General features: G+C 44.5%; 1 protein-coding gene across 2 annotated transcripts; it reads left to right on the plus strand.

The window, feature by feature from the left end:
- Window positions 1-22,464: 22,464 nt before the first annotated feature.
- MKNK1 (MAPK interacting serine/threonine kinase 1) lies at window positions 22,465-116,620 on the plus strand. 2 transcript variants are annotated; one of them, XM_033916701.1, is made up of 13 exons: window positions 22,465-22,613; window positions 31,912-32,000; window positions 33,555-33,653; window positions 35,852-35,949; window positions 46,555-46,634; window positions 56,256-56,329; window positions 63,022-63,126; window positions 75,751-75,806; window positions 79,224-79,319; window positions 88,095-88,289; window positions 102,717-102,881; window positions 111,485-111,528; window positions 115,045-116,620. In XM_033916701.1, the coding sequence occupies exons 2-13, from the start codon at window positions 31,985-31,987 to the stop codon at window positions 115,289-115,291; spliced, it is 1,275 nt and encodes a 424-aa protein (XP_033772592.1). In that variant the 5' UTR covers window positions 22,465-22,613; window positions 31,912-31,984; the 3' UTR covers window positions 115,292-116,620. The 2 variants fall into 2 exon arrangements, with proteins under 2 accessions (XP_033772592.1, XP_033772593.1); XM_033916702.1 differs by having other exon boundaries at window positions 22,542-22,613; window positions 33,523-33,653.
- The last annotated feature ends 27,559 nt before the right edge of the window (window positions 116,621-144,179 follow it).

Here is a 144,179-nt window from a genome sequence, read left to right on the forward strand (position 1 = left end):
CAATGTTCAAAGTTTAATTTGTCACCAAAACACAATGATTAGAAAACCAAAAATCATATAAGGAAGCACTAGCGTACACTCTTCCTTTGGTTCCAAAAAAGAAACACAAAAAAAAACAGATTTCTATCTTTCAAACAGTTCAATGGAAGAACAGCAGTTCTTAGGTTAGGTAAGTTCACAGTCCAGGTTCTAGGGGCTCCACCCCGCACTGAACCACGGTCTCAGCAAGAGAACACAAAATTAGTCCCAAAAAGTAAAAGTCCTTAAGAATACTCTTGAGTCCTGGACTTTTAATTATATAATCTGGTTTCTTCACCAGGCACTTAAATTTCACATTGTAAAACAAACTTCAATCATGAAAAGAAAAAATAAAACATTACTGCAGGCTCTAGTCATTCCTGCGACAATCCGTTTCCAGTCTTTCCCACTGTTTGGCAACAGAATTGCTGGTTCCCCTTTTTATTACATAGCTTTAACAAGCTCCCTCTGAATCCCATCCTTAGGTCTTCGGGGCTCCAACCCCAATTCTGTAAGTCCTTTGAACTTAAATAGGTAACTGGGAAACTGCTTCACAAGCCAGCAAACTTCCTTCAGTTGCTCTGGGCTTTTGGCACAGCTGGAGTGCAGCAACGTAATCAGTGCTGGTGCAGCACTGCTCTGAGCTTGGCTTTGCACACCAAACAAGAATAGTTTTTATCAATTTTCACAACTATATTCTTATACACCCCCGTACCTCTAGTACTTAGTGAGAGGCTGCCCAGCTTACATCCATGGCTTCCTCGTTGTCAGCTTCAGGCATGGACCATTCAGCCGTGTCCATGTTTTCTGGCATACCCAGCTGCTCTGCTGGCTCCTGAGGAATGGAATCCTCACACTCCATGGGTTCCTGAGCGAGGTCTGGCCTTTGCCTGGCCCGGAAAACCTTCTCTGCCAGGTCCTCGTGTGCAGCCTCTCTTACTGCCTTGGAGAGCTGCTTAAAAGTGTTTGTGCCACTCCCTGTTCTAGGTGTCTGCTTTCGGGCTCTTTGGCTCCCCCCCAGGTTACTGGGCAGAATACCACTGGGAGCCTGATTAGGGAGCTGGGGTTTTTACTGGACCGTGGAGCTAACTTGAATTCTGGCTCCTGATCAGGTTCAGATGGCTCAGGATAGGCAGCTCTGCTTTCAGTATCCCCTGCCTGATCATTCTCGGTCAGTCTCTGGTCTCGGGCACAGCATTTAGGCTGGGGTTTCACTCTGACATGACCGTCTCGGGGAGCGGAAATGTCACAGTGCTCATAGAATTCCTGTGAAAGTCGGAGCAGTGTCGGAGCATTTTGCGCTCAGGGCCTCAGTAGAAATCTCTACCATGGCTTAATAAGGGGGGGGGGGGGGGTAGTGTTGTAACAAGTAAGTAGAAATAAGTTGTTGGTAATAGTGTTTATCAAACTAACGTAATCCATCTGTGACCAGCTTTTCAGGGTGACCCGTCAAAAGCGCAAGGGACATTGCCGTGCCAACAATCCCGCTCCGACATTTGCGCAGACAAATGCGCGCCGTATTGCCTTCCAGTTTGAGGGGGGTTCCCGTCTCATTGAGGGGTGGGTGGGGGGGACACTCCCCACTACACTTAGAACGCGCGCTCTTCTCGTGCGAACTCCAAACTTTCTGTTTTCCGTTCTGAGGGGGGGGACCCCCCACTACAATCAGGGGGGTGCCGATGCGAAACATTGCCGCAAACCCCCCCACCATCCACTTACCATTTCTCCATGAACAGAAGGAAATAGGGCGGCGCACATTTGTCCTCCGTGCAGATGTCGGAGCGGGGTTGCCGGCGCGCCAGTGTCCCTCGTGCTTTTGACGGCGTACCCTTTTCAGAGTTAGCCTATTGTCAGCAGGGAGGTCACGGAAACATCCAGGATCTCCTTTCTGCATCCCAGAACAAATACAATGAAAGCTAAGCTGAGCCATCGTGCAATTTTGCTGTTGTTTTTTTTTTTATTGTCACTCTGTCTTTTGTGTATTTACGGTGAAAGATTTGTCTCGTTGCAGCTGCTTCTGCTTCCCTCAAGAGTCCATACCTTTGGCTTTCTCACATGTTCGCATTTTGTAGGAGAATTCCAACATTAAATCCTGTATCTGTGTTCACAATTACTTTATGTGAAGGTTTCTTTCTTAAAAGGCTGATTTGGTTACAAAGGTCCTGATTTTAGAAGCTCTGCTGGCATTTTTGGATGTTTGAAAATCAGCATATAGGATGGATGACCAAATGCTGATTTTATAGGGCCAGGATATGGATGACTAAAATTGTGGTATTATCTTTATTGCAAGGGGGGGATCTGGATGAGTTTTGGGCAGGACTACAGAAGAGTCAAAATGTGAATGTCCCACTCTGATTTCAGAAGAGGAAGGTAATATATAGAAATAAGACAAGCAACAAAGAAAATACCTTTTTATTGGACTAATTCACAGCTTTCAAAGATAACCTTCTTCTTCGAAGGTTCATCATAAAAAGAATTGAGTTAGTCCAATAAAAAAGGTACAGTGAAACCTTGGTTTGCGAGTGCACCGGTTTACGAGTGTTTTGCAAAGATGAGCAAAACATTCGCAAAATCGGTGCCTCGGAAACCGAGCTTGCCTCGATTTGCGAGCGGCGCCCCCCGCGATCCGGCATTCCCCCGCTTGCATCACACCCCCCCCCCCACCACCACGATCTGAAATCCCCCAGACCCACCCGAACACGCTGCTTACCCCATCTGGCCACTGGCACCAATGCACAGGACATGCTGGTGCCGGTGCCCGAAGATCTGTGTCCTCTTCTTTGCTGGGCCTTGAGCATCTGTGCATGCTCAAGGCCTTCTGGCTCCCGCTCTCTCCGAGATTCTAATGAGATTCTCGGGTTTCTCATTAGAATTTCAGAGATAGCGGGAGCCAGAAGGCCTTGCGCAGATGCTCAAGGCCCATCAGAGATCACCGGCAGGCATCTTTGGCACTGGCACGTCCTGTGGGTTGGTGCTGCATGCCAGTGCCCGATCGCGGTAAGGGTTCGGATGTGCGGGGGAGGGGGGGAGTGCGATGCTGGTTTTCGGGGGTGGGGACTTGCATATCGAGTCAACGCTCGGTTTGCGAGGCAAGATTATGACCTTAAAAAGTGGTTCCCACCACACCGTTTCACGCAAGAAGGAGAAGGGACAGCCATATCCAAAAAGATGGGCGTGGTTATTTGGTCCTGGCACTTTCAAATAACAGAATAGTGCTGTATAGTGGCGTAGGAAGGGGGACGCGGTCTGCCCCGGGCGCGGTCTTCCTAAGGATGTGGCACCCCCTCCTCCTCTCTGCTCCCCCCTCCCCGCCCCTCGCCTTCCCCTGCACCTTTTTTGCTTCCTCAGCACGAGGTTGTGGCCTGCATTGGCACTGGCGTTCTCTCTTGACGTTGTTTCCGGGACCCACGCCTAGGAAGTGAGTCAAATGGGTACGAGGAAAGGGAAGGGGCGGGGCACCATTCACCCTTACTATACCACTGAAAAGAAGTCAGCTCTTCCATTCCCCAATGATTGCTGTTCCCCTCCTCCCATAACTCTGAAACCAGCAAGGGATACGGGCTCCGTGACAGCTTTAGAAAATGTGAACATTCATGCCACTAAAACCTTTTTTAAAATTACAGTACTCCCCTGAAATTTGCGAGGGTTCCGTTCCAGGAACACCTGCAAATTTTAAAAAAACCGCCTGTCAAAAGGCAGGGGGAGGCAGGAGAGGACAGCATGGGAGGCCGGTGGGTGAAGAAAATCACTTGCGGTCTGCTCCAACCGCCTCTTCCTGTAGTAAAATCGGGCTACACCAATCAGGAGCTGCTTTGACAGTGCGCTGGAGCTAAAAAAAAAAAAAAAAAAAGTTTGTGACATTTCAGTTTGTATAAACAGATATTTTGCCGGGTAGCACCAGCACTTTGGACGGCAGTCCGCCCCAGTCGCCATCTTCCTTGGGGCGCCAGCAACCCTCCCCTCCCTCTCCCCCTCCCCCCCACACTTTCCACTCCTCCCCCCTGCCATGTGCACACCCCTTCCCTTTCCCCCTTACCCTTTTAACTTCGGTGCCGGTACCCGCACCTAGGAAGTGACGTCGGAGAGCACTGAAGCCGACGCGGGGAGTAAGTTGTTGGCTTCTGGCGCCAAAGTTATAAAGGGACGGGGAAGAGGGCAGGGGAGGGGAACCACCGCCCTGGGTGGACGTCCATTTTGTTTGTTTATTTTAGAACAGATGTAGATTGGCAGATCCATTTCAGAGGGAAATCCATATTCCGCGTTTTCATGCCCTTTTTAAAATGCTCTTCAAAGTGGAATAATGTTTCCTCTCCTGGGCATTTTTGACATTACTGAAATCAATAAAAAGATGTGTTGGGTTGGAAAAGTGACCTTCTGGTTTCCTTCATATGTACACAGTTGCTTTTGATTTTCTTGGATATTCAAGCTGTCTTTGATACAGGCGATCAGCAGATTGTGATTGGTCGATTAAAAGCAGCTGGTTCCATAAGAACATAAACATTGCCATTCTGGGTCAGACCGAAGGTCCCTCGAGCCCATTAGCTTGCTTCCAGCAGTGGCCAAGCCAAGATCTCAGAAAAGTAAAAATAGATTTTATGCTGCTTTTCCCAGGATCTTCCCAACTCCATTTTAATAGTGACTTTGAAGACTTTTCTTGTAGGAACTTCTCCATATCTTTTAAACCGTGCTAAGCTAACTGGCAATAAATTCCAGAGTTAAATTACATGTAGAGTGAAGAAATATATTCTCTAGTTTGTTTTAAATTTACTACTTAGTTGATTCACAGGCAATGGGGGCAAACCTCACAAAAGGCTTTAGCTGGTGGCATCCCACATCATTCTTTCATATCTTCAATTTTAGTATTTATCTATAGCCTTTGATAATGTCACTTTTAATTGGGATTTTTAAGAAACATGATGGCTTATTAAGGCCAAATGACTCATCGAGTCTGCCCCATCTACTATCTCCTCCTCTCCCTAAGAGATCCCACATGCCTGTCTCATGTTTTCTTGAATTCAGATGACACAGTTTTTGTCTCCACCACCTCTACCAGGATACTATTCCACGCATCTACCACCCTTTCTGTAAAAAGGTATTTTCTTAGATCATCCCATACCCTCTCATTTCAGAGCTTTCTTTCAAATGAAAGAGACTCGCCTCAAGCACATTTACGCCACATAGGTATTTAAACATCTCTATCACATCTCCCCTCTCCCGCCTTTCCTCCAAAGTATACAGATTGAGATCTTTAAGTCTGTCCCCATAAGCCTTATCACGAAGACCACACACCATTTTAGTAGCCTTCCTCTGGACCGACTCCATCCTTTTTATATCTTTTTGAAGGTGTGGCCTCCAGAATTGTACACAATATTCTAAATGAGGTCTCACCAGAGTCTTATACAGGGGCATCAACACCTCCTTTTTCCTACTGGCCATCAGGGCATGATTAATCAATAGATCAAGTAGGCACATGCCTAGGGTCCGAAATGGTCAGGGGGGCTCGATGAAGGAGGGCATCAACATTGTTTTTTCCAAACGGCAATGGGCCCCTCCAGCATCGAGCGGCAACGTGGCCCCCCCCCCATCGACGGAAATTAAAACAAGCAAGCAAAGTGGGTAAGAAAGGCAGCGTTTCTGCTTGCCTAAAGCTTCCCTCTGGCGCAGCTTACTGTTTCCGCCTGGGCGCTTGGTGGGGTGGGGCGGGGCAGGGGGCCCAGTGTACTTGTGTGCCTAGGGGCCCTCGACGAATTAATCCTGCCCTGCTGGCCATACCTCTCCATATGCAACCTAGCATCTTTCTAGCTTTCGCCATCGCCTTTTCAACCTGTTTGGCCACCTTATGATCGTCACATACAATCACACCCACGTCCCGCTCCTCTTTCATGCATAAAAGTTCTTCACCCCCTAAACTGTACCGTTTCGTCTGATTTTGCAGCCCAAATACACGACCTTGCATTTCTTAGCATTAAATCTTAGCCACCAAATTTCAGACCATTCTTCAAGCTTCTCTAGGTCCTTCCTCATGTTATTCACATCATCAGGGGTGTCTACTGTATTGCAGATTTTGGTATCATCCATAAAGAGGCAAAATTTACTTGATAGCCCTTCAGCAATATCACTTGCAAAATTTTAAACAGAACAGGCCCAAAATCTGAACCTTGAGGCACACCCACTGGTAACATCCCTTTCCTTAGAGAGATCTGTACTGCCCACTACCCTCTGTCGCCTTCCGCTCAACCAGTTCCTGACCCAGTCTATTACTTTGGGGACCATCCTGAGGGCACTCAGTTTATTTACTTACCACAGAAGTCAGACTTACCAACCTGTAGTTCCCTACTTCTTCCGCTTTTGTGGAGAGGGGCCACATCCGCCCTTCTCCAGTCCTCCGAAACCAGTCTTGACTCTAGAGAAGCATTGTAAAGGTCAGCCAGTGGAGCCACCAGAACTTCCCTAAGTTCCTTCAGGACCCTCAGATGTTCACTGTCCAGCCCCATTGCTTTGTCCACCTTTAGTTTAGCAAGCTCCTCACAAACACAATCCTCTGAAAATCGATCAGAGTATACCACACCTCCAGCCCTATTTGCGTTTGTCCTTTGTATAGCTCTCCAGTGAAGAAGAATGAATGCGAATGCATTCACTAATTTTAAACTGGGAATAACTGGAGATTAGATCACATTGAATTAATAAACAACCAGTTATTGTGTATTTAAAAACCTGCACCTCCTCTGTTTGCTCGCATGTCCTCGGAGGCTGGTACATCGGTGTTATTTCTTCTCATTGTTTGCAGCCTTGGTATTATGGTTTTAGCTCCTCAAACTTGGAACGCTCTGCCACTCTATATCAGAAAAGAAAAAGACCTTATCTCGTTCAAAAAACTTTTAAAAACATTTTTATTCAATGATGCTTTTATTAACTGATAATTAAAATTTTTTTTTTCCTCTTTTCTCTATCTTCTTCCTGTTCCATTCTCTTCTTCCGCCCCTCCCTTATGTGTTTTTACCCTTTTTTGTTTCTTTTTTCCTAGACCGAGATAATTGTAACTTTTCCCCCTTCTTCCTAGTGTATCCAGTTAGTCATTAATTTATATATATAGTGAAACCTTTAATGTCTCAATATTGTTTGTGATCTATATTATTGTTTTAAATTTGTTAAAATTTGTTTTAGGACTGTTTGTTCCCCCATAAGTTGTTTTAATCTGTACATCGCTTAGAATATTTTATATAGGCGATTTATCAAATAAAATTGAACTTGAACTATGTTGGATGAATATGTGTTTTTAAAGGAGACGACTAAAATGGTATAAAGTTCACTTATTGCGAAGATTACATTTTGTTTTATGTCAAAATGATTTTCAGATGGTTCTTCAGACATCGATTATGGCGGTTCACTGAGTTTTAACCACAAACAATTCTGCTCAGAGTGCAACAGCTAGGCTACCGGCTGGGTGTAGTTTATGGGTCATATTACTCCCCCCCCCCCCCCAACCACCAAATTTTGGAATCTGTACAGGCATTGGCAGCAGAACTGTGAATTAACTTTAAAGTCTGCTGTTGATCTGTAGCCCTTTCAGGACCAAGGGACATATTTGTCCCATAACTTTAAAATCCTATAAATTTTGATTGAGATAGTCTACAGTTCTAAATTTGATATGTACAGATTCCATATGATACTGCCTTTATGTAAACAAACTGGTTCCGACATTCATTCATTAGCGTCGTTGCCAGATTGACGAGAAGATTCACTTGCCACACTGTCCATAAGCCAGAAGTGTGATTTTTTTAAAATAAAAATAATGATATTTCACAAAAAAAAATCAATTTTTTGGCATCTGCAAGCCCTTTTTACCATAAAAATGTCGTCAAAACCACAAAAATTGGCCTACAATCCTTATGGTCCTGAAAGGGTTAAGACACTGTGGTCCAAATGCGGCAGGCGGTGGAAAATACCTGGTTTTACAGCGATTATAAAGTACCGGGAGACGCTCAACCCCAACAGCAAGCAAATTCCATGCACGCTGTTAGTGTTGAGTATCGGTGGTAAAAGTGAGGGAGGAATGTACCTGGTGCCTGCGCACAAGAGCTGTGCAGTCCCTCTAGAGACTAGACTGTACGTCTGTGATCTCTGGAGGTCCAAACAAGGAAGAAACAGCAGAAATGGTACAACCCCCCCCCCAAAAAAAACAACAAAACAAAACAACCTGTTACAGAGTTGTAGCTGAAGCATCTTGTTATGGCACAAGTTGGAAGGGGCTGGGGGGAGGGGAGGTTCCCACAGAGACGTTGGATGCAACGGTTTACATTACATTACATTCTGACTTATATTCCGCACATACGAGTTCATGGTGGATATATAATATATTTCTATTACTGGGAACAAACCCATGTTATGCATGGAACTCGCATGCCTAGAAAACATGCACAGATTGCTCCATTGGCCTAGTGAGGGTAGGAGGCGTCTGGGCGGAGATGTCCCCCCTGCCCCACTCGTATCTTCCCTTCCCCCTGCACCTCTTTAAATCCTCGCCAGTGCGAGCAGCTTCTCCAGCTTGCTTCTCACACCAGTGTTGGCTTTCCTTCTGACCTCACTTCCTGGCCCCGCGACCAGGAAGCGATTTCAGAGGGGAGTCAGGCCGGCACGAGGGAGCAGGACGGAGAAGTTGCTCACGCTGGCAAAGATTTACGGAAGGGAGGGCACGAGTGTGGTGGGGGGTGTAGAGGCGCTGGCGCCCCCACCAAGACGGCACCCAGGGTGGTCCTCCCCCCCCTTACTAAGCCGCTGGACTGCTCTATCGAGAAGCCACCCTCATGCTCCAGACCTCCTGGAAAATTTTGCACGCTAAAAAGCAGACGTTCCTCTCTGTGCATTACATGAAGTGCTCATTTTAATACCAATGAGCTCATTGTAATGCATTTGCATAGGATGCTCAGTGGCAAGTACCGTGAACAGCAAAAGCTAGGCAGAAGTCTTTTGTGCATCAGAGGTTAAAATAACTTGCAGGCTAGACCGGCTACAACCTTACTGGCACGGTAAGCTTTGAGCATCGGGGTATCTGAAAAATGTGTTCCTTTGGTATTTTCTTGCATGCTAGGCTCACAGTTGAGGCGTTTCCGTTTTGGGGTTCGGTTAGTGGTAGCTCATCCCATGGATTTAGTCACGGGTGGGTCCGTGGCTATGGAACACCTCAACAGTGGAACTCAGGGGTGAATGGGACATTCGCTAGTTTTGAGCACGCTGAAAGCACTCCTATTTAAGGAAGCTGTTATGGCAGTGGTCTCAAACTCATGGCCCACCAGGTCCTATTTTGAGGCCCTCGGTATGTTTATCATAGCCACAAAAGTAAAATAAAACCGTTTCTTGATCATATGTCTCTTTAGCTATAAATGACAATATTATTAATAAGACTTAGCCAAAAGGAAAGATTTATAAACTAGAAAGAGTTTTACCTCAAGCAAAATTGTCATTTCTTTAATAAGACATTAACTATTTTTTCTGAGGCCCTCCAAGTACCTATAAATCCAAAATGTGGCCCTGCAAAGGGTTGGAGTTGGAGACCACTGCCTTAACTGTATCCATGACATCCTGTTTGTCTTTGGGAAGATGTCATAATGCCTCATTCCACCAATAAGAGCCAGCCTCATCGGTGATGTCACAATGGCTTGATTGTCCTGTTCTCCCCTCTCCAACCCAGCCAGCAGATTAACTGTTCCCCTTAACTCAGTGGTCTCAAACTCACGGCCTGCCAGGTCCTATTTTGAGGCCCTCAGTATGTTTATCATAATTACAAAAGTAAAATAAAAGAGTTTCTTGATCAAATGTGTCTTTAGCTATAAATGACAATATTATTATTAAGACTTAGCCAAAAGGAAAGATTTATAAATTATAAAAAGTTTTACCTCATGCAAAATTGTCATTTCTTTAATAAGACATTTACTATTTTTTTTCTGAGGCCCTCCAAGTACCTACAAATCCAAAAGGTGGCCCTGCAAAGGGTTTGACTTTGAGACCACTGTGTTATGTGATTATTTGATTAGTTTTTCATGAGGTTCATTACTGTCATGGTATGTGCAAAATTAATCCATTCGAAAACAATGCCCCCAAGATTAGAAAATCTTCTACACCCTTTCAGTCAGCGTTCACCTTTATAGACATGTAATCAAGCACTGAGTGCCCGTAATTATTTGGTTGCTCACCGTCATAGGTCAGGCAGAAGGGAAACTTGAAAAGGGCTTCATTCCATTATCCGAGGGAGAAGGGGGCTGGGAGAGCATCTTGTTGATTTGTACACATTGGCAAGGAAAGACTAGGGTGACACTGCAGATGAAGGCTGCCCTATCAGCTCCTCCACATGCCGACGCTAATCATTCTTCGGGCATGACCCTGAACTTCTGCTCTGACAGCAAGGAGAACACAGCCGAGTCCTGGAATTGCTCAAGCGTGCTAGAAACCTGTATGGAAGTGCCTGCCTTAATGAGTAGAGATCTATGTACTGCAGGCATCCTCGTGTCCTGACAAGACTTGTCTCCTCCGTTCCAGAGAAGAGCCTGCAAGGAGAGGAAGCAATGGCTGGGACGTGAAAAAAAAATAAAAGAGCTAAAGCAATGAAGATCTTAAAATAGTTTATGATATTTAACAAAAAAAAAATTTCTATACTGCTAATCTTGAACAATTCAAAGAAGTTTACAATAGTAAAATATAAAAAAGAACTTAAGAATAGCTTTATTGGGTCAGACGAATGGTCCATCAAGCCCAGTACCCTGTTCTCACAGTGGCCAATCCAAGTCCCTAGTACCTGGCCAAAACCCAAAGAGCACCAACATTCCATTAGAATCCTAAAGAGTAACAAAAGATTCCGGAACTCCAAAGAGTAGCAACATTCCATTCAGAATCCTAAAGAGTAACAAAAGATTCCAGAATCCCCAAAGAGTAGCAACATTCCATTCAGAATCCTAAAGAGTAACAAAAGATTCCGGAACCCCAAAGAGTAGCAACATTCCATTCAGAATCCTAAAGAGTAACAAAAGATTCCGGAACCCCAAAGAGTAGCAACATTCCATTCAGAATCTTAAAGAGTTACAAAAGATTCCGGAACCCCAAAGAGTAGCAACATTCCATTCAGAATTTTAAAGAGTTACAAAAGATTCCGGAACCCCAAAGAGTAGCAACATTCCATGCTACTGATCCAGGGCAAGCAGTGGCTTCCCCCATGTCTTTCTCAATAGCACACTATGGACTTTTCCTCCTGGAACTTTTCCAAACCTTTCTTAAAACCAGCTACGCTATTCGCTCTTACCACAACCTCTGGCAACGTGTTCCAGAGCTTAACTATTCTCTGAGTGAAAAAATATTTCCTCCTATTGGTTTTAAAAGTATTTCCCTGTAACTTCATCGAGTGTCCCCTAGTCTTTGTAATTTTTGACGAGGTGAAAAATCGATCCACTTGTACCCGTTCTATTCCACTCAGGATTTTGTAGACTTCAATCCTATCTCCCCTCAGTCGTCTCTTTTCCAAGCTGAAGAGCTCTAACCGTTTTGGTCTTTCCTCATACAAGAGGAGTTCCATCCCCTTAAATCAACTCCAATATTATGGAGGAAAGACACAAATGCTCCTTAATAATCTAAACATCAGTTTTCTAAGAGACAGAATCAGGAACACTGAAAAGCCTGAGGCTGAAGTGGGAAAAATGGGATGGCTTAAATAATGCATAGTTGTAAAACGCACTTAGGTATTTAAACTCCAGATTCCCAATTTTTGTAAAAGCTCCTCCTTCTAAGTGATAGCCGCCGGAATGTCCCATTCTCTTGCCTTCCTTTAAATGGGGGGGTTGTGGTGTCCAGGTCACATCCAAAGATACTCTCTCGAATTTTCATTTCATGTATCCTACCAAGGTCGTATCTCATTTTTGTCTGGTGTTTCTAGTATCTCAAGTCTAGTAGGTCTCAGTTCCAAAACTGAGTGATATTTTTGTGTTCTAATTTAGGGGGTCCTTTTAGTAAGGCACGCCGATTTAGCGCATGCTAAAAATTAACGTGTGCTAAATGCTAACGCGTGCGAACGCATCCGTAGGATACAATAGACGCATTAGCATTTAGCGTGCGCCTTCGTAAAAGGACCCCTTAAAATGCTTGAAGCAAGGTGATTTTATACGCGTAATAATATGCCGTGAAGCACTGTTAACAGATTAAGGGCTAGATTCGCTAAGCAAACCGATTGGTTTGCGAGCCGATTTTCCTCCGACCCGATTCACCTAGCCTCTGTGCCGATCTGATTCCGATCCGTGCATGCAAATGAGGGGAAACGGCATGCAAAGTAGACAGGCACCGATTCATGCAACAAATCTGGGACACCGACTGTGCTGGCCGATCAACAAACAAAGCGACTGCTCACGACTTTCCGACCGTCCTTGCCCTGAAATCCCAGCCCTGCAGCCCATCAAACCATGAAAAAAGCCCCCTGCTCTCTGCCCCGAATGATAGCGATCAGGGATACATCGCCGCACTTCTGGCCCTTCAAGAGCCCTGCTCTTGCCGCCCCGACTCTCCTGCTCTCTGCCGCCCTTCCCCGCAGTGCGAGCCCGTGGTTTTAACCACGGGTTTAAAGCGGGGCTGCATTGCGGGGAAGGGCGGCAGAGAGCAGGAGAGTCGGGGTGGCACGGACTTCCATTTTGGTTCCTTTGCCCGACGCGATTTGAGGAGGCTTTTCAGAACCCAGACATGTCCTCAAAAGGAGGACATGCCCGGGGAAATCCGGAGGACTGGTAACCCTGACTAGGTGTGGCCTAGTGGTTAGGGCTCCAGCCTCAGCACTCTGAAGTTGCAAGCTCAAGTCCAGCGCTGCTTCTTGTGACCTTGGGCAAGTCACTTAACAATCCGTTGTCTCAGGTATGTTAGGCAGGGCAGGATTAATTCGTTGAGGGCCCCTAGGCACACAAGTACACTGGGCCCCCCTGCCCCGCCCCACCCCACCATGCGCCCAGGCGGAAACAGGAAGCTGCGTCAGAAGGAAGCTTTGGGCAACAGCACCGCTTGCACAATTACAGTTCCCGTTGCCTTTCTTACCCGCGTTGCTTGCTCGTCTTACTTTCCGTCGATGGGGGAGGGCTGCGTTGCCGATGGGGGAGGGCTGCATTGCCGATTGGGGTGGGGCCCGCGTTGCCGATCAGGGGGGGCCCGCGTTGCCGATCGATGCTGGAGGGGCCCGTTGCCGTTTGGAAAAAACAATGTTGATGCCCTCCATTGGGCCCCCCTGACCATTTCGGGCCCTAGGCACGTGCCTACATGGCCTATTGGTTAATCCTGCCCTGATGTTAGGCAGATTGCGAGCCACCGGGACAGAAGGGGGGAAATACTTCAGTACCTGAATTATAAGCAGTGTATAAATAAATAAATAGTAAACATTTATCAGAAATATTTTAAAAGTCAACAGAGGATAGCATTTAGGCAATGAAGTTATAGGGCTCGTTATGCACCAGTTCAAGCAGAGATAATATACATAATATACCCGTGTGTTGTTAGATCTATAAAGAGACTGATTCACTGAGCGTTTTTTTTTTTTCTCTCCTAGAGGCTGGGTGAAAAGCTTTAGTGAGTCAAGTTGAAAGTACGCTGTAACAGACTAAGTCAGCACAGAGCAGTGAGGCATTGGGAAAGCAGCTCCCGCTCGCCTCTCCCCTTTCACAGCTGTCGAGCAAGCTTGCGATTGGAAATGTGTTGGCAATTTCTCTCCCAGCTGATTGCACACTATTTCCAAAGGTATTGTAGGTTTCAAAGACCCCCTGGTGCCTTTGTAACCTAGTAGATGACGGCAGATAAAGACCCGGATGGTCCAACCAGAATGCCCAACCTGATTCAATTGAATTTGTTTCCTTCTTAGCTATTTCTGGGCAAGAATCCAAAGCTCTACCCGGTCCTGTGCTGGGGTTCCAACTGCCGAAGTCTCCGTCAAAGCTCACTCCAGCCCATCTATTGCAAGTGGCCTGTAAGGTCCCCATTTCTTGCAAGCAATAAAATACTTCGTAAAGGAATAGATGAATCTAAATGGAATCAACTGATGATTTAGGACAGGGGTGTCCAATGTCGGTCCTCGAGGGCCGCAGTCCAGTCGGGTTTTCAGGATTTCCCCAATGAATATGCATTGAAAGCAGTGCATGCAAATAGATCTCATGCATATTCATTGGGGAAATCCTGAAAACCCGACTGGATTCTGGCCCTCGAGGACCGACTTTGACACCTGTGTCGTAAAGGAATAGATGAATCTAAATGGAATCAACGGATGATTTAGGATCAATATTCAGCCTGACATCCAGGTGGGAACGGCCCCCACCTAGATAAGTTCCGTTCACCTCATACCTGGTGAAAAAGCGTAGTCGTGGTTTTTCGATACTCGTGGGGATAATATCAAGGGAGTACTGTATTGTAATTTATAGCTAAAGAGACGTATGATCAAGAAACTCCTTTATTTTATTGTTGTGATTATGATAAACATAGCGAGGGCCTCAAAATAGTACCTGGCGGGCTGCATGTGACCCCCCCCCCCCCCCCGGGCCGTGAGTTTGAGACCACTGCTCTAATTTAAATCAAAGTTTATACATGGTGAAGCCTGTACTTTATTATCTTACTCTCTTTGTTCTACAATTAATTTTTGTGAACCGAGTCCTTTTCAAGAGGAAGGTCTTGTGAACTGAACAGTCTTTCTCAGCTATAACACGGCATCATGGACAACTACTGAACAAGGAAAACCCACAGTCTGCCAGCAGCATCTCTGACGAGCAGTTAAGGCAGCCCCTTTCCCCTAGCCCAGGGGTAGGCAATTCCGGTCCTCGAGAGCCGAGCCAGGTCAGGTTTTCAGGATCTCCACAATGAATATGTATGAGATAGAGATGCATGCACTGCCTCCTTGAGTTGCAAATCTATCTCATGCATATTTATTGTGGAGATCCTGAAAACCTGACCTGGCTCCGGCTCTCGAGGACCGGAATTGCCTACCCCTGCCCTAGCAGGATGCGATCAGCTGTTCAGCCCCTCCAGTTCCGGAAAAGGCTTCCCTTGAGCAATGGGGAAAAGCCACTTTTGCTGGGAATGTGGTTTCCCTTTACTGCAGTTAAAATTCTTTTCTGTCTGGTATGTAACTCGTGAAACAATGTGCCCTGAAAAGGGCACGAACTGAAAATCAAATTAGGTGAAATATATTGTAACGCTGTTATATAAGGCTTGTAGGTGGTGCTCAGTCATTTTGGGTGTTAGGGAGCAGTGAGTAATAGGAATTATTATATAATGTGTTTGTAAAGCCACTGAGGTTCCTAGCAATTGAATTATGAAGCGTTTCATGAAACCAAGTGGGTTTTAGGATAAGGGGGGGGGAAAAAATTGCCTGCTGTTCTGGTTTACGTAACCTGGAAAATCAATATCGAGATTGGTCTGAAGCATTTGGGGGGATTGATGCAACACCTTGTTTAGAAGATCCGATTTCTGTCTAACGAGATGATGAGAATCAAAGACATGAAATAAAGAATAGCTCAAAGAACCTCTGCATAAAGACTGAAGAGATTTCTTGCTGTAGGACTGTTCTGTTGTTTCTGCTGTTTATTTCATTTAATTTGGAGGCCATACCATTGTTTCTTTTCGTTGCTAGAGAATGTGGTGAAAGCAGTTAGCTTAGCAGAGTTAAAAAAAAAAGGTGTGGATAATTTCCTAAAACAAAAGTCCATAAGCCATAAGATGGACTTGGGGAAATCCAATGCTTATTCCTAGGCTAAGCAGTATAAAAATCTGTTTTATTCTTTGGGGGTCTTGCCAGGGACTTGTAACCTGGGTTGACCACTGTTGGAAACAGGATAATGGGCTTGATAGACCTTTGGTTACATTACATTACTGACTTCTATTCCGCCTGTACCTTGCAGTTCTAAGCGGATTACTTCAGAAGATAGCTGGACATTTCCAGGAACAAAAGTTACAATTAAGAGAACTGGACATTTCCAGGAAAAAGTTACAATTAAGGAGCTGGAGACATTGTACAATTAAGGAGCTGGTTCATAATAAAGTTTTGAGAAGAGGGTACCAGATAGATGGAGAGAACAGGAAAAGTGTTGGATGATGCTGGAAGAATAAAAGGAAGTTAAAGAGTAGAAACTGTTGCATTGTTGGGTCTTTGGAGGATAATACAAGTAGAGGGTGGGAGGGGGGAGATTGCAAGAGGGGAGGAGAAGGGGGTTAAGCTAGCTGGATAAATTTTTTGAATAGCAGGGTTTTGATTTCTTTACGGAACGTTTTGTAGTCAGTTGTTGGTCTGTCCTAGTAGGCAACTCTTTAAGTTCTTATGCACACTATTTTCAAAACAAGATGAATTTGGCGTCAGTTTCTTTTAAGCATATTCTGAAACAAAAGCATGCCTGTTTCATTCCATGTTGAAATTTTATTTCAGCCCCTATTTGGGAGCTAGACTGTTACTAGAGATCAGAGGCGCCATTTTGGAAACTCGATGCCTGCTCCAGGTTAGACCCCAGGAGGGGAGCTGTGATAATGTACAAGGGGGTGACAGGGGAAGCTGTGCTGGTGTTGGGTGGGCTGCAGTGATGTTGGGGAGAATGGGAGGGTTGGGAGGTTATGGTTAGTGTTGGGGGCTATGGGGTGGGGGTTGTGTGTATTGCATTCAGGAGGGACAGTGAGATTGGGGGGATGGAGTGATGCTGGGGTACTTGTGATGTGATTATAGGATTTCAGGAAGGATCTTGTGTTGCTGGAGAATAACTGGGTGGCTGATGGAGCAGGGGTGAAGGATTAAAATGTGTACTGGCTGTTCAGGGGTAGAGAGAGGGTGAAGGCGGTGGGGTGTGGTAACGTCAGGGAGTGGGAGGAGGGGTTCCATCAGTCAGTGCATCTGCCCCTTCATGCTGGAACTTGCGTGTGCCTTGGGGCAGGTGCACAAGCCGTTCTATACACACATAACATAGTAGATGACGGCAGATAAAGACCCGAATGGTCCATCCAATCTCCAATCTGCCCAACCTGATTCAATCTATAAATTTGTTGGGGTTTTTTTTTTTTTTTTCTTATACAACGGGGAACATACCTCTACATTTTGGGCTCCCTTGAAATCTCTGCATAGTGTGGCTCTGCACAAGTAGCAGCTTTCTACCCCCCCTCCCCCCACTTTTATAAAACCGCACAAGAGGTTTTTAGCGCCGGCCAGTGCGCTGAATGCTCTGCGCTGCTCCGACGCTCATAGGAACTCTGACTTTCAGAGCAGCGCAGAGAATTCAACGCGCCAGCAGGCACTAAAAACCTCTTGAGCAGTTTTGCAAAAGGGGGAGGGGTAAATCTGCTATTTGCATGCTTATCTGATCTACACATGTAAATGCTGCTGAGGATGTTTTCAATATAACCTCCTATGTGTTTTTATAAAATAGGCGTCTGACTTCCTTCAAACATACTCAGCCTGTTTATTTATGAGGATTTATTAACTGCCTTTTCTTGAAGTGTTAAAAATTACCCTCACGAACTCCCCATCCAGTAGTGATGAAGAGCATTTTAATTTAAATGCTGATTCCAGTGTTTAATACTTATTTTTGGTGCTCAATGTATTTATTTAGTTATTCAGTTTTCTATACTGTTCTCCCAGGGGAGCTCAGAATGGTTTACATGAATTTATTCAAATATCCATACGAATTTGGGCTGACTGCTGCCACTGCTCACCAGATTATCCAGGCAGAGGCGGAATATTATTGCAATCTGGATCATTTTGCCATTCTTGCCTTCACCTCCTCATTAGATGGATAGTGCTGAGCTAACTAGGTGGATTTTCAGCCCAACGTTATCTTGTAAATTCCAGGCCAGTTAAATAGTTTTGAGTATTAGCCAGTTGAAAACCACATCATGACACCTTTGTACAGACTGTAGGTACAAACAGCTGTATCCAGTGCCAAATTTTGACAGGTGCCAGAATGCTGTCATGCCGTGAATTGGACCTGATGTGGCTTCACCATAGATCCCCTGCAACTGCCTGCAATACTTCTTCCTTAAGTAAGACTCCAGCCAGAACAAGACCAGGCCCTCTAATACTCCCACACTTTACATATTTCTATTGTGACAGGCCAAAGGAGAAAATGGGACATTACAGGAACTGTCGATGAATGAGTAGCAAATCGCCTGCACCTGATGGTATACATCCCAGAGTATTGATAGAATTGAAAAAAAATGAACTCACAGAGCTATTGTTAGTAATTAGTAATTTAGCTTTAAATTCCAGCTTGGTACCAAAAAACTGGAGGGTGGCCAACGTGATGCCAATTTTTAAAAAGGGTTCCAGAGGTGATCTGGAAAATTATAGGCCGGTGAATCTGACGTTGGTGCAGGGCAAAATGGTAGAGACTATTATAAAGAACAAAATGAGAGAGCATATACAGTACATAAGCATGGATTAATGAACACAACCTATCACTATCTACTATCTGTTATCAATGTCTCCTGGAAAAGTCCAGAATAACAATTGTAACTTAACACATTCTTGATTACATGTACTGCAATGCTACTGGAAATGTCCAGTCTTCTAACTTGTAATCCGCTTAGAACCGCAAGGCACAAGCGGAATAGAAATCACTAATGTAATGTAATGTAATGAAAGCTGACTTGGAAGGGAAATCTTGCTTCACCAATCTACTGCATTTCTTTGAAGGGGTGAATGAACATGTGGATAAAGGTGAACCGGTTGATAGTGTGCATTTGGATTTTCAAAAGGCATTTGACAAAGTACATCATGAAAGACTTCTGAGCAAATAAAAGAGTCAAGCGGTAGAGGGGTAATACCCTACTTGAATTAAGAAGAACTGGTTGAAAGACAGAAAACAGAGAGTAGAGACATAAGCCATGATTAAGATGGGCTTGGAAAATCCACTGCTTATTCCTAGGAAAAGCTGCATAAAATCTGTTTTTTACTTTGGAATCTTGTCAGGTATTTGTGACCTGGGTTGGCCACTATTGGAAACAGGATGATAGGCTTGATGGACCTTCAGTCTATCCTAGTATGGCAACTCTAAAAAAAATTAGAGTGCTGGAAGGCCCTTTACAGGATAGAGTGTTATTTAAGGTAGAAAATTGTATTCCACTTGCCTTCTCAACTCCATCCTCAGGCCAGTTGTAGAGTCCTTTAAGGTTATGCTAGAGCAGGGGTGTCCAATACGTCGATCGTGATTGATCAGAAGATCGGGAAGGCAAAGCGAATCAATCGCCGAGCCCATCCCGGGCTCCGTGATAGACTCGCATTGCCTTCGAGATCTACTGGGCCGATCAGCCTTCCTCTCCCCGATGTCAATTCTGCCTTCAGAGAGGAAGTTCCGGGCCAGCCAATTGCTGCCTGCCTGGACCGGAACTTCCTCTCCGACGGTAGAATTGACATCATGGAGAGGAATGCTGGTTGGCCCGATGCTTCTAATCTGCAGGGAGAGCTTGGGGAAGAGGTGGCATGGGGGCCTGTTCCCCGATGGTGGTGGAAGTGGCTTGGTGAAGGGCAGGAAGAAAGAAAGGGGGCAGGCAGGGAGATAGAAAGAAGAGAAACAGAACGAAAGAAGGGGGGGGGGCAGGGAGACAGAAAGAAAGGGGACATGGAAAGAGAAAGAATGGGGAGGGGGCAGGGAGAGAGGAAGAAAAAGTTGGGAGAGGGAATGAGGTCTGAACGAGAGGAAGCATACAGGAGGCTGAAAGAAGGGATGCACAGTCAGAAGAAGAAAGTGCAACCAGCGACTCATGAAATCACCAGACAACAAAGGTAGGAAAAATGATTTTATTTTCAATTTAGTGATCACAATGTGTTTGTTTTGAGAATTTATATCTGCTGTCTATATTTTGCACTATGGCCCCCTTTTACTAAACCGCAATAGCGTTTTTTAGCGCAGGGAGCCTATGAGCGTCGAGAGCAGCGCAGGGCATTCAGCGGAGCTCCCTGCGCTAAAAACTGCTATCGCGGTTTAGTAAAAAGGGAGGGGGGTATTTGTCTATTTTTGTATGGTTGTTACTGAGGTGACAGTGCATAGAGTCATCTGCCTTGACCTTTTTAAAAAAAAACCCGGAATATAAATGATAATTAACATTTTCTCTGCGTACAGCGCGCTTTTTGTTTTTTAAAATTTTATTGCTGGTAGATCATTTTGACTTGGTCATTTTAAAAGTAGCTTGCAAGCCCAAAAAGTGTGGGCACCCCAGAGCTAGAGGGTCTTGCAGGGACCTCTAGTGGCTCTGCTAAAGTAATTGTGACTTGCGGAATCTCTGCAGCCTCCAGACAAAAGGGAGGGGTAATAGTGGGTGTAGGGTTACCAGATGTCGGAGAAAACCCAGACACATCCTCTTTTTAGAAGACTGTCTGGCTGCCCGGATGGATTCTCCAAAACCCAGCAGTTTGTTCAGGTTTTGGAAAGTTCCAAGCTCTGGCCGCGTCTGGAGGGCCTCCAAGTTTGTGCAGGTGACATCACACGCATCCGCGCATTCTTGGAGGCCCTCCAGGTGTGGCCCGGAGTTTGGGGAAGAAGAGACAAAGTTTTGTGGGGGCAGGGCTGAGGACTGAATGGGGCAGGGTTTTTAATTTGATAAATACGGTAACTAAGTGGGTGGAGACCCCTTTGCAGAGGGAAACTGGAATTGGTATAAACCCCCAGCCATGTTTGAATTCTCTGTCTTTGGCTTTCTTTTCCTGATGAGAGGTGACAGGGCTGCAGAGGCTTCTGCACTTGCTTGGAAGTGTGATCTGGAATAGGGAACCAACATACCACTGCTTCTGGGCAGTTGGAGAGCAACAGCGGACCTGAGAAGAAACAGGAGATGACTTTGACTACAGGATAAGAGCCATATAGTGAAGAGCATATAGTTTAAACCAGCTTTGAAGGTGAACAAAAGAGAAAGAGATTTCTATTAGGATGTGGAAAGTCCTGAAAGAAAAATAAGTGACTTTAAGGTAGGGCTTGACAAATCCCAGGTGCCAGGTCACCCTGGTGCCTAAAAATGATTCCTTTGCACCTAGAATTTGTACCCTCGTGCAGTTGGGTTCAACATCACCACCACCATAGAAACACAGATGTCTGCGCATATGCAGAAGCCCTCCCGATGTGGCCATGAGCTCAAAGCTTTTCAAAACTCGGACAAAGTTCTGGGTATTGAAAAGCCGTCCATACACTTGGACAGTCCTCTAAAAAAAGGACATGTCCGGGTACATCCGGACGTCTGGTAATCTTATGAGTAACCAGTGTTTGGTAAGTTACTTTTCAAAAGTAATATAAAACAGTCACTATTTTCATTAGTAAACAAGTTACAGCTACTAGTCTAGGTAGGTAGATTACTATGAAAAATAACGTATTACTTGTAAAATTAATATATTGAACCCAACTCTGCTTATAATTTTTTTTATATGTAATGACCTGTGAAGTCAAAATAATGAACTATTTTGACACCCATCAGACAGGAAGTAATAAAGACCTATTAGAGAATGACATGGGGACAAATTTTTTCCGTCCCTGCGGGAACTAATTTTCCCGTCCATTCCTGCAAGCTCCGTCCTCAGTCTAGAGCTCAGATTGTGATGTCATAAAGCCTCATTCCACCAATGCCTAAGCTCCGTCTTCATCTGCACAAGCCTCAAATGCTTTAAAATCATAAGTGTTTCAGGCTTGTGTAGTTAAGGTAGAGCTTACAGGAATGGGGCAAGGACAGCGACAAAACTTGCAGGGACGGGATGGGGAAATTGAGTTCCTGCGTGGACGGAGAAAAATTTGTCCCCATATCATTCTCTATTTCCTCCTATCACATAAAATACTGCTTTGTCATCGTCTTGATCACCCATCCTTCTCTCCCTGCCTTTCACCTTCCCTTCCCAAGCCCCTTCCTATTAGATTGTCACCAGAATGCTTTTATTTCACTTATATATTCTGATTTTTAAAAGAATGAAACACCTATGAAAAGTATCCATCTTTATCCCTGTGCAGCGCTGCGTGTGTCTGGTAGCGTCATAGAAATACTTAGGGCTCCTTTTACTAAGCTGTGTTAGGGCATTAACACGCGGAATAGCGCGCACTAAAATGCTGTGCACACTAGACGCTAACACAAGCATTGAGCTGGCGTTAGTTCTAGCCGCATAGCGTGGGTTTAGTGTGCACTAAAATGCTGCGTGCGTTAAAAATGCTATTGCAGCTTAGTAAAAGGAGCCCTTAATAATAATAATAATAATAATAGTAGTAGTAGTAGTAGTAGTAGTAAACCCTCCCTTCCTGTCACTCTGCTGCGTCCTATTCCAGCCATTCCGCCCCTGACGCCTTTCCATTGGTCGATTCTCGCACAGTCCGTCCCACCCCAGGACATTTTCCCGGCTGGGATTGGTCTGCAGAAACGAACCGTCATCAGGAAACCCAAAAGGACGGGGTGCTGCCGAGCCCATCAGTACCTCCTTCACTTTCCTCCCCCTTTTTTTCACCCTAACCAATCACATCTTCACGCTCAGATTAGCCAACCAATCAGCAGCGTCCCGGGCCCTAGAGCGAGGCTTGAAACGCAGGCGCGGCGGGCCTGGGGTGCTCGCTTGCGGGACTTTGACGACATGCCACCCGGTTGAAGCGGAGTAGAAGGTAAGTGCTGGGTCCTAGCGGGGAGGGATACGGGCTCGTTTGCCTGTCTGTCCGAACGAAGCGGTCATAGGCAGTCGTGGGAGGTTGAGCAGTTTCTCCGGAAGAGGTTTCCCGCCGAAAACGGGACCGAATTTCGGCCCCTCAGGAGAGTTTCTCGTCCCTCTCCTGCTTAAGGCGGGCTTTAGTGGAACCTTTACTGTATCTGAATTGTCACCTCATCTTTGGTTTGTGAGAATAGGGGCCCTGGCCTCTACCGAATTTTTGTCTTGCATGACGTCAGGAGCCGGGGGGGGGAGGGGCGGCATAGTTTGACCTTGCCTTCTTCCTTTCAACCCCCTCCCCCCCCCCGTGGGATTGCATTGTATCTACTGCCTTTCTGTGGCTACAATAAAGTGACTTGCCTATTATATGCAACCTTGTATGCCATGTTTGTTCAAATTAGATTGTAAGCTCTTCTGAGCAGGGACTCTGTTGCGTGTTAAATATACTGTGTCAGCTTTTCAGTGCTATACCTGAGGTAAGAGAGGGTTAGGTGACTAGCCCAGCATCACAGGAAGCTGCAGCGGGACTCGAACTCTGTTCTCCAAGTTTATTTAAAATTTTCTATCCCACCCTAGGGGTAATGTTATATTAGGAATCGTTTTAGACCAACATCTCGCGATGAAAAGTCAGATAGAAGCTGTTGTACGTAAAAGTTATTTTACTTTATGGAGATTGAGAACAATTAGACCTTACTTTGAATTTTCTGTTTTTAAGCTACTGGTTCAATCACTTTTAGTCTCCTTGACTACTTTAATATCGTTTACTTATCAGTCTCCAAGAAAGAGTTATCGAGACTATCATTAATTCAAAATACAGCAGTTAGACTGATTTACGGACTGAAAAAATATGATCATGTAACACCGTTTTATTATGAACTTCATTGGTTGCCTATGGAGGCTCAGATTTTGTTCAAGCTGGGCTGCTTTTGTTATAAGGTTCTTTATGGCTCAGCCCCAATTTATCTGATTGATAGCTTCATTATAGCTACACATAACAATAGTAGAAAAACACATACTTTGTTCAATTTCCTTCCCGTAAAAGGTTGTAAAAGTAAGGAATTCCTCAATCATGTCCTAGCATTCCAGGCAGCTTCTCATGAAAAGGAATTTCATTCATTGCTGCTTTCCGCTGATTCTTATAAACAATTTAGGAAGAAGTTGAAAACCTATTTTTTCCTTAAATATTTGACTAATTAATCCATTCTTTCTATGTAATATGTTATAATTAATAATTTTTTGTTAACTGCATAGAACTTTTGATAATGCGGTTAACAAGTACATTGTAATGTAACATTCAGGGTGGCTTATAATCTAAAACATATTAAAAATTCCCAGTATACAAAATAATTCATACATAATACAAAAGCACAAAAAACTAAAAAAAAAAACTAACCCAAAATAACATTAAGGATTTTCTTCTGTTTTCCATGATCCCACAGCACTACCCATGATGTGCATTCTCAGGTATAAAAGAAAAGATAGGTCTTTAAGTTCTCCTTGAACTTATCTACTGAAGTTGTTTTAAGTGCTAATGGTATTGAATTCCAATACTCTGGGCTGTTTACAGCAAAAATTGCATCTCTTACGTATTCATGTACAATACGATGGAATTATAAGTAACTGCTTATTTGAAGATCTCAAATTCCTACCTGCTACATAAGGATTTAACAGTTGTACTAGATATAATGGCTCGTCGGCTTTCAATACCTTAAATGTAATAAGTCATTTGTAAACAATTCAGTATTTTACAGGGCGCCAATGAGAATTTTTAATAAATGATATCAAATTTACAAAGATTGTCGATTACTCTAAAAGCTGTTTTGTATTATCTGCAATCTTTGAATATCCGGGCATAATCCTGCATACAGAGAATTGCAATACAGTGCTCCCCCACAAATTTGCGGTCTGCGATTCAAGGTCTCGGTCATTCGCCGCGTTTTCTGACCAAATGACCGGGCAGGAGATCTGACCAAATGACCGGGCAGGAGAGGTCAGCCAGAGAGCTTATGAGTGAAGGAAACCACTCATGGTATGCTCCGACCGCCTCTTCCTGTACTGAAGTCAAGCCTTACCAATTAGGAGCTGCGTGTCAAAGTAGCTTCTGATTGGTGAGGCCTGACTTTAGTACAGGAAGAGGTGGTCGGAGCATACCGCGAGTGATTTCCTTCCCTCTCCTGCCTCTCTGGCTGCCCTGCTAAAAACCGTATTTGTGGTTTTTCAACATTCACGGGGGTTCCTGGAACAGAACCCCCGCCAATATCGGGGGAGTACTGTAATCAATTTGTTGAATAACAAGTGAGTGTACTAAAATATTCAGAGCCTCTTAAAATAACAAGGAACAAATTGATCTGAACAAATATAATAATAATAAAAAAATGTTACTACCCTTGATTTGTAAGTGATATAAATTAGTATCTAAAATTACCCCAGTATTTTGGTACTAGTCACAGATGGAATCAAAGTACACCCTAATTTAATTTCTAACAGCAAAGTTATTGGGTCTTGGTGGCTAAATATTATAGATGCCAACTTTTCTGGTTCTCAAGCTGCTTGCTAACAATTAAGCTAATCATCCACTCAAGGAACATGACTGCAGATAAAGACCAAATGGTCCATCCAGGCTGCCCATCCACAGCATCCACTATCTTCCACTCTCCCCAAGAGATTCCACTTGCTTTTCTTGAATTCAGACGGTTTGTCTCCACCATATCTACCTGGAGCATATTCCACATATCTACCACCCTTTCTGTAAAGAAGTATAATAATAATAATAACAGTTTATATACCGCAGGACCGTGAAGTTCTATGCGGTTTACAATGGTTAAAAGATGTTACAAATTAATTAGATTTAACAAGGTTAGAAGCTAGTTAACAGCGCTAGATTACTCCTGAGCCTATCACTTCTTAACTTCATCCTATGCCTTCTCATTATGGAGCTTCCTTTCAAATGAAAGAGACTTGCTTCATGCACATTTATGCCATGGAGGTATTTAAATGTCTGTTATGCAGTCCCTTGTAAATGGCATTTTAATTAGCAAATTGCCTTACCTTTTTTGTTAAAATTGATATAGTGCTTTATTTTTATACAGCCCTATGTATGTTTGAAGTAGAAGTTATGCAGTTAAGTTGTGATGGTATGTTTTTGGGCATAAATGATCAAGTGGAGGAACTTGACATGCCGCGTTCAGTCCCACTGCTCTTTGTAACATTGGGCAGGCCACCTAATCTTCCATTCGCTCAGCTACAAAATGAGAGAGTCATCCAGGGATAGGAAAATACCTAATATAATTTGTGCGTCTACTGGAAAAGGTGTGAGCAAAATGCAAAGAAACTAAGGAAAACTGAAAAATTTTCATGCTAAATATATTAATGTGAGCTTTAACATTGGGCTACGTTGCATAGACTGCATGCTTAGTAATGCTTTCTAAGCGATGTTGGTAGATCTAGTCCCTTAGTTATTGCATGATGTGGGGTAAAAACCTTTGGCCTGAGTCATATTGAGTGCCATATTTTTTTTTGTGGGGGGAGGGGGAGGTCTGTCTTCTCAGCCGTGAGTGGATGAGAAGGTTCTATTCTGTTTTAGTTTTCAAGGACTAGGGGCTAAACATTTGGATGTGATGTTTAATGTGGGTGCTAAACGTTTTTTAGGTTAAATTAACACTGAGAAAACAAAAAAAACTCTGTGGAGTGACGATGTTCCTAAATGGACTTTATTTGAAAGAGTCAAAGTTCCAAAAGGTACACCAAATTCATCCACATAAAATAAATTCATCAAGTGAGACACTGCTTGCGTTTGCAAACCCACCAAACAAACTTGTAGGATTCCTGGAGTTTTACTAATTCACTTCATGCAAGTAGAATATTTGACTGTTGGTCAGAATTAAGGTCTAGAGGGAATGATATTCATGTTGCAGTGACCTTTTTCTCTCTAAAGATGACATACCATAATTTTCGCTCTATAAGACGCACCCTAGATTTAGAGGAGGAAAACAAGAAAAAACACATTCTGAACCAAATTCTCTCTGCCAGGCTCCTGTCTCCCCCTCCCTGCCAGGCTCTGTACAAGGCTGTTTCAAAAAAGTGGGCTAGTAGCAAGAGGTTTAAAATTTAGCACACAAGGTTTTACTAACCTTAACAGAGAAGAGCGACTAAAATGGTTAAGGGGCTGGAGGAATTGCCGTACAGTGAGATTAGAGAAACTGGGCCTCTTCTCCCTTGAAAAGAGTAGACAGAGAGGACTTGATCGAAACATTCAAGATAATGAAGGGAATAGACTTAGTAGATAGACACCCTCCAAGGTAGAGAGAACAAGAGCACACTCTCTAAAGTTAAAAGGGGATAGATTCCGTACAAACATAAGGAAGTTCTTCTTCACCCAGGGAGTGGTAGAAGTCTGGAACGCTCTTCCAGATGCTGTTATAGGGAAAATACCCTCCAGGGATTCAAGACAAAGTTAGACAAGTTCTGCTGAACCAGAACATGCGCAGGTAAGACTAAACTCAATTAGGGCACTCGTCTTTTACCTAAGGGCCGCCGCATGAGTGGACTGCTGGACATGAAGGACCACTGGTCTGACCCAGCAGCGGCAATTCTTATGTTCTTAAGTGTGGAAAGTATGCTGAGCTTGGGGAATAATTTTCTAACCCCTCTGTGCCTGTATTCTCTGCAAACATTGTTGGGGGGGTGAGTAGCACTAGTTATGCTATGGTAATGCAGTTATAACTGCCCTCGCTCCCAAAATAATACCTCCTACAAGTTGTACTTGACAGTGGTGGTCATTTGCATGGTGATGGAGCAGTTGTAGGGACTGACTTTAGGGGTAAGACATTTTTTGAAGGGGGGGGTTAGGAATAACTTTTGGGATGGCTGGAATAGTTTTCAGGATAGGAGGTAGTTTTCAATAGGGTAGTTTGGGGGGTAGTTGGGGGTGGAATTATTAGGGTTTCCAACCTTTTGGAATTGGGAAGTTGGCAGGGTGGGACAGTTGCAGGCGGTGGCTTCTGGGGATGAGACACAATTTTTATCCCATTTCACAACATTTTGAGTCTGGTCAGGAACTGATTGAGTGGACGGTGACAGGGTAGTGGTCAGTGGAGATCTCTGAGGAAAGGAATGTTACCAGTGGTGTGCCTCAAGGTTTGGTTCTTGGGCATGTTTTTAATATTTTTGTTTAGCGATATTGTTGAAGAGCTGTAAGGTAAGATTTGCCTCTTTACGAATGATTCTGAAGTCTGCAATAGAATAGACATACCTGATCGTGTGAATAACATGAAGGACTTGGAAGGATCTAGTAAATCTTGAAGAATGGTCTGAAATTTGGCAGCTAAGAAGTGTGAGGTCATGCATTTGGGCTGCAAATCCCTGAGGAAACGATAACAGTTTAGGAGATAAAAAAACTGTGCATGAAAGAGGAGCGGGACTTGGAGTGATAGCATGGTCTTAAGGTGAGTGATCTTAAGGTGGCCAAACCAGTTGAAAAGGTGATGGCAAAAGCTAGAAGGATGTTGTGGTGCATAGGGAGAGGCAAGACCAGTAGGGAAAATAATAATAACAACAGAAAATGAGGTATTGATGCCCTTGTATAAGACACTGGTGAGGCCACATTTAAAATATTGTGTACTATTCTGGAGACCGCACCTTGAAAAAGATATAAACGGGATGGAGTTGGTCCAGAGGAAGGCTACTAAAATGGTGCATGGTTTTCATCGTAAGGCGTATGGGGACAGATTTAAAGACACTTAAATACCTACATTGGAATAAAAGCACATGAGACGAGTTTTTCATTTGAAAGGAAGCTAGAGAATGAGGGCATAGGCTGAAGTTAAGAGGTGATAGGCTCAGGAGTAATCTATGGAAATACTTTTTTACAGAAAGGGTGGTAGATGTGTGGAACAGTCTCCTGGAAGAGGTGGTGGAGACAGGAACTGTGTCTGAATTCAAGAGGACCTGGGATGGGCATGTGGGATCTCTCGGAGAGAGAAAGAGATAATGGTTACTGTGGATGGGCAGATTGGATGGGCCATTTGTCCTTTATCTGCCATCATGTTTCTGTTTCTACCAATCCCTTCTCCATTAAAGATCCTATGTTGGTGGTATTCACTTATTTATTCAATTTTCTATACCGATTGAAACGTTTAAGTACATCACGGGCTGTATCGAGTCGGAAGAAGATATCTTCTACCTCACGGGACCCTCGACCACCAGGGGGCATCCACTGAAAATCAGGGGAGGGAAGTTCCATAGCGACTCCAGAAAATACTTCTTCACTGAAAGAGTGGTGGATCATTGGAACAAACTCCCACTGCAGGTGATTGAGGCCAAAAGCGTATCGGACTTTAAGAGAAGATGGGATATTCACATGGGATCCCTAGGGGAGTGAAACCAGAGGTCGGGTATTTGGAATGGGCAGACTTGGTGGGCTATAGCCCTTTTCTGCCGTCTTTTTCTATGTTTCTATGTTCTACCAGGGGAGCTTAGAACTTATTACATGAATTTATTCAGGTACTCAAGGCATTTTTCCCTGTTTGTCCCAGTGGGCTCACAATCTATCTAATGTGCCTATAGCAAAGGGAGGATTAAGTGACTTTCCCAGGGTCACAAGGAGCAGTGTGGGTTTGAACCCTCAACCTCGGGGTGCTGAGGCAATAGCTTTAACCACTGCGCCAAATGAGCTGAAGGAGAGCCACTGAATATCTTCCCATGCAGGGCTGAACCACTGCTAACCAGTGCATGACAATGACAGCCACCATCTTCAGCCTCAACTTCAAACTTTTTATTGGGTATATCCTTAAGTAGGTGGGTATATGTTCTCTTCATCTATTCAAGAATGTGGTTCTTCCATCTCGTCCCCCTTTCTGTTGTGGACTTGGTAGAGAGGCAGAAAAAAAAGATTGCATGCAATAAGAACCATCCCAGAGGATATGGGCTTTAACTTCCTACTTGGAACTGTATCCTTGTCAGTTTCCTTCTATACCACTTACAAAAAATCCTCTGGCAAATTGATTAGCCTCTTCTATACAAGCAGCTGTCCTCTGGGCTCCGGTTGAATCAGACTAGAGCTATTGATCATCAGTAGCTTTTTAAAAGTAGCAATACCAGATGCAAGGTGATTGGTCTTCTTAGTATTTCATTTCACTTTAAGTAGACTTCAACACAGGATGGTTGTGCTACTGGACAGTGTCCTTCTGATCTAGCAACTCTTAACCCTTTATTCTGTATCGCCTGGTAGATTGGTATACAGTGTTCCTCCGGTCATTCGCGATCGGCGGTTCGCGGTATTTTCCGACCACGAACCACCAACCAGGAGAGGCAGGAGAGAGCAGCCAGAATGCCGGCGAGTGAAGGAAATCATTCACTGTATGCTCTGACTGCCTCTTCCTGCATTAAAGTCAGGCCTTACCAATCAGGAGCTGCTTTGACACGCAGCTCCTGATTGGTAAGGCCCGATTTTAGTGCAGGAAGAGGCGGTTGGAGCATACAGCGAGTGATTTCCTTCACTCGCCAGCACTCCGGCTGTTCTCTCCAATCTCCCCCATGAAAAACCGTATTCGCGGTTTTTCAAGATTCACGGAGGTTCCTGGAACAGAACCCCCGCGAATTTTAGGAGAGTACTATAGCTCCTTATGGATGGGTTATACCTCACTGTGACCAGCAGATGGAGTCAGAGACCAAAAGCTTGTATATTAGGTGAGGCTCCCCCTTCCCCCTCCAGTCTGCCGAATAGCCTTCGGCAAGCAGGACCTAGGAAATACTAAACTGAGAGCAGTAACAGGAGTGTGAAACAACAAACACATGGTAACAACTGTTGGAACAGGTATAGAACTCAAAACTAGTATATAAAATGTCTCCACCGCTCACCAGCTGAGCCATAGCCGCTGTTCTTAGATCTCCCCGGCCCTAGAAAAATACTAGAACCTGCAGAAAAAGTAAAATCTGCCCGTGAACAAAAAACCCGCAATCACCACATAAAAACAGATGGGGTGTGGAATTATACCAGTCTACAGCCTAAGGGTGGGGAAATATACCGGTCTATAGGCTAACAGAAAGAAAATTAGCAGGTAAAAACCAACATGTGTCTTCTATGGCTCTTATGTAGATCTACTGGTGTTCAACCATTGGGTCTTCAGAATGCCAGCTGAGTCAACAGGCACAAACTGACTGGGCTCCTCATTAGTCCCATTGGTTTAATTGATATATTCTATAAATATTTGCAATTCATTTGATTAATTAATATATTAAATTATTTGTTCACTTCATATGTTCACTCTTCTTGTGCAAATTATGCTTATTCAATTCATCATTAATTCATCCAAATACACTACAAGTTAGCGATCGTGTATTTAGCTTACTCAACAGCACCACCTCTTTGGCGGAATATCCGTTTCATCCCTTTCTTCGGGGAGTAGGTGAGCTTTTTAGGGCAAAATGCGGGTGAACGCTGATGCACCTACTCCCCGAAGAAAGGGATGAAACGGATATTCCGTCGAAGAAGTGGTGCTGTTGAGCAAGCTAAATACAAGGTCGCTAACTTGTAGTGTATTTGGATGATTTAATGATGAATTGAATAAGCATAATTTGCACAAGAAGAGTGAACATATGAAGTGAACAAATAATTTAATATATTAATTAATCAAATGAATTGTATATATTTATAGAATATATCAATTAAACCAATGAGACTAATGAGGAGCCCATTCAATGTCTGACTCAACTGGCATTCTGAAGACCCAATGGTTGAACACCAGCATATCTGCACATTTTGTTTTGTAAAAGTTGAACTTTAATGCATAGTTTTGACTTCTTATGCAGATCTGCATCTCCAAATGTCTGTTGCTTGGCACCGTTGCTCTCATTCAACATCAAGTAACGTAAAGCAGCCGTTTTCACCATCTGTCAATTAAAGGGTTAAATCTGACTCTGTGGGTTGATCCAGAGGCTTACTCAGTTTTGGTGTTGAGTAGCCCCAAGCTTGGGAGTCGCCCATTTTTTTGCCTGACTCAATCTTGCTTGTCAATGGCGCTTTCCTGTTGACTGGTATCTGGTACTTTATCAATTAATTCTGTCTACCAAAGAATTCTGAGTTGTGGGAGAACAGATTGTCCTGGTGCTTCACCCACAGGTGCCTTATCAGTTATCTAAGAAAAAGCACATTCTAGAGGTGTTCAAAATTGCCCAGTGTATAGGGCACTCTCTCTAAAACAATTTTTTCAGATTCCCATTCTAGAAAACATTACTTTTTTTCTTTATTTTGCATACAGGGAGAATACATCCATTCCACAAGCCTTGTGATTAAGAGCTATCACCCTTTCCAGTGAAGTTTCTGAAAAATTAATGCAGCATAGACCAGGTACTTGTCCATGGGACCTGAAATTGAACATTTAATCACTGGTGACGTTTCTAACAATGCTAAAATCAATTGCAGCTTTTTTTCAGCTTCATGACATTTGAAATTGAAGTATACTGTTTAATCTGTGGTTCATGGGTACTGGTGTAGCTTCTCTGTTGGCAAAAGCATGTTATGCACAGTGGGGTCAGTGGTAGACAAACCTTGGATGATATTCTTATGAAGGCACCTGTTGCCATGAGTTAATTTCTATGGTTATAATGCCTTTGTATTGCTATAAGGAGCAATGGCACTTTGAATACTACATGTACAATTTTAGTTGCATGTCAGATACAGCGGAATTAGAAAAGATGCAGAGAAGGGTGACACAAATGCCAAAAGGGATGAGATGACTTCCTATGAGGGAAGGCTGAAGCAGCTAGTACGCTTCAGTCTGGAGAAGAGATGGCTCAGGGAGTTATAATAGAAGTCTATGAAGTACCGAGTGGCATGGAGCGGGTAGATGAGTCACTCGTTTGCTCTTTTCAAAATACTAGGACTAAGGGGTATGTAGTGAAACTTAAGTACAGGCAGTCCCTGTTTTACAAACATCCGACTTATGTCGGACTCACACTTATGAACGAAGCTCCTTGTTCTTCCAACACATTTCTCTTTCTCTCTCTTTTTTTCTCTCTCTCTCTCTTTTTTTTTTTTTTTCTCTCTCTCTCTCTCTCTCGACTTCGACCTATTTACAAAGTTCAAACACCTTATGTGTGGACATCATTTTGCATCTCTGGCAGAGCTTTTTTCCGCCGGTATCCGAGCCATTCGGCAACTGAACAAAAATGGTGTCTTGGATGGAATAATGAACCTTCCCGGACGTTGGGACTCGGTCTTTGCAAAGCAGGGAGACTGTATTGAAGGATTGTAAAGAAATACTTGGAAAAAAAACAACAACCCATGTAAATTAAAAAAGTGTGCATTATTTATGAAATGACCTTTGTAAATTCAAAATAAGGAAGGGAGATGGCACAGCTGATGACTTAACTGGCCGCCATCTTGGGGGGGGGGGAAAGCAGAAGAATTCTTTCAAAGGGGTTAGTCATTGCAGGAAAAGTGTATGGAACTATCAGAGGGTTATATTGAAAAATTTTTTGAAAACTTTTCTTTCTACTGAGGTAGATAAATCATTGAACGTCCTGGGTTGGCCACTGTTGACCAAGGTACTGGGCTTGATGGGCCTTTGATCTGTCCCAGTATGGCAGCTCTTATGTTCTTATGTACTGCCTTCCTCACACCCTTCAATTGATCTCGTCTGCCCTCCCCACCCCTATGGTGCCATCTAAGAGCCTTTTCTTCTTTTGGGTTGCCATATTTTGTTCCTTTATATGATTGGAGATTCACCTTCCAATTTGGGGCAATGGTGGTAATTTTAAGGTGTGCTTTAGTCTTAAAAAAACAAACCCCAAAACCTGTCACTTGATAAAATAAACTGTAATCACTCCATCTCTTTAATGTTTAATTCATTGCGATTTATTTCTTACAGGGATTTTCTTGTAATCTTTGTTTCTCTGACAGAGATGGTCATTACTCAGTCACTTGTGACCGAAGATAGTAACAAGAAGAAAAAAAAAAAACGGAAAACCAGAGCTACCGATAACTTTGGGAAATTTGAAGGTTGGTAGTTTCAGATTTAAAATTGGTGTTGCTCATGTTCTTGCATCTTGTTTGCTTCTGATTCTGAATGAACCAGCCTGCAGCTGTTTCCAGTGTGCTGTCGGTCTGAATTTTATTTATTTATTTTTTAAGACACTGAAACATTAGGTACAACTGGTAGTATGTAGGAACTAACAAAGCATTCCCCCTCTTTATGCTGTCATTCCAGCTTGCATTTAGTGATTTGTTAGTCCACATAGACTGAATATGGATGAACTGCCCTGATGGTGGGAGGCTATTTATGATCCTTCAAAACAGGTGGAGGGCAGACTACCAGAATGTCGATGTAGCACCAGTAAGACAGCAGCAAGGAAGCTCTTTAAAAGCTATGGACAATTTTAGGCCTTTCAGATATGGCACATATGCAGAGCCTGCTAGGTCCCACCCCTCTAATAGTATATAGGAGGGGTTGGTATATGGCAGGCTTTGAGTGTGCTGCAGTGCTGAAAGACTCGCTTCTCACAGCAGCTTTTAAAGCCGTAGTGCAGTGTATCGCAGACTGTGCCATGGCAAGATCCCAGGTGTGTGGTGAGAGGCACGTTTTGTAGGCGAGCCAGCCAGTGCCTCTCCGCACTTCCCCGCCGCTGTAATCATTTTAGGGTTAACAAGCTCAGGGCCCTGCGCAACCATGAATGTCAACGTGAAGATGTGTGTGATGTCAATGCACATGTGTGGAGACCCTCCAGTCTTGACCCCGAGTTTAGTGTGTTGCGACTTGGAAAAGTTTGTGAGAAACTGACATAGTGTAACCTCAGGAGTGGGGGACCAGGGTCTCCCGCACTTTGTACTCAGGGGGGCCTCCTCCAGAATTTCAGCATCTCTTTACCTTTGCTGGCAGGGGTTCTGAGACCCTGCCAGCCAAATACTGCCACCACTGTTACCCTCCTCACATTGTTTCCCTAAGGCAGAAATCTGCGTTAACTTCTGCTAAGGGAACAGCAGCGGCAGTGTATTTGGCTTGCAAGGCCTCATCATACCTGCCAGCAAAAGATCTGTTTGGTGTGGGAGGAGTAGGAGGGAGCAATGAGTCCTCCTCTCCCCTGTTCAATCCTAGGTGCTTCCAAAATTGGAGGGCTGGCTATGCCCCTGTTTAAAGGGCTTCCTTGCTGCTGTTTTTGGCTGTGCCAGCACTGTGCTGCTGTTCCCTTCCCTCACAAAACTTCTTTTTTTTGTGTGGGGGGGGGCTTCTGTGGTGGTAGTTCTTTGCAGGTGGTTGCAGAAGTGGGGAGGGTGGAGGGGGGCGAGCAGAGGGAAATGCTGGATGCTTTGAGGGGAGTGTGATGGTTTATGGTTTATTAACTTGATATAACTGTCTGAGGACAAAGAACGGTTGACAATAAGATAAGAAAATGCCATAAAAATTGGGAAACTTAACTTAATTCATTTTAACACAAGGGTTGGCATCTTGAGATTGGTGCCCCAAAGCTTCTGTCTTTTTGTGCTGCCATAGAAAATGTTTCCTATGTTTGAGCTGTGTGGCACAGGGAGTTCAAGTACTCTTGCAGATTTCAAAACTGCTAGATTAAACTTCTTGCAATAGCTGAATTGCTGTGAGCAAGTGGGAAATGTGCTGTTTCCTTTGCAACTAGCAAGGTGAAGGAAATTGGTGTCAGGATCTGAGTAGACAAGAGACATTGACTATATAGTGAGTAGCTGCATTAGCTTTTTACACTTAAATGTACCAGGAGTCCTATATTCCAGGAATGGCTTCCTGAAAGGGTTGTCGGGTGTTTTGTGGGCAGCTGGATAAGCAGATCACCCTTAGGAAAGGTTTGTCTAACCAATATTTAATCTTCAGCCTGAGCTGTTGCAGTGACGTATTGAAAAGGATACTTGCTCTGCGGCAGAAGAGATTGTAGTGGTCATGGGTAACGATCTTTCTGAAAAGAACTTGAAATCTGATCTAGGTCACACTTGTATTCACCCAATTGTATTAATGCTTAAATATGGAACATCTGTGTACAGGTACAGACTGACTCCACTTAGGATGAAACATTTGGATTAAGATAATGGACTTGTTTGTTAGTTCCTGGTCTGGGGAGAGTTCTTACTGTAGGCTTTGATAAGCCACTGACTTATAGAGGATCACAGAACAAGGCACTTTGGGGTTGTTGTTTTTTTCTTGTGTGTGTTTACTTTTTTCTGGGATTACTTGGCAGATCTGTACAAGCTGACCGATGAGCTGCTTGGAGAGGGGGCATATGCAAAGGTCCAAGGCTGTGTCAATCTACAGAGTGAGAAGGAGTATGCAGTGAAGGTAAGCACTGGGGGACAAATTTTTCCCATCCCCGCGGGACTTCTTTCCCTTCCCCGCAAGCTCTGTCCTCATCTGCGCAAGCCTTGGAACACTTTAAAATCATAAATGTTTGTGCTATTAAGGCAGAGCTTGCAGGAATGGGACAGGCAGAACTCATGGGGATAGTGAGATCCTGCATTAACAGGGACAAATTTGTCCTCATGTCATTCTCTAGCTTTCTGGACCAGATGCACCTGTAGTAAGTTACCAATTTTTTACATCTATTTTTTTTTTTTTTTTCCTTTCTCCTGTCATAGAACTTGGCCCAGTTGAGACAATCTAAACTGCTCTTGTATATTTACAAAACCATTTCATCTTTTCCAATATTTGGTCAATTTATTTATTTTATATTTTGTGATTAGAATATTTCATATTTTAAATATGTATCCTGCTAGAGCTGCTATTAGACATAACTGGGACCGCAAAGCCCAGGCAGTGCTTCTTTAGCTTCCAGCTGGCTTAGGGCTCTCTCTGACCAGGGGGTTGTTGCCCTAGTTGCTCTCCCCTAACATTATTCCCGCCATGTGTGACTGATTTTTCTATGTAGCATTCTGTAGTAATTTGGCTTGTTCAGTTTTCACAATAGTGGAGGGGATATTTGTGAAAGGGAGGGAAAACAGGGGTTTTGTTGATCCTTGCTCTGTATTATTTATGTTTATAAAATGACAATTATACAGAATATTGTCTCTTTATACTTTAATAAAATAAATTCAGTATAAAATCATAACTATTCGAGGCTTTTGCAGGTGGGATTTGACAGTTTGCAGGGACAGGGACTGAGCTTGCAGAGACAGGGGCGAGATCACGGGGACGGGGCGGGAATAGTGATAAAAAAAATTTTTCCCCCGTATCATTCTCTAGTACAGAACTCTTTGGGCAGTGCCTTCTCTTGCTTTTGTCAGCGATTAACTTACCAGGCCTTGATCTAGTCTCCTGTGGCCTAGCAGGATGAGTCAACCATATGTGACATCCAGTGCTGCCATCGGAGAGGGCTCCTCTTAAACACTTAGCCCTAGTCACATGACTCGCTTGCCTTAATCCTGCTCTGCTGAGGTGAGGAATTTAATCTGTCACTTTTGCCCAACTTATCCACACGAGTTCAAGGCAGGTTACAAGAGTAAGCATAAATATCCAGTGTTAAATTGCATCTCCATCCTCTCTTCCTATAGTTAGCAGTTCCCACACACACAGAATAACTTTAATTTTGATTATTGGTTCCCTTAATTGCTGTCAAATAACCAAGTCTTCACTGTGTCTACACCACTTATAATTATCCTCCTCCCTTTATAATGTTAATAGTACAATGAGTAGATATGAATGCAGTGAACTTAATTGTGAATCTGGCAGGGTAAGGATGGAGCAGATGAACATTAGGAAGGGAATAGGGTGCACCCGTGGGAAACGGGGGTGGGGTGAGGTGTAGATAGGGAGGGAAGCTGACACCATTGCCACCTTGTTAGCCTGCAGGATGGCAGAGCCCAAATGCAAACGAGGCTGTGGGCCTACAGTTCATTGAGGCAACTGCAGTATCAGTTTGTTTAAAAAAAAAAAAAAAAAGTTATACTCGGCCTAAACCTACTGTAGGTGGTTTCCAAATAAACCAGACAAAACACATCTTGGGTGTTAATTGCTTGCCATACACTTTATGCACATTTTAAATCTGGTTTAGAGAGAAACCTCCAGTATGCTATTCCGCACTTTGCTCCTACAATGGATACAAACCCTACTCACAGACAGTCATTTCCCACTAAACCTCAGCGAAATCATCATTAACTCCAATCCTAAAAGACCCCAAGGGAGCAACAGACCAACCATCTAACTATAGACCTATAGCCTCAATCCCACTATATGTCAAACTAATGGAAGGCCTAGTAGCTAAAGCCCTAAATATATACCTAGATCACCACAACTTATTTCACCCCATGCAATCCGGCTTCAGAACCAACTACAGCACAGAGACCCTACTAGGAACATTCATGGACATCGCGAGACAACACCTCTGCACTGGAAAAAATATGTTGATCATACGACTAGACCTCTCTGCAGCCTTTGATCTAGTAGACCACGGCATTCTCTTACAAACTCTAGATGCAATAGGAATTACAGGAAATGTTCTAACATGTTTTAAAGGATTCCTACAATCCAGAACTTATAGAGTACAAACAAAGAAAAATCAGATCCTTGGTCCAACCCATGTGGAGTGCCACAAGGATCTCCCCTATCTCCCACAATTTTCAACCTATACATTGCCTCCCTAAGTTCCTACCTAGATAAACTAGGCATTACCTCTTACAGCTATGCAGATGATATCACAATACTCCTCCTTCGACCAACTTGAACCATCCATGATAGGCACAATACACGGAACACTTGAAGCAGTAGCAACATGGATGAAAGAACACAAACTAAAACTTAACCCGGACATCTGAAAACTTGGCTATTCTCAAAAATGTAATACTTCCTCCTCTTTATTATACTAAGTCCCAATAAACTTTCTCTATACTGTCCTGTATCCCTCATTGGAGTTCCTTCTCTATACCTTTTCCTGTAAACCGTGCCGAGCTCTACAATTGTAGAGATGATGCGGTATACAAACTTAAGGTTTAGTTTAGGCAAAACAAACTTCATCCTCTTTTTTTTTTTTTTTTTTTTTTTTTTTTTTTTTTTTTTAATTCTTTATTTTCATTTTATAGTATTGACATAATATTAGTCAAAACAAGAAAATAATACAATTCAGTTCAAACATTAAAATGAGACAATAGGTAATAATGAAAATATACAGTTGAAATACAAGAGCAAAACAAAATTTTTTCTTTCTCATACGGCAAAAACATTAGACCCAAAGTGAATTTTTACTGGTTTCTATCATTAGACCTCAATCAAAGGGGGAGAAAGCTTTACAGTGGCTGAAATCTTTATCAAATAATACAAAGGAAATAAAAGATGGTAGCAGGAGAGAACTAAAACCAAAAACCTTATACTTGAGCAGGTTGAGACTGAAATTCTCTCAAGAATTTTAAATTTGCTCTTTAGCAGAAATAAATTTTATCAACTGCTGAGGTTCGAAGAAAATAAATCTATTCCCTTGATAGGTCATTACACATTTACAGGGGAATCTGAGTTCAAACGTCGCACCTAACTGCAGAACCCTTGGTCTCAAAATAAGAAATTGTTTTCTTCTCTTTTGGGTCATTCGTGACACGTCTGGATACATTCTCACTGTTTTAGTCATAAATGGAACATCTTTAAACTTGAAAAACAATTTAAGCATCCATTCCCTGTCAGCATCTATAGCAAATTGTACAAGTAGCGTAGCAGTTGCCGGTATCTCTTCACCTGACCTCTCCAGGAAATTTGTCAAATCCAAACTATCAGCAGACAGATTCTGCTGGTTTGGTTTTTGAACAGATGCTCTAATCTATATATATATAAAATCGGAGGTATGTGTGTATGTATGTGTGTGTGTGTATGTGCTGCGATCACGCAAAAACGGCTTGACCGATTTGAACAAAACTTGGTATGCACATCCCTCACTACCTGGGGTGATATGTTCTGGAGGTCTCGCGGCCCACCTGCACACGTGGGCGGAGCTACAAACAGAAATTCACATTTCACCCATTTGTGTCAATGGAAAAAATGTAAAAAGCTGCCATTCTCACAGTAATTCAAAAACGGCTTGACCGATTTGAACGAAACTTGGTATGCAGATCCCTCACTACCTGGGGTGATATGTTCTGGGGGTCTCGCGGCCCACCTGCACATATGGGCGGAGCTACAAACAGAAATTCACATTTCACCCATTCGTGTCAATGGAAAAAATGTAAAAAGCTGCCATTCTCACAGTAATTCAAAAACGGCTTGACCGATTTGAACGAAACTTGGTATGCAGATCCCTCACTACCTGGGGTGATATGTTCTGGGGGTCTCGCGGCCCACCTGCACACGTGGGCGGAGCTACAAACAGAAATTCACATTTCACCCATTTGTGTCAATGGAAAAAATGTAAAAAGCTGCCATTCTCACAGTAATTCAAAAACGGCTTGACCGATTTGAACGAAACTTGGTATGCAGATCCCTCACTACCTGGGGTGATATGTTCTGGGGGTCTCGCGGCCCACCTGCACATATGGGCGGAGCTACAAACAGAAATTCACATTTCACCCATTCGTGTCAATGGAAAAAATGTAAAAAGCTGCCATTCTCACAGTAATTCAAAAACGGCTTGACCGCTTTGAACGAAACATGGTATGCACATCCCTCGCTACCTGGGGTGATATGTTCTGGGGGTCTTGCGGCCCACCTGCACACGTGGGCGGAGCTACAAACAGAAAATCTTATTTCACCCATTCATGTCAATGGAAAAAATGTAAAAACCTGCCATTCTCACTGTAATTCAAAACCGGCTTGACCGATTTTAACAAAACTTGGTATGCAGATCCCTCACTACCTGGGGTGATATGTTCTGGGTGTCTCGCGGCCCACCTGCACACGTGGGCGGAGCTACAAACATAACATCGGATTTCACCCATTCATGTCAATGGAAAAAATGTAAAAAGCTGCCATTCTCACAGTAATTCAAAAACGACTTGACCGATTTGAACGTAACTTGGTATGCAGATCCCTCACTACCTGGGGTGATATGTTCTGGGGGTCTTGCGGCCCACCTGCACACGTGGGCGGAGCTACAAACAAAATCTTATTTCACCCATTCATGTCAATGTAAAAAATGTAAAAACCTGCCATTCTCACTGTAATTCAAAACCGGCTTGACCGATTTTAACAAAACTTGGTATGCAGATCCCTCACTACCTGGGGTGATATGTTCTGGGGGTCTCGCGGCCCACCTGCACACGTGGGCGGAGCTACAAACAGAAAATCAGATTTCACCCATTCAAGTCAATGGAAAAAATGTAAAAAGCTGTGGGACCGATTTGAACGAAACTTGGTATGCAGATCCCTCACTAAATGGGGTGATATGTTCTGGGTGTCTCGCGGCCCACCTGCACACGTGGGCGGAGCTACAAACAGAAAATCAGGTTTCACCCATTCAAGTCAATGGAAAAAATGTAAAAAGCTGTGGGATCTCCAGTTATTTTACTTAGCAACCTTGACCCACCAAAACTTTGCAATGGCACAAGGCTTTGTGTAAAGAGGTTACTGGCCAATGTAATTGAAGCGACTATTTTAACCGGAAAGGGACAAGGTGAAACCGTATTTATCCCGCGGATACCACTTATTCCAACAGATCTTCCTTTTCAGTTTAAGAGATTGCAAATTCCAGTGAGACTTGCATTCTCTATCACAATCAACAAATCACAAGGACAGACTATTACATACTGTGGAGTGGATTTAAGATCCCCCTGTTTTTCCCATGGACAACTCTGTTGCTTGCTCAAGGGTGGGTTCACCCAAGAATGTATATGTTCTTGCTCCTGGAGGTGAAACTAAAAATGTTGTTTATAATCAAGTTTTGTGTTAGTTGTATTGTATTCATTTTGTCAAATATTTCACATTATAATTTGAATATTGCACTTTTTATAAAGCTGTAAAAAAATAATTTCATTCACCACTATAAAGTATCTTTATTTGAATCCATTTACAGTGTTATTGCTATAATTAAATACCCGTGCAACGCCGGGGCATCAGCTAGTTGGTAAATAATATATTTTAGTGAGAGGCGGATAGGAGGTTTCGGGAACTTTCAAAACTTCTTTCAAATACTTTTTAAATGTATCCTGCGCTGAGATAAGTGGTAATTTTTGAAAGTTAATAATACGAAGATTACTTCTGGTCATATTTTCTAACATTTCCACCTTAAAATTAAGGTTTCCACTATCTCTTACCCAGACCAAAGCCTGGGACTCCACTGTTTTTATTCTAGTTTCATGTCCATCCACTTTATTTTCAACGCTGGATATCCTATTTTTCATTTCCAAATTTTCAGACACAACAGAGGTATAACATGTGGTAAGTTGCTGCATTTGAGTTCCCAAAGAGATTTGCAAATTAGATATTGCTTCCCAAATTGTCTCCATATTGAAAACCTTGGGCCTCTGCATTGGTATCAGTTCAGCACCCAGAACCTCTGATGTAAAAGTACCTGGAATTTCAGCAGGTGATGAAGTCAGTGTCAGGAAATCCTGAGGCAGTTTCTGTTCCAACTCCTCCGAATGCACAGATGGTTGATTTGGCTTCACCCCTCCTCCTGCTGGGCCGACTCCCGATCTCAGCAGGTCTGGAGAGCAAACACCCCGGGGCATTTCCTCCACCGTCGACTGGTCAAATGCCCCCGAACAACTCGGAGGACTTAGCTCTTCCATCGACTGGTCAAAACGCCCCCGGGCGACTCGGAGGACTCCGCTCTTCCGGGGTTAAAGATGTTGCCTCGAGGGAGAGCTGCAACGCCTCAGCCAGCGTGTCTCTCCCAGCCGAGAAAGCCTCCGGCTGTGTTGGCGTCCCTCGCTGAAGAAAGGTGTCCATCGGGCCCCTTGCTGCTGGCAAAGATTCGTCGGGAAAAACCCGAAGTTTGGACTTTCATTTCACCATTTCAAGGTAAGAGCAGTCCGGGAACATCCGTGGCGTCTAGCTCCAGCTCTAGCCTTAAGCCACTCCCCCGAACATAAGACAACAAACTTCATCCTCCTTGAAAACTGCAAAACCCCAACCTTGACAAACATAGAAATTAACTCAGTCTCATACCCAATTCAACCCATGGTAAAACTCCTCAGAGTGCTGATAGACAGGATGTACCATGCAACCACAAATCAACAAAATTATAAAAACATTCACCACTATGAGAAACCTTAGACAAGTTTGAAAATTCTTCGACAGAAAACAATTCAGACTAGTGGTTCAATCACTAATCCTAGGCCTAATAGACTACTGCAACATACTATATCTCCCCTGCCCAACAACAAAGATGAAACTACTCCAAACAATACAAAACACAGCCCTAAGACTTATCTACTCTTTGAAGAAATAAGACCACATCACGGAGGCTTACCACAACTCACACTGGCTCCCAATACAAGCCAGAATACACTTCAAATTCCTTTGCCTACTATTCAAAGCTATAAATGGAAACAGTCCTTCCTACTGGAACAATCGACTAACTCACTCCACCTCAAACAGACAAAAGAACCCACACAATATTCGCACACCCACCAACCAAAAATGTAAAACGAAGAAAAATGTATGACAACCTACTGGCCACCAGAGCAGCGAAACTGGACCAACAACTCACCAATCTACTGACATCAACCACAGACTACAGAACTTTCAAAAAAGAAACAAACCTTACTCTTCAAAAAATGCATAAAACCAATATAACTTTACCAATAAAGTTCCAAACTCCACCGGCATTACCAATTTACTCCTTAGCAAATTAGAAAATGTTCTCATGTAATCTTATGTATTAAGATCATCACAATTCTTATGTAATCCGCCTTGAACTGTAAGATAAAGGCGGAATAGAAGTCACTAATGTAATGTAACAAATGGCATCTAATTAGCAAATACAGATACAGGAAAACCTTGGATTGCAAGTAACTTGGTTTGCAAGTGTTTTGCAAGACAAGAAAACCATTTTATTAAATTTTAACTTGATATACAAGCAGTCTTGCAATACGAGTACATACAGTATACCATACACACATCACGTCATCACAACTGAGCCGACGGTTCTAAACGAGCGAGGTCTTGCAATACGAGTACATAACAGTATACACTTCTCCCTCCATATTCGCTATGATAGGGGATTAACAAACCCACGAATACAAAAAAACCATGAATAACTTTTTCCTATGTTCGCTATTTTCTATTAAAAACCATCGTGAATATGGTGAAGCCGCGAATAACATGGTGGGAGACCTGGCCTGTTCCTGAAGGAGATGCAAAACACAGTGAAGAAAGTGCTGGGAATCAGCAATTTTCTCTGTAAACGCTTGGAATCAGCGATTTCTCTATGGAAGCTGATGTAATTGGGGGGGGAGGAGCCAGCAAGTTAAAAACCATGAATAATCGAAACCACAAATACGGAGGAAGAAGTGTACACACATCACAACTGAGCAGATGGTTCTTCTCTCTCTCTGATACTGTGGGAGTGTAGTGACGGTTCTAAACGAGCGAGGTCTTGCAATACGAGTACATACAGTATACACGTGTCGCATCATCACAACTGAGCCGACGAGTCTTCTCTCTCTGACGCTGCAAGAGTGTCGTGACTGTTCTAAACGAGTAAAGTCTTGCAATACGAGTATGTATAGTATTTTGTATTAAAGTTTTTCGGTTGTGGCTGAGTTTCCATTATTTCCTATGGGGAAATTCGCTTTGATATGAGTGTTTTGGATTACAAGCATGCATCTGGAAAGAATTACATTACATTAGTGACTTCTATTCCGCCTGTATCTTGCAGTTCTAAGCGGATTACAGTGTAAGATAGCTGGACATTTCCAGGAAGTTACAATTTGGGGGACGCTTACACAGAAGATGCAGGGGAGTTACAATTTTATGGGATGTTTACACAGTTAAAATTTTAGGTGACGCTTACACAGTAGATGCAGAGGGATTACAATTTGGGGGACGTTAAATAGAGGAGGCAGAGGGAAGAAATTGAGGATGGTAGAAGAAATGAGGATTACTAGTGGGGAAGATAAAGATTAGGGTTGGTTACTTGTTCGGGTCGATGGGGAGGTCAGATGGTGGTTTGCATGGAGGGGGGAAGGTGCGGGTGGATAGTTGGTTTTTTTTTTTTTTTTTTTTAATAGAAGGGTTTTGATTTCTTTTCGGAATGATTTAAAGTCACTTGTAGTTGACAACAGGTTGGAGACACAGGGGTCCAGCTTTGCTGCCTGCGTCACTAGGAGGCCGTCGTACATCTTCTTTCGCTGAGTTCCCTTGAGTGGTGGGTAGGAGAATAGGATCTGGGTTCTTCTTAGTCTGGATGTGTGGTTACGATTTAGATAGTTGTTGAAGTAGGTGGATGCAGTTCCATTTATTGCGTTCTATAGTTGAAGGACATGGTCTAGGGGTGTTTAGAGGTGTATTTCTTCCTAGGAGTGGAGTGTTCTGTTTGGTACATGTTTCAAGTTTTATTTAAAATTTGATGAATTGCTTAATTTTAATACAAAGCGATGAACAACTTTAAAAAAAAAAAAAAAATCACCATATACAGGGGTCAGTACAAATCACATAACATAACAAACGGGTCCAAAAGGGAAGTGGGGCAAGAAATACAATTATGATAGTAAATGAGATGTGTTAGGGATATAACAATAGGGAGGGATTAAAAATAAAAGATCAAAGGCTGGATTTAAAGAGTGTGACCTAACTATAAAAAGGTAGCAGTCAAAAGCATCTTTAAAAAGAAAGCATTTTAACTTGCTTTTAAACCTATCGATGAGGTATTCTTCCATTGTGTATTGGGAGGGAATTTCACAATTGCAGAGCGACAACTGAAAAAATATATTGTCTCCGCATGTTACTGGATTTGAGAGAAGGAGTTTGGTTGACATGTAGCCTGGCGCCATGTTGTGCAGGGATTTGTACACTGGCATCAAGTCCTTAAAGATGCAGTGTTTGGTTATGGGTAGCCAGTGGGTTGATGAAATCCTGGTATACAGGGTCGTGGGCGCAGAGGTTCTAGCAGGAATCCTCAAGACCAGTCGGTCTTGTTGCTGGCAGTCACCGTGTGATTATGCTGTTGAGTGCTGCCCAGCAGTATGTTACAAATAATAGCTTACTAATACCTCTTTCTTGAGTGTCTGCTCAGACTTAAAGGTCTTTTGAGCCTTGCTGGGTGTCAGTAGCACCAGAGGGTAATGCCACTTAACTATTACCCATTGGCTGTGTTTCCTGACAATGCCAGTAACACCTAGTGTAATTCACTGAGGGGGTGAGGAGGCAAAGATGAGTTCAGTAACAGAACACCTGATACATGTGCCTTCCCCCACTTACTCCCATATGGGGGGGGGGGGAGAGAAAGAGTTGAGCAAGGGCTAAGATGTACAGTGACCAGGAAAGCAAGCTTTAATTGTCCAAGTGTAGGCACCTTATTTTTTATGAGAGTGAACTCTCCTTACTGGAATAGAGGAGGGACGTGTGCCCTATTCTCTTCATCTGACAGCAGAGAAACGATGGAGGGTGCTGACATTTTTCGTCTTGTTACCTCGGATGTGAGAGGAAGAGAGATCTGGACCAATTCAGCCACTATTGCTGAATCCTCTGGCTGCCTCCACCCATGGTCTGCCGTCTTCTGGCCTTTGTGGAATCCAGTCAACTCTATATTGATCTGTGTTTGGCTTAATAAGGCAAGAACTGACCCACAATTGCTTGGACACAGCACCATTCTGGCAGAAATTAAGGCCTGAATTTAGGTAGTTCTGGGTCTACACAAGTTTCTGTGCGGTCCCATAGTCAGATTCAGCTGAATATTAAGTTTGTGATGGCTTGACAGTTCAGTATTTCTTACATGATTTGACAGGCTTTTTTTTTCTCTAATGAAAACATCTCTTCCCTAATCATTTGATTTAATTTTTCTTTTTCATTTCCTGACTTTTTATTCAATAGATAATTGAGAAGAAAACCAGCTATAGCCGCTTTCGAGTGTTTCGGGAAGTAGAAACTTTGTACCAGTGCCAAGGCAACAAGTAAGTTGATGCCAGAATGACCAGCTTATGCTCACCTAGAGAAAGACACGGACAAATTTTTTCCCGTTCTCCCCCCCCCTCCACGAGTTCTTTTCCTGCCCCTGCTCTGTTCCTGCAAGCTCTGTCATCTGCACAAGCCTCAACTACTTTAAAATCATAAGTGTTCGAGGCTTGTGCAGTTAAGGCAGAGCTTACAGGAATCGGGCAGGGACAAAACTCATGGGGATGAGGAAATTGAATTCTGTGGGAATGACAAAAAAAGTTCTGTTGGGGGAAGCCACGTGCTTGATTACTAAAGAACAGGTCCTGTTGTAGGCTTGGATATGGAGAGGGAGGAACATCTCGGAATTTGGGACTGGAAAAGCCCAGGAAGCTGTAGTCAATTACCACACGTAACTGTACTTAATTCCTCAATGAGACAGACCACCCCAATGTACTCTGAACCAATAATTTAATATTGTTTAGGAATTGGATGGGACAGTAATTGCAGAGGAGTTGACTTGTTTTAAAAATCTGTCGTAATTTATTTGCTGCTTATATGCTCTTCTGCTGGTATCGGTGGTGTGGTAAGGGGGGGGAGGGCAGACCGCTCCAGATGCCATCTAGGTGGGGGAGCTGGCACATATTCCACCCCCCTCGTGCCACGTTTGCGCCTTCCCTTCCCCCTGTACCTCTTTTTAATTTTTCACCAGCACGAGCAACTTCTCCGGCCTGGCTCCCCTCTGAAATCATTTTCTGGTCACGGGGCCAGGAAGTGACATCATAAGGAAAGCCAATGCTGACAACGAGCAGCAGGCCAGAGAAACTGCTCGTGCTGGCAAAGATTTAGAAGTAAGGGGGGAAGGGAGGGCGCAAGTGTGGCTTGGGGGGAGGGGGGGTTACGCCACTGGCTGGTACTCTGCTTTGGGCCATGTTAGGAGTCAAGTCTCTAAATGATCTGAATATCTTGCAGCAGATATATCTTCCTTGGGGCCCACACCGTAACACTTCTGGGGCTGATTAGTGCAGTTCTGTGGAAGTTGTGCCTCTGGGCGTATGTAGAGATTGTATCACTTCCAAATTCTCTTGCACCCTTTGTAGATGGCAATTAATAGGACCACTTTTCTGCTGACTCAGTTGGCAAAATGTTAAGCTTATTTCCAGAAATTTAGAGCTAAAATCAAATTTTTTTCCCTCGGCTTTAAATGTCTCATCCTTATCTTGACATGGAGACTCATTTACACCAGTATCTCTTAAGCTTCTTTATTTGTGTTGGTCAGGGCTGGTACAAGGATATTAGGTGCCCTAGGAGAAAAATCAGGGTTGTGTACCCCTCTATTAACACAAAATCATTCCAACATCATAGCTCCCAGCGCAATTCTGTAAACATGAAAAATGGGCAACATATTCAGCACTCAAACTCCCCCCCTCATTTTCCAAAAGCTGCTTATCCAGGTGAATAGGCTATTTGCAATAGGGGTTGGCAGTTTTCAGAAGCAATCAAATGCTGGGCTTTTAGTGTCCACTTTGCTTTGATTTTAGTGGCACTTTGCTAAGCCTAGAAGCCAGTGCTCTGGGCAGCCAGTGAGTCTAAGCCATTTAGACCGTAACCATTTAGTTACGGAAGCAAAAACACTGCAAAAAAGCATATTGCACAGTTCATTAAGCTGCGATTTTTCCCCAAAGTTAGCCAAACATTAATTGCAAATTACAGCTTGATAACCGTATTTTTTGATCCATAAGACGCACCTGACCATAAGACGCACCCTAGATTAAGAGGAGGAAAACAAGAAAAAAAACATTCTGAACCAAATTCAGCGGAGGGGGAAGGCCAGCTTCGGTGAAAGCTCCTGCCATACAGCGATGGACGGCAGGATTTTAAAAAAAAGGGTATGGGGGATTCGCTCCATAAGACGCACCCTTATTTCTACCCACTTTTGGGTAGGAAAAAAGTGCATCTTATGGAGTGAAAAATATGGTACATGTCCTGTATCCTCACGTCTCATCCTTGATTAGGACTGGATTTTACATGGTCATCTGCAGAAGGCCCTGGCATCTCATTCTTGCACCATCAACTCCTTGGCCACCTCTTTCCAGATGCTCTATCTCCTTACCACCTGCCTAATAACTACTTTGGAGTTCTGGGGCTTTACTTTGTCGCCTGCTCCTGCTTTCTAGTTTGCATTTGGTAGAAACTATTAGCTAGCTGTCAAACACATGCAGGGCCAGTCACACAGCCACACTGGCAGCATTGGCATGTGAAAAATTTCAGGCCATGTGTCTGCACCCTCTGGGCAACATGCATATCGGGTGCCAGGCATCAGCATAGTCACAGTGGACATGGGGGAGAGGGCGCATAACTCATGCCCAACTGCCTTATTTACCTTGGTAACTGAGGTCTCAGCAGTTTGCCCTCTTGTGGTGGCAAGGCATGCTTTAGGTCAGTGTCCTGCAAACTTTCTCAAGCCGTGGCACACTAAAGGTAGTGGCCATGGCTCGAGGCACCTGGAAGTGCGTGGATATTGCCGTGATGACATGTCGATGTCCGCATGTATGTGAAGGCCCTCCAGGTGGGCCCTGAGACGCCAGTGGGAGGTGCCAGAAGGGAAGAAGGCCAGAGAAAAGGTTAGGTGCTGGTGCCCACTGATTGCCTACAGGATGTGCCTCTCGCCACGAAAGGCACGCCTGGGGGCAGTCAGCTAGCGCCAGTGCCTCTCCTCCTCCCCAGTGTAGCGCGGCACACTCTGAAATCTCAGTTTGAGATAACACTGTTTTAGGTGATTGCCTATGCACTTAATGGTTTGACTGGCCCTAGGACTGTCACTACTTTCTAAAGATCAAAGCCCAGTCTGCAAAGCGGTGGCTTCGTGATCAGCTGCTTATGCAGGGAATATTGTAAGATTCCTTAGTAATTACTACAACTGCTACTACTAATCATTTGTTTAGCGCTGCTAGATGTACACAGCGCTATATGTTAACATTCAGAACACGGTCCCTGCTCAGAATAGCTTTCAAACAGATAAACATGACAAGTAGGGAGTTGCATAGATTAGTTGAAATCTAGTCTTTTAGTTGCCCAACTCTTATGCAGTAACCTTTTTTTTTCCCCTCCAATTTCTCATATGCCACCTCAAGCTGTCAAAGCAGTGTACATTAAGTACAGAGGTATTTTCTGTCACTGGAGGGCTGAATTGCCAGGGGAGAGGTTAACTTAACGATATGTACCATCTAGTTATAACCTACTTGCCAATGCCATTTTCTCTAAATTAGTTCTCTTTTTTTTATTTATTATTTTATTTAATTACAATAGTATAATACATTTGATAGAAAGTAACAATATATTACAAAGAATACATTATCTCAAACAATAATATTACAGAATCGTAGCTATACCCAACCCCTTTACATCAATTATTAATATTGACAATATTAAACATTTTAAATATGAAGAACTAATATCCATATATATTTTTATCATTTCCCTACCCCCCCATCCCAACCAGATGTGTAATGAAAAAAACTCAGAAGGTATTACATAACCTTTTAATGTGAATCGGCAAATAAAGCCAATGGACTCCATATTTTGTTAAATAAAACACTAAACCCTAAACATTCTGCGTTCATTTTCTCATATCTATATGTTTGTCCACCAAAATGTATAATTTAACCTGTCATGATTTTTCCAGTTTGTTGTGATCATTTGAACCGCAATTGCAGTTAAAATCGAGAAAAGACGACTTAAATTTATCAAGGGGAGGTTTAATATGTAAAATAGTACCACAAATTAGTTCTGAATTGATTTAGCGCCATATTTATTACTGCTGCTGATAAAATGTCCATACTTATCAGTCTGAGTGGGGGAAACAGAACCTTCTATCTTAATGGCTGCCCCTATAAGGTTAGCTTGCAAAATGTGTGGTCTTTTGCTGTGGCCATAGCGATTAGCCCTCGGCGGTTTGAAAGCCTTTCTTTGTCAGATTATCAAATCCTAAAAGCACTAGAGCAAGTCTGAAACCCAGAAGGAAGCAGCAGGAGTTGATCTCTGGTTAAGGCCAGTGTCTTTGTGCTGCACCTCTTAAGCTAATGTAAGCTCGGTATTGCCTTGACTTGTCTCCAATCTGCTGGAGGTGCTGTAAATGAATTGATGCCTTTACTCTCATTAAAAGCTGACTTTCAGAAAGTATGGAAAAACCAGCCCAGCAACAATTGATTCTCCTGTCTGCCCTCTTGGTGTCACGGGCTGCTGCTGAAGAAACCAAGACAGTAGATGAAGTATCCTTTTAATAACATAGTAAATGACAGCAGATAAAGACCTGAACAATCCATCTAGACTGCCCACATTATACATTCATGGTTAAATTATCTTTTCCTTAATATTTCTGAGCAATAGACCATAGATGTCATCCAGGTACTCTCTTTAGGTTCCCAGTGCTGCTGGAGTTGCCATCGAAGCCCTTTGCAGCCCATCCTATCACCGGAGCTTCTATCGAAGCCTTCCCCAGCTCATCCTAAACCCAAATCACCATATATGGGACACAAACCGGGCAGGATTGCCCAATTCCGGCCTTTGTGTTATACCATTGGCTTTCAAATTAGTGACCCTGTGCTCATCCCTTTTGTACCTACTATTAGGATTTTAGGGTTAATTTTTAGATGTTGGTCTTGCCATACAGCCTCAAGTTGATGCAATAATGAAGGTTTTTTTTACAGTACGAAAGTTCAGTGATTTGAGGTTACTTTCCAGATCCTTATTTAAGACTGTTGGTTCAAGCGTTGCTGTTGACCACTTTAGATTATTGTAACTTGGGTCTATTTAGGCAGCTACCTGATTTATTCCCTGAAGAAAAATGATCATGCGACACCTTGTATTAAACAAGGTGACGACAACCCAGCAATAATTAGTATATAACTTTTTCTTTCTTTTTTTTTTTTTTGTAGATCCTCAGTTGGTGTGTTCTCTTTTATGCATTTCAAGTAGAGATCGCATAAGCCATTATTTAATCTATTTCTGTGCAATGCTTATTATAATTAATCCTTAAATCATTTAATTATCTTTTTAATTGGAAATAAGAACAAAAGCTGTGCCTCTGCTGGGTCAGACCAGAGGTCCATCATGCCCAGCAGTCCGCTCATGCGGTGGCCCATCAGGTCTAGGACCTGTATAGTAACCTATCTATCCCCTTCTATCCCCTTTTCCTTCAGAAAATTGTCCTATCACGCCCTCTGGAAGCGCATTCCAGGTGTCCACCACCCTTTGGGTGAAGAAGAACTTCCTAGCATTGATTCTGAATCTGTCCCCTTTTAATTTTTCCGAATGCTCTCTCGTTCTTGTAGTTGTCAAAAGTTTGAAGAATCTGTCCCTCTCCACTTTCTCTATGCCCTTCGTGATCTTGTAAGTCTGTATCATATCCCCTCTAAGTCTCTGCTTCTCCAGCGAAAATAGCCCGTCTCTCTAATCTTTCAGTGTATGAAAAGTTTTCCATACCTTTTATCAAATGTGTCGCTCTCTTCTGAACCCTCTCGAGTATCGCCATATCCTTCTTTAGGTATGGCGACCAATATTGGACGCAGTACTCCAGATGCGGGCGCACCATCGCCTGATACAACGGCAGGATAACTTTTTTCGTTCTGCTTGTAATACCCTTCTTGATTATTCCCAGCATTCTATTCGCTTTCTTAGCGGCCGCTGCGCATTGTGCCGACGGCTTCATTGTTATGTCCACTATTACCCCCAAGTCCCTTTCTTGGGTACTCTCACTCAATAACAGCCCTCCCATCGTGTAGCTGTACCTCGGGTTTCCGTTTCCTACGTGTATATTTCCTATGTGTATATTCAGGGAGTGCCTGCATTGGTTGCCTGTGCGAGCGAGGGTGGTGTTCAAGTTTGTATTATGTATAAATTAGGGCTGTACATTAGAGAATGACATGGAGACAAATTTTTCCCCATCCCTGCAGGAACTAATTTTCCTGTCCTTTCCCGGCGAGTTCATTTTCTGTCTCTGTCCATTCCTGCAAACTCAGTCCTCATCTGCACAAGCCTCAAACCCTTTAAAATCCTAAGTAGCAACATTCTAGAGCTCAGATTGTGATGTCATAATGCCTCATTTCACCAATGCCTAAGCTCTGTCCTCATCCGCATAAGCCTCAAACACTTTAAAGTCATAAGTAGCAACATTCTAGAGCTCAGCTTGTGATGTCATAATGCATCATTCCACCAATGGCTAAGCTCCGGCCTCGTCTGCACAAGCATCAAACGCTTTGAAATCCGAAGTGTCTGAGGCTTGTGCGGTTAAGGCAGAGCTTAGAGGAATGGGACAGGGACAAAACTCACGGGGACGGGGAAATTGCGTTCCTGCGAGGACGGGAACAAATTTGTCTCCATGTCATTCTCTACTGTACATCACAAATTAAAATTTTTAATTGCACGATTAAAAAGCACCCCTTATACAGTTCATTACAGTGAATACTACTATTTATCATTTCTAGACCTCTGAAAGATGTCCCGGCTCAGAAGAGCGTACAATCTAACTTGGACAGACAGGGAAATCTCAGGGTTGGGGAGTTTCTGGCAGAAGGAATAATACACTGGGTCTAGGTATCTGACAGTGATTGGGAGTTAAAAGTTGAAAGTAGCTTAAAGTGGGCTTTTAGCTTTGGTTTGAATACTGCTAGAGGTGGAGCATGACGTATTGACTCTGGCAGCCTGTTATGGACCCTGGAGTTGGCGGTGGAGCAGAAGGACATACTTAACCGATGAACAGAGTTTGCGGGATGGAGTATAGTGGGAGATAAGTGATGGGCTACAGAGTGAATGCACTTGTAAGTTAGTATGAGGAGTTTGAACTAAATTTGGAAACAGTTGGAGAGCCCAGTGAAACGAACTTGAGGAGAAGGGACTGCGAGTGTGGTGGTTCTCGCAGAATGAGTCTGCGCAACTCATATTTTGAACGGATTGAAGGCGCCAACAACCCATTTCTCTAAATGCATTCCCCCCCAAGATCTAGATTGGCCATTTGGCCTTTAACTGCCATCATGTTTCTAAGTGGTGTGGTCTCGAAGACCAAAAAAGGCAAAAGCGCTCTCGGTTTTGATTACTTTATTAAAATTCAAGAGAATAAAGACTTCAAAAAGCGAAAATGGGTTTGTATATGCCTCAAAGCTTATCTGGTGGGCAAGAAAATATCCTGGCGCTCAGAGTTGAACCCTGTGGGCCTAACTTGCCGATACCTGGACAGAAATTGTCTGCAGGATCTATTGGGAGCATTGTTCCCCTTGACTTTCCCCAACTTCAAGTTTTTCAGTTTTGATCCAGCAAACTAGCTCCAGATACTTTCTCCTGCACTGGAGCAAAATTCATTTGTACATATATCCTCCTATACCCTCATAGCAAAGACTATTCTGAAGCTGAAGAAAGATCATGATTGGTCAAGATAGCTATGGTTTCTACTTCCTGTTAGATCTTTCATCAGAAGTCCTATAAGAATGGACACACTGATCAGAGCGTAGCCCCTAGCTCTCGCAGCTTGAATGTTGAGAGGTTGATATTGTCTTCCCTGAAGTTGCCTGATAACCAGGAAAGATTCCACCAAGTGCATTTAGGTGAGACCATATGTTGTACGAGTGAGTCTATAGATCCCTTCACATGCTCTGTACAAACTACTTGAATACCTTTCTACATTTTTCAAAGGTAGGTCTCATGACAACTCAGTAAGGGTCACCTTAGTGCAGGGGTGTCAAAGTCCCTCCTCGAGGGCCACAATCCAGTCGGGTTTTCAGGATTCCCCCAATGAATATGCATGAGATCTATTTGCATGCACTGCTTTCATTGTATGCTAATAGATCTCATGCATATTCATTGGGGGAATCCTGAAAACCCGACTGGATTGCGGCCCTCGAGGAGGGACTTTGACACCTCTGCCCTAGTGTAACTGGAGCTTATGTAGAAGAAAACCACAACTTTGTACAGTCTTTAGTTCATAAATGCAGGACTTGCTACTTATGAAATCACCTATAATGTCGTGGGTCTTCCTTGTTCTTACCCAGCTGATAAAAGCTCATTTTCAGCCACTGGATACTTGGCTAAGTACCTAACCTGGAAGATTTTATGTCAGTGTGCAGGTTTAGTGAGCTGTAAGCACTAATAACTGATGTGCCTTATACTAAGTTTTTGCACACCTTAACCAGACAATAGTCTATTTTTTCCTGCAGTAAATCACATGTCCATAAAGATGATAGAGCACTGCTTGCTTAGTTAGTTAGACCAAGGCTCTTGCAGTCTAAGCTAGAGCAGACTAAAGCCCATAGTGTCTGCCCAGCTTTTTCTTTTTACCCAAACAAGATGCGGGCTGCCATAAGCAAACATTTTCCAGTTAGACTGCATTTCCTTCAGTTATGCCCAGATGGCACCTGCTTTAGAGGGTCATGTCAGAGCTACGACTGCATTGATAGCCTACTTGAAATAGCTTCCATAGAGGATGTTTGCAGAGCTGTGACATGGGACATCTGTCCATATTTTCACATCCCACTACTGTTCAGAGCAGGACTCCTGATGCAATAAAGAATGGCCAGACTGTATTTGAGAATCTATTTGGATCTGACCTCATTCTCCCTAGGCCCTTTTTTCATATTGATTAAAAGACAATTGTAAAATATTGGCATCTTCCTGTTGTAATGCCACTTCTGTTCTTTCCCTCAAGTTTCAAGTTTATTTAAAATATTTGATTTGATCGCAAAATCCAAATCCAATGTGATTTACATTTAGTTAAAAATTAGGTTAAAAAAACCCAAACAAGACAATTGGAACTATTTTAACAAAACAATACATGTGAAAAAGGAAGGGAAAAATACAATCCGTAAACAAATAAAAAGGGATAGGTAATAAAACAAGAGGATGGGGAAGGTGACCCACTTAATTTTTGCTTACCAGCACTACTAGTTGCCTAAAATATCCTACTATAATAGAATTCAAATGATTCAGTTAAAAGCGTCCTTAAAGCCAGCTTTTTAGAAGACTTTTAAACTTACTAAATAATTGTTCTCTTATATTGATCGGGAGCAAGTTCCAAATTTGAGGGGCTGTAACAGGCAGCCTTTAGCTAGGGAGTCCTTGAATGAGAATTTAGTCCTGCTTGTTCTTGGTTATCTGTAGCAGGTATTCTGAGGACCACAAGACTTTGAAACCTCACAAATCTTCCCCTAGCTCAGGGGTGGGCAACGTCAGTCTTTGGGGGCTATGGCCCTCTCAGGTTTTCAAGATTTTCCTAGTGAATATGCAAAGATATATATTTGTATGCAAGTTTCATACATATTCATTGGAGAACCTGACTGGGTTGTGGCCCTTGACCCAAGGTTGCCCAGTAATAGACTGAGGGTCCTGCGTCGCAGCAGCAGGAAGGATTGGGGGCTCCAAATGCTTCTAGAAGGGTTGCTGGGAGGCTGTCCTACTCTGGACTTGTTGCTGGAGCCACCTGCTGTTCTTAGAACATCTGCTACAGGTAAGTAACCATGTTTTCCATGTGTAAAATCTGCTTTACATGCAGAAAATATTCATAAAATTCTATTATATATACTTGTATGCATGTAGACCTTCAGTTTTTTGTTCCTCTTTTTTTAAAACATTTGCTTTCGTCTTTTTTTTCCAAGGAACATTTTGGAGTTAATAGAATTTTTTGAAGATGACAGAAGATTTTATCTTGTCTTTGAGAAACTACGAGGAGGTACAGTATAGCCAATGAGCCAATCTAATGGTGTATAAGACAATTGTATATCTGAAGACAAAAGAGCATGAACTGAAATGGGATGCTATTACTTTTGACTGAATTTTAAATACCATATATACTCAAATATAAACCAAGGTAACCTTCCCCCCCCCCCCAACCGAAAAAGGAGGGGAAAAGTTATTTTATATTAAAGTACCCTGCTCTGCACCCAGCCTCCCTCCGTCCCTGCCCTGCCAAGCTCTGCTCGCTGTCCCCCTTTCTGGATGCCTTGCAGGTCTCCCCCAGGCCTGCCATAAGCCCTGGTGGGCCAGAACAGGAGGGGATCCCTTCTGCCTCCTGTCCCAACTGACTAACAATTCTCACCTCCCTTCTGCCTCTTTAATTATTAAGAAGTGTGCCTTTAAAATCCCTAGCGGTCCAGCAGTGAACTGGGGAACTTGCGAGGTAGCCATGAGAACTTGCAGCAACCATTCAGACAGTGGCTTTGCATGGGGCAGGAGCATAGGAAGATCACTCATGCTCTGGTTCACCACTGGACCACCAGGGGCTTTATACTAATAAGAGAGGCAGGAGGGAGGTGAGAATTGTTAGTTGGACAGGAGGTGGGAGAGATCCCACCGCTGGCCCCCTAGGTCTTATGGCAGGCCCATTGGAGGCTTGTGATAGGTCCGGGAAGGGGATGGGTAGGCACTAAACCGAGACCCCCATTTTTGAGTCACTTTTATGGCCTGGAAAATCTTGGTTTATATTCAAGTGTGTACAGTAAGCATTGGTCTTAATCCTACAATTTAAATGGGCTTAGTTGTGCCACATTGCGTTAAATGTTTTTGTGAGTGGAGTTTCAGTAATAACTAAATGGGACATATGCGCTTAACTTGAAGAATTTGACTTAATAGCAAGGTTAATCTTCCCACATCGATTATTTGTATGGCACAGGGTAGGTTTTGCACTTATATTAAATTTGCTTTTAATGTGGCATTTGTCCGTTCTGCTGCCAAGTGGTTGCGAGTGCACTCGTGTGGGACGCTTGCCATCTTGCAAAGCAGTTGTTTTTGATAATAATAATAATAATAACTTTATTCTTGTATCCCGCAATACCATGGAAGTTCAATGCGGTTAACAATAGAAGAGACTGTACATTTACAGCGATGAGACATATTACAGTGTTATTACATTTACAAAGATGTTACATAAATAGCAGTAATAAAAAAAAAAAAAGGCATATACTAAAGAAGAGACTGTACGTATACAGCGATGTTCCATGTTAAAGCGGTGGTACATTTACAGTGATGTTAAATATGAGGCTATGAAAAGGCAGGGCAATTAGATAAAACAGAGCTTGAGAAAGAGAGGCCATAGTGGCTTGGGAGGGGGGCGTAGTCATAGGGAATGGAGGCATGTCGAGGTCAGGAGGGTGCAGGGAAGGGGGGAAGGCAGCGTTAGCGGAATTTGTCGAAGAGGTAGGTTTTTAGTGACTTCCTGAACAGGTGGTAGGGTGGAGAGTTGGAGATGAGGGCAGTAAGGCAATTGTTCCATTTGCCCGCTTGGAATGCTAGGGTTCTATCAGTGAATCTCTTGTAGAGGCAGCCTTTTAGGGAGGGAAAGGTGAATAGGTGGGCGTTTCGTGTGCGAGAGGGGCCTGCTATTTCAAGGTGCTCAGACAAGTAGATTGGGGAAGATCCTGTTAGAGTTTTGAAACAGAGGCAGGCGAACTTAAAGATGATCCTTGCCTCTACTGGGAGCCAATGGAGTTTGGTGTAGTAGGGGCTAACATGGTCGTATTTTTTGAGATCATAGATGAGGCGGACGGCCGCATTTTGGACTGTTCTAAGATGTTTGATGGTATTTTTATAGGATCCCAGGTAAATAATGTTGCAGTAGTCTAATATGCTTAATACCAGAGATTGGACGAGTAGACGGAAGGCTTGGTGGTCGAAGTAACGTTTGATGGTGCGCAGTTTCCAGAGGGTACAGAAACATTTTTTCACCTGGGCACTGGTATGGTCATCGAAGGTTAGGGTGCGGTCCAGGATGACTCCAAGGATTTTTATGGTGGGTAAGATAGGGTAATCTAGCCCATTCAATCTGAGGGAAGTGTTTGTTAATTTGTGGTTGGGACTAGCTAGGAAGATTTTGGTTTTTTCAGAGTTCAATTTTAATTTGAGTTTTGAGGTCCACAGTTCTAACTTGGTGAGGATAGATGCGATGAGTTTTTCCGTTTCTAGAGTGAGTGAGGTAATGGGAACAATGATGGTGATGTCATCTGCATATATGAACGATTTTAGGTTAGAGTTTGCTAGGCTTTGTGCCAGAGGGGTCAAGTAAATATAGTCGGATGCCATGCTTACCTAACACCCCAGAAGCGGGGAGCAAGTCTGCAGCACCTCTGAAATGTCCATCTAAAGGTAGGTGGACAGACAGACTAGGTCTCCTCTTAATCCAGTGGAGTATAGTTGGATGTCGGCAGTAATCTCCTGCTATTTCTCTTGTTCACTGACTTACTGGAGACATCAGTTGGGGAGGAGGGGTATAAAAAACATTGCAGATTTGATTCTACATTGTTGGTTTGTTTTTTTTAAATTTGTTTCCTTGATCTTCTCAGAACTGCTGAATTCCCCTAGCTCAGGGGTAGGGAACTCTGGTCCTCGAGAGCCATATTCCAGTTGGGTTTTCAAGATTTCCCCAATGAATATGCATGAGATCTATTTGCATGCACTGCTTTCAATGCATATTCATTGGGGAAATCCTGAAAACGCAACTGGAATACGCATATTCATTGGGGAAATCCTGAAAACCAACTGGAATACAGCTCTCAAGAACCGGAGTTCCCTACCCCTGCCCTAGCTTTTGCAATGGTGCAGGATTTCAGAAAGCCTAGACACTTGCAGTGCTACTGCTGCTATAGTGCTGAAAGGCATATGCAGATTTATCCATTTTAATATGCAATAGACGGTCACTGCTCAGAAGAGCTTACAGTCTAATTTGGACAGACAGGACAGCTTAGGGTTGGGGAGGCTCTGGTAGAAGGAATGATACAGTGGGTAAAGGTATCTGACAGTGGGAGCTAAGAGTTGAAAACAAAGTGGGCTTTTAGCTTGTATTGGACTACTGCTAGGGATGGTGCATGATATGTTGATTCAGGCAGCCTATTCCAGGCATAAGGTGTGGCAAGAAAGGAGGTACCGAGTCTGGAGTTGGCAGTGGAGGAGAAGGGTACAGATAAGAGGGGACTTGCCTTCTGAACGGAGCATAATGAGAGATAAGGGAGGAGAGCTATTGAGGAGTAAGTGGAGTTTGAACTGTATTCGGAAATGGATGGGGAGGCAATACGGTAAGAGTTCTCCACTGTGCTTAAGTTGATTTTCTGATAGTATTAGAACTTTGAAAAGCAGTTCCTGTTCAAAAGATCTATCATTTTACTGTTTGGGGGGGAAAATGGATCCGAGAACCTGAAGACCAGGAAAAGCAAAAGGAGCAAGTCATACCTGATGCCATGTTCACAATTTGATAGTGTGCAGGGCAGAGACTTTCATTTTTTCCCCCTTATGTCATGTTATCTTTTTCCTATTGGAGCACTGTCAGTAGTGCACACTTAATGACAAAACAGTTTGGACTGTTTCAGATTAAAAATGAAATGAAACATGGGAAAAGTCATTTCAAATGACTTGCCCATCTCTAATCTCTCTCATATTTTTGCTGCCTTTAATCAGCAGGGCATGGATGGTTTGAGACTACCATAAATGTGACTTTCAGTAGCAAGCTCCATGGATTTAGGTTGCAGCACTGATCCTGTTTGTCCCATGGTAACACTGGATCACAGGGAGCCACTGAGGGATTTGAACCTGGGACCTCTGGTTCCCAGCCCACTGCTCTCACAAACATGTCAAACACAAGGCCCGCCTGGCATTTTTATGTGACTTGCGACAATGCTCTCGATCTTCCCCTTCTGAACCCAGTGTGTCCTCCCCTTCGCGCCGGTCCAACACCGCCACGCCAAAAAGTCCACCGGCCTCGACAGTGCTGTTCGTGGCTCCCCCTCCTGCCCTCCGTCTGCCACGGTCCACAAGGTGGAAACAGGAAGTTGCGTGTCATTGGAGGCAGGCAAAAAAGCAGGAGGAGGAGCCACGCACCGCACTCCTGAATCGTCGAACTGGCAGATTCCTCAGCCCATCAACGATATCGGACCGGCGCCGGAGGGAAAGGCACAGCGGGCTGTGAAGAGTGAGATGAAGGGAGAGAGGTTGGACCTGGGGTAGTGTGGAAAGAGGGAAAAAGATACTTGAAGGGAGAACCGTTGGGAAGAGAAAGGAAGAAATGGTGGACCTGGGGGAAGGGAGGTAGGCAGACAGGGAGCGAGATGGGATGGGGGGCATTTGAGAAAAGAAAGGGAGATAAGTTGAATCTGTAGATGGAAGGGGATGGAGAAATGTTAGGCCTGGGGGTGGAAGGGAGAAAGAGATGCAGCATCTTTTTTTTTTTTTTTTTCTTCTCTCTCTTCCTTCCATCTCATTGTTCAGCATCAGGGGGGGAGGGAAGAACAGGAAAGAGACAGAACAAAATGTTGGACCAAGAGGAGAGAGGAGGAGAGATAGAAGGAAATAGGAGGCTGGGAAATGGGAGAGCTACAGAATAAGAGAAGATAGAAAATTGATAGGTAGCTGAAAATTTTAAAAAGGAGAAGGGTGAGACAAAGGCAGAAAAGTTGAAAGGGAAAAATCAATATGTTGGAGACGGGGACTGGAACAAGAGAGAAGAGGAGAAAAAAAAATGGACATCAGACACTGGAAAGAGAATTAGAAGATAAACAAAATCAGAAAGAGAAACTGGGACCAAAAGCAAAATGACCAGACAACAAAAGGTAGAAAAAATAATTTAATTTAATTTTTTATTTTGTGATTACAATATGTCAGATTTGAAATATGTATCTCGCCAGAGCTGGCATTAGACAGAAAGCATGAACTAGGACCTAAAAGAGAGGAAAAATCTTATTTATTTTGTAGCTGGCGTGGGGTTGGAAAGGTTGTATCCCTATATTTCTACTAAGACTAACCCCCTCCTTTGCTTGCGTGCAGCGTGGGTTTTGGCACCGGTGATTGATCCGACGCTCGCAGAAGTCCTATGAGTATCGGAGCTGCCACCGGTGCTGGGGCCCAAACTGCGTGTCAGCAAAGGAGGGGGCAAGTATTCTAATAAAAAAATCTGGCCCATGATTTAGCCTGTGTTTTTAGATTTCGGCCCCTTATGTGATTTTGAGTTTGACAATTGAAACTCCTGCTCTAACATTAGGCTACTCCTCTGACAGAGCTTTGTGAAGAAAATGAGTAGGCCTTTTCCTGGAGGAAAAGTCCATAGTGTGTTATTGAGAGAGACATGGGGGAAACCCCTGCTTGCCCTGGATCGGTAGCATGGAATGTTGCTACTCTTTGGGGTTCTGGAATCTTTTGTTCCTCTTTAGGATTCTGAATGGAATGTTGCTACTCTTTGGGTTTTGGCCAGGTACTAGTGACCTGGATTGGCCACCGTGAGAACAGGCTACAGGGCTTGATGGACCATTGGTTTGACCCAGTAAGGCTGTTCTTTTGTCCATTCTTTATATTTTACTATTGTAAACTTCTTTGAATTGTTCAAGATTAGCAGTATAGTTTATCTACTGAATTCCTTCTACAGGTAAGTTAACGTGGGTTTCTGTGAAAACATGGTGCTTCCCCTTGGCTTCCAAATTACTACTTAAAAGCTAATTTGTTATAGCAACTAGGTTTCTCATAAATGGCATGTCTTTTTCTCTGTGTCCTTAATTGGGCCTTTCAGTGTGTAGGAAGCCTATTTGGAGCTCTGTAAAATCAAGTTCCTGTTGTGGATTGGTTTCTTCTGGTAATATGGTCTTAAAAGCTCCTGGCAGCCTTATGCACTTTGCAGCACATCCTACACTTAGCTTGTGCATACATGTATCGGTGGGCTCACTCTAGTTTTTATACAACTTTGAGCTAGAGAAAATGCCAAGTCTTGCTAGTTACATATTCATTCTGTAGTTTTTCTATGACTAGGGTTAACCCTTTGGCTCCAGAAAGAGGGCAGATTGAGAGACCTGGGTTTTACTTCCGTTGAAAGCAATGAAAGTAAAACCCGGATGTCTTAATCCATCCTCGTTTTTCTGGAGCCATACAGTAAGCCTAGCTATGACCGTTAACACTTGCTTTTCTCATATTTGCTACTTTCCTGGTGGTTAGTAATGTTTGTGCCAGGCTGGGTTCTCGGGATTTCCCCATTGAATATGCATGAGATATAGTTGTATGCACTATGTTTATTGGGGAAACCCTGAAAACCTGACCTAGTGAGGGCCTGGAGGTTGGATGCTCCGAGCTACATACCCATTGTATATAAAATAAGTGTAGTGCATGTATAGTAAATATAATATGTAATAACATGATGCCCCAAATTGAAGCACAATGTTCAGATAACCACCACAGAAACCCTTTAGCTCATATTGTAAGCTCATGTAAACTGCTTTGAATTGACGTACCAGTATACAAGCTCTCGATAAACAATAAATCTTGGGGAAATCCTGAAGACTGGACTACAGCCCTTGGACTGAGGTTGGGCAGCCCTGATCCAGCTACTTGCACTCGCCAACGCTGAAAAGCTGCATGTTACTAGTTGCTAGCAAGAGCTCTCTTTCTCTGTTGCCGTAGGTTCCATCCTGGCCCATATCCAAAGGAGAAAGCACTTCAACGAAAGAGAGGCCAGCAAAGTGGTTAAAGACATAGCTTCTGCCTTGGATTTTCTTCATACAAAAGGTATTTTGTGCAGGGACTGCCATAATTGCTTAACTGTTCCAAACTACATTAAGGCTAGATGAAAGGGACATTCATTCTCTACTTCAGAGTGATGGCAATAGATGAGGTCATGGCAAATGAGGTCTCATCTAACACAATGTAAGATCTGACCCTGTTGATGGGAGTTCTTCTGCTCTGTCTGGTGTAATCACTGTGCTCATTTTCTGGGAGATTTGCCAAATGGTAAACATTTTGTTGGCCTTTAATTCATATCTGCTTTTCATGCTATCAGTCTTAGAATAACCGGTCCCACTCAGGGATGTTTAAGTCCATATAGTGTTAGAGCCGTTTTTTATTTTAAAAAATTTGATAAAACCTACGTGGTTTACATAAAAACATACATAAGACAATACATAAGAATGGATAGCTTGGCTGGTTTTAAGAGAGGTTTGGACAAGTTCCTGGAGGAAAAGTTCATATGGAAAGACATGGGGGAAGCCACTGGTTGCCCTGGATCGGTAGCATGGAATATTGCTACTCCTTGGGTTATGGCCAGGTGCTAGTGACCTGGATTGGCCACCGTGAGAACGGGCTACTGGGCTTGATAGACCATTAGTCTGACCCAAAAAGGCTATTCTTAGGTTCTTACATATTCATCAAAGAGCCTAACTATTTGTCATTACAAAGACATCAACAATCAAACACCTCCCTTGTTATCATCCAACACCTCTTAACTCTTCAAATGTATTGCATCATCATAAAGACATTCGGAAATGGTTGTATCTTCAACAATTTCTTAAAACCTAATCTAGCTGCACATAAGCGCAAAGATCCTGGCAGAGCATTCCAGAGTTTTATACCCCCTACAGACATGGTGTGGTCAATCCTAGAATGAGTGATTAGTTTCATACTCGTTTCTGACCTTAAACTCCTTGGATGATAAATTTCTAGCAAGCCTTGCAAAACAATAGGAGATAAAGATGTTTACAGAGAATAGGTCTCTTCTAGGATAATTGTATTAAGGATTGACCTTTTCCAAATTTAGGGGCAGTCTTATAATTGGCTTAATGGTTTTGCATATGTTAAATATGAAAATCCACATCTATCTTTTTGATCACATTTAAAAAACCAACTGCCCAACCCACCCAAAAAAAACCCCAAAACAAAAAGCCCAACATAAAACCAAAAACAAACCTAGGATGGGACAAAGGCAGACTTCAGCTGAATATAACATCTAGTGCTTTGCAAGTCTTCACATCCTTGTATGTTTTTCCTGTGGTGTAAAAAGAAATTACTGATTTACACAGTCTGCAATGTGAAAAAAAGAAGAAATATTCAAAAAGTAGGAATGAAACACAACCTCTCCCTCCCCTTTTACTGAGCTGTGGTAGGTTTCTACAGTGGCCTGGAGTGCCAGATGTTCCAAGGCTGCTCCGATACTCGCACAAATAGGAATTCTATGCACATCTGATCATTTAGTGTTTCAAGCCATGGTAGAAACGTCTACTGTGGCTTAGTAAAAGGGGGCTGGAAATGTTATGCATGTGGCTGGGCCATAGATAAGTCAGCGACTCAGATTTTTGGGTAGGCCGAAGTGAGATAGGGCTAGGAATGTTGTGGACCAATATAAAATCCTGTGGGGGCAATTAAACACAACTCTTATCCCACTAGTACTTCTGTTACGGATATTATACTACAACACACAGAATAGTATTTGCAGGTTTCTGGAAATATATGGGTACTTTGAACACTTAGCTGCCTCAGCCCTAACTCCCCAGGCCAGCATCTCCCATTAGTGCATCTTGGCAAAAGGAGTCCTAGAATGAAAAAATAATTCATAAAAATAAAACTAAATAGAAAATAAGTGATGCACTTTTTGACTAATCCAATAAAATATGTATTAATTTTGGGAGGCCAAAGCTCCCTTCCTTGAGCAGGATACTGTATTTTTCGCGCCATAAGATGCACCTGACCATAAGATGCACCCTAGATTTAGAGGAGGAAAACAAGAAAAAAAAAACATTCTGAACCAAATTCTCCCTGACAGGTTCTGCACCCTGTCCCCCCCCCTCTTGTGGTCTAGTGGCAGGCAGGGACAGGGCAGGCAGGCCTAGTGGCTGGCTGGCAGGCAGGTACGGACAGGACAGAGGGCAGGTAGGGAAGTCTTTCTGTTTCCTGCTCAGGTTTGGAAAATGCACATCTGATACCTTTTACATTTTTATGTTCCCCCCCTTTTTTTATTTAAAGCAATTCACATGTCCAAGGCCTCTTGTCTCAGCTCTACATTTGTTCTAAACTTAAACAAGTGATTAATTTACTGTAACTCTGGCAGGAGGGGCCCCTTCCCCGATACCTTTCTGCAGGACCCCCCTTCCCTCCCCCCTCTTTCTCTTTCTTTCCCTCATAGTATTTCCATCTCTCCCCACTCCTCCCCCTACTGGTCATTCAGTTCACTGGCTCCTCCCAGGCCATTGCCTTCTAGAGTCAGAGATTCCCTTCCCTTCACTCCCTGACTTTGCTGCTATTCCCACCCCCATCTGGAAACAAAATGAAATCAACAGGGCCATAGTTCTTGGCATGCTGCTGGCTGCCTCCCCATCCTTCCGATATAGAAAGTTATATCATTGGGGGGGGGGGATAGGGGTGTAGGAGAGACTATTGGAACATACTAACTGGGGAAGGAGCTTCAACAGCGCATGGAAACCAATGTCACCTATTGTCAAGTGAAACATTTTCTTGCCTCCTCCACAAGGAGCAATTACAAAAACATATAGGAACAAAAGTTAGGGAATTAACATTTCTGAACAGGAGATTACTGTATCTGGATTGTACAAGGCTTTAAATAAATTGGAATCCACTAAAGATGTAAAAAATGGACTGATGAATTAAATACAAACTTGGGGACATGGAGATATGTTAATAAATATCGGAAGTAGACCTGCTTTAACATATAGTGCCTAGTTGAAGGAGTGTTGGAGCATATTACGTACATATTAATGGGGAAATACAGATTCTGATTTGTTTTAAGTTTGAATAGGAGGATAATACATTCAGCCACACCTTTTGGAGCTGTCAGAAAATACAATAATTCTGAAGCAAAATAGTGACCTATATGGCCAGTATTTCAGGCACTAGGCTGATAGGTTCAGTGGAACAATTGTTATTGGATAAGCTTGGATCTCGTATGGGAATAGATAATGGAACCATATTTTTCAAAATGTGCCTAGGTGCATGAAAATACAAACTGCAGAGTTGGACCACCTGCATATTAGCATTGGCGAAATCAATTTCATCTATTGACTAGCTCGTAGGCAAGGGATACAAGAGAACTTCCCAAGAGGAAAATTCAATACATGAAGGTGTAGGATCCCGATCTGGAAAAGTTTCTACCCATGGGGCATTAGTCTTCCGTTAAATAACTTATACTGTGCTTTGGTACATTTTACATATTGATAATGAAGCAATAATACATATGTAGAGTATTCATACTTTTTTGTAATGATAGTCTAGGGGTGTCATAAGAACATAAGTCTTCGGATGCCAGGGTTGCTTCAGATGTTTAGTACAAAGGGAAGGGAGAGCGGGGGTGACATAATTGACAAATGTCAAGATTGTGCTACCTTTGGCTTTTTTTTTTTAATTGAAAAAGTCATAAAAAAATTGTTGAAACATAAGCCAGAGTAACATGATTTCTTTAGCACTCTCCAGACCAGTAGAGGTTAACTTTACGATTGGGTATATATCTAATCATGACCAGCAGGTGGAGACTGAAAACAAAACTTTGGGACAGTATATCCTAGCCCCTCCTCTCTATTTCCCTCAGTCTTCTTTCAGTCTCCAGCAGGTGTTGAGTGATCTGTACCCATCTCCCTTGGTAGGGCTGTTGGAATTTGTTTAGAGGTTTATTGTCCCTGTTTTTAGCCGGACGGAGCTTGGACGGACTCTGTTTGGGGGTTCGTCCGACCTCGGGGGTGTCAAACCCGGCGGGTCACGAGCGGGGTCCCTCCCCCCACTTCCTCCACCTCCCCATATTTTTTTAGAGGAGCCTCAGCAGTAAGCCTTGCCCCCTAAATCAAGCAAGGCATATTGCTTCGAGAGCCTGTGGAGTCTGTTCTGTAAAAAAAAAAAAAAAAAAAAAAATCCTGAGGTAGTGCTGGTCTGGAGGGTTGTATCCCTTTAAGAAAACTGTATTTTACTGTATTTTTTCAACTAACCGGCACTTTTTTACAGCTAGGTCGCGTATGGAGCAATGAGCACTTCTAAAGGGAAAAAGTGCTCATTGTGCTCCAGACGCGAGGCACTCGCGGCCGGCCTGTGCAAGCGGTGTTCAGGCCGGTGCGGTGGAGGAGCTCCGTCGGCAGCGGCTGCAGGCGCCCAGAGCTCCCCGCCGATGGTGCCTCGCGAGTCGGCAGGGAACGGTGGAGAAGCCCGGTCTTCTCCGTCCGCCCACGGAGGGATTCCCCGAGCCGCCGACGGTCGGGTTTTAGAGGATTCCCTCTCAGCTGATATTTTGACAGCTGATGCCGGCTTGCCTGTTTTAGCGGCTGAGACTATTCAGGTCTCTCAGCCGCTGCAGGCTATGGAGGGAGCAGTTTTGGCGGGAAAGACGCCATCTTCTCTGTCTGGCCCCTCCATTTTGTCTTCCACCTCAGGTGACCTTCCCCCTGTTTTGGCTAAGCAGGGGCAGGTTTCTGCTGGGTCCCCTGCTGTGGCAGGGAGTCCCTTGGGACCCTCGGGGGGTTTTTCCCCTGATTTTTTCTTTTCATTATGCAAAGCCTATTTTCAGGCGGCTGGGGGTCCCGGTTGCGCCCAGGGGGTCTCGGGGGGTGGGATTTCCTCCGCGCTCCCTGCGGCTTTGCCTCTCTCGTCTGACGTGACGTCCCCTCCGCCGCCTCTCTTGTCCAAGCGTCCGCGGGTGTCGTGGGACGAGGATTTGTGGTCGGAGGAACGTGTCGGTCTGGAGGAGGACCTGGACCCTTCTGAGGAATTCCAGGACCCTCTGGAGGGGACGGAAGCTGGCGGCGGGTTGTCGGGTTTCCCGTTCTCCAGTGACGAGGCGTCCGTGGTGCGCCTTTTTCAGAGAGATGAGCTGCCTGACCTTATTCAACAGGTTTCTTCGGCTTTGCGTTTTGAGGACGCGCCGCCGGAGACTCCGCGTGTGGGGGACCCTCTGTTACGAGGGATCCGTTCCGTTTCCCGCTCTTTTCCTATGCATCAGGATATTCGGGATATTATTCTTGAGCAGTGGAAAACGCCGGAGACGCCGTTTCGGCTGGCGCGCAGCATGGCTCGCCTGTATCCCATTCCTGAAGGGGATCGGGCTACGTTAGCTTCGCCAGTCGTGGATGCGGTGGTCTCGGCTATTTCCAAGCGGCATACCGTGCCTGTTGAGGGCGGTTCTGCCTTGCGGGACTCTGAGGAGCGCAAATTGGAGACCATCCTTAAGCAAAATTTTCAAGTCTCTGCCTTTGGGGTCCAGGCGGCTATTTGTGGGGGACTGGTCGCTCGCGCCGTGTTTCGGTGGGCGGAGCGGGTCTTGGATCGAGAGTCTGACGACTGGTCTCTGGTGGATCAGGAGGTAGCGAAGATTGAGATGGCTGCCTCATTCCTCTCGGATGCTCTGTATGACTTGGTGCGGATCTCGGCTAAGTCCATGGCTTTTGGCGTGGCCGCAAGGCGTGTGTTGTGGCTGCGCGCTTGGGCGGCGGATGCTGCGTCCAAAGCTAAGCTTACTAAATTTCCCTTTCGGGGGTCGTTTTTATTTGGAGAGGACTTGGATAAGTTGATTCAGACTCTGTCGGACTCGAAAGTTCCCCGTTTGCCGGAGGACCGTGCCCGCCCGGCGTCTCGGGGTGGTGCGGCCCGGGGGCGTTTGCGGGAATTTCGCAAGTATCGCCCTGGGCGTGGAGCTGCTTCTTTCCAGTCTCCGGGGTTTTCCCGGGGTCGGTTCTTCCAGCGCATGCAGCCCTTTCGGGGGGCCCGTCGGGGGGCAGGGAATCCCTCCGCCGGTTCCCCCGCTTCCCGTCCTGCACAATGACGCCTTGCCGGCGCCCCCCTTGGTTCCGGTGGGGGCCCGGCTGCGCGACTTTTTTCCCAAATGGGCCGAGATCACGTCCGATCAGTGGGTCCTGGAGGTGGTGCGGGACGGTTATGCCCTGGAGTTCGCCCGCTCTCTGCCGGATTTTTTCCTCGCTTCTCCATGTCAGACTCCTGGGAAGACGCTGGCGTTTCGCCAGACCCTTCAGCGCTTGCTAGATCTCAGGGCAGTAGTTCCAGTGCCCCCCCCGGAGTGGGGCACGGGCAGGTACTCCATTTACTTTGTGGTGCCCAAGAAGGAGGGGACCTTTCGGCCCATCCTCGATTTGAAAGGGGTCAACAGGGCTCTCAAGATTCCCTCTTTCCGTATGGAAACTCTGCGGTCGGTCATTCTGGCGGTTCAGCCGGGGGAGTTTCTCACTTCTCTCGATCTGACGGAGGCCTACTTGCATGTTCCCATTCGGGCCTCTCATCAGCGTTTCCTGCGCTTTGCGATCTTGGGTCGGCACTATCAGTTCTGTGCGCTTCCCTTTGGGCTGGCCACGGCTCCCCGGACGTTCACCAAGGTGATGGTGGTCGTCGCGGCAGCCTTGCGGTCGGAGGGCATCCTGGTACACCCCTACCTGGACGACTGGTTAATTCGGGCCAAGTCGTTGCAGGAGAGCTCCCGGGTTACGGCTCGGGTGGTGGAGTTTCTCCGGTCGCTGGGCTGGGTGGTCAACCTTTCCAAGAGTCGGTTGGTTCCGGCTCAGCGTCTGGAGTACCTCGGGGTGCTGTTCGACACCTCCTTGGGGAAGGTCTTCCTCCCAGAGGCCCGGGTGAGCAAATTGCAGTCTCAGATTCGCCTGCTTTTGGCGTCCCGGTGTCCTCGGGCGCGAGATTTCCTCCGGGTCCTGGGGTCGATGGCGGCATCCCTGGACGTGGTGAGGTGGGCGCGGGCCCACATGCGTCCTCTCCAGTATGCTCTGCTCCGGAGGTGGTCTCCCCAGAGGCACGGGATGGATGTTCCGGTTCCCCTGCGAGGCTTGGCGCGCTGCAGTCTGCGTTGGTGGCTCCGGACCCCTCACCTAGTTCAGGGGGTGGGTCTGGATCTTCCGCAGTGGACGGTGCTCCTTACGGATGCGAGTCTCCTGGGTTGGGGGGCCCAGTGCCTGGGTCACTCGGCTCAGGGAACCTGGTCCACGGAGGAGGCCTCCTGGTCGATCAACGTGTTGGAGACCAGGGCGGTCCGGCTGGCGCTGTTGGCTTTCCACTCCCTTTTGTTGGGCAAGTCGGTCAGAGTCCTGTCGGACAATGCCACGGCGGTGGCTTATGTCAATCGTCAGGGGGGCACCAAGAGCACTCTGGTGGCGCAGGAGGCGGCTCGGCTCATGGTTTGGGCGGAGTCGCATCTTCTGGACCTCTCGGCCTCTCACATTGCCGGGGTAGAAAACGTTCAGGCGGACTTCCTCAGTCGTCACTTCTTGGATCCGGGAGAGTGGTGTCTCGGCGCCGAGGCGTTTCAGTTGCTAGTGCGTGCTTGGGGGCAGCCCCTGATGGATCTGATGGCTACAAGTGGCAACGCCAAAGTACCCCGCTTCTTCAGTCGTCGCAGGGACGGTCTGGCCGAGGGTCTGGATGCTCTGGTCCAACCGTGGCCAACGGAGGGGCTGTTGTATGTGTTCCCTCCTTGGCCATTAGTGGGCAGAGTACTGCTTCGCATTGTTCGCCATCCGGGGCTGGTGGTCTTGGTGGCTCCGGATTGGCCTCGTCGTCCGTGGTATGCGGATCTGGTGAGGCATCTGGTGGCGGATCCTCTTCCTCTGCCTCTCGGGTGCGATCTTCTGACGCAGGGTCCCATTCCCATGTTCGACCCGTCTCCCTTTTGTCTTACGGCTTGGCTCTTGAAAGGGGCCGCCTGAGTAAGAAGGGATATTCCGACAAGGTGATCTCTACACTTTTGGGGTCCCGGAGGCTTTCTACCTCTCGGGCTTATGTACGGGTTTGGCGTCTTTTTGAGGAATGGTGCCGAGCGCGGGGAGTGGTCTCCTTTCGCGCTTCTCTGCCTAACATTCTAGAGTTTTTGCAGGATGGCCTGGATAGGGGCCTGGCCTGGTCTTCTCTTCGGGTTCATCTGGCGGCCCTGTCGGCTTTTCGGGGGCTGGTGACAGGTCAGCGTTTGTCTGCCATTCCTGATGTGATTCGCTTTCTTAGGGCGGCCAAGTTGATCAGGCCTCCCATAAGGCCCTCGATTCCCTCTTGGGATCTCAATCTGGTTCTCTCTGTTCTAGTGCGCCCTCCTTTCGAGCCGTTGGATGGCTGTTCGTTGAAGGACCTTACGCTGAAGTCGGTCTTTTTGGTGGCCATTACTTCCGCTAGACGGGTGTCTGAGCTACAGGCTTTCTCTTGTAGGGCTCCCTTCCTGGAGTTTTCGAAGGAGCGGGTTGTTTTGAGGCCTGTTCCTTCCTTTCTGCCGAAGGTAGTTTCTCCTTTTCATGTCAATCAATCGGTGGTCCTCCCGGTCTTGGGTAGTCGGGAGGGTTCTTCTGAGCAACGACAGCTGCGCAAGTTGGATGTCGGTCGGGTCCTCCATGCTTATGTGCAGCGGACCCGGGATTTTCGGAGCTCCGATCATCTCTTTGTGCTTCTGGCGGGTCCTCGTCGGGGGGCTGGCGCTTCTAAGGCTACTATTGCGCGTTGGATCAAGGAGATGATTGCTTCCGCTTATCTTCTGAGTAAGAAGCCGGTTCCGGAGTTTCTCAAGGCTCATTCCACTAGGGGTCAGGCGGCTTCTTGGGCTGAGTCGTCGCTCGTGCCTCCGGTGGATATTTGTAAGGCTGCGGTTTGGTCCTCCTTGCATTCATTTGTTCGGCATTATCGGGTAGATGTTCAGGCGCGTCGGGACGCGGTGTTCGGTGAGCGTGTTCTGGTATCGGCCCTTCGGGGGTCCCGCCCGTGAGAGGGACTGCTTTGGTACGTCCCAATCGTAAAGTTAACCTCTACTGGTCTGGAGAGTGCTAAAGAAGGAGAAATTAGGTTCTTACCTGCTAATTTACTTTCTTTTAGCTTCTCCAGACCAGTAGAGGTCCCCACCCTGTCTGTTGTTGTTGTTGTTGGGGCTGTTGCGCGGGCAGTTTTTGGTTTTTGCTGCGGGTTCTAGTATTTTTCTAGGGCCGGGGAGAATTGAAGAACAGCGGCTGTGGCTCGGCTGGCTTAGCTGGCGAGCTGTGGGGACCTTCTTCCTTCGGGAATTTCTCCTCTGCATTTTCCAACAGCATTTTTGGGTATGTTATTTGTTACTCCTTTCGGAGTATTGTTTTTTCTCTCTGTTGTTTTCCAGTTCTTGGTTCTGCTTGGCTATTCGGCAGACTGAGGGAAATAGAGAGGAGGGGCTAGGATATACTGTCCCAAAGTTTTGTTTTCAGTCTCCACCTGCTGGTCATGATTAGATATATACCCAATCGTAAAGTTAACCTCTACTGGTCTGGAGAAGCTAAAAGAAAGTAAATTAGCAGGTAAGAACCTAATTTCTCCTTATGGCTTATTAAAGTTGATGTACAGTAGTCTTATCTCACATAAACAGGACCAACAGAAAAAATGGACGAATGAAAATAAAAGTATATTGAATGCACGTTTCAAAAGAGGAAACAGTAAGAGTTTAAAACGGGGGTAGGGAACTCCGGTCCTCGAGAGCCGTATTCCAGTTGGATTTTCAGGATTTCCCCAATGAATATGCATGAGATCTATTTGCATGCACTGCTTTCAATGCATATTCATTGGGGAAATCCTGAAAACCCAACTGGATTATAGCTTTCGAGGACCGGAGTTCCCTACCCCTGGTTTAAAACTTAAATGTGTCCAAGGAGAGATTAAGAACATAAGAACATAAGCAGTGCCTCCGCCGGGTCAGACCATAGCTCCATCCTGCCCGGCAGTCCGCTCCCGCGGCGGCCCAAACAGGTCACGACCTGTCTGAATCACCAGAAGGGGCTCCCTTGCCACCTTGGTTTCTCATTGAAGTCCTATCTTCCCATCGTAGTCCTAACCCTCCGGTCTTGCACATGCACGACCTGTTGGGTTTCTATACTTATTACCTGGTTAGCTTTCTATACCTGTGTTACATCCCAGCACCTCTCTCAGTATCCCACGATCCCTTTATCCCTCAGGAATCCGTCCAATCCCTGTTTGAATCCCTGGTATGCAATTCCAGTCCTCGAGAGATGGAGCCAGGTCAGGTTTTCAGGATCTCCACAATGAATATGTATGAGATGGATTTGCATGCACTGCTTCCTTGAGATGCAAATCTATCTCATGCATATTTATTGTGGATATCCTGAAAACCTGACTTGGCTCCGGCTCTCGAGGACTGGAATTGCCTACCCCTGTTCTAGGCGGTTCACAACAAATAAAAACTGATCATACAGCAATGAATACAATTTAAAATGGAAATACATCAGATAATAAAACATAAGAAATGCAAAAAATGACAGAATACAATTAGGATACAAATTTATCAAATAATGGGGTCTTCAATAATTTTCTAAAATCAAAATAGGAGGAAGCTCCTGGCATGATTTTTCTAAACCAGCCATTCAATTTAGCAGCCTGAAAAGAGAGTTCTCTCAAGAAATCTTTTATAACACAATTTAACAGAAGGAAATGCAAACAAACTCTATGTGTGAACTTATTTGAGTGGTTCAAAGAAAAATGGGAAACAAGGTAGCCAAGTGACAAGCCAAAGATTGATTTATAACAAATACAAGCAAACTTAAACAAAACTCTGGCCGCAATCGGCAACCAATGAAGTTTCTGATAATATGGCGTAATATGCTGTCATTCCAAAAATCAATCGAACTGCAGTGTTTTGAACCATAATAACCCTTTGGGAAGACTGATCGAAGTAACATACTGCCTTTTATGCTCAGAAGGAAAAAAAAAAATTCTTCACCATTGACTAAATCTGTAGCTCAGATAGGAGAGTCTCATCCCCTCCCTATATAATTAGCAAATCAGTGGAGTCACTGATAAGTAGGCAGCATCGGTTTTGAGTGAGAACGAGGTTTTTGTTCAATGCTGCTGCATCCGACTAGATTGCATCTGGGCAAGATCAGAAGGAAATTTGTATAAGAAAAAGTAAGATGTCTGCATAAGGCACTGATGCCAGCACCAAACCCTAAAGCAGTGGTTCCCAACCCTGTCCTGGAGGACCACCAGGCCAATCGAGTTTTCAGGCTAGCCCTAATGAATATGCATGGAGCAGATTTGCATGCCTGTCACTTCCATTGTATGCAAATCTCTCTCATGCATATTTTAGGGATAGCTTGAAAACCCAATTGGCCTGATGGTCCTCCAGGACAGGGTTGGGAACAACTGCCCTAAGGGACTTCGCAGTTGAAACAGAAGGGGTAGATGTGGAAGATGTTATTGAAAAGGTTTTCTTATGTAAGTAGGATGAAAACCAATGAAACAACCTAAAGGTTGGCTTACACATAAGCAAACTTATTGTAGCTAAAATCAAGAATGCTGCACCGATTCTGGGATAACACAAGGATGAGCTTTCTGTAGATTGAGTAAATGTCTACCCCAGATTCAGCCAGTTTGGCTTGCAGGGTCAAGAGGAGGGAAAGCAGTTCCTAATATGACTTTCTGCCTCAGAGGGATAGGGTCTAAGTGGTTTTTTACATTCAGGTACTTGAGTATTTCTCCCTAACACACCTGGGGCAATGTTAGTGACTTGCCCAGGATCACAAGGAGCAGCGCTGGGCTCGAACCTGCAGCCTCAGGGAGCAGAGTCTGTAGCCCTAACCACTAGGCCACTCCTCCACTCCCTAGTGTCGGTTCATCTTGAGTTAGACCCAAAAGCAGGGGGATTTCAAGCTGGAGGGAATGAGTTAGAAGGCAGCACTCTTGCAAGGATCGTGTAATCCTTATGCTTAATTACTCTGAGCAGAGCAGCTCACGGGAGCGTAGTGTAAACGTTCAAACAGAAGCTGGAGAGATAGTCACCATTTTCTCCAGCCTCAGCTAGAGGCCTTTGAGCAACCTTAAAGCTGTGACAGTCCTTAACACCACAGCTGCTGACTTTGGAGGAATGGCTTGAGGGTATCTTGGTGATGCCAAAACTTGTTTCCACTTCACAGTGATGCACCTGACAATGCTCTTAAGGATATTATGCATTAAAACTTTATCCTCCTCCTCCTCCCCCCCCCCCCGACTGTACCTGTCCAATAACTTTTCCTAGCATTTTCAACACCTGTTTGGCATGTTTAGACTTTGCTTCAGATTTTGAATCTAAGGGAATTCAAATCAGCTCAATTGCTTTGGACACAGGTGGCCTTGGTAAGGCAGCGTTTGGAAACAGCTAATTTGAGCTGGCTGTGAGACACCTAGCAGTCAAGGCGTTTTTTTATTAGTTGCATTAAAATTATAGGTTTATCTGAACTTTTTTATTTATTTTTTTAAATTCTGTTTTTAGACAATGTAACATGTACAAGGGTATGAAGATGTTTTCTGAGGTATTGGCGAGATTAGCTGTACAAGTTTTATTTGATATACAATTTTGTCATAATTTCAAGTGAAACATGCTATACTTTTTTCTGTCTGCAAACATTTTGATTACTGTTCTTCTAGGCATTGCTCATCGAGATCTGAAACCAGAAAACATATTGTGTGAGTTTGAGGAAAAGGTAAGCTCTCTAAAACTTGAGTTGAGTATACTGGTATAGCTCATGAATGTTAAATTGGCGTGCACACGTCTTCCTTGAAAGCACCAAAGTGAAATGTTGAAACTTTCAAGATGCTGGAGATAATTTTACTGTGTCCATGGTGTATTTTATTAGGATATACATTTAATTGTATTTTTAACTGATGTTGTATTTAAAGTAGTAATGTGTGTGTTGTTTTTTTTTTTTTTTTAACTATTTTTTTTTTTTTACTGAAATGTCTCACAGTTCCCTTGTTGTGAACCGCCTAGAACTACTGGTGGGGGCGGTATACAAGAAAATAAATTATTATTTACGTGCTTTCTTCAAAAGTCCCGCAAACTGAGGGTTTTAAATTGGGAATCAGTCTTTCTTTCCAAGTAGTGTTGCATTACTCCATAACTATGAATTTTTATATCTGGTGATTACAAATTAGAAATGAGCTAGTTGGGACCAATTTATTCAATTTTCTATACTGTTCTCCCAGGGGAGCTCAGAACGGTTTACATGAATTTATTCCCTGTCTGTCCCAGCGGGCTGACAATCTATCTGAAGCCTCCTTATCTCCTTCCTTGGGTTAAGCAGGGTCTATAGTGTACTGGTGTAGGGAAACGCCCTCTGTTGGGGAAGGAGCCTAGTGATGAGAAGGGGACAGAGCAGGAAGCTGATGTGGATATTGTGTGCTTAATTTCCTGCTGCTGTTCTGGTCCAGCTTGGATTGTTTTATGTTTTATTTAAAAGTTTGATGTACCGCCTGTCCTTATCAGATCAGGGTGCTTTTACAGTTTCCAAAAAAAACAAGTTTTAAAAATAAAGGAACGCCATTAAAATAGGAAAGACCTAACCACATCCAGAAAAATCACACACTTGACCAAAAATCCATTCATACTTGTCAACATTGTTAAGGTATAACCAGGACTAATAGTACAATGTTTTCCCGCATTTCTTGGAGATTTATGCTGACCTCCTCTCCTCCAAACGCCAATGGGCCTTTTTAAAATGTGGAGATGCAAGCCTAAAATCTTGCAGAGATCTTAAGACATCTCATAGATGCATACTGAGTAGTCTATCTGCTTCAGGTAGTCGTGTACGTGTTCCCATTAACACTTTGTGGACTAGACATAAATTTAAATTTACTTCTGAACTAAATGGGTAACCAATGGAATCCTTTTATATAGAAGCATGACATGATCATATAATCTGGTGTTCCCTAGAAGCCTAATGAAAGCATTTTGAAATGTTTGCAATCTTTTTTGTAAGTTTTATGGGTTAAGCAGCTGCCTATTTTGTATTAGGTCAGTCATCCCATCCCTTTTATCATTTTTGTCACCCTTCTCTTTCTGATTTCGCTATATCTTTTTTTGAGATATGGCAAAAACACAATATTCGAGATACAGTCATACCATAGAGCAATACAAGGGCATTATAATATTTTCATCTTTGTTTTCCATTCCTTTCCTGATAATTCCTGTTTGCTTTCTTAGCAGCTGCCACACATTGAGCTGAGGGTTTCAATGTCTCAACAATGAGACCTAGATACTTTTCCTGAGCAGTTACTCCTAACACACAACCCAGCATCAAATAGCTAGAATTTGGGTTCCTCTTTCCCACATGCATCACTTTGCACTTGCTCACATTAAATGCCATCCGCCATTTTGACACCGTCTTCCAGTCTCACAAGGTCCTCTTGCAATTTTTCACAATCCTCTTGCGATTTAACAACTTTGTGATCAGCAAATTTAATTCTTACTAGTTCCCATCTCTAGATCATTGATAAATGTTAAAGCATAGACCCCTGAGGAATTCCACTATTTACCCTTCTCTATTTACAAAATTGAGAATATTGACTATTTAAACCCACTCTATTTTCTCTTTCAACCAGTTCTCAATCCATAACAGGACATTACCTCCTATACCATGACTTTCTAATTTTCTCGGAAGTCTTTCATGAGGTACTTTGTCAAATGTTTTTTGAAAATCCAAATATACAATATCAACTGTTTCACATTTATCCACATGTTCATTCACCACTTCAAAAAAGATTGGTGAGCCAAGATTTCCCTCAACTAAAATCATGTTGACTCTCTCTCTTTAATCTATGCTTACATATATGTTCTGTTATTTTGTTCTTTATCAAGTTTCAAGTTTAATAAAAATTTGTATACCACTTATCAATCTTCTAATATAATTTATAATATTCTCTACCATTTTGCTCAGCACTGACGTCACTCGCCAGTCTATAATTTTACAGATCACCTCTGGAACCCTTTAAAAAATCTGCATCACATTGGCTCCCCTCCAGCCTTCTGGTACTATGCTGGTGTTTAAAGAAAAATTACAATTACTAACAATAGCTCTGCAAGTTCATTTTTAAACTCTATCAGCACTTTGGAGTGTATCCCATCCAGTTCAGGCGATTTGCTATTGTTTAATTTGTCATCCAGTGTTGGAGATTTATGAGTTCCTCTGATGCATCAGTATTGAATACCATTTCTGGCACCAATATCTTCTCCACATCTTCCTCAGTGAATTCTTTTAATCTCTCCGCTATGTCCTTGTCTTCTCTGAGAGCCCCTTTTATCCCTCAGTCATCTAGCCCAACTGATTCTTTTCCTCGCGTCTTGCTTTTAATATACCTAAAGGTTGGTTGTTTTTTTTTTCTACTGTTTTTGCTTCCAGTGCAATCTTTTCAAGATCTCTTCGCCCTCCTCATTAGCACCTTGTATTTGATGTGACATTCCTTATGTTTATAATTATTTTCAGTTGGATTCTTCTTCCACTTTCTGAAGGATTCTCTCTTAGCTCTAATAGCTTCCTTCACTTCACTTATTAACCACGCTGGCTGTTTGGTCTTCTTTCCTCCTTTTTTTAATATATGGAATATATCTAGTCTGGGCTTCCAGGATGGAATTTTTATCCATGCCTGATGTGTATTTTTGACTTTTGCAGCTGCACCTTTTACGTTTTCTTTTTTACCATTTGCTTCATGTTATAGTACTTTTTTTTTTTAAAGTTAAATGCTGTTGTATTGGATTTCCTGTGTAAACCTATTCTAGGGATTATATCAACTCTGATCATGTTATGATCACTGTTATCAAGCGACCTCCCTCACCAATTCATCTGCTCTACTAAGAACTAGATCTACAATTGCTTCACCTCTTGTCGGTTCCTGAACCAGCTGCTCCATAAAGCAGTCCTTGCAAGTGCATTTTTATCACTATGGTTATCTAGCCTCTTTGTACTGAGAATATCATGCGCTATAAAGTCCAGCGCGGATTTGAATATGAACCAGATATGAGAAGTGCTGGGGCTGTGAAGTGTTGCACTGCAAGTGGCTATCCAAAACAGGAATGCACATAACTTGGGCATAGTCTTGAGTAACTGTTCTGGGTTTCTTTTCAGATGTCGCCAGTGAAAATCTGTGACTTTGACCTTGGGAGTGGAGTGAAGCTGAACAGCAGATGTACACCTATAACAACCCCTGAACTAACTACGCCGGTGAGTACTTCCGTTTTTGCACCTGGTGTTTCTCAGTTCTTGAAACAGCTCAGAGATGGTACCAAATGAAAGCAACTTTCAAAAGGGATTTCTCAGGACAAACAGAATACAGCCCTCACATGAACGGTATCGGAACGCAGGCTGAAGCTTTGTATTCAGTTAAGACTTTTTTAAATGAAGATTTCATAGGTGAACATGTGAAAAACTTATGGCACACATGCCCTCACATTTGATTCATTCATGGAGCCCAGCAGTTTTTCAAAGCTCTAGCTTTTTTGCCTCTAGTGGTCCTCCCTCCCCCCCCAACCTCTCATATCAAGTTCACACTTTTCCTTCTGCTCCAGCTGGGACATAGTAAATCTACAATGGCAGTAGACCAGCTTCAGGGTATTTACATTTCCCTCAAAAATCTATTAAGCCCTTTGGGGTAGATGTTTTCAATTGGTAACTTTTTGATGGTGTAGCCCTGGGGTAGGCAATTCCGGTCCTCGAGAGCCAGAGCCAGGTCAGGTTTTCAGAATCTCCACAATAAATATGCATGAGATAGATTTGCATCTCAAGGAGGCAGTGCATGCAAATCCATCTCATACATATTCAGTGTGGAGATCCTGAAAACCTGACCTGGCTCTGGCTCTCGAGGACCGGAATTGCCTCCCCCTGGTGTAGCCTAATGGTTAGTCCAGTGGGCTGAGAACTAGAGGATCAGGACTTGATTCTCATTGTGGCTCCTTGTGACCCTGGGCAAATTACTGAGCTCAAATTACCCAAGGTACAAAAATTTAGATTGTGATCCCACTAGGTACAAATCACTTTGGTTGTACCATAGAGAGGCACTTTCTTCTTGATAAAGTAGTTTGAAATGGCTTCAGCTGTTTTAAACTTCCCAGCATAAGCTACAGTAGTGTTCCAGTTTCTGGACTCTTGCAAAGCTCAGTCACAGTTGGAGCTAAGACAGAACATACCTTGTAGAGAGCCTAAAAGTGCAGGCAAGATAGAATTGGTGCCATGGGGGGGAGGGAGAGCAGAGAAGGCAGATGTTGGATGGAAATTCCATCAAGTTGCTTGCTGTGCAGGCAGCTTGGAACTTGATCTTCAGGTGGTAACCTCTTTAACTGGAGGGGGGTGGGCATCCCCTGCCATCAGGGACTGTCGGGGAGGAGATCTGAGAAGAAATGTGTAGCCTGTGGGTACCGTGACCTGAGGAAAGTTTGGGAACTACTTCCCTAGGTCACAGGAAGGAAATAGGTCCTCGCCCAAATTATGAGATGTACATGGAGAATCCTTGGTAACAAACATGGCCACCATTCTCACTGGCAGGAAAACCTAAGGGCAGCACACTACCATGTGACAAAGAGCCTTCCCACAAGGGGGAGCTGCCCAAAAAGTTTAAACAGCTCTGCAGTGTCTTTACTCTCCCAGCTGGTCAAGTGAAGCCAACTGTGCTGTCTATATGCCTGTAGACTGATAATGTGATACCATCTTTCTGCTATCCACAGCAATCTAATCTGTCTAATCTATCCCAGGGGAGTTCAGAAGGGTTTACATGAATTTATTCAGGTGCTCAAGCATTTTCCCCGTTTGTCCCAGCAGGCTCACAATCTATCTAATGTACCTGGGGTAATGAGGGGGGGATTAAGTGACTTGCCCAGGGTGACGAGGAACAGCATGGGTTTGAACCACAGGGTGGTGAGGCTGTAGCTTTAACCACTGCACCACACTCTTCTTTCACCAAGAACCCCAGGATTCCCATATATCCCCTACAGAAATCAGAAAATCCATTTAGGGGTTTCCCAAAACTCATTCAAAAGCTGCCTCGGTTCATCTCACTGTTAGTGCGTCAAGATTTTTTTTTATTTTTTTTTAAACCTTTTGGGTGTAAAAGATGCAAGGAACAGACAGAAGCCCACACAACCCTGCCTAAGGGTGGGCTTTTCTAAACCACATCAGGACTGGAGGCTCCATTTTAGGGCCACAGACCTCATCCTCTAACAGAGGAGTTAAACCAACAAGGATCTTGCTGCACCTGTCCAAACTTAAACAGCGTCAGATGCTAGGACTGCACAACCGACTTCATTAAAACTAGGTGCCTGAGCAGATGGTTGGGAACCAATTCGTATATCTGGACAGGTCGAACAGATGAAAAAAAAAGTCTAAATTTTAAAAACAAAACCACAAAATTCTAGCAAGTAGGTATGTATTTGTCATAAAGAGTACCTAGGTGGCTGCCCCTAGATATCCACCCATGGTACCCTGTTTAAAAAATTACCCTTAATGGTGTGCACTTCAGTCAGCTGTAGAAATCACCTAAAAAAGCAATCAAAGGCTTCAGTGATTATGCCTCCAGATTTTCAGTAATAGATGACAAACGTTCCAAATGCTGCAATCCAGACACCAGTCGCTAAGCAACAGAAGGGGCTGTGCTGAAGTGCGCACACAATTCTGACAACTTAATACTAGGCTGGACGCCAGCCAAGATGAGCCAACACGTCCAACAGCAATTAAATTTGTAAAACTTTGGATAACAATGTTTTCAAATACAGAAGACAGCAGTGTGCAGCCAATTGATCAGAATATGTTCTAAGCAACTTACAGCTTTCAAAGGCTGCACAAGCTATGCAGTGCAGTTTAGCATTAAAATGGCTTTCTTGGAGAAATGGGCACATTTTGATGAGGGGGAATATGATTGGAGGCCTCTTATATTTGCCATCCATGTGTGTGTGTGTGTGTTGGGGAGGGGGGGCAGAATCCTAGTTTACAACTAAAAATTGTATACCACTAAAATTGAGCAGTTAAAGCTGCTACCCTTAGAAAAAGGGACAAAGACCAGAATATTGGGGTGCCACTGTGAGCCTTACATGCCCCCACTGATCTAGTGCATCCTTGAGTGCACACAGATTGGAGTGAAGTATTACGTGGTTCCCCCACTAATGCAGCTCACCTTTATGGAAGCACCCACACCTTTCTGCTATGATGGTGGGCAGGCGAATAGACAGCGTCTTCCATGATAGCCTAGTTTTTGTTCTTTCAATTAAGCACCTTTCTGTTTTCACAATCAATTTTTTGCTTTGTCAAATGTGTGCAAACAGGACAGAGCTAACTTTCCAGCGCCTTGATCCAAGAACCTTTGACCATGCAAATTTGAGAGTTCTTAGCTACCTCTGCTGCATTTCTCAGACAAAGTCCAAAGCCCTCCAAATTGCAACCATAGTAGTGTTCACCAAAAGCTCTCCAGTGTTTTTCCCACAAACTGGCTCCTTGTGATAACTTAGCTTTCTAAAAGTACCCCAAGCCTTTGAGGAGAATGGGTTGGACAGGACATACAGCATCAGCTGTGGAAATAGCCTGAACACAGATTGCTTTTCTATTCTTCATGCTAATTGGGATGAGCAGTGGACCATCTCCTGTTATTACTTTGTAGAGAACCAGAGCTTCACAGATGCATCTGAGCACCAACTAAAAATACCCCATAAATATGGAATTGAATGTAGTAGACCTTCAATGCCAGTACCACAGTTTTTGGAGAAAGTTATGAGGAGGGGCTGTGGCTCACATTCTTGAGCCGGGGCACACTAAAGGTAGTGGCCAAGGCTTGAGGCACCCAGAAGTGCGCAGACATCACTGATGACATCACTCATATGCGTGACATCACATCGACATCCGTGCAGAGGCCCTCCAGATGGGTCCTGAGGTTCCAATAGGGAGTGCCAGCAGGGAAGAGAGCCGAAGAGGAGTCGTCACTGGTGCCAACTGATTGCCTATAGCAGTGTCTCAACTACTTCAAGCTAAGTACCCCCTAAGTCTAACAAATATCAACTTGAGTACCCCAACCACAGACCTCCCTAGGCCCACCCAAGCTCTGCCCCAGAGCCCATCCTTTTTATTAAGTGTTTTGCAATTTTTTCCATTCATTTTTCATATACACACAATATACACAGCAGCTATAAATTCTCAAAACTGACCCCTTTCAATCACTATATTGAAAATAAAATCATTTTACCTACCAGTGATCCTCTGCAGGCTGCTGTAATTAGCTTTTAAAGGTGAGACCGGGAGGCCAGGGGAAAGCCGGAGGACGCTAGAAAAAAGGGGGAAACATGCAAGGTCTTTGGCGAATCGGGCAGTGCTGGTGCTGTACCGCGTAGGGAAATCAGCTGGCAGACTCCTCTCTTCCTCCTCAGTGTGCTTCGGCACACTTGGAATCTCAGGTGGCACACAGTTTGAGATACACTGCTCTATACCCAGAGGTTGTGAGATCAAATCCCAGTGCTGCTTCTTGTGACCCTGGGAAAATCACCTAATCATACAGTGCCCACTGCTTTGCATGTCTGCCTTGAATGCCAAAGCCACAAAAAGGCAGTATACAAGTCTCCTTTCCCTACTAGCGAATGGGGGAAAAAAATAATGCTGAATTCTTACCAAGGTACTTTGAAAAAGTATTTGACATGGTCAGACAATGGCTTCAATGCAGAAAAAACTAAAATGTTACTGTGCAATCATGACTTAACAGGTTTCCCTAATTTAGTTAAGATCAGAGATGTAGAAATTCAGTTTTCAAGCAGCTTGAAAACCATAGGTATAATTTTGGATTCAGCCCTTAAGATGAAGGCACATCTCTTAGGTGATTAGAAAGATCTTTAAGATATCCATGCAAATGTGTTGTTGTATATCGTTCTTTAAAATGTGTTTGTAGACCCATCTCATTTGACAAATTTTCTCTCGGTGAAGCGACTTGAGAATGAAGGAACAGCACCTTAATAATAATTAGCTCTCTGTTCAGCAGTAGTTAATGTGCTTTTTGATTGTTGAATATTTTTATTTAATTATTCTACTCTAAGTCTTGGATCCAAAGTTTGAGGACTAGTGTGTGATTAAGTTAGGTTGATTTTTCTTTTTTTTTATAATTTGGTTGATTTACCTTTCAAGTTTGAAAGTAAATTTAATTTGTCTTGATCACACTTTTCTGTACAAGATGTTATGCTTGGAATAATTTTTTGGAAATTGCATAAATAAATAAATAAATACAAACTTTTTTTGAACTAAAACTATAAAGCCTCTACAACAGAAGGCAATTTTCGGCTTGTACAAAGTACAGTTTTACCATAGTTTATTGTAATTTGTTACTGATGGGTGTCTCTAAGAAATATTTGAGGTTGCTACAAGTTGCCGAGAATGCTGTTTCCAGGATAATTGGTAGAATATCGAGATTTGAACATGACACCCGTTTTGAAGTTTCTCCACTGGTTGACTATAGAGCATCGTATTTGATGCAAAATACTTTTTCTCATATTAAAGGCCTTTTAACTGGTAAGATGTTGCTGGTATTAGCAGTGAATTTGCACTTGCATCAAGCTGTCAAAATATTACATTTATCGATGTAATATTCTTGATGTTCATTCATTTCAAATGATTTATTTTGAGGAATGGATAAATTCTTTATGTAGGAGGGCCCCAGTGGTAGAATTTGCTTCCAGAACAGCTCAGTTGTGCAGGGTTTTAAAAGTTTTTATTGAAAACATTTTTGTTTAAAGAAGCATTTAATTGCTGAATGGATATTATCTATTCTATACCGATTATCTGGATATAATCTTGAATCATTATTTTGCTTTTAATTATGTTAGGAATTACGCTTTTTTAGACTATTGTTTCGTAGAAATATGTATATTAGTATATTGCATGCAGAAGTAATAGAAAAATCACTAAGGGCTCCTTTTGCTAAGCTGCGATAGCGGTTTTAGCACGCTCAGAATTACCACGCGCTAGACGCTAACGCCAGCATTGAGCTGGGTTTAGTGCGCACTAAAAACACTATTGCAGCTTAGTAAAAGGAGCCCTAAGAAAGCCGTTATTCTGGACTCATTTCAAGTAGGACTAACTGCACCTCAGATTCTATAGAATTGCTGCTTTAATTAAAAGGAGGTGTAATTATAAATTATTTTACCAAAAATACTTAGACAATCTGGCATGCAGCAAGTTATAAAAATAGTTACAAATTCTTCTAATTATTCACAAATGTATTTCTAAAATACTAAAGTAAATACAGGTTAATGTACAAAACCTAACTTTATATGATTTAGAAACATTTCCTGATGAGAACTATAAAACAGCCACTGTCTCTTTAGCTAAATTAATACTTGTCTCAGAATTAACCAGCCCTTAGCAAAGAAGATACCAGTGACTAACTTATCCTAGAACTGAGGGGGATTTCACATCCTCGCCCTTTCTCCAGCTGTTCAGCAGTGTTACGTGGGTAGAAATCTTCTGGTTTCCAACTTGACTGTGAGCCAACACTGAGACTGGATTGAGTTAAGTGCACACAGCAGGTATCGGTCTGGTAACAGTCCAAAAGATATTTGGCTGCCGAGTTCTTACTTCCTTTGGCTTAGCACATAGCACATATATTAGTTATGCTAAAGGACTGATCTTTTTCAGAGTTGTGCTAGCCATTCAGGCAATCTGCTTCTACATATTTTTTTTTTTTCAAGCTGAACTCTAGCACAGCAAAATCCATAGTCTGTTTCAAAACAGCTGATTCATCAAAGTTCCAGGAGAAGGGGGAGTGAGGAGTCAGCGGTGTATCTGGGTTGTGAGCAGCCCTGCCTTTGGTCCTGTCCCAGTCCCGCTAAACTGGCTGGCAATAATAAAGCCAGATGTTGCGAGGGCCTTCCCTCTTGCCAAATTGCTATAGGCTCTGCTGGTCTCAATCCCACCCCTCAAAATGAGCAAGTAACATCAGAGGGGGCCGGATTGAGACTGGTAGAACCTTTAGCGATTTGGCAAGAGGGAAGGCCCCCATGGCGTCTGGCTTCGTTATTGCCATCCGGTTTAGTGGGACAGGACCGAAGGCAGGGCTACTCACAATCTGGATGCACCACTGACTGCTCACTCCTCCCAGCGGCTGGCAAACTGCATGGAGGCTGCTGCGGTGGCCGCCGCTGAGAGGAATCGGCTGCCTGCCTTGCATTTTGGGCATGCCCCGTGACTGTTGGAAGAAGCAAAGGGTAAAACGTGATGGGAAGAGAGAGAGATGAGGTGTTGGAGGAAAGAGGGGAGAGGATATGCTGGATGGAGGGGGCAAGACAGTAGATAATGGTTAGAAGAGTGAAAATAAAGGGGGAAGGGAAAAGAGGCTGGAATAGGTGGTGGGGGGAGGAGGAGAGTGAAGAGTTAGCAAAAAAACAAACAAACAGAGACATAGAAGCAGATAGAGATGGAGGAAAACTGAAAGGGTTAAAGTCAGAGATGGATGTAGGAGAGGAAGTGAAGACAGGAATGAGAGGAGGCAGATAATTTTCTTTCATATTCCCAGATTGGAAAGTACTGAGTTAGATTCAGATCAATCAGTAGCCGTGCCACTTCGTATTGGCTGAACTCCAGAGGGGGTGGGGGGGGGACCACATGCAGCAGAAGAGAACCTCTGGAAGCCTCACAACCTAGTCCTCTGGACATGCAGCCAGTCAGGTTTTCAGGATATCCACACTGAATATGCATGACACTTTTTCAGAATCATAAGCATCCTGAAAACCCAACTGGCTGCAACCAAGCACTGGATTATGAACCCCAGGTCTACACTCATTCACGTTGACTGTTGTACTACATTATATACAGGTATTGCTGCCATTGAGCTGTAACATCTATTTTAAAATGGCTTTTGGCTGCCTTGATCAATAGCCACTCTACTTCCTATTTACTGAATTATAGGTGGGGGAGGTGGGGGAGGGAACCAGATGCAGCAAAGGTGAGATTTAGTCTAATGTGAAGTGTGATAATAGCTGCTGCTCCTGCATGACTTAATGTTGAGGTAAACATAGGGGGGAGGGTAAGCTGATTTTTAATGAAGTGCGTTTAGGGCTAGATTCATCAGCCTGCCCGATCTAGGCAGGTCCGACGAATTCTGGAAGCTAAAATATGCAGATGGGGGCGATTGGAGGAACTCCCCCCCCCCCCAATCTACTGGCATGGGTCGCCGTTGTGCATGCCCATCTGAGTCACAGCCTGTTTTTTTTACTAGTTTTTAGCCCTGCAAGTCTGTGGTTTTAACCCGCTTTAAACCTACGGGGAAGGGCAGGAGTTTATACTGCATAAGATGACTTTTCACATTTTACAGGGAGTTATGAGATTGTGCTGAATGAAGCAGTGCGGGGCAGAGCAGGGCGGCATTCGGGAGACATGGGGCAGAGCAGGGCAAAATTTGGGGCGAAGCAGAGACAAGAGATCTAGGCAGAGCAGGAGAGATTGCAGGGCAGAGAGCAGGGTCGGAAAGACATTTTCGACTGGTCCCCAGCAGTCGCTTCTTCAGTTGATCAGCCAGCCCAGTCAGATGTGAAATTTTGTGTTGTGAATCGCTTCTCTGCCTACTTTGCATGTGTTTCGCCTCATTTGCATGCACGGATCGGAGGATGGTCGGCAGAGAGGTAAGTGAATCGGGATGGAGGGAAATTTGGTCGCTAAGGGGTCGCAAACCGATCAGTTTGCTTTGTGAATCTAGCCCATAGTGTTAAAATTTTGATGCTGTTAATGTGCTAATTGCCTCATTTTTATTTCACTGTAATCTATTTGTGCAGGCAAAGCAGACTACAAATGCCAGATTTTAAAACCAGTGGTTAAGAGTAGCAGGAAACAAATTGAGGTGCTCTTGGATAAGTAAATGCTTTATTGTACAGGTTTTCAGTTGTACCTGTCTTTTCTTTAGTTTCTCCATTCCAGCATTGAGCTGTTATGTTCTGTATTGCCTGTGTAGATGATTAAATCTTGCTATATTTGCCATCTGTCTTGCAGTGTGGCTCAGCAGAATACATGGCACCAGAGGTGGTGGAAGTATTCACAGAGGAGGCCACGTTCTATGATAAGCGCTGCGACCTCTGGAGTCTAGGAGTCATTCTCTATATCATGCTCAGCGGGTATCCCCCTTTTGTGGGGAACTGTGGAGCGGACTGTGGCTGGGACAGAGGGGAAGTGTGCAGCATCTGCCAGGTAAATGTTGTGTTGGCCAACTGTCTAGTGTACTCTTAAAGATTTTGTACTCCCTGTGAGTCTTATTCTAACAACTGCTTTAGTCTAAGCATGGCTGTCAGAGCTAAGTGAAACCCTCACATGAAGTGTCCATGTGACTTTATTTTTCTGTGCTTTTAACTGTTTCCAGAGCCTTCTTGTCCTTTTGACTGGTTTTCTCTCCATCTTCACTTTCTGCCTTGCATCTATCTTTGTTCTATTTTGCATCCATCTTTGGCATTAACTTAACATTCAGTTTTTCCGCTTTCTTAAAATCTACTTTTCATATCTTCCCTGCCTATCTCTCTCTCCTTCCCTCCCTATTTCCATGGTCTGACATCTCTCTCCTTCCTTCCTTCCTTTCCCCTGGTCTGGCATCTGTCTCCTTCCCTCCCTCCCCCATGCCCTGGCATCTCCCCCTTCCCCTCCATGGTCTGGTATCTCCTTTCCTTTCCCTCCCTCCCATGGCATCTCTTCTTCCTCTCCTCTCCCTTGTCTTCCTTCTCTCTCCTTCCCTCTCTCTCCCCAGTTGGGTGCAGCAGCAGCATTTCTCTTTTCCCCCTCCCCTGTGCAGCAGCATTTCTCTCCCCCCTTCCCTGTGCAGCAGCATTTTTCTTCCTATTTAGCTTCTGGCCGGCTCCCTTCCTGCACTCGTTTTTCCTTCAACGCTGCAGGCAATGGCGGCTCCTCGCGCCTGTGTCGGAAGCTTTCTCTCTGACGTCATAGGAGCAAGGAGCTGCCACCGCCTACGGCTTTGAAGGAAAAACAAGTGCAGGAAGGGTGCTGGCCAGAAACTAAACACGTCATCGTGTCCAGACTGGGCCGCAAAACAGTACCTGGGGTGCCGCGAGTTTGAGACCACTGCAATACACTGACCTAACCTAATATAAGTCATATGGCTACGTATATAATAACTCTAAAATGACTCCAAATGGGAAAATGCTTCTGAGGTCATATGCTTATCTATATTCATAGTTTGCTTCCTTTCAATGCCATAAACATGGTTGATACCTGACTTTCCCTTTTCAGCTAATGATTCTTTGTACATATCCCAAGCTTTGAGCTCTATTTTAGCTTTCTTTTCTCTGACAATCCTGAGTTAATATTGATCGAATTTCCATAGTTATGCAGAATAAGGTATTGGGTGGCTAACTTTTCTCATGAGTAATGCTTAAAAGCATAAATGTACAATGAAGCAGGGGTGTCGGAAGGGGAGTTGGGGGGGGCCGGTCTTCCTCTGGGCGCTGGCACCCCTCCTGCTATTCGCCCCTTCCCCCCCACGGGTACCTTTTTATCTTTAGAAACATAGAAACATAGAAAGATGACGGCAGAAAAGGGCTACAGCCCACCAAGTCTGCCCACTCTACTGACCCACCCCATTAAGTAGCTGCTCGTGTCAGCTTGGATGCTCTCCGACATCACTTCTGGGACCTGTGCCTAGGAAGTGATGTTGGAGAGAGTGCCGAAGCTGACACAAGCAGCTACTTTTGTGGTTGCTCGAGTCGAAGATAAAAAAGTACCTGGGAAGAGGGTGGGAGAGGGCTGCCACTCACCCCTGCTACCCCACTGCAATGAAGAGCCCGGGCCCAAGTCAAGTCCTTCGCTACGTGCTCTTGTCACAGATCTGTCCAATTACCAGCAGGTTCTTTGAGTGGCAAGAAATCATGATACTCTAACTCAGTGGTTCCCAACCCTGTCCTGGAGGACCACTAGGTCAGTTGAGTTTTCAGGATAGCCCTAATGAAAATGCATAAGAGATTTGCATATAATGGAGGTGCCAGGCATGCAAATCTGCTCCATGCATATTCATTAGGACTATCCTGAAAGCCCGACTGGCCTAGTGGTCCTCCAGGACAGGGTTGGGAACCACTGCTCTAACTGACACAAAGCCGTACGTGTACAGTTATAAGTATGGAATGCATTGGTTCTATTTGTGATCCAACAGAGTTTGGGTAATTGGCAGTGCACTACGCCTTGAAGGAGACTTGCCTCACGGAATCCAGCAGTCGCTGCAGGAGTGACCAAATCGTTAGCAGCAGGGTGTGGTGGCTTTCCCCATCTCATCTAGGTTTTGTCTCTGAAAGAAGTGCTAGTCCTGGAGACCTGATGCCAGCTAATGATCAGGTTGCACCTCTATTATCCCAGGACAAGCAGGCAGGTATTCTCACTAGTGGGTGATGTCATCAGACAGAGCCCCGGTACGGACATCTCACAAGCACGTGTTGCTTGTAGAAACTTAAAGTTTCTAGATGCCCGCACCGCGCATGCGCCGGTGCCTTCCCGCCCGGAGATCCGGGCGTGTCTCCTCAGTTCTTTTCTTTCCGCGGAGCTGAGAAGTTCAACTTCATCATGCGCTAGCTGAATTCAGTTAAATTTGCCTTCCTTGTCCGCGTTTTCGCTTTCTTTTAATTATAGTTAACAGTACATTTCTTTTTCAGTTAAAAAAAAAAGATTATTTCCTCCGGCGGGTCGAACGGGCCGGCCACGTGGCTCAGGCCCACAGGCTTCGACCTCGCGGCGGAGATTTTCCGGCCTATGTCCCGGCCAATCACCGGGTTTAAAAAGTGCAGCAAGTGCCAACGCGCGATTTCACTCACGGACCCTCACCGGCGCTGTTTGCAGTGTTTGGGTCCTGACCACATTCCGAAATCGTGCAGGCCTTGCTCTACCCTTACGGCACGCTCATTCAAACGGCGTTGCCTATTGTGGGAATCGATGTTCAAGATGGACGCAGCTAAGGATCCTTCAGCCTCCACTTCATCTGATACCTCCCCGGTTCGGGCGAAACCGGTATCGACCCCTCCTGCATCGAGTGTGGTGAAACCGGCATCGTTCATCCCGACAACATCCACGAGCTCGACGTCGGTGCCTGCCCCGGTCTCCTCGGTTCAGGTACCTCTTCCTTCCACAGTACCACCAGTGGTCATCAAAGTGCCGAAAGCTACTAAGCAGAAGCACTCGACCTCGAAGGAGCGCGATGACCGTGCAGGAGGACCCCCTTTCGGTGCGGATCCCTCCTTATCGGCTTCGCTACGGTCCGTGCTGGAAGCTCAATTCGTTGAGCTCATGCAGACCATCGGACCCGGGCTCATCGCTGCCATACAGGGTGACCTCCCGGTACCGGTCCAAAGGGGCGGTCCGCCCCCTCCCCCTCCTCCACGCCGTTCGACCTCGAAAACCGACGAGGACGAACGGGGGAGGGCGGCGATGCCCATGCGGCAAGCCTCGCTTACCGATATGCCGCCATTAGAGCCCATTACGCCTCCGCGCCAACATGGGACCAGACCTCCGATCGATACTCAAAGCCCTAGGCATAGTCAGGAAGAGTTCTTCCGTACTCCTTACCAGACTTGGGTAGCATCGCAAGAATCCGCATCGCAACCCCAGTTGCGATCCACCGCTTCCAGCCCTATCCACCACTTGGGGGCTTCGGGAGACCATGCGATGCACAGACGATCCCAATCCCCGTCCCGCCACCGAGACAGGCACCGATCAAGACACTCATCCTGGCACTCTTCACGCCACTCGGAGGTGTCACCGCAGAAAAAACTGCAACGTATGGGATACTCCTCATCAGAGGTGTCCCCTCCGGAGGGACCGGAGTACGAGGAGACACCTGTACCCGATTCTCCTTGCCGCTCCCCGATGTCCATGGATCCGGAGGCCTCTTCCTCCTCCAGCCCGTCCCACAGACCGACGCTGGCGGATCAATTGTCTTTCTCATCATTCCTCCGACAAATGGCGGATGATCTGGATGTGACTCTGGACACGGGCTCCCGATACTCCAAAGAGTATCTGGACACCATGCATTTACCTAACCCTCCAACGGAGTCGCTTCAGCTCCCCCTGCATAAATTGCTGGATCAGACCTTCATGCAGTGTTTCGAAACACCGTACTCCATACCGGCGATTCCCAGCAAACTCGATGCTCGATAGCGCATCGTGCACCATAAAGGGTTTGAGGGCCCTCAACTCTCCCACCAATCCCTACTGGTCGAGTCCTCTCTTAAACGCTCTCATCCCTCTCAGGTCTACGCCTCTGTACCGCCGGGCCGAGAGGGGAGAACGATGGACAAATTTGGTAGAAAATTCTATCAAAACTCCATGATGGCGTCACGGGTGCTGAACTACAATTTCTTTTTCTCTTCCTATCTGGAGTTCTTCTTGCCGGTGCTCCGCAAGTTCACTCCGTTCATAGACACCCAAGCTCGATTCGAGTTCGAGGAAGTGGTATCCTCCCTCTCCCAATTACGCCTCCAGCTGATGCAATCCTCCTTCGATGCATTCGAACTCTCGGCACGTGCTGCCGCAAGCGCGGTAGCCATGCGTCGCCTGGCATGGCTCCGTACAATCGATATGGATCCCAACCTCCAGGACAGACTCGCCAACGTACCATGTGCAGGAGCTGACCTGTTCGATGAATCTATCGAAACGGTTACCAAGAAGCTGTCGGATCACGAAAAATCTTTTCAATCCATCCTGCGGCCCAAACCCAAACCTCAACAGTCTCGACCTTCCAGGCCACCCCTGATTTACCAGCGGCGTTACATGCCCAGACAAACGCCCGCTGCGAGACAACCTGCGAAGAGACAACCTCCCCAGAAGTCTCAGCAAAAACCTCAGCCACCGGCTGCACCTAAGGCTCCCCAGCCCTTTTGACTCCCCTCCGGGGAGCATAACCGACACCGTTCTGCACCCCTCAGCCTCTCCCATAGGGGGCCGCCTCCATCTTTTTTACCATCGATGGGAGGCCATAACCCCGGACCTATGGGTCCTTACCATCATAAGAGAAGGATACTCTCTTCACTTCCACCGGGTCCCCCCGGACCATCCTCCAAGAGAGTATCCTTCAAGCTCGACACAGACCGCCCTTCTTCTTCAGGAAGTCCAAACCTTACTTCAGCTTCGGGCCGTCGAGCCGGTCCCGTCAGACCAGTTGAACCGAGGGTTTTACTCCCGGTACTTCCTCGTCCCGAAGAAAACGGGCGACCTGCGACCCATTTTAGACCTTCGGGCCCTCAACAAGTTTCTGGTCAAAGAGAAGTTTCGCATGTTGACTTTGGCTTCTCTATACCCCCTCCTCGAGCAGAACGACTGGTTATGCTCCCTGGATCTCAAGGAGGCCTACACTCACATCCCCATTCACCCGGCCTCCCGAAAGTTCCTCAGATTTCGGGTGGGAAATCTGCACCTACAGTATCGAGTGCTACCATTCGGCCTCTCTTCGTCCCCCAGAGTCTTCACAAAGTGCCTGGTGGTAGTGGCCGCGGCACTCCGAGACAGGGGTCTACAGGTCTTCCCATACCTCAACGACTGGCTCATCAAGGCCCCGTCAGCCCCAGAGGTCACTTCGGCGGCCTTGGCTACAACCTACTTCCTCCAGAATTTGGGCTTCGAGATCAACTTTTCCAAGTCTCATCTACAACCCACCCAGTCCCTCCCCTTCATCGGAGCGGTCCTGGACACCACTCGACTCCGAGCATTCCTGCCTCCGCAACGCATGGAGTCCCTTCTCCATCTCTGCCAGTCGGTGTCTACTCGCCAAACCCTACCGGCGAGACAACTGATGGTGCTCCTGGGCCATATGGCCTCCACGGTACATGTGACACCCTTTGCCAGACTCCATCTCAGGATCCCCCAGTGGACCCTGGCATCACAGTGGAATCAGACGTCCGATCCACTAACCAAACACATCTTAGTCACACCTGCTCTTCGGCAGTCTCTACTTTGGTGGATGACCTCTTCGAATCTATCCAGAGGTTTGCTGTTGCACTCTCCCCCCCATCAGAAAGTTCTCACAACCGATTCGTCGAACTATGCATGGGGGGCCCACCTGGATGGTCTCCGCACCCAAGGATTCTGGACCAGTGCGGAAAGACTACATCAAATCAATCTACTGGAGCTCAGAGCCATATTCAATGCGCTCCAAGCTTTCCAACACCTACTTCACGACATGGTGATCCTCATTCGCACAGACAATCAGGCCGCCATGTATTATATCAACAAGCAAGGAGGCACGGGCTCGGCCCTCCTTTGCCAGGAAGCTCTACGAGTCTGGGACTGGGCGGTGCGCCACAACGCCTTCCTCAGAGCTGTCTACATTCAGGGGGAGAACAACGTCTTAGCAGACAAACTAAGCCGTCTGCTACAACCGCACGAATGGACTCTCCATTCCAGCCCCCTTCACCAAATCTTCACGCAGTGGGGGACGCCTCAGATAGACCTCTTTGCGGCTCCCCACAACTCCAAACTGCCTCAGTTGCTCCAGGATCTACACTCCTCATCGCCTCGAGGCAGATGCTTTTCTACTGAACTGGGGGAAACGATTTCTATATGCGTTCCCCCCATTCCCGCTGATCCAGAAGACTCTGGTCAAGCTGAAACTCGAACGGGCTACCATGATTCTAATAGCTCCTCGGTGGCCCAGACAACCTTGGTTCTCCCTCCTACTTCAACTCAGCAGCAGGGAACCAGTACCACTTCCAGTGTTTCCTTCACTACTTACTCAACATCAAGGATCACTGCTTCATCCCAACCTGCAGTCTCTCCACCTGACAGCTTGGTTCCTCTCAACGTAACCCCTCACCAATTCTCACAAGAAGTGAGGGAGGTCTTGGAAGCTTCCAGGAAGCCCGCCACTCGACAATGCTACTCCCAGAAATGGACTAGATTCTCCTCATGGTGTGTTTCTAAATCAAAGGAACCTCAGCGAGCTTCCTTATCCTCCGTGCTGGACTATCTCCTATACCTATCTCAATCTGGGCTCAAGTCTACATCCATACGAGTCCACCTGAGCGCTATTGCGGCGTTCCACCAGCCCCTACAAGGGAAACCCCTCTCGGCCCATCCGGTGGTCGCCAGATTTATGAAAGGACTCTTCCATGTTAACCCTCCTCTCAAACCACCCCCAGTAGTTTGGGACCTCAATGTAGTCCTTTCCCGTCTCATGAAGCCCCCGTTTGAACCACTCAACAGGGCCCCTCTTAAGTATCTCACCTGGAAAGTGCTTTTTCTTGAAGCCCTTACGTCCGCTCGCAGAGTCAGCGAACTCCAGGCATTGATGGCGGATCCACCATTCACAGTATTCCATCATGACAAGGTGGTCCTCCGCACTCACCCGAAATTCCTGCCTAAGGTGGTCTCCGAATTTCATCTCAACCAATCCATTGTACTTCCAGTATTCTTCCCTAAGCCCCATTCTCACCACGGAGAATCGGCCCTTCACACTCTAGACTGTAAACGTGCCTTGGCTTTCTACCTGGATCGCACCAAGCCACACAGAACCACTCCTCAACTTTTTGTCTCCTTCGATCCTAATAAGTTGGGAAGACCCGTATCAAAGCGCACCATCTCTAATTGGATGGCGGCCTGTATCTCTTTCTGCTATGCCCAGGCTGGATTATCACTTCCTTGTAAGGTCACAGCCCATAAGGTCAGAGCAATGGCAGCCTCGGTAGCATTCCTCAGATCAACACCAATCGAGGAAATTTGTAAGGCTGCCACCTGGTCCTCGGTTCACACATTCACCTCACATTATTGTCTGGATACTCTCTCCAGACGGGATGGACAGTTTGGCCAAACAGTATTGAAAAATTTATTCTCTTAAGCCGCCAACTCCCCCTCCATCCCACTGAGGTTAGCTTGGAGGTCACCCACTAGTGAGAATACCTGCCTGCTTGTCCTGGGATAAAGCAATGTTACTTACCGTAACAGTTGTTATCCAGGGACAGCAGGCAGCTATTCTCACGTCCCACCCACCTCCCCTGGGTTGGCTTCTCAGGCTAGCTACCTGAACTGAGGAGACACGCCCGGATCTCCGGGCGGGAAGGCACCGGCGCATGCGCGGTGCGGGCATCTAGAAACTTTAAGTTTCTACAAGCAACACGTGCTTGTGAGACGTCCGTACCGGGGCTCTGTCTGATGACATCACCCACTAGTGAGAATAGCTGCCTGCTGTCCCTGGATAACAACTGTTACGGTAAGTAACATTGCTTTCTATGCGTGCACACTTTTTTGCTGGAGTGGGACAGAAGGGTGGCGAGATAGTGTGAAGGATCTAGAGGACCTAGGAAGGGGCTAAGGTGTAGTGAGAGGGAGAAGTCCAAAACAGGGGGAATGGGAAGCTTGATGGGGGACTGAGTGGCAGGGAAGGTTTGGGGGCTAGTGAGGGAACCAACAGTAGAGGAGAAAGGTGACATTTTGGGAGGTGGTGAATAAAGAATGACGAGGGGATGGGCTGGGGAAAAGCTTGAGACTAGCCTTAAGCAGGCTGTTCAGTTAGACACTAGCATTTTATAGATGCTGTTCCGATGCTGTTCCAAACACACCTTAGACAGTGAAACTGCAGAAGCTGCTTTTTGGATTTAAACGAAGCATCATTAAAAGACGGTTGTCTCTCTGCCTTTGGGCTTGTCCAGAGGGTGCTCCTAAAATGGCCAGGAGTGGTATACAGCATGTGCAGTTGGAGAGGCTTGTTGACAGGGGAAGAGTGTATTTGGATCGAGCTGCTGTCACCTCTTAAGTAGAAGAGACGTCAATCTGACACCCACCAGGCGTAGCTCCCGCACTCGCTCCCAGAGCTCTGACTAATTCATGACTGCCTCCACTTCAGGAAGCAGGTGTGAGCCTGGCTCTTCTCCTAAGCCTTTCATACCTGTAACCCCTTAAAGCTACTGCAGAAGCAGACAGTTCCACATAACCTTATTCAGCTGTACGTGGAATCGGTTTAGCAACTCAATCCGATTCTGTCCTCCCCCCATCTCAGCTGCCTGTTGAGGTGCTTCACTGTGTCGTACAGACATTTGAGTTCTGAGGGAGCCATGAGATGAAAGAAGTGTACGATGTGCATTTTCAAAAAATAGAATGTTCCGCATTGCAGGGATACATTTATGGAATAACTTCCGTGGACGTTTAAGATTGTGCAAACTTTAGGAAGTTACTAAAAACGCAACTCTTTGATGCCTATTTGTAAGGAGGCTATTTCCTCCTTCACGTGCCTTGATATTCAGTCACCGTATATGATTAGAAAATAGAGATTGTGGGTTTTTAAAAAAAATGTTAATGTATGATTGCTGCTGGAAACTGCTTAGATATTAAGCGGTTTATAAATATTTTAAACAAAAATGTATCGGGTAAATCTCTCGTGTCCTTTTCCACTGCTAACATAAGAACATAAGCAGTGCCTCCGCCGAGTCAGACCATAGGTCCATCCCGCCCAGCAGTCCGCTCCCGCGGCGGCCCAAACAGGTCACGACCTGTCTGAATCACCAGAAGGGGCTCCCTTGTCACCTTGGTTTCTCATTGAAGTCCTATCTTCCCATCGAAGTCCTAACCCTCCGGTCTTGCACATGCACGACCTGGTTGGGTTTCTATACTTATTACCTGGTTAGCTTTCTATACTTGTGTTACATCCCAGCTCCTCCCTCAGTATCCCACGATCCCTTTATCCCTCAGGAATCCGTCCAATCCCTGTTTGAATCCCTGTACCGTACTCTGCCTGATCACTTCCTCCGGTAGCGCATTCCAAGTGTCCACGACCCTTTGGGTGAAAAAAAACTTCCTTGCATTTGTTTTGAACCTATCTCCCTTCAGTTTCTCCGAATGCCCCCTCGTACTTGTTGTCCCCTTCAGTCTGAAGAATCTGTCCCTATCCACCCTCTCTATGCCCCTCATGATCTTGAAGGTCTCTATCATATCTCCCCTGAGCCTTCTTTTTTCCAGAGAGAAGAGCCCCAGCCTATCCAACCTCTCGGCGTATGGGCAGTGTTCCAGCCCTTTTACCAGTTTAGTTGCTCTCCTTTGGACTCTCTCAAGTACCGCCATGTCCTTCTTGAGGTGCGGCGACCAATATTGAACGCAGTATTCCAGATGTGGACGCACCATCGCTCGATACAATGGCATGATGACTTCCCGCGTCCTGGTTGTTATGCCCCTCTTTATGATGCCCAGCATCCTGTTGGCTTTTTTCGAGGCTGCTGCGCACTGTGCAGATGGCTTCAGTGATGCATCCACCAGCACACCCAAGTCTCTCTCAAGACTGCTGTCTCCCAACAATGCCCCCTCCAATTTGTAGTTGAACAACGGGTTCTTTTTCCCTATATGCATGACCTTGCATTTTTCCACGTTAAAGCGCATTTGCCATTTGTTTGCCCAGTCTTCCAGCTTGTCCAGGTCCCTTTGCAGGTCCTCACACTCCTCCCTGGACCTAACTCTACCGCACAGTTTGGTATCGTCTGCAAATTTTATAACCTCGCAATTTGCCTCCTTTTCCAGGTCATTGATAAATATGTTGAAGAGTAACGGCCCCAGCACCGATCCCTGTGGCACACCGCTTGTGACTCCCCGCCAGTCAGAATATTGGCCCTTCACTCCGACCCTCTGCAGTCTACCCGACAACCAGTGCTTGATCCATCTGTGCACATCCCCTCCCACCCCGTGGTTCCACAGCTTCCTAAGCAGCCTTTCATGTGGCACCTTGTCGAAAGCCTTTTGAAAATCGAGGTAAATGATGTCTATGGGTTCCCCATTGTCCACCCGACTGCTTATTCCCTCAAAAAAGTACAGAAGGTTCGTTAGGCATGACCTTCCCTTACAGAATCCGTGCTGGCTTGTTCTCAGTAGGCCATTCCTCTCGATGTGCTCGCAAATGCCGTCCTTGATCATAGCTTCCACCATCTTCCCTATAATTGAAGTCAGGCTCACCGGCCTGTAGTTCCCGGGGTCACCCCTTGATCCCTTCTTGAAGATAGGTGTGACATTCGCCAATTTCCAGTCCTCTGGTACCTCACCAGTTTTCAAGGATAGGTTGCAAACATGCTGGATTGTGCCCGCTATTTCTTGTCTTAGTTCCTTCAGAACCCTTGGGTGGATCCCGTCCGGGCCCGGTGAGACACCGCTAATTTTATCTTGCTGCACCGTATGCCTGGAATGGGCTTCCTGAGTCAGTTTGTCGAGCTCCGTCTCTGGCTATATACAAATCTAGACTAAAGCCACCCGTTCTAGGCTGCTTTTAGCTCTTAATTTCTAGTCACTTGTTCAGTATGTACCCTTGTCTTGTTTTAATCGTTCCCACCATAAGTAATTCCTTAGTATTAGGGAATTTGTCCTGTTCGTCTTGATTAGATTGTAAGCTCTGTCAAGCAGGGATTTTCGTAGTGTACAATGCTCCTGTGTATGAGAAATTGGTGGTAAGGGGTTTCATTTGTATTGTGCTATTAATATGAATGTTCTTAACAGAATGACGTTGTACTAAGCATGGATGTTCTACTGTGTTAATTTGTATCCTCTAATAAAACCCTAAGCGTGCATGTGCACTTAGGAGGCCATGATCCCTGCCGCCATTCTGTGTGCTTCCGTGGTCGTGTTTGATTTGTGTCGCTTGCGGCGTGTACAGTGGTTTGAGCGGCGCCGAGAGCAACGGCAGAAGGGTGTCCTTCGGCCAGGACGAAGCGGACAGGGTGCGGGGTGCTGCGAGGCATCCAGCTGCTACTGCTGCACAGGGAAGTGGAGGGGGATAGGGAAAGGGGGCTGCTTTTGGGGGGGAGGGGTGTGCTTGGGGGCAGGCAGCAATATTGGTTTGCTCAGGGGGGAGGAGAGGAGGAAAGACAGAAGGGGGCCACGGAGAGACAGGCATGGCGCAACAGAGAGAGACAGGCAGGCAGGGGGCCAGGGAGAGACACAGACATACAGACAAAGACAGTGGCCAGAGAGAGAGACAAAGAAAAAAAGACAGAAAGCGGCTAGAGAGAGAGAGAAAGAAGTATCTGATATATCAGGGGTAGGCAATTCCAGTCCTCGAGAGCCAGAGCCAGGTCAGGTTTTCAGGATATCCACATTAAATATGCATGAGATAGATTTGCATCTCAAGGAGGCAGTGCATGCAAATCCATCTCATACATATTCATTGCGGAGATCCTGAAAACCTGACCTGGCTCCGGCTCTTGAGGACCGGAATTGCCTACCCCTGTGATATATTATACATATTGCTGTCACTAGGATTCAATTAGCGCATCTCTAGGTTAACCACCTGGATTGTTATGCTAACATTTGGTCCTTTTTTAAGCTGTCAGCTCAAGTATAGCTTGACAAAATTCCTTGTGGTAAACCCCCTTGGCTTAATCTCTTCAATTAGGTGCCAGTTTCAGTTGTAACTCAAGGTGAGTTATGTTCAGGTGTAGGGGGTGTTTTCTATATCTCCTCCCCCCCCAGGACTTTGTGCTTGAAGCAATGGAGGGCTAAGTGACTTGCTTAATATCACAGCTTCCTGCCCTAAGCATTGACGCTCTTGCTCCATGTTTAATAATAGAATTCTGTTCTATTTCTGTGTAACTTGTTAATCCGTCTAGACTTGCATTGTAAATTAGGCAGCCTAATAAGTTAAATAAACAATGAATGCCATGGTACGCTAGAGGCATAATTAGAAGATGAGGTGGCGGTCCCTTTGTAAAGATTATTGGTAATCTCACCTGAATAGGGACCAGAATATTCAATTTTGTGAAATTTTTGATTAGATCTAATGTAATGAGAAAGAAATGGATACATCTGAATGTAAATGACTGACATTAGGTTACCGTTCTTTAATAACTAGTATCTTCTACCTAACCAGAGGTGATCAGTCATGTGCCTTATTCATTTTGGGTATCCTGGAAACCTGGCTGGCTGGGGTGCTTTGGTAGCCACGCTTAGAATTTAGGATTAGTGTTTTAATAAACTTGGAAACTCCTTGAGACTGATGCAATAGAGCTGTTTGATGGCTTAACATGTAGCTGCTTCTGTGAAATTAACTCAAATATTCCAGGGAGCAATTTGCATGAAAATTTACTTCTGCACTATTCTGCAACTCATGGCCAAAAATCTCTTCCTTGTCGGAATATGAACGGTGATTAGCTCATACGTTGACAGGAAGGGAAACCATTTTTATAAATTCTCTTTGGGCTCTAATTATTCCCTAGTAGTGAAGCAGCTCTCCCTCTTTTTGAAGAGGCAGGAGTAGGGCCCACCTGCTCCTGCTTCTGGACCACCATCTTGGAAAATGGTAGTGCCTGATGCTGTCTTAACTCATCCTGGAATGCGCCAAATGGCATCTGTCGGCCAAATTCTCTTTGAGGATGACTGCACCTGAGGCAGGAGTGAGTGGTCTTTGCTTCTGCCTTTTGTGGGACTTTACTAGAATGAGCAAGGGGAGTCGTTAATATCAGGAAAGGGAGGGAGATTGGGGCCAATGGCCACTAGCAAAAAACTTTTAAATGTCACCCTTTCAAATGCCACTCGGGCACTGACGGGAAGGGTGACCTTGTAGATTACCACCACAGTTGTAATTATTTCATAATCTGTGGGCTTATTGCTTGTAGCATGCTGTGGTTTTCCAACAATACTTTTGCAGTAGAGCTGGGCACTAAACCAGCTCCGAGAGGTTTTCTGTCTTGGCTCCTTGCTCTTTATTGCCTCAGGTAAGAACATAAGAATTGCCGCTGCTGGGTCAGACCAGTGGTCCATCGTGCCCAGCAGTCTGCTCATGTGGCGGCCCTTTGGTCAAAGACCAGTGCCCTATTTGAGTCTAGCCTTACCCTGATTCAGCAGGAACTTGTCTAACTTTTGTCTTGAATCCCTGGAGGGTGTTTTTCCCTATAGCAGCCTGTGGAAGAGCGTTCCAGATTTCTACCACTCTCTGGGTGAAGAACTTCCTTACATTTGTACAGACTCTATCCCCTCATTTACTAATATGCATTAAGACAGCTGTATTCTCAATGGGCCTGGTTACTAACTGAGCTTAACCGGAGCATGTGTTAATGTGCCTTAATGAGGCCCTTCAATGGTAAGGGAAAGCCGCCTTGAAGGGTGTCTAGGGATGAGCAAATCCTTGTTGTACCTGAATATAACTCGCTGTGAGTGTCAATGCAAAAAGCATATGTTAAATGGCCCTATTCTCCTACTTATCTGTGTGTTAATTTTTGCACAAGGCTACTGTTCTACAGCTGTGTTCATCCCTCCTGGTTTATGCTTCTGCATTAATTTCCCGTATCATGTGGTCTCCTGTACTGTTTAAAAAGGATGTAATGTAAGTGAGCAAATCAATTATGCAAGTGATATTTTGATCAGGCTGTATATGTCCTACATAGAATTTTATATTCAAATAAGATTCTGCCCCTTCAGCAGGTATAAACACCTCTGCAGGAGATTAACATAAAGGTACTTTTAATCAGAGTGGATATACAGCTAACACCGAAGCCTCAAGTGTAATTTCTATATTCCTAAATTATCCCATTAATTTAAATGTCTTTTTGGAAAAGGGTTCATTTTGAAGCGTTTCCCCCTCTTCCCCCCCCCCCCATGTAGCAGATGCTGGTTATGTAGATGTCGTTACCAGTCAGTTACACTGTAGTCTGCTTTTATCATGGATCTTTTGCACAGAACAAGTTATTTGAGAGTATCCAGGAAGGCAATTATGAGTTTCCTGAGAAGGACTGGGCTCGCATCTCTATGGAGGCTAAAGATCTAATCTCAAAGCTGCTTGTTCGTGATGCCAAACAAAGGCTGAGCGCTGGCCAGGTTCTGCAGCATCCCTGGGTGCAGGGGGTGAGTACCTGATCGCTTTTTGGAAGTCTGTCTGTGCTCAGACTTGTCTGGTTTTTTGGGGGGTTTTTTTGTTTTTTTTATATATATATTTTTTTTTAATAGTATGTATATGGATAAAACGTTATCCCAGGACAAGCAGGCAGCATATTCTTGACTGAGGGGTGACGGCACCGACGGAGCCCCGGTACGGACAATTTTAGAGTGATTGCACTCTAAGAACTTGGAAAGTTCTAGTAGACCGCGCACGCGCCTTCCCGCCCGACAGAGGCGCGCGGTCCCCAGTTTCTTAGTTTCCGCGGAGCTAAGACGCACTTTCAACGGCTGTTAAACTTTTTTCTCATTCGCCTTCCCGCTCGCGTAAACCTTTTCGGAAATTGTATTTCCCTTTTTTTCTTTTTTCTTATTAAAAAAAAAAAAAAAAAAGTATTCTTTTTTTTCTTCTTTTTTCGGGTTTGCCCCGGCGGGGCCTGCTGCCACCATCGAGGCCTCGGCCATCGATTTGGCAGAAGCCGTTTTTACGTTCATGCCCCCCAACCCGGGTTTAAGAAGTGCCAGCGGTGCGCGAGGCCCATTTCTCTCATCGACCCGCACAACTGGTGTTTACAGTGCCTGGGTCCGGACCATCGGGCGTCCACTTGCACCCGCTGTGCCACTCTAAAAAAGAGAACATTAAAAAACCGACAGATCCAGCAGCGGTTATTGTTTGGTACCGATATGTCGGATTCGGCGGCACCGGCCCCGACATCGGCCCCCACGCAGTCGGCACCTACCTCGTCGACACCGCGCCGGCGTCGCATCCTCCAGGTAAGCCGGCTAAGAAGCCTTCCCTGTTGGAGCGTCCTCCGGTCTCTGTAGCAGCGAGCCCAGTCCTGCCGACCTCGAGGCGCCCACGGAAGCGCTCCGCACCGATTGAGGTGAGCCGCTCGACCTCGGGTTCTTCTTCGGAGTGTAGAGCGGCACCGAAGGTACCGCAGAAGAAAAATCGGTACCGGTGCCTTCGCTGGACGAGCGAATTGCCGCCGTCCTGCAGGTGCAGCTCAAGGAACAATTATAGCAGCTCCTTCCTGCTCTTTTGAAACCGAGCCTTCCAGTCCCGGTCCGGTCTGAGCCACCGGCAGTGGAGCAACCTCTTTTATCTGCATCCACTCTGTCGGTATCCATGCCGATCTTAGCGCCGGAACCGAGGTCCTTCCACCAGGCTGTACAAACTTCGGCACCGGCACAACCCATAACATCTCCCGGTACCGTTTCCCAGAGGTCGGGTAAGTCGACACACAAAAATCGACACCTGGAACCCTCCACACCGGAGTCCCGAGACCGCAGCTTTCAAGTACGGGATCCTGATCTGTGGGGTGATTCCGAAGAGCCTCTTCTCTCTGAGGGGGAGTGTTCATCGGCGGACGAGGATCCTTCTGTTTTAGATCCGGCCTCTAAGCCGGATACAACCTCTTTCACCTCTTTTCTCAAAGAGATGTGTGACTCTCTCTCTATTCCCTTGGAGGCTGAATCCAAAAAATCCAAGGCATTTCTCGATGCACTGGATTTTGAACAGCCTCCAAGGGAATTTCTAAAATTGCCTCTCCATGATATATTGAGAGAGACTTTTTACAAAAATCTGGAGACGCCTTTGACCATCCCAGGAGCCCCTCGCAAACTGGATTCCTTATATAAGGTCATACCCATTCCGGGCTTTGACAAACCACAACTCCCTCATGAGTCTCTCTTGGTGGAATCCACTTTAAAAAAATCCACGGGAGCTAGTGTGTACGCCTCGGTCCCTCCTGGCAGAGAAGGTAAGGCTATGGATAAGTTTGGCAAGAGGTTATATCAGAATGCGATGCTAGCTAATAGATCAGGGAATTATGCTTTCCATTTTTCATTCTATCTTAAGCATCTCATTCAGAATTTGTCAGCTTTTGAAAGTACCTCCCTGACCGCAAAAGATCTGCCTTTCGCCAAACTTCTTCATCACTCTTACAACTTCGTAAGTTCATGGTCAGGTCGATCTATGACACCTTTGAGCTGACCTCTCGAGCCACGGCTATGTCGGTAGCCATGCGTCGACTGGCATGGCTCAGAGTGTCAGAACTTGATGTCAATCATCAAGATCGACTGGCTAATGCACCTTGCCTGGGTGATGAGCTGTTTGGAGAATCCATGGACTCCACTACCCAAAAGCTCTCAGCTCATGAGACTAGGTGGGATACTCTCCTCAAAACAAAAAAGAAGACCCCACCTACCAGGCCTTTTCGGCAGCAATCGGCCTACCAACGCCGATTTGTAGCTCGTCCCTTGCCACCGGCCCCCCAACAGCCCCGGCGTCAGCGGCAACAGCAGAGGCAAAACCCTAGACCAGCACAACAGCAACAACAGGTGAAGCCTCCTCTTTCACAAAAGTCCTCACAACCCTTTTGACTTGGTTCTCCAGGACATAGCCAGTATTCTACCATCTGCCCTTCTTCCGCAACCCATAGGAGGACGCCTTGCTCATTACATAAGCCGTTGGGAAAATATCACCTCGGATCAGTGGGTCCTCAACATCATCCGCCACGGCTACTCTCTCAACTTTCAGACTCTGCCTATCCAAAGTCTGCCAAAAGAGTCTGCTTTGAACACTCATCAGTCTTCCCTCCTTCTTCAAGAGGTTCAATCCCTCCTCCTCCTGAACGCCATAGAGGAAGTTCCTCTAGATCAAAAGGGACAGGGATTCTACTCTCGTTATTTCCTAGTCCCCAAAAAAACAGGAGATCTCAGACCCATACTAGATCTTCGCGATCTCAACAAATGCTTGGCCAAAGAGAAATTCAGAATGCTTTCTCTGGCCACTCTTTACCCTCTTCTCAATCAGGGCGACTGGCTATGCTCCCTCAATCTCAAAGAGGCATATACTCACATACCGATCAATCTGGCCTCCAGACAGTACCTCCGCTTCATGATCAATCGTTGTCATTACCAATACAAGGTGCTGCCCTTCGGTCTTGCCTCCTCTCCAAGAGTGTTCACCAAATGTCTGATTGTGGTAGCTGCTTTTCTACGCTCTCACCACCTTCAGGTCTTTCCTTACCTGGACGACTGGTTAATCAAGGCCAATTCATCTCAGACAGTACTCCTGGCCACCAACCAAACCATCCTGTTTCTCCAACTTCTGGGGTTCGAGATCAATCTACCCAAATCTCATCTCATCCCCACTCAGACTTCAATTCATAGGAGCGGTGCTGGACACAGTCCTCATGAGAGCGTTCCTGCCGTCCAACCGTCTTCAAACTCTTCAGTCTCTATGTCAGCAGGTGCTTCCACAACGTTCCATCTCTGCCAAGCAAATGATGATACTCTTGGGTCACATGGCCTCCACAGTTCATGTCACACCCTTCGCACGTCTTCACCTGCACACTCCTCAATGGACCCTTGCTACCCAGTGGTCCCAAGCAACGGATCCCTGCTCTCGACACATATCTGTGACATCGTCTCTTCGTCAGTCTCTACAATGGTGGTTGATATCCTCAAATCTCTCCAGAGGTCTTCCTTTCCATCTACCTCCTCATCACCTTATCATCGCCACCGACGCCTCCCCTTACGCCTGGGGAGCTCATTTGAACGAATTCCAGACCCAAGGTCTTTGGACAGCCCAGGAAATGAAACATCACATCAATTTCCTGGAACGCAGAGCGATGTTTTATGCCCTCAAGGCCTTCCAACATCTTCTCTTCCCTCAAGTCCTGCTGTGCACAGACAATCAAGTTGCAATGTACTACATCAACAAGCAGGGTGGGACAGGCTCTCGCCTCTTGTGTCAGGAAGCCCAGAAGATTTGGGCTTGGGCCACAGATCACCAACTATTCCTAAAAGCGATCTACATTCAGGGAGAACAGAATTCCTTGGCGGACAAACTCAGCAGAATTCTCCAGCCTCACGAATGGACTCTCGATCCTTTGACTCTACAGTCCATCTTCGCTCAGTGGGGCACTCTTCAGATAGACCTATTTGCAGCTCCTCACAATCACCAGCTGCCCCTCTTTTGCTCCAGACTCTACTCTCCTCACCGTCTGGCAGCGGATGCATTTCTCCTGGATTGGTCCAATCTGTTCCTGTATGCTTTCCCTCCGCTACCTCTCATGTTGCGAACCTTGTTCAAGCTCCAGAGGGAACAGGCCACCATGATTCTTATCGCTCCACGATGGCCCAGGCAGCATTGGTTCTCCCTTCTACTTCAACTCAGTTCCAGGGAGCCTATTCTTCTTCCATTGTTTCCTTCTCTGCTTACACAGCATCAGGAGACCCTTCTGCATCCCAACCTCCAGTCTCTGCACCTGACAGCTTGGTATCTCTCGGGCTGACTTCGAACGATACTCTGTTGTCTCAGCCCGTTCGTTCTATTCTGGATGCCTCCAGGAAACCTGCAACTCTGCAATGTTACCATCAGAAGTGGACAAGATTTTCTTCCTGGTGTCTTCTTCATCATCATAATCCTACGTCCCTTGCAGTGGAGACTTTGTTGGATTACCTTCTTTCTTTGTCTGACTCTGGTCTCAAGTCTACTTCCATCAGAGTCCACCTCAGTGCTATTGCTGCTTTTCATGAGCCAGTTCATGGGACACTCCTTTCAGCTCATCCCTTGGTTTCCAGATTCATGCGGGGTCTTTTCAATGTGAAACCACCTCTTAAAGCACCCCCTGTAGTCTGGGATCTCAATGTGGTTCTCTCTGCCTTAATGAAGCCTCCGTTTGAACCTTTGGCTACGACTCCTTTCAAGTTTCTCACTTGGAAAGTGGTCTTCCTTATTGCTCTAACCTCTGCCAGGAGGGTCAGTGAGCTACATGCACTAGTTGCGAATCCACCTTTTACAGTCTTTCATCATGACAAGGTGGTTCTGCGTACACATCCAAAGTTTCTCCCTAAGGTTGTCTCGGAATTCCATCTCAACCAATCCATTGTTCTGCCTGTCTTCTTTCCGAAACCTCACTCTCATTCTGGAGAACAGGCTCTGCATACTTTGGACTGTAAGCGGGCTCTAGCTTACTATTTAGAGCGTACTAAGCCCCACAGATCAACTCCCCAACTCTTTCTGTCCTTTGATTCGAATAAATTGGGACGTCCTGTTTCTAAACGTACGTTGTCTAATTGGCTTGCAGCGTGCATTTCATTCTGTTATGCTCAGACCGGACTGACACTGGAAGGTTCTGTCACGGCCCATAGAGTTCGAGCTATGGCAGCATCTGTAGCTTTCCTCCGTTCCACTCCTATTGAGGAAATCTGCAAGGCTGCTACTTGGTCCTCAGTTCATACTTTTACATCTCACTATTGTCTGGATGCATTCTCCAGACGGGATGGACATTTCGGCCAATCTGTTTTGCAAAATTTGTTTTCCTAATGGCCAACCTTCCCTCCATCCCTCTTTTTGTTAGCTTGGAGGTCACCCATCAGTCAAGAATATGCTGCCTGCTTGTCCTGGGATAAAGCACAGTTACTTACCGTAACAGGTGTTGTCCAGGGACAGCAGGCAGATATTCTTGCGTCCCACCCACCTCCCCGGGTTGGCTTCTTAGCTGGCTTATCCTAACTGGGGACCGCGCGCCTCTGTCGGGCGGGAAGGCACTCGCGCGTGCGCGGTGCGGCCTACTAGAACTTTCCAAGTTCTTAGAGTGCAATCACTCTAAAATTGTCCGTACCGGGGCTCCGTCGGTGCCGTCACCCCTCAGTCAAGAATATCTGCCTGCTGTCCCTGGATAACACCTGTTACGGTAAATAACTGTGCTTTTTGGTCTCCTAGTTCAATAGCTCATGCGGTCAGAATGAGTTCAGAACTTGTCTACAGTGACTAATCCCCCTGTCCTCTGAACAGGGTCTCCCATTTATCATAGCCGTTAAAAACAGATTCTTTGTAAGAGAATGACATTTCTCATGTTATCTTGGGCATTTCTAGTCCACCTTCTCCCATTCAGAGGTCCAATGTAGATCGCACAAGAGCGCCATATAACTGAACAAAATTCATAATTGATGAGTAAATTAAAACTATAAATCTTGAACAAAAGATTCATGAAATAAGTATGTCTTAAGAGGCCTGTGAAGACTGAGATAATTGCCTGATATTCAGAAATAACTCAGAGTGAGAGTGGGTTTCTGATATCTGGGGAAATGAGAATGAACAGTCATTCTCTTTGATTAAACTAACACTGGGCAAGATTTCTGTAACATAGGACCAGAACAACAAGGAAACAGGGGATATGATACCAGTACAAATATAGGGGTCATTTTACTAAGGCGCGCTAAATGTTTATGCGTCCATAGAATATAATGAGCGCCTTAAGCATTTAGTGCGCGCTAAATCGGTTGGCACGCCTTAGTAAAAGGACCCCATAATAAACACCCCACAGTAAACGCTGAATGGACCACTCGGAATGAAAAAAAAAAGCCTTAGGATAGTGGTGAGCAAATTTATGCCCTACCAACCTCCAACCACATCATCAGCATAAAAATCTTTCATTCAATGCTATATCGCACATGCCAATTGTCGTGTGCAGTAAGAAATCACGATTGAATTGCACAATGTGAATAAGTGTTGAGAAAAAATATAGATATTCTTATATATGATAAGACGATTATCTAATTATTCAGCCAAAAATGTATCTAAGTCTAGTCAACATTTCACGCCTCTTCCACCACTTCCTCAGAAGACTTCGCTGGTTATCTTACAGTTTGTGGCATGACTACAGTCTGCTTCTCCAGGTTTAATGTAGAAGGCACAGAACTAGATTTTGGGTGATCCCTAAAATGCAAAGCAATTCTTGCCTTGTAACAATGAGCACTCTGAATTAATTTTTAATAGTTTTCAATTGAAGATGAGCTGGGGCTCAGTAAGAAGTGTGTTCTTGAAATGGAGGAACCCAACTATTAGCTTTATGAACATGGGGCATGTGCTGCTTGGTACATCGACGAAAGCGCGCAGCACACTGGCACGCTGACATCTGCGCACAGGACCAATGTGTGCTGCCGGTTCTGCCGCTGTCACGCCTTACCGTTAGCGTTCTGTGTGGGGGGAGTCCCCCAGTACACTTAGAACTGGTCGCACTCCTGTTGGGGGTTTTTGGGAGGGGAAACACCCCCAAGTACACTGAAAACTTCCGTTCTCTCGCTGTTCGGGAGTTTTTAGTCTAGTGGGGGGGGTTTTTTCCCCCACAACCCCCCCTTGAACGTGAGTAGTTATAAGTGTAGTGGTAGGTTCCCCCCAAACCACTCCTCAGAACGCTAACGGTAAGGCATGAAAGTGGCAGAAATGGCGGCGTGCATTGGTCCTCCATGCATATGTCAGCGTGGGATTGTCGGCGTGCCAATGTTGACGCGCTTTTGACGTGCCACCCTGCTGTTTACCTGATCCTATACTAGGACTTCATTATAAGGATGATTTGAGCTACATGTTAAATTACATGTTTACTGGAATTACGCAGAAGAAAATCAGGCGCCTACAAATAATTCAAAAACGCCATCAAGCTCATTACAAATTCTAATAAATTTGACCGTGTAACTCCTTTTTATACAAGGCACATTAGCTTCCAATAAAATACAGGATTTTCTATCAAAATTTCTTTATTAACCTTCAAAACACTACAAACTAACCCCCCCCCTCCAATTTATAGAAAAATATCTTTCCTTAAGAGCTGTCTCGCACTCTTAGATCGTTGGATCTTGGATTACAAACTATTCCATCATTTTCTCTGTAGTCGCTCCTCAGCTCTGGAACATGTTGCCCATCTTATTGAGAGAAGAACAAAAAATCTAGACCGTTTTGAAGGATATCTCAAGAGTCATTTATTTAATGAAGCTTTCAGAATATGATATCTGCCCATTTTCTCTGTTTTTAACTTTCATAAGCAACCATTTTCATTAACCCCGAACCTCCTGTTCTTCCTTTAAATGTTCTGCAACTCTTTCGGCCGGGCTTAGCATCAGCAATTTTAGCAATCGCGTCCGTTAAGGCAAGCACAAGTAGCACACAGCACTTTAAGTTTAACGCACTTTATTCTCATCGCTGCTGGAGGTCAAAGATTCTGCCGCCAAGTCCATTGAAGTCATCTCAAAGATAAGTGAAATTTATCTACTTATCTTTTTATACACTACTGTTTGCAGTAGTATTATAAAAATGGAGCAGGAAGGCACAGGGACATTGAAGTGATATGATGGTCCCTAATATACCCCAGTTTGGTGAGATCACTGAATCTAAGGGTATTGGTCTGAACACTTCACAATAATTATATTAAATTTTATTTAATTGAAAATCATATAGCTGCGATTAATTTGAGATTTAATTGTATTTCCTAACCATGTTAGTCTAGACATATTTGTTTAATACGGTTTTAAAATTTTTGTTAAATTTCGTCTGCATTTTTAAATTGAAGTTTTATTTTTTTTACTTGTAACTCGCTTAGAAGGCCAGATAAGCAATTGTATCAAATTTTTAATAAAACTTGAAACTTGAAAACTTAAGCATTAAATAGCTTTCACAGAGGCTAGATGGGTTCATTCCAAGATGAAAATCTGGCTTCACATTTTTCGGTGCTTTTGCAAATGTAAATGTTTTAAGTTTTCATATTTCTTCCCATTACTTATAGGATGCTCCTGAAAGGGGTTTACCGACACCACTGGTTCTTCAGAGGTAAGGTCTGCTTTGAAACCTACTATCTGTGGATTTCTATGGCATGTAGACTAAAAAATTGTAGTTTTCACTATTTGTGCTTTCTTGCAGCACTATTGCCAAAATGGATCACTTTTTTGTGCATCTCTAAAGTCAGTATTTAAAATTGGCAGTCCTCGCTGTTTCTTCTATATTGCGACACTACAATCAGCGGCTTTACAAAAATAATTCAAAATTTAATTTTATTAAAAATGATCAAAGGAAATAAAAACTTTTTATATAAACCTATTGAAATTACATTTTTCTCATAAGTTACTGTCATCCTTTAGCCGTTCTGGATCTAAGATAGGGGCGAGCAGCCACCAATCCTTGAGGACCACAACCTTTACAAGATTTCCACAAGAAATGTGAATAAGATTGATTGCATATACTGCTTCCGTTGTATGCTGATCTCCTGCATATCCATTGGGGGAAATCTTGAAAACCTGACTGGATTGTGGCCCTCACTGTCCCCAAAGAGCTCAGAACGGCTTACGGGTTAAACATACATATGATATAATTGGCAGGTTACAATTTGACATAATTACAGAACAAGTTTACTATACAAGGTTGTCTCCTAATTTGAAATAAACTAGGGGTCTAATACCAACAAATATAGAATTTACAAGTTACCATTTGCTATAGTTATCCTTAATAGTGCATGCATTCTCAATACAAGTTTTTATCCTAATGTGACACATATTGCGATCTAGTACCAATATACATTTCTCTGGAATCCATTGGTCATGGCTGTTACTCCTCTGTGTGTATGGGAGCCTGCTAGGGACATATACCTAGTGTAACTATCATTGTTTCATGTTTTCCATCTAGTCTGCTCAACCATGCTATCCACCATCCCCTTCCTCTCCCTTAGACATCCAACGTACTTGTCCCAAGTTGTCTTGAATTCAGATGCTCTTCGTCTCCACCACCTCCACTAGGAGGCCGTTCCAAGCATTCACCACCCTTTCTGTGAAAATGTATTTTCTGAGATTACTTCTGAATCAATCCCTTTTCACCATCATCCTATGCTCTCTCATTTCAGAGCTTCCTCTCAATTGAAAGACTTACCTCATGTGCATTTATACCATGTAGGTATTTAAAAATCTATCGATCTCCCCACTCCCACCTTTCTTTCAAAGTATACATATTGAGATCTTTGTCTCCTTATACCTTATGCTGAAGACCACTGACCATTTTAGTAGCCTTCCTCTGGTCGACTCAGTCTTTGTCAAAGTGCGGTCTCTAGTATTGTACACAATAGTCTTTATACAGGGGCATCAGTATCTCCTTTTTCCTATTGGCCAGTTCTTTCCCTTTGCACCCAAGTATCCTTCTAGCTTTCACTGTTGCTTTTTCAATCTGTTTTTCCACCTTAACATCATCGCATACTATCGGACAAGTCCTACTCCTCTTTCGTGCACAAAAGTTCTTCACCCCCTCTAACATTCCCTCAGGTTTTTGCAGTCCAAATGCATGATCTTGCATTTCTCAGCTACCAAATTTCAACCATTCCTCAATCTTTTCTAGGTCCTTCATGTTCTCACCATCAGGGGTGTTTACATATTGCAGATTTTGGTATAACCCGCAGAGTCAAATCTTACCAGACAGCCCCTCAGCAATATCGCTTACAAAAATCTTAAACAAAACCAGGCCCAAAAACTGAACCTTGAGGCACACCACTGGTAACATCCCTTTCCTCAGAGCATCTCCTTAACTGTCCTCTGCCTTCCACTCAACCACTTTCTGATCCCGTTCTTCACTTTGAGGCCTATACCGAGGGCACACAGTTTTAGACACCTGTGTGGAACACTGTCCAAGGCTTTGCGAAATAATTTTATTTTTGATATACCGCCTAACCAAAAATGGTTCTAGGCAGTTTATAACAAATAAACACTAGTCATACAGTGAAGAGTACAATTTTAAAAGAAAAATACAATTCTAAACAATATACAGTGGTGCCTCACACAACGAACTTAATTCGTTCCAGGAGCAAGTTTGTTATGCGAAAAGTTTGTTATGTGAAACGCGTTAAGCGCAGTGACTAACGACTGCCTGCAGTGCCTGCGCGGAAGGATGCAATACATCAGCAGCGATCGTGGAAGCTCGGGCGACTTCGTTGTGTGAAACGAAGTTCGTTGTATGAATCATGACATGAAGTTCGTTGTGTGCAGCGTTCGCTGTGCGAGGCGTTCTTTATGCGAGGCACCACTGTACAATAAATAAGAACTATTTCTACAGTGAAGAATATGATTTAAAAGAATGGTTCTGAGCGGTTTACAACAAATAAGAACCGATCATACAGTAAAAATTCAATTTAAAAGGTGATACATTACATAACGGAAGCATAAAATTTTAAAATGAGAAAACCAGTTAGGATACAAATTTTTCAAATAGTTGGGTCTTCAATAATTTTCTAAAATCAAGATAAGAAGATCCCTAACATAATTTTACCAAACCAACCATTCAATTTGGCAGCTTGAAAAGAGTTCTCTCCAGAAATCTTTTGTAACAACATAATTTAACAGAAGGAAATGTAAACAAACAAACTCTGCGTGTAACCTTATTTGGGTGATTCCAAGAAAAATGGGAGACAAGGTATCCAGGTAACAAGCCAAAAATTTATTTGTAACAGATACAAGCAAACTTAAACAAAACTCTGGCCTCAATCAGCAGCCAGTGAAGTTTCAAATAATAGGGTGTAATATGCTCCCATTTTTTTTTTCTATCCAAAGGTCAATTGAACTACGGTGTTTTGAACCACTCTCAATTTTCTTAAAATTCTCTTAAAAGCACCCAAATAGATAACATTACAATAATCAAGAATACTTAAAACGGATGACTGCTTTCTTTCTGCTAATGCTTCCCACCTATGAGGGGGCAGGAAGCAGTAACAGAGAGAGCTTCTGGGCCACCGAAAGCAGCGTGTTCACTCACGCTGCCAGCTGTCCGAAGGATGAAAGAGTGGCACAGATGGATCCCACAGGGAGGGAGGGGGGATGTATCCTGGTGGCGGGAGGGAGGTGGGAAGTGCTGCTGCACAGGGCTCTTGAGAGACTTGCATGGCTGCGCACATGCACAGCTTAGAGGGAGCATTCCCCCCCCCCCCATGGTCTGATGCTGACCCAACTGCCCCATCCCCCGTGCTTTAACTTTTAATGTTCCCAGTGGTCTAGTGGCAGCTTCAAGAGCTGCAAAGAGCCCAACTCTTTCCTGCCCCCTGCCACTACTAGTCATTGCCACTACCAGTCTGAAGATTTTGAAAATGGCTGCCAAAACTTCATGGGGCAGCCTTGCACCTGAACTTTTAAGCACTCTAAAATACTTGTAGTTTTGAGACAAATTTGTCTGACATTACATTTTCAGAACTTCACTGCAAGGTAATAGTTCAGAAGTTTAGTGTTTGCTCCTTGAATTCTCAATTACTTGGACAGGTGATCTAGAACTCTGGCATTTTGTCTTGGGTATAAAGATAATTTTTACTTTCCTTCTCTATAGGAACAGCAGTACAAAAGATCTAACACTATTTGCTGCGGAAGCTATGGCCCTGAATCGCCAACTCTCACAGCATGACAGCGAGCTTGATGAAGATCAAGAGAACATCATCCATGCTATCTGTTCCATGCGGCTTTCTCCACCTTCCAAGTCCCACCTTGCCAAGCGCAGAGCCAAGACCCATGCCAGTGTGGACAGTGCCTTTCAGCCAACCAATCCAGCAACTGTGTTTAGTCAAGGAGCTCTTTGATAACACATCTCCTTGTTCACTATTGATCATGAGACTTGATAGCGTCCCATTAATTCTCAAGGAAACGTTTGACGGGTGCATAATTTTATTACTGCTGGAAAACCATTGACCACAATCTATTGGTTTTAGAAATTTACCAACATAGGTGAACATTTTAAGAGCACTAAAACCAGATAACTTGTGTTCCAGAGCTGTTTTTATTCACACAAAACTGAGAGCCAGTTTTATTCCAGCTTATAAAATTCATAGGCAAAGAATTAGGTTTTTAAAATGAAGATTTGGCCAACAATACAGAAGGAGAAATGAAGGTCTTTGATCTATTTCCTATCCTAGCAATTTGGATTTTTCAGTATTTTAAGTTGCAGTTGGTTAAAAGTAGATATTTTCCCTTACAGCTGTATCTAGTACCCAGTCTTGACTTTTTTTTTAAATTAATTTTATGTATAGATGTATATTAAACATTAATGGTGAATTTCTTCAGTTATAGTTACCGTTTTTATAGTGATATTTGGATGCTTCATAAGCACAAGATCTCTGTGGATACCTGAAAATAAGTTGTGAGCTTTGGGCAAAATCTGCTGACTGGTAGACGTCTGTGAATTGAGACAACTGCAAGATCAACGACATATGTGGCAAAACCTAAGGATCACATTTTGTAAAACATTTGAAGCGCTGGAGTTCTCACTTTACATGTTCTGTAAGCTGATTTTAATTTGGTGCTAAACTATTCCAGTTAAATGTATTGGTATTGGAACGATGCATCGTGTATTTTAACTTGGTGCTTTTGTAATTTAGAAATCTGCTGTTGGTAATGAGAGATTGATGGCTTTAGTCGTGAGCTGACTGCACACGAGTCCTTGTATAATTTGTGTGAACGTTAGCATGCCTTAAGTATTTTTATAGAACACTTGATGTACTAACACTTGTATTTAACTTTTTTATATGAAGCTAAACATTAAGGGGGTGTTTTGATGGAGAATAAGTTATGGGAACATTCCATGTTGCGTGCTGCTTTTAACTCAGGTATTTTATATGCATGGTTTCTGGAATGTGATACAGTAACGTGTACTTCATGCATTTACCTCACTTTTATGAATCCTTTTAATTATTTAATTATGGTATCTGTGAATGAAATAAATGATCCTCCAAAGGATCTTAAAATGGACCCTTGCCTTCTAAAGATTGTTGCATGAGTAGTAGGAGTGTGCTAGAAATTGTTCTTTCAAAGCAACTCTGTTAGAACATGTAGCTATCTAAATCAATATTTTCTATGTTGAATTTATTGCCCTTGTAGTATTTCTATAGACAGATTAAACAAATATGCAATTAGGTACTTCTGTGGCTTTGATTATTCTCTTGTTCTAGTATCTTCGTAGTAAGTCATTGTATGGAAGATCTTATGGACATGTAGGTTAACCATGAATTTGCTGCTTTTTGGATCTAGTGCATAAAGACAATATTTACCTAAAAGCCAATGACTTTAATAGTGCGTGTTTGAGTGGACTATCTCCATTGCCCACATGGACAACTGGGCCAACCACCGTGAGTGTAAAAAAGAGTGGGCTCACTTGTCTATAAGACCATCCATAAGTGCCCCACCACCACCACAAGACTCTTTATCTTACTGCACTGTATGGCTTAAGGTTGATTCTCTGGCCCCAAATATTCAAATCCAGCCTAAAAGCCCACTGCTTTCACACCTTGCCTGGCTTGTCCTCCCCCCCCCCCCCTTACAAATAGATGGAAGCAAGGAATTCATCTGTTATCAAGTCCTTGGTATAATTGGAGTTACAGCTCAGCTGGACAGCAGACACTACTATTGCATTACATTAGGGATTTCTATTCCGCCATTACCTTTCGGTTCAAAGCGGATTACAAAAAGAGTTATGGAAGAAAGGTTACAAGTTAGATCAGAGATCGTTTCTAAGAGAGGGATAAGAAGGATCAGGGGGAGGGGATGGTAGGAAGGGGTATTCATGGTGTTAAGCTTTATTAAGGGATTTCTTGAAAAGTAAGTTTTGATTTCCTTTCTGAACATCTTGTAGTCTGGGGTTGTTATCAATAGGTTAGAGATTTGGTTATCTATTTTTGCTGCTTGAGTGGCCAGTAGGCTGTCGTATATTTTTTTCCGTTTTACTTCTTTGATTGGGGGGTAAGTGAATGGGGTGTGTGTTTTCTATGCCTGGTAGAGGTAGTTTGGATGAGGCGGTCGTTTAGGTAGATTGGGCTGTCTCCATTTATAGTTTTAAATTGTATTCTTTCCTGGATTGGAAGCCAGTGTGAGTTGATGAATGCCTCAGTAATGTGGTCATGTTTCTTCAGTGAGTAGACTAGTCTCAGAGCTGTATCCTGTATTGTCTGTAGTGATTATTATTGCAGGGCAGGGGAGGTAGAGGATGTTGCAGTAGTCTAGGATACTTAGGATTAGAGATTGTACTAGGAGCTGAAATTGTGTTTTTTCAAAGAATTTTCAGACTTGTCTAAGGTTTCTCATTACTGTGAAAGATTTCTGTATTGTTTTGTTTATTTGAGGTTGCATGGTGCAGCCTTTGTCAATAGTCATACCTAGTAGTTTTAGGGTGGTTTGCAAAGGGTAATTGATAGAGTTGATTTCTAAGTTGGTTATGGTTGGGATTTTGTTATTTTCTAGGAGGATGAATTTAGTTTTGTCTGGGTTGCTGGAAGTGACTGATTAGTCGGGTGCTGGAAGTGACTGACTTCCATGAGAAGATCTGAAGATATGTGGAAGACATGAAAGCACCTCCTTAGGTCCCCTGTGGAAATGGACAGAGGTGGGGTCCATTGGGGACTCCCTGCTACTTCTCTTTAGTGGCCAGGGGAATGTTGGAACTACATACCCCTGACTAAAGCTATTGATGGAGAACAAGAAGTGAAAATGGAAACCAGAAAGTAGCATCAGGTACTGTGAATGCCTGGCAATGTAGGAAAACTTCAAAGCCATTGATCCTTGATGTTGGACCTCAACAAAAGGATGAACATCAACTGGGTCCACAGTTGTTTGTCCTTTTTGTTTTGGAATAAACGAGATTGTTTTTTTGTTCTTGAAGTGTTCATTGGCCGATCCCACTCTAATTTGCTTGTTCTTGAACCCGTGGGTTCTGGTCCTTTTAGACTTTTGGTGTTTGTTACCCTGTAAATACCATCTTCCTTGCATCTTCAGTAAAGATGAAACAAAGAATTTAGTCTCTGCTATGACCTTGTCCTCCCCTCATTCCTTGATCTGAGGTCCAGATGACGTCACAGGCTTTTTGCTTCTAATGTACATGAGTGTGTGTTGTGGGGAGGGCTTGGCTTAATGGGAAGCTTTTCACATTTTCATCCTCCTGTATCGGTACTTGCAGTGCTTATGTCGCTTTCTTCATTTGCATGTTTTCCATTTTTTAAAAGAGGTTTTTGGCTCTGATCTCACCTCTTTGGCCGCCTTCTAGTTTCTCTGATGTGTGGAATGCATGTCATCTGGGCTTCCAAGATTGTTTTTAGAAACCATGTCCGTGCCTGATTTAAAATCCCAAACTTTGCAGCTGCTCCTTTTTTTAGCAGTTGCCTTTTTGAAAGTGAAATGCTGATACAGTAGATTCTTTACTCCAGTTGTTAAACTCAGATTTTATATAACAGTTGCCAACTAGCTCCTTTCCTTTACCTCTCATGCCAAGTCCTCCGTTCCACTAAGGACTAGATCTAAAATAGCTGCTCCTCGTATCGGTTCCTGAACCAGCTGCTCCATGAAATAGTTGTTTAATGTAGGAACTTGGGGTAATTGAATTCACCAAACCAGGTTAACATGTATTCTGCCATCTGTCTTGGAGCAAAACTGTTTCATCAAACTATATTACAAATTTTGTGTACTGGAGAGGACATGCTGAGTTGCCTTGAACTTTGTAGTGGCAAACCTGCTGCTTCCGCTATAACATTACCAAAATCTGACCCTTTCTCTTTGAGCACACTACCAAAACATTTATCCACGCCATCACCTTGCGCTTAGACTACTGCAATGCACTACTCTCAGGCCTTCCACTTAGCCATCTCATTCCCCTCCAATCCATCCAGAATTTGACTGCACAACACACATTCCGGGAGAGCTGCTATACTCACGTTACCCCTCTCCTAAAGTCACTTCATTGGCTTCCCATCAGTTTCCAAATACAATTCAAACTCCTCTTATTGACCTACAAATGTTGATCATTCAACTGCCCCTCACTATCTCTCTCTTCACTTCCTGTGTCTCTCACCCCCATCCCATGAGCTCCTATCTGTGCCCTTCTTTTCCTATGCCAACTCAAGACTTCATCCCTTCTACCTTGCGCCATATGCTTGGATCAAGCTGCCCGAATTGCTATGGCGGGCTCCGTCTCTGGCAGTGTTCAAGGTCCAGTTAAAAGCCCACCTCTTAAGAGTGCTTTCGACTCCTAACTCCTCACCTTGGGTTCTGCATTTCTAAACCTCTCCCATGTCTTGTCTGTCTAAGTTAGATTGTAAGCTCTTCTGAGAAGGGACAATCTATAAATGCCAAAAATGTGCTGCGTACGCCTTTCAGTGTTATAGAAGTAATAAGTAGTGGCATAGTGTAATATGTCCCCTAACCATTGGAACTGTCCTGAGCTATTTTTTATCTTTAGCACTGTGGTGGCAGTGTAGCACTGGGACCTCCGACACAGGCACATGTCTAAACATAGTAACCTAAAATTCAAGTACCTTTATCACAGCTCCCCTTTATACACCAATCTGGGTTTTGCTGTCTGGCTTCCTCAGGAAGAAGAAGCACTGTTCTCTGTTCCCAATACAAGGCACTTGAATTTTGGGTTATCACTTGAGGAAAGTGATATCGCTATTGGGAGATTATATGTTGATGGTACATGAGGACTGGTCATCGTGCCCACCAGCCATAAGATGGTGAATTTGCTTCCACAGCAGTGATGGTTCCTCATATCGCTTCTAATGTATGCGAGAGTTTTAAAGTTCTGAGCAATTCTTTCACTTATCCCCTTTTACTAAACCGTGATAGCGGTTATTAGCGCAGGGAGCCACGCTGAATGCTCCATGCTGCCCCCCTTCCTACCCATCCTGGTTATAAGAACGGAGATTAGCAAGATAAGAATCTAACATTTCCATATAAATCAAATTCACAAGCAAGAGGCGTAAACTACATTCTACCTAGCACTCTCCATATAATTGCTAACTCACTAAAATACTTTTTTAATAGGTGAAGAAAACGGGTGATTTTATTACAAGGAAGAAAAAAAAGCCTCAGAGGAGTTGTAAGCATTCACTACTATTAAAACTTAACCGTTCCATTCCCTGGCCTAAAATTACCTCTTTGAAAACAAACTTTTACCATTACTGCACTTAAGAGAGGCTACTCTGCTTACAAATATAAGTCTTAGTCCTCCAAGGAAGGACAAGGTTTTGTGATCAAGAAATCACTGCTTCAGGGCACTTGGTTCTTTGGTCTCGCTGCCAAGTTTCCTTCTCTTCTTGTATTGGTCTTACATTCTACTCCAGGCTCTCCAAATCAGTGTATTGAATAGAGTATGTAGATGATTAGATATAAATAGTATGAAAGGCACAAAGTGAAAGATTTTAAATAAGCATCAAACGTATAGAAAACTTAGATAGCTAGCTTATGGATAATAATCAAATGTATTAAAACATTAAATTTTTTTTGTAGGACATTAGAAGAAAACATATTGGACTTGCTTATATACCACAGTGTCTTGTCAATAGTCCTGTTTTTGTTTTTAATTTTTAGTAGGGAAGATGCAAACTGTACTTTGAAACTGCATTGAGTCTTTAATAAATATACTTAAATATCTTTTTTTTTTTTCTTCAATTAAGTATCAGTTAGTAATCAGCAAATTTAGCCAACTTAGCTTTGTGGTTGCATCGGAGGGAATAAACAAGCCCGGCATGATCATGTTTGGCCACCCGAGCTGTCTCAAGGCTCTCTCCCCCCTTTTACTTTTTCAACTGCTTGTTAAAGAGAGAGAGCCTTGAGACAGCTCGGGTGGCCAAACATGATCATGCCGGGCTTGTTTATTCCCTCCGATGCAACCACAAAGCTAAGTTGGCTAAATTTGCTGATTACTAACTGATACTTAATTGAAGAAAAAAAAAAGATATTTAAGTATATTTATTAAAGACTCAATGCAGTTTCAAAGTACAGTTTGCACCTTCCCTACTAAAAATTAAAAACAAAAACAGGACTATTGACAAGACACTGTGGTATATAACAAGTGTTTCTTCTACAGTCTTACAAAAAAAATGTAATGTTTTAATACATTTGATTTATACTTAAGCTAGTTATTTATGATGATCCGCTATAACCATTATGCTGCTGCTGCTGGATAGGAACAGAACCTTAGCCCACATGTCATAGGTCAGTGGGGCTTAAACCTTTCCTAGGGGGCCCCGGCCTGAGAGGTTTTCAAGATAGGCATGCAAATCTGCCTCAGGCATATTCATTAGGGATATCTTCAAAACCTGAATGGCTGGGGGTCCCCCCAGGACTAGTTTAAGAACTATTGCCATAGATGGTAGTATGGCTCTACCGTGGGGCTTTTAACACACCAGCAACTGGAGAGCTTGGGGGTGGGATGGGCCAGTGCTAGGGTTCATCGCTGACTGTAGCCAAAAAGTTGTTCCATTACCTCTGTAAAATACAGCTGCATTTCCTATTAATGTGAGTTTTCTAAGATTTAGGAATCTATTTCATTTTTAATAGTGGTGCTGTGATAATTCTACCATAGCCAGTGAGTTTATTGATTTCTGCTGCTTTTAAGTCATTCTTTAAATATCTTGCAGCTTACTACAATGTCTGTCAAATGAACAAATCCTGTGTGGAGCTGTCCAATTCATCCAGAAGAAACAGTGTAAAGTGCAAGCACATAGGCTTTCTTAGCAAGTGGAAAAGATAGACAACATGGATGGACAAATTGTAAACCCTGGGAAAACAGTATTAGAAAAATAAATAAATAAATATGATGTGGAGCCATGAAACTTACAAGTTATTCCACATTTTGTCATTTCAGTGAGGCAAACACATCGAGTAAATGGGCCCAAGTATAGGGAAACCAAGCCATTGTGACATCACCGATGAGGCTGGCTCTCAGGCATTGGTGGAATGAGGCATTATGACATCACAATAGGAGGAGCCACTGAAAAGTTCTCAGCCCAACCAAGAAGCGAACAGGAAGAGTGTGGCACAGTGGTTAAAGCTACGGCCTCAGCAACCCACAATGCTTCTTGTGACCCTGGACAAGACACTTAATCCCCCCATTAGACAGATTGGGACAGATGGGGAAAAATGCTTGAGAACCTGAATAAATGCATTTACACCATTCTGAGCTCCCTTGGGAGAATGGTATAGAAAATTGAATAAATCAATATATAGTTTTAGGCTGGTCTTGATTTTTGTTTTTGGACTGGGCTATTTTCGGTGCTGTTCTGCAATAGGGGGCAGGCACTGTTTGCTTTAGCTTGGGAGCTTTGAGCATTGGGGGGGGGGAGGGGAGGGCAGGTTAGTTTCTTTTTAAATATCTTTATTCATTTTTAAAACTTTCATTAAGTGAATACAAGAAAAATTCATTTTACACTTTATACATCACTTAAAATATATAAATAGGTTAGTTTCTATTAATATCAGTGCACTGTTGCCTTAGGCTTCTGTACCTAATCTAATCCTTAGGTTTGTATACCGCATCATCTCCACGTTTGTAGAGCTCGACGCGGTTTACAGTAGGAGAAATAGGAAGGAACTACAACAGAGGGTTAGAGGTAGAAGTGTGAAGAAAATTTAGAGGACTTGGGATGCCAAGATATAAGAGTTTCCTTGATTCCTAAGTTGGAGGGAGACTTACATTTTTTGAGAAAAGTCAGGTTTTCAGATGTTTGCGGAAAACTTGGAGAGAGCTCAAGTTCCGAAGAGGGGAGGTAAGGTTGTTCCAGAGCTCAGTGATTTTGAAGTGGAGGGAGGTCCCTAGCTTTCCTGTGTGGGAAATGCCTTTTAGCGAGGGGAAGGATAGTTTTAATTTGTGGGAGGATCTGGTGGTATTAGGGTTTGAGGAGTTCCAAGAAAGTGGGATAAAGGGAGGGAGGATGCCGTGAAGGATTTTGAAAGCTAAACAGGTGCATTTATAGTGGACCCGTGCGATTATTGGAAGCCAGTGGAGCTTGGCCAGGAGCGGGGAGACATGGTCAAATTTACTTTTAGCGAAGATGAGCTTAAAATGTATGGTTGGACTTTGCATTGAACCTTAACTGCCAGGCATTTGCTTATTCAAGCTATTGGGTTACATTCTCTCTCTGCCCCCTCCCCTGAGTGTGTCCATACTGTTACATATCGGTATTATTCCTATGCAAAACTGCTCAAATCCTTGAATAGCAGCAATTCCTGAGGCACAATGCCATTGCTATGAGAGTAAATTCTTGCTGACACACTTCCCCTCTTGCCTCTGCCATTGTCCTTAGATTCTAATATACATTGACACGTAGTGAAAGAAAAGTAAACATAACTAAAATGTACCGTATATAGATCACGCATTGCTTCCTCCTAGAGACCTCTCTCCAATTGCTGTGGTTTGACCCCTGTAGACTTTTCATGATTGCAGTCCCCCCTCCCCCGCCCCAGAGGCTGTTTTTTCCCAGTTTGAAATCCAAGCTAAAAGGCCACTTTTTTGAAGCTGCTTTCAACTAGGGTTACCAGAGTTTCCAAATGGAAAATCCGGACCCATGGCCCTGCCCCATTCTGGCTGGCCACACCCCATTCTGCCTCAGCCCCACCCCCAGGACCTACATGAGCAATGTCGGATGACATTCGTGCATTCACTGGTGTGACGTGATGACATCGCGTGCTGCATCCACCACACATGCGCAAATGCTGTCCCGACGTCGCTCGTTGCCAGAAGCTTTTCAAAACCGAGACAAAGTGCCTATACCCCTCATATTATTTCTTCTGCTAGAAACTGTCCTGTGTGTCCAAATTAGATTGTAAGCTCTTATGAGCACGGACAATCTATTGAATATTAAATGTACAGTGCTGCGTACACCTTTCAGCACTATGGAAGTGATAAATAGTAGTAATATTTGTTGTTCCTTAGCCATGAGCTGACAATTGCACAGAAGAGGAAGGTGCCATCTAGTGGTGACTGATTTGCTGATTCAAATTGATTCACTGATTCACTTTGGTGAATCAATTCATTTGACACAAAAATTGGATGGCCCTTTCCTCTAATGATGCAGCAGAGGGAAGACCTTTCGGGGCAGACCGCAAGGTTCCTGTTCAGAGCGCGGCCTCTGTCGGCTGGCTGCTGTTGCTTTGGGAGGCCTGGAGGTATATGAGATCTCGTGTGTGTGTGTGTGTGTGTGTATGGGGGGGGGGGGGTGTTGCTGGAGAGGGATGGAAAACTATTGCACAGGGGCATGGGGGGGAGGAAAGCTGCTGCACATGGGGGAAGAGAGGAAGAATTGTTAGACATGGATGTGAAGGATATTTTGAATATCCCCTCAGACTACCCAAATAAAAAGTGAGCAGATCAGGGGTGGCATTGGGGAGGAGCCCCAGGCTCTGTGGCTGCCGGCAATATTCAGTGCTGGCATCTGCTTATCTGACCAGCCTGATTTAGCACGGCCCAAATACAAAGAAAAATGCACAAAAATCAAAGCTCATACTGAAAAGTCAGTAAACTGTCTCTGACTTTTGAGAATACTGTACACTAAAAATATGTTTATAAAACAGGTGCACTTTGAGATAAATGTCTCTGCCAATTGAAAATACACTACACAAAATGTCAGTACTGATTCCCCACTACATGCAAACCTTTCTCATGGACATACATTCTGGTTATCCTGAAAACTTGACTGGCTGAGAAGCCTTGAGAGCTGGAATCCAGTTGGGTTTTCAGGATTTCCCCAATGAATATGCATGAGATCTATTTGCATGCACTGCTTTCAATGTCTAGTCATTGGGGAAAACCTGCTGGATTCCGGCCCTTGAAGACCTGAGTTGGCCACCCCTGCTCTAGGACCAGGCTTGGGATTCTCTTCCATATGGTCCTTATCTGTAATGGTTCTCTGTTAATTGGCTCTAATTTGGATTTGTGTACGGATTTGGCTGTGTGCATTTCTATATAGATTCGTGCCCAAATCTGTGCAAAAGGGCTGTGGCTCAAGACATTCCGAAGAATTCTGTGCAGTGCTATGGAATTTGGGAGTGTTGTGCCCACGCTGTGCGCACCAGGTGTTGCTCCAGGTTTCAGCTGCTATAAGTCCTCACACCCAAAGTTGGGCACCAGAATATACGCTAAGCACTATTGCAGAGTATCACAAACTGTGGTGCCACGAAGAGATTCCGGGGGAGCTGCCAGGGATTCAAGAACAGATGACACAAGTCTGTCACTGCTGCCGCTTCTCCTCCCCCACCTGAACCTTGTCTCGTCTTCCCTGAGCTTGGGGCCATGTCTATAGGATGCAGTGGACAGAGCTCCAGCCTCGGCACCCTGAGGTTGTGAGTAGAGAATGACACGGTGACAAAATTCATCACCGTTCCCGTCCCCGCGGATAACCGCGGGAAATAATCCCATGTCATTTTCTAGTGTCTATTTCAACCTCGGTCCTTCTACACCAGCATTCTTCAAAGCAAAGCTTGCGGGTCAGTGGTTGTGGCCATTCATACTCTGATTCTTATGGGAGCCAAGGATAATGAAGCCATTGTGACATCACTGATGTGATTGGCTCTTAGGCCCTGGTGGAATGAGGCATTATGACATCACAATATCTGCTCTGGATACCAGAGACTGTCATTCTTTAGTGTCTGTTTCAACCTCGGCCCTTCTACACCGGCATTCTTCAAAGCAAAGCTTGCGGGTCAGTGGTTGTGGCCATTCATACTCTGATTCTTCCCTCTCTCCTTAAAGAATGACATGAAGATGGTTTACTGCGGTTATCTGCGGGGATGGGGACGGTGATGAATTTTGTCACCGTGTCATTCTCTAGTTGTGAGTTCAATCCCTGTGGTGCTCCTTGTGATCCTGGGCAAGTCACTTAATCCTCCACTGCCCCAGGTATATTAGATTGATTGTGAGCCCACCGGTACTGACAGGGAAAATGCTTGAAGCACCTGTATATAAACCCGCTTTGAGTGTAGTTGTTTAACTACAAAATGGCGGTGTACAAGATACAATCGATGTGATGACATCATGTGCAAGTGTGCATCATCATGTTGACATTACGTATGCTCAGAGGCCCTCTAGATGTGGCCCCAAATTCAGGGAAGACGAGATGAGGTTTGTGTGTGGGCGGGGCTAGAGGGTGGAGTGGGCAGGGTTGTGGGTAGAACAGGGCGGGGTCACATGTCCTCTCTTTTTGTGTGTTTCTGTGTGCCACATAAAAAAAAACAGTCGCTACGTTAGTGTGCCAGAGTTTAACGACAAAAAGTTTGTGGGACACTGCACTGCCTGGGCGTGTCCTTCATCAAATGACAATATACGTGAATTTTTCCCAGTGCCTACTTTTTCATTCTGTTTACTGAATTTGGCGCTGCATGTACAATCATCTTTAGCATCACCTAGGTGTGCATAGGTATCGCAAGGCATCCTTGAGGTAGGAGTCAGTATATTAGGCCAGGTTTTACCTGGCATAATTTACGCCTAGCGATGCCTAAGTCAACCACATCTATTCTCCACCCCACTACCATGCCTACTTTTCAGGTAGGCAACAGAGGGTGCCTCGACTCAGGTGTTGCTAGGTGCCCGTGTGGATATCTGCATGCCGAAGCATGGTTTATAACGTTGGCCACGCCGGTAACAGCTCCAATGCTCAAGGAATTCCTATATGCGTGGGAGCTGTTACCGTTGCGGCTGGCGCTAAAAACCGTGGTACAGCTTTGTAAAAGAGGGTGGGGTAAATTAGCAATCCAAAAAATTGTTATTTTTATGGTGTGGTGCCATAATCCCATTAAAAGAGAAGTGCGCAGAACATTTTAGTGAGGGATCGCTAGGCGTCTGCGATTTGGGTACCTACGTAACATTTCTAGACTTGGGCGCATAGTGTATGGTCTTAATGAAGGTTTAACTAGAGGATCAACGAAATGATAATACTAAAGCCCGTACTTCACTCATGCGCCTCTTTCTATTACATTACATTACAGATTTCTATTCCGCCATTACCTTTCGGTTCAAAGCGGATTACAAAAAGAGTTATGGAAGAAGGGTTACAACGTTAGATCAGAGAAGGTTTCCAAGAGAGGGAAAAGTAGGATCTGGGGTTAGGGAGGGGATGGTAAGAGGGGGGTTAAGCTTTATCATGGTATTAAGCTTTATTAAGGGATTTCTTGAAGAGTATAGTTTTTATTTCCTTTCTGAACATCTTGTAGTCTGGGGTTGTTGTCAATAGGTTGGAGACTTGGTTGTCTATGTACTCCAGTCTTAATTATATGTAAACCGACTCGAGCTCCGTTGGGAAATGACCCGGTATACAAATCAAAGCTTAGATTAGACGGTCATTTCCACTTGAAAACAGCAAACCAGCACGTGCATGAAAAATTCAGGGTGCTCGCCCCCCCCCCCACTACTTTCCATGCCTGAAAGCTGATGTAGTGGTAGCTACACAGCCAGCATCATCAGCGAATTCCTTTGTCTCGGTAATTCATAAACCGGGAAGGGTTTTCTTTGAATTTTCCCAATACTGACACTGGAAGTAAGGCAGTAGGAACAGCTGCTAACTTAATTTCGGAGCCTGTTTTTTTTTTCTCTCGCTCGCTCGCTCGCTCTCTTCAGCTGGCCCATTTTGGCGCATCCTGAATGAAGCTGCTTGTGTTTCGCTGCTATGGAAACTGAGCTCTATGGCAACCAAAGGCTTGTGGGCTCTGTGGGGCTGCCCCCCACCACGCCTCCCCCCCTTCTCCGAGCCTTCTCCTTCACCTATCTCATCCTCAGCCTGAGATCTTGTACTGCTGTATCAGTCTAGGTAGAATTACTGTGGAATAGATGTTGAGGAAAGAAGAGTTCTAGATTTTTATGAATCTCAATCTTTTGGGGGGGGTCCCCACTTTCAGCTTGTTCTTCCTTCTCTGGGATTTTCTGCTTTATTATAGTGGTCTTCTAATGGTCCAACTGCAACTGAAAGCTCATGGCACCATATTCAGCTATTTTTCCTCTTCTCCTAGGTCCATTCTCCACTTTACTTTAACTCAGACTTTGTCCCAGCATTCCTTAGGTGGGACCAAGCACTATGACACCCTCCAGAATCCTGCACTAGTGGGACTAAATCTTGACACTAAATGCTGAAATAGCAGATACACCGCCTCTGTACCCAACTCCCTCCCCCTCTTCTTGGGGGTATGAGTAGGGTTACCAGATTTCAGGCGAGTAAAATCTGGACCCCCTAAACCTGCCCCCAGGTCCGCCCAGTTCCACCCATCTGTGCCCTGTTATGCCTCAGTGCCCCCCCCCCCCGCTTCCTGCTCTCGGATGCCCACCTGCCCGATACAATTTTGAGGAAGCTTTTCAAAACCCGAACAAAGTGCCGGGTTTTAAAAAACTGTCCGGATCCCCGGACATTTCCTTGAAAAGGAGGGCCTGTCCATGGAAATCCTGACGTCTGGTATGAGTGATTATTCCCAATCCTGATCAATCTGACAAGTGGGCACCTGACCTGGTCCTCTACATGCCACCACACAGTACAGTCGGGCTGCTGAAAACACTAGTGATTTGGGCAGCTTGTTATGTTTCATTTTTTAACGACCTGTAAACCGAGTCGAGCTCCTTAGCGAGTAGATTCGGTATACAAAATGAAGATTAGATTAGACCCTACTAAAGTGCGTCAACCAGCCCTTCTTCATGATTTCCTGACTTTTATTCCACCTTAACCTCGCATTTCCAGGAGAATTACAGGGTCAGGTACTAGTTACATGACTATGCCATTGTCCAAAATATGAGATACTTGGTACGGCCTTAACTTGTCTTTACAAAGTGTTTGAACGGTAGGGCCTTTATTTCCCTTTGCAGGGTTTTATAGTCAGGCGAAGTTAACAGTACGTGGGTGAGATGCTGGTCTAGTTTCGGTGCCTGAGTTGCCAGTAATCTGCCATTAAATCTCTTGCACTGGAGGGACACTGGTAGATGAAGCCCATCTCAACTGGTGCTACCAACCCTCATTCCTCCCTTTGGTCCAGAGTCCAAGGAAGTGAATATGTCCTCCTGCTTCCAAAGCAACAGCGCCGTAGTCGTGCATATGACATAGTAACATAGTACATGTCAGGAGAAAAGGACCAGCACCATCCATCTGGTCTGCTCAACAAGGTGGCCAGAGTTGTACAGGTTCTGCTTCTTCATGATTAAACTGTTCCGAAGGGTACAAGGGATTTTTTTTTTAAAGAAAGTCTTGTTATTGGGTATGAAAGCTATTTTGATGCAACAGCTGGTCAGCGCGTCATCATCTTTAGAGCAATGGAGAGCGCTACTCATTCATCATTTACAGATGGAAAGACTGATGTTTACAGATCTGGACACTCTTAGTGGGAGAAGGTGGAACTCATTTAATAATTATAATACTACTACTACAAATTTGTTTTTATATATACCGCCAAAGCCAAAGTAGCTCGAGACGGTTGACAGCAAGAAGAGCTGAACAGTCAGCGAAGAAATAACAATGAAGTCTTTGAATACATGAATATTTGTAGGGAGGAAGAGAGAGAGTGAGAGTCGCATTGTAGGGACGTCAAGTGCAAGTAAGTAGAGTACAGGGGTGAGGCTTTTTAAGAGTTCTTGGTTACAAATCGGTTGAACAGGTTGGTTTTAACTCGTTTTCTGAAGTTAAGGTACGATGAGGAGTGCTTGATGAGATTGCCTGGCCAGCCGTTCTGTTGACTTGCTTAGAAAGCAAGAGTTCTGTCAAGGAATCTGTTGTATTTAATGCCCATGGCTTGTAGTTACTTGCTCAGTGTTTGACTAAATACCCATAATTGCATTTTTAAAAAATATATATACTTGACCTTTACAACCCCACAGTATGATAGTATCATTTGCCTGGGGTTTCAGGTGGGGGGTGGGAGGTTTTGGTTGAGGAGAAAAGCAAAATGAAGATTATTATTTGTTCTTATCTGTATAGGTGTTCTCAGTTGCGATATTTGAGCTTTCCGCTTTGGAATTTTTTTTTCCTGAATACAGATATTTAACCCCCCACCACAGCCAGCCCCGAATTTAAATGTAATTCAATATAATCTGGCATTTGGTTTACATCCAACATCTACATCTTAAAATCTATAAATAAAGCCTTCATAGTAACACATCTTTTTAATTCAGCAGAATTCCTGATTACCCTGATGAATCATTCATTTCAGATATTACAATATGAATAAATTCTTCTTACAAATAACATTTTTAAGAATTATCCCAGTCCCAGTGGATTCTGCAATTACAACAATCGGTAATACTTAAATTTATCTGATCCAACCACTGGCCACATGGGCAAGTCCCCTCCCCCCTCTTCTAAATGTAAAATGAAATGACATTTCATTCCACTAAAGTTTTTTGGGGTGGGGGGAGGCACCTCTCAAAAGTGCCCATTTCTATCAGTATACAAAGGAGTGTAGGAGCAGTGGGATGTGATAGCCAGGGAAGCTCAGTTCAAACCTCACTTCAGCCCCTTGTGACCTTGGGCAAGTACCTTAACCCTTATTTATTTATATTCTTCCAGGGGAGCTCAGAATAATTTACATTGATTTATTCAGGTATTCAAGTATTTTTCACTTGGGCACAAACTTAGGAGCCCTTTCCCTTTAAAAATTTCAATTTTAATGTGGAAGTTTCCTATGGGGCTAAGCCCAGATTTAATGTGTCAGGATTTAGGTCTTTCTAAATATTTTTTTTGGCAGGTCTCACGCTAATTTTTCCATTACTGCTACTACTGTTAATTATTTCTATAGCGCTACTAGACCTACGCAGCGCTGCACAGAATCACAAAGGAGACAGTCCCTGCTCAAAAGAGCTTACAATCTAAACAGACAAGACAGACAAACAGGATACCAGGGTGGGGGATGTAGTTAGAAGGGGAAGGTTAATCTGCTAATTAGGTTGGTGAGCAGTGGGGAGTAGGGCTACATCAAAAAGGTCGGTTTTCAGTCTGCTTTTAACCTTTTAATTGGCAGATGGTGAAACTAAACTAAACTAAACTAAGCCTTAAGTTTATATACCGCATCATCTCCACGGAAGTGGAGCTCGACACGGTTTACAAAGCTTAAAAATACAAGAAGAAAGGGGAGAGAGAATTTACAAGAGCATATGAAAAGAGGGGAAGTAAGCAGGAGATGTTATATATTAGAGAAAAGCCAGGTTTTCAGTTGTTTCCGGAACAGTTGGAGGGAGCCCAGGTTCCGCAGCAGGATAGTGAGATCGTTCCAAAGGCCCGTGATTTTGGAGAGGAGGGATCTTCCCAGTTTACCTGCGTGGGGGATGCCATGTAGAGAGGGGAAGGATAGTTTAAGTCTGTGGGCGGATCTGGTGGTAGCAGGCGTTAGGATAGAGGGATTAGTGGCGGAAGGATGCCATGAATTATCTTGAAAGCTAGACAGGAGCATTTGAAGTGAATTCTGGAAAGTACAGGGAGCCAGTGAAGGTTGGTAAGTAAGGGGGGAGACGTGATCAAATTTGCGTTTAGCAAAAATCAGTTTGGCCGCAGTATTCTGGATGAGCTGGAGTCTGTGGAGACTTTTTTTTTGTTAGGCACAGGTAAATGGCATTACAGTAATCGAGTTTGGATAAGATGATGGATTGTACCAGGACGGTAAAGTGTTTTTGGTGGAAATAGGATCTAACTTTCCTCAGCATGTGAAGGCTGAAAAAACATGATTTTGCCAAGGAATTCAGGTGATCGTTGAGGGAGAGGGAGGAATCGATAATGATGCCAAGGACCTTGCTTGAGAACTCAAGGTGAAGAGCGGGACCTGTGGGTAGAGTGAAGAGGGTGGGCAGGTGTGCTAACTTTGGGCCGAGCCAGAGTAGTTTTGTTTTTGATTCATTTAATTTCATCTGAACAGAGAGGGACCAGGCATGAAGTCTCATTATGCATGAGGTGATGTTCTCTTGGAGGTTTGTAAGGTTCTGGTCTGTTTCGAGGAAGATAAGGATATCGTCTGCATATGTGTATATTGTTTCAAGGGGGGATAGTTTGAGAAGCTTCAGGGAGGTCATATACATGTTGAAGAGAATAGGGGATAGGGGAGAACCCTGTGGGACCCCGCAGGATGGTGTCCACGAAGCGGATTTGGAGCCGTTTGCGTTGACAATGTAGGAACGTGCGCGAAGGAAGTTTGAGAACCACTTTAGGACAAAGGAGTCTATTCCTATCTCAGAAAGTTGGTAGATTAGTATGTCGTGGTGCACGACGTCGAAAGCTGTGGAGAGATCGAACTGTAGGAGAACAGCAAATTTGTTTCGGGCGTGTAGTTGTTGCACCTTTGAGATTAAGGAAACTAGGAGGGACTCGGTGCTGAAGTTGGGCCTAAATCCAAATTGGTAATGTTGAAGGATGGAGAATCTCTTTAGGTAAGAGGAGAACTGGGAAGCGACTATGGTCTCCAGAAGTTTTGTTAAAAGAGGGATGTTAGCTATGGGGCGGTAGTTCAATGGTAAGGAAGGGTCAAGATCAGCTTTTTTCAGAAAAGGGGATAAGACAATGTGACCCATTTCTGAGGAGAACAGGCCCGATAGTAAAGCTTTGTTTATAAGGTTTGTAAGGGAAGAGATGGCCTGCGCTGGGATGTTTTCGTAGAGGTAAGATGGGAAAGGATCTAGGATGCACTTGCAGGATTTAAGTTTGAGGCAGAGTTTAGAGATCTGGGGCTCGGATACAGGTTCGAAAGTAGTCCATGATCTGTCAGCAGGGATAGGGTCGGAGTCTTTCAGAGGAAGAGAGTTGTAAGAGATAGCTGGGGGGAACGAACTCTTTATGGTAGTGATCTTCTCGTTGAAAAAATTGGCTAAGTCATTTGGAGATGAGAGGGTGGGGGAGGGGGAGGAGTCGTTTTTAGAAGTTAGGTTTCGCCAGATGCGAAAGAGTGTACTGTTTTGGTTTTTTGATCTGGAGATTTTATCTCCATAGAAGATCTTCCTAGCTTTTTTTAGTACGGAGTTGTAGAATTTGATGTTTTCTCTCCAGGATTGCCTATCTGAAGGGGATTTCGATTTTTTCCATCTTCGCTCTAGGGCTCGGCATTTCTGTTTTAATTCCCTGTGGTATGGGAGATACCAGGGGTCCTTGTGAGAGTAGGAGATGGATTTAGTGGCTAGAGGGGCAAGAGCACAGTACGTGGTTTCGGAAAGAGTCACCCAGTTGTGCCAGATTGCGTCTGGGTCCATGTGATTGGGAAGAGGAGGGAGTTTGTTGAGGAACTGGGACCAGAATAGTTCACTAGTGATTTTTTTGTGGTAGGTGATGGAGTTTGAGGCTCGGGTAGGGGTACCAAGGACTGACATGAAGACAGGGAGGCAAAAAGAGCCTAGGAGGTGATCAGACCATGGGACAGGTTCCCAACGGGTCTCATCAGTGGAGGTTTTGTGCTCAGTCAGGTCAAGAAAGCTGATGATGTCGATGGAGTGCCCCTTTTCGTGGGTAGGGGTGGGCGGTGGGGCAGTGAAGCCTAAAGAAATGAGGGAGTCTTTGAATCAGTTGTGTCCTTGTTGGTGTTGTCCTCTAGGTGAAGGTTTATGTCGCCAATGATCAGTAGTCTTTGAAATTTTAGATAGGCCCTTGTTATGGTCTCAAGAACAATTTCAGAGGATTTGTTTCAGGGGGTGGGAGGGCGGTAAAGTAACAGGATGCCTAATGGGTGGGGATGAAGTTCGTCATTTATTGAAGCTAACATGAATTCTAAGGAAGGATGGCTGCCCTTTTCAAGAAGCTCAACATTAAAGAATGATTTGTAGAGAAGGGCTAGACCTCCTCCTTTCCGGTTTATTCTAGGGGAGAAAAGACCATGGTAGCCTGGGGGACAGAGTTCATTTTGAGTGAGTAAGTCATCTTTTTCGATCCATGATTCAGAGATGCACAGGAAACCCGGATCACGATCCTCGAGTAAATCTCTTATTATTTGGGTCTTATTTCTGACGGATCTGGCGTTACAATAGAGGGTAGGGACTGGGGTGAGAGAGTTTGAGGTAAGGTTGGGTAGGTTTGCTGGGGGAACAGGTTTCAAGGAGGCGAGGTTAACTCCCTCACAAGCATACTTAATCAGATAGAACTCTGGATGCTATCCTACAGACTAAAACTAAACCCAGACAAAACAAAATTCTTCCTAGCAACCCCCAAAGACAAAATCAAGGACACTACAATCCAAGTAAAAGGATCCACATTCCCCCTCGAACAAACCTTAAAAGTACTGGGTGTAACACTGGACAAACATCTAACCCTCTAGAAACACACTGATATCACTGTCAGGAAAAGTATCTTGATACTTTGGAAACTCCGCACCATAAAAAAATACTTTGATGACTCTTCATTCCTCCTCTTAGTACAATCCTCCATCCTCAGCATACTGGACTACTGCAACATCATCTACTTGAGCTCCACAAAGAAAACCCTCAGGAGATTAAGAATGATCCAGAACACCGCTGTCCGCCTCATATTTAACCTGAAAAAATGGGACCATATCACCCTTTCTACCACAAACTCCACTGGCTCCCACTAGAATCCAGAATCACATTCAAATTCGCCTGTTTTTGCTACAAAACAATATTTGGTTTATCCCCAAGCTACATCACCCCTCACTTCACCCTTAACCACAACTATAAGAACTCCCGAAAAATTCAACTCTTCTCCTTCCCCTCCCTAAAACTATGCCACTCAAAATAATTCCTTGACAAAACCTACGCCTTTCAAGCCGCCAAACTAAACCCTTGGCTAGCCCAAATGGTCCTCAAGGCCTACAACTACCTCGACTTTAGAAAATTACTCAAAACTCACCTATTCCAAGACCAAGACCCTTAATGCCCCTTCAACCCTCCCCCAGCTCTGATCTACTCCCCTCCCCCATATCCTCCTCTCCCCCCAACTTCTCTCCTTGCTGTTCGCAACTCCATGATTCAATTCGATTTGTAACTACTCTCGCTTTGCTGTCTGCAACTCTATGTTCAATTTGATATGTAACCACTTGTAATCTCTGTCTAACTAATATGAACCGCCTAGAACTCTTCGGGGTATGGCGGTATACAAAAATAAAGTTATTATTATTATTATTATTATTCCTCCTCAGTGTTTTTTGAAGTGATGGGGTCTGGTGGGTACTAGCATGGGGATTCTGAGGCCAGGACAGGTGGTGTTGATGAATGTGGCATCGGGAGAGTTTGGGGGGAGAGGTTTTTGGGAGTGGGAAGTGTTTGTGAGGGAGAAGAGAAGGAGGATAAGGGGCCAGAGTGAAGGCTTCATGGTTGGAGTCAGGTGGGCCAATGAGAAGGGGTTAGTCAGAGAATTTGCCAAGAGGAGGGGAAGGGGAAGAGAGAGTTGAAAGAAACAGGCAGTGCAGTTAAAGATAAGACAAGGAGTGTATCCTGGGGTCGGGATAATATTTTTTTTTGTTTGTTTGTTTTTTTAAATTATTTATTTATTTATTTTATTATATATTTTTTTTTTTTTGTGTGGGATTTGCCGACCAGGGGGGGACAAGTTAAAAGTACACGTTGCCGGTTAGAAAGTTGGGCACGGGCAGCTGCCCGAAGTCACCGGGCTGAAAGTGAGGAGCAGCACCCGAAGGCAGGGGAGCTGCTCCCGAGGAGGTCAGGCGAAACTGTAGGGGATTCGGGGGCGGAGCAGGGCTCCCACGCGGCCCGAGTCGCAGGTTGAATGTGAGGAGCAGCATCCGATGGCAGAGGGCTGCTCCTAAAGAAAAAACAATTAAATTCTCAGGGGATTCGGGGGCGGAGCAGGGCTCCCACGCTGCCCGAAGTTGCTGGGCTGAGAGTGAGGAGCAGCACCCGAAGGCAGGGGAACTGCTCCTCAGGAGGTCAGGCGAAACTGTAGGGGTTTCGGGGGCGGAGCAGGGCTCCCACGCGGCCCGAGTCTCAAGTTGAAAGTTAGGAGCAGCACAGATAGCAACTGCTTTACGTACCTCGATGTTGAACCAGAGCATGTAACAGGCATTTGGAGATGCAGATCTCCCATAAGAACCATAGAAGGCACATGTTGCTTCTGAGCAACAATGCCAAATAAAGGGTTAAACAAGGGAAGAGAAGGGGTGTGGAGGACAAACTCAGGTCCTTTATTCCAGGCAGCTAGATGAAAGGAGTGAAGGACTTATCAAAAATGCTGTGCTCAGGGCCTCCTGTGTAAAGTCTGTGCTATCCAGTTAGCGGAATAACTCTTCCATGCCCCTCACCAAAAATTACATCTAAAAAATAACACATGATTGGCATTTGCAAACTGGCAAATTACTACTAAATGCTTTGAACATGTTTTCTGATCAGTCTTTCTTCATGTGCTAAAAGGGGTCCATAAATTGTGAGCTCAGCCCTCCAAGGACAAAAAAACAACAACAACCCCTCACTATTCCTCAATGCAACACCACTTTCATACCTTTCAGGCAGAATGGAAGATTCACAATTTGCTGAAACTGGGATCCTAGTTGGGACCCCAACAGAAGAGAGCGATTCTCTTTGTTGGACTTTATTATGGACTAATAAATGTAGCTTCATTGGATGGATTTAGACTTCTCACTTGGGTTTGCTTTGCTATTCTTCTCGAGGCAAGCTGTTGTGCTTTTCTAGTTTCTTGCTTCTAGAAATTAAATTAAGACCTCCTTTGGAGAGCCTAAAGCCATTTTCAGGCCATACAATTGGCTAGACTCGGGTCCGATCCGGGCAGGTCCGATGAATTCACGAAGCCCCAATATGCAGATGGGGGTGATCGAAGGACTACCCCCATCTGCCTTCCCATATCGCTCGATAGCGATCCCCGTGCATGCGCAGAACATCTGTAAATGGTCTGCGCATGCGCTGGACCTCAAGGCTGGCATAGATTTTTTTTTTTTTTTAAAGGCGATCGTTTTAATGGAGCCCATGGTTTTAACCCGCTTAAGCCCGTGGGTTAAAACCAAGGGCTTGCAGTGCGGGGAAAGGAGGCAGGCAGCGTATTCGGGGCAGGAAGCCAGATAGCGTGTTCGGGGCTGACAGGGCAGAGAGCAGGGCGGCAGAAGGCAGGGCAGCTGGAAAGGGCTTCAGCAACTGGTCCTCAGCAGTCGATTTTTTTTTGATTGGCCAGCCCAGTCAGTGTTGCAGGGTTTTCTTTAGTGAATCATGTCTCTGCCTACTTTGCATGCCATTGCCCTCATTTGCATGCACGGACTGAAGGATGGTCGGAAGAGAGGTAAGTGAATCGGGCCAGGGTCGCTAAGAGGTCGCAAACTGATCTGCACACGATCGGTTTGCTTAGTGAATTTGGGCCAATTTCAGGTGTTGTGGGGTGGGAGTGTTGCATGATGTTAGGGGTGTCTGGTGATGTGTGTGTGGGGGGTTCTAGGAATGTTGATTGATGTTAGGGGGAGAGATGTAGGGCTCCAGCTGATCCCGACAGGGGGAATCCTCATCAGCTGAGTCAGCAGGAATCCCCAAACTGGCTCATTTGATGTAGATTTTTCAGCTCCAATCAGACAAGGTAGTTGGGTATGTCTACAAAAGTTTTGTGGGTTTTTCATGTGGACATTTTTATTTTTGAAAATGGCCAATAAAAGGTAACCGTCCTAAGGACCAAAACGTCTACATCGGCCATTTTGAAAAATAAAAGATAGATATTTGGCAGCTTTGAAAATGGACATTTTTTTCTACTGGATTTGTGCCCAAAACATACAACCTCAGACTTAGATGTCCTATTGAAAATGTCCCTCTACACATGAGACAGTCCCTGGTCAGAAGAGCCTACAATTGAATTATGACAGACAAACAGGACAAAAAGGGTAAAACTGTACCAGAACAGCTGCCTTATCTTGAATAATAAAGCACCGATAGGAAAGAGGGCGATAAACTGAGGTCTATGGCATTGCAGTAGGAGTGGCACTGGGCAGACTGGAGGAGTAAAATCCTTATCTGCCATAATATTATCTGCTTCTGTTCCACCTAGTGGTCTTCAGACTGAGGAATCACCATCCATCCTACTACACATGTATTTGCTCCATTGCTATGTAACCATGATTTGAACATTTCCAAATACTGTTCACCAAATATGCATTTTTAAAAAATATTTGGAGTTATATAAGAACATAAGAAGTTGCCACCACTGGGTCAGACCAGAGGTCCATCGCTCCCGCGGCGGCCCATCAGGTCTGTGACCTGTGAAGTGGTTCTTGACCATTTCTGTAACCTACCTCTACATCTATCTGTAACCCTCAATCCCCTCATCCTTTAGAAACCTATCTAAACCTTCCTTGAAACCCTGTAGTGTGCTCTGGCCTATCACAACCTCCGGAAGCGCGTTCCATGTGTCCACCACCCTCTGGGTAAAAAAGAACTTCCTCGCATTTGTTCTAAACCTGTCCCCTCTCAATTTCTCCGAGTGACCCCTTGTACTTGTGGTTCCCCACAGTCTGAAGAATCTGTCCCTGTCCACCTTCTCTATGCCCCTCAGGATTTTGAAGGTTTCTATCATGTCTCCTCTAAGTCTTCGCTTTTCCAGGGAGAACAGCCCCAGCATTTTCAACCTGTCAGCGTACGAAAAGTTTTCCATACCATTTACCAGTTTAGTTGCTCTCCTCTGGACCCCCCTCAAGTACTGCCATGTCCTTCTTGAGGTACGGCGACCAGTACTGGACACAGTACTCCAGATGTGGGCGCACCGTTGCACGATATAGCGGCATGATGACTTCCTTCGTCCTGGTCGTGATACTCTTTTTAATGATACCCAACATTCTGTTCTCTTTCTTTGAGGCTGTCGCACATTGTGCTGATGCTTTCAATGTTGTGCCCACCATCACCCCCAGGTCTCTTTCCAGGTTGCTCACCCCTAGCAGTGATCCTCCCATTTTGTAGCTGAACACTATAGCGAACACTATTGTAATATCTTTACCTTTTGTTCCGAGCGCATTAGAAGGGTGCTTGTAATTCGTCTGAGGGGTAGTTCACAGATTCTACTTGCTGTAAGCTATCCTGGTTATGATTCAAATCTTCAAACATTTTATATCAGCACCCGTAAAAAAATGTTTAATACTGTGCTTGGTCTAAGTTTTCTTTATGATCATCCCTTTCCTAAAAATAAAAAGCTTGCATACAGGGCAGGCCCTCTAGGCACACAAGTACACTGGGCCCCCTGCCCCACCCCACCCCACCATGCGCTCAGGCGGAAACAGGAAGCTGCGTCAGAGGGAAGCTTTGGGCAAGCAGCACCGCTTGCACAATTACAGTTCCCGTTGCCTTTCTTACCCGCGTTGCTTGCTTGTCTTACTTTCTTTCGAGGGGGGGGGGCATGTTGCCGATCGATGCTGGAGGGGCCCATCACTGTTTGGAAAAAACAATGTTGATTCCCTCCTTCATCGGGCCCTCCTGACCATTTCGGGCCCTAGGTACGTGCCTGCTTGGCCTATTGGTTAATCCTGCCCTGCATGCATAATAGTCAAATCAAGGCCGAATTTCATAGATTTAAGATTTCGGTGCTCATAGGTAAGGATGGACAGCAGCTCTAGGGTTTAGGGAATTAGAGATTTCAAACATTGGAAAGTCATAGTGATATGCCATCCAAGCAGCCCATTTTCATGGTAATTGGCTGCCTCTTCAGCATGGATATTTCCATATTCAACATGTGGCATCATTGTCTGTGTTTCTTGCACCTAAATATTGGTCTGCGCTGAATCATGGTTGGCATGACATTAGAGAAAGGCACAGGGTCAAATTTTTCCCTATCCCCGCAAGAATATGCCGTAAGTACTTCTAGTGATTAAACTGTGTACCTTTTTGTAATTCTGCTTTTTTTTTTTAGCTGCAGTAGTTTCCAAGTTTCCAAGTTTAATATATATTTGATTGATCGCTTTATCAATTTCAAAGCGATTAACACATGTTTAAAATTACGATATTTAAAACGTACAAAGAACAAACAAACACGACAAAACAATTTAATTGCAGGACTAATTGGAAACATTAGGGTAAGTAGGGGGAGAAATTACAATATATTTGAGCAGAGTAAAAAAAAAAAACAAATAAGGGAAAACACATATGGGTGGGATAAGAGGGGAAAAGATTGAAAATTATTCTAGCAATAAAATGAATCGATTCTGAAATTTGTAAAGATATAAAAGAAAAAACCGAATAAAATAAAATAATAAAAGCGTCGTTAAATAAAAAATTTTTAGATATTGACATTTTATTCTTAATCTAGAGAATCTAGTGACCTTTTCTGCATTGGAAAAATGTGCTTTATAATGCTGTACAGTATTCCAAAAGACAAAATTATGTGGTACAGAAGAAAGCCAAATCACTTTCTATATTAACACAGCCTTCTGGGGAGAGCAATCAGTGCCTAAAAGTACCCTCTTTGAAAGATCTCTTTTTAGGACTTATAGCTCAGTTTACTGGCTCCAACCCCCTTGGTTTAAACTCCATTACTGGAAAGGAGAGGAGAATCCGGGGCTCGCACATAATCTTCCGAAAACTGGAGGTCCTCAGCTGGTAGCTATTGACTGCAGTGCCAATGACTACTTCATAAAGAGCAACTCTTCAAACGTTCAAGGCAGTCTAGTGTCTACCTCTCAGCCCATGGCGTCTACTTGACGAGCATAATTGGAGAGAAAAAGCATTGTATGCTGAGAGCGAACATTTGGTGCAGACATGCCTTACATCGCTGATGACTTGGTCGCTGCTATGGCCATCCACGAGGGTCATACAGAAATGAATGAGCAACAATTTTTTAAAAAATCAGATTTTGTTAAGGTAGGACACACAAGAACATCATCTTAATGTACAGACTTTACATTACACGTTGAGGTATTGTGACATCATTAACTTCTATCATGTGACCACAGGCAGTAGATACAAAATGGCTGACGCTGATGTTTCGTTTCGTCAACGTGCTGTCATTGGATTTTTTGTTAAAGAGGGAAATCCCCACTGCGGAAATTCTCCAAAAACTTCAGTGTGCATACAGAGATGTGTGCATGGGCGCTAGCAGGGTTAGGAAATGGGTGAAACATTTCAAAGAGGAACATAAAACATATGAATAGTCTTATTGGGTCAGGCCAATAGTCCATCAAGCCCAGTAGCCCGTTCTCACGGTGGCTAATCCAGGTCACTAGTACCTGGCCAAAACCCAAACTGTAGCAATATTCCATGCTACCGATCCAGGGCAAGCAGTGGCTTCCCCCATATCTTTCTCAATAACAGACTATGGACTTTTCCTCCAGGAACTTGTCCAAACCTTTTGCAAAACCAGCTACGTTATCATGTCTTACCACAACCTCTTGCAACGCATTCCAGAGCTTAACTATTCTCTGAGTGAAAAAATATTTCCTCCTATTGGTTTTAAAAGTATTTTCCTGTAACTTCATCAAGTGTCCCCTAGTCTTTGTAATTTTGGACGGAGTGAAAAATCGATCCACTTGTACCCGTTCTACTCCACTCAGGATTTTGTAGACTTCAATCATATCTCCCCTCAGCCCTCTCTTTTCCAAGCTGAAGAGCCCTAACCTTTTTAGTCTTTCTTTTATCATCTTGGTCGCTCTTCTTTGAACCTTTTCTAGCACCACTTTCTTGAGATAAGGAGACCAGAATTGAATGCAATACTCCAGATGAGGTCACACCATGGAACGATACAGGGGCATTATAACATTCTTAGTCTTGTTAACCATCCCTTTTTTAAAATAATTCCCAGCATCCTGTTTGCTTTTTTGACCGGCGCTGCACATTAGACGGAAGGTGTCATCTTATTGTTTACGATGACACCCAGATCCTTTTCTTGAGCGCTAATCCCCAAAGTGGACGCTAGTATCCAGTAACTATAATTCAGGTTATTCTTCCCAATGTGCATCATTCTGTATTTGTCCACATTAAACTTCATCTGCCACTTGGACGCCCAGTCTTCCAATTTCCTAAGGTCCGCCTGCAATTTTTCACAATCCGCCTGCGTTTTAACAACTTTGTGCATAAAACAGAGAGTGGAATTGTCCAAATCAGACTGATGGCCACAAATTGTTAGTCATACAAAGTTCAATTCACTTTATTTATCCAATAACTCAATGACTCGACATGTTTCAGCCAAACAGGCCTGCTTCAGGAGTCTTGAGAAACTACTGGGTTATAACAGACTAGTCTTATAGCCTGTTACATTAACGGGTGCTAGAATATATGTGTGTGTGTCTCTGTCTTCATTTCTTTCTCTCTCTCTCCCCTTAGCCGCTTTCTGTCTTTCTTTTCCTCGGCTGTCCACCCATTCTCCCTTCCTTTTACCTTCCCTGTGTCCACCACCACCCCTTCACTATCCAGCAGCAGCCCTTCTCCCTTTTTTTAATCTCTCCCCTATCCAGCAGCACCTCTTTCCTGTCCCCCTGTCCAGCAGTAGGCCTCCCTTCCTTTTTCTTCCCCCCCGTCTCTTCCCCTGTCCAGCAGCACCCCTTACCTCGTGTCTGCCCTCCGCCTACAGCCGCCTCAAGTCGCCGTGGCCTGCAGCCACTGACAGCCGCGGCGGCCTGCAGCCACCAACAGCTGCCACGGCCTGCTGCCACCGACAGCTGCGGCGGCAGACAGCCTCCACGCCGCCCAAAGCCGACATCTGCCTTGGGAGAGAGAGATGCGTGGAAGCGCGCATGCGCACTCCTACCTGTGGGGACCCACAGCGCATGGAAAATGGGAGCACGCAGGTCAGAGTGCACATGCGCGGCTTAGGCTTTTATTATATTAGATGGTGTTTTGATTAAGTGAACAATCTTTCGGGTCAGTATTGCTTCGTGTGGTGTTAAAAACTCTGGCAACAGTGCTTGAAGCCGAAAAAAGTCCCAGGACTAATTTTGATATTCCTAGTGCATGAATTAAGATATTCAGCGATTTTGGTTCCAGAAATTTATGAAATCAATCAGATTAATCGGAGCTTTTAAAAACAGGATCTTGCAACATTACTAATACGTTCATGATATGACAATTTCCTATCAAAGGTGGCCCCCCCCAGTTTTTTTTTTAAATGAAGCTACTTGTTGTAGGGCACTAATTTTAAGGATGATTGGACCACCTAGATCAGGGGTATGCAATTCCGGTCCTCGAGAGCCGGAGCCAGGTCAGGTTTTCAGGATCTCCACCATGAATATGTACGAGATGGATTTGCATGCACTGCCTCCTTGAGATCGAAATCTATCTCATGCATATTTATTGTGGATATCCTGAAAACCTGGCCTGGCTCTGGCTCTCGAGGACCGGAATTGCCTACCCCTGACCTAGATGTATTCCTTCTTTCCATGGGAATAACATTGTTTTTGTTTTGGCTCCATGTGGTGCCAGCCATTCCATCTTAATTTCACTCCTGTACATGCTTACTGGCAAAGTACATACCATCATGTCATGGCATGCATTTTAACAGTGGTCAATATTTTATGAGGCTATTTTCATACATATGTGTCACATACATGTGGCTATTACTTTATATAATCACCCCACGTAAAGGTTAGGATTAGGAGGCACACACAGTGGGTTCTGAAAGAAGCTTTGCTATGTGATCCCTAGCTATAGGATTATTACATATTTATCTATTGTATGGATTTATATCCGGCTCTGTATTTCAATCTAAATTGGCTACAAAAAAACACATGGAGGCCATTTTTGAAAAAGACGTTTAAGTCTGATTTGGATGTTTCCAGCAAGACTTCAAAATTCAGAGGCACAGAAACGTCTATTTTCGAAAGGCAAACCATTACATGTCCAAACAT

Source organism: Geotrypetes seraphini, chromosome 12 (assembly GCF_902459505.1).
Source record: "Geotrypetes seraphini chromosome 12, aGeoSer1.1, whole genome shotgun sequence".
Classification (NCBI taxonomy): Eukaryota; Metazoa; Chordata; class Amphibia; order Gymnophiona; family Dermophiidae; genus Geotrypetes; species Geotrypetes seraphini.

What these genes read in the sequence shown, in the direction of transcription:
- MKNK1 (XM_033916701.1), top strand. An exon ending in GGATTTTCTTCATACAAAAG is followed by an intron (nt 63,127 to 75,750) that starts GTATTTTGTGCA and finishes CTGTTCTTCTAG; the next exon opens with GCATTGCTCATCGAGATCTG. An exon ending in CCCCTGAACTAACTACGCCG is followed by an intron (nt 79,320 to 88,094) that starts GTGAGTACTTCC and finishes TCTGTCTTGCAG; the next exon opens with TGTGGCTCAGCAGAATACAT.